Below are 144,179 nucleotides of genomic sequence, written 5' to 3'. Positions count from 1 at the left end.
CCCCTTTCTCTATAGGTATCTTCCTGCTTTTTTCTTGTGGAGAATCAAGGTAGCTGTGGAAACTGCAGATACTTTCCAAGATATTGACGTAAGCGTCCTGTACTCGTTGCTTACGTAATGCCTCTATGACTGCTGGTATCTCGACTGAATGAAATTCCCTTCCATAATCTATGAAAGCCAGATAGAGAGGCTGATTGTGCTCTGCGGATTTCTCGATTACGTGATTGATGACATGGAAACCTGCCTGTTGCCTTGATTGACTCAAGTCTAGTGTTGCCCTTATTCTATTGGAGATTATCTTGGTGAATATTTTATATAATATTGGAAGTAAGCTAATGGGCCTATAATTCTAAATTCTTTAACGTCTCCCTTTTTAGTGGATTACTATAATGATGGCATTCTTCCAGTTCTCTGGGACCCTTGAAGTCGATAGGCAGTTCGTATACAGTGGCGCCACCGTATTGCCAGATGACAACCGATGTGACCACTGCCTTGACCACGCCACAGAGCACCCGCCGCAGATCACATGGAAATACAGTGACTTTATTCGGGAGCGCCTACAAGCCATTAATATGACTGCCGGATTTGCAAGACTAGCTCCACCTGACTCATAATCCGGATGCGCAGATCCGGATTTCCAGATCGTCTTGGTACATAGCCTTTAGAGAAGCTTGGTGTACTTGATTTGTTGCGACTGCGGTCTATTGGTTATTTATTTGTCTCTACCCAGCGCCTCTTTCCTGTTTCACTAGCTGTCAGAAAGGACCACATGACCTCAATCAAAGGGCGATTTTGTCCTTCAATGAAAGAACGAACAAATCATCATCATCACCATCACTATGTTGATACGATGAATTGGCATGGCTATCACTAAACAAAGTAAAAGTGCACCTTTGTTTCACTTAATATAACTGCACATTTCTAGCGGCCGAAAGCCGTCGAACAAAATTAAGTCTACAGTGTTTAACGACGCATCCTAACCGAAGAACTGGCGGGCTATGACTGACGGTGTAGTTGGGAGCTACACGCTAATTTAAACACCATCTGGAATTTCTTAAGGTACACTTAAAGTGCTCTGCACGACGGCTTCAGCGTTTCGTCCCTGTCGGACAGCGGCCTCAGCATCAAGTAACCATACCCGAAGCCTTGCGCACAGCCGTGGTCAAGCAGCATGCTTGCGCTTATGTTCCTTGTCGCAAAGGTCTGTCGTATGTTACAATTATGCAAGTTAATGAACAAACAACATATGCGCAATTGTTCGGGTTCACCACTGGGCATTAAACCATTTCTTTCAGGAACAGCATACTTCAGACTTAACAAAATAACCTAATCTTTTCAAATGTGACACTAACAAAAAGAAAGCAAGGAGATATGCAGGGCGAAAATGCTAGCAAAGAAGAAATGATCAAGTAGAAAATAAGATAATAGTGTTCAAGGAAGTACGAATTCGTGTTAAGTGTTTTCTGTAACTCCGAACCCTAAGTATTCCTTAATTTATATTATAGTACTTAGTGTCGCACAGGCAGTTAACCTATTTAAGTCAGATGGTAGGTAAAATGCACGAGTTCCTTTTCCCATTTAGTATATATTCTAAGAATAACAATTTCTTTAACTTGACGCAGTGATCGTTTCTTTTTAGGTTCTGAATTTCGAAGGCATTGGAAAAATAATGTTTAAGTAAGACACCTAATGGAAACTATATTTGTAGTCCTCTCAACGTAGTCCTAGACTGTCAACTCAGTTTTGTGGAATCTGCTCTCTATATGGCTACAAAGGTGCGTTTCTCTATGAGTCAATAACGGCAACATACCGACGCGGCCTTTCTTGGCGGTGGGGCACTTAGACCCGGACGCCGTGTGCAGCTCATTGTCGAGGTAGTCGAGGTTCTTCCAAATGCCGATCCTCTTCGGACAGCGCCCTCTATCCATGGCTGCTTCCACGCACAGCTTGTGGGCGCGCACGAGCCTGCGACCAGAAATTGTGGAGGAAATAAACGAGACTCGCTTGCATCGCGACCTCCTGTACGACAAAAAGAAAATCAAATCAGCGAGTATACCTCAAGAATAAGACATAACTACCAGTCAGCGTGTGACATGGCGGACAAATTAAACGCGAACGCGGCACTACAAAGTGAGACACATTTTCGCAACTAATAACTCGACAGCGTTATCTCGCCCCTTTACTTACGCGATCGTCAAAGAAGGTGCAGGTCTTGCGGTAAGCTTGCGAGCCGAAACCATGCCAATATTGCGAGAATCGATGAAAGCGAAACGAAAGAAAGAGTTTTAATTAACCATATCTTTTAGCATTTTCAATATGCAGCCTGCTACGTTACGATGGCAAACTGCGAAAATAATATTATTCAACATTAATTTGGCCAACAAGACGTACACGAGCACGGAGCCATTAATGCTCCGGTTTACGACACAAACATTAGAGCATTGCACACAGGTAATAGGAGACGGTGATGCACATATTAGGGAAAAGTCAAAGATATAGTTCTTTGGCAAACAAAATAAGAATCTACAAAAGTATGCGCCAAAACGACACAGGATAGAAAATACAAGAATAAAAAGCAAAATAATTAGCTCATAAACAAGAGTGCACAAAGAACCGATATAGCTGAAAAATAATGGTATCATGAATTTTGTTGAACTTATTCAGTGGATTATGAATTTATGAGATGGTGAAATTTATGAATATTTGTTTTGGTGTCGATGAAATCAGCAATATGGTCCCATCCGCGAATGAAACGAGGAAGCACCGAACAACTGAATGTACGAGTGTTTCTGTAAATGCGCGTGAAGCCGAGGTGCTATGTAATCTCTGTGACCTGCAAGGTGCGACTTCAAGCCGTAAAGAAGATTTTCCAGTTGCATGAACGTACTTGTGAAGCAATGATAAGGGTACAAAATTGCGTGAAGCACCTAACGGTGGAAGTAAAATATCAAGTTTTATATGTCAGAGGCTTGAATTGTAGGTATAGTTACGTGAGATAAACCTAGCGGCCCTATTTTGAACTGATTCTAATAAGTTGGTTAGGTTTTTATGACAGGGTGACTAGATTGGAGAGGCAAATTCGAGATGAGGGCGAGCAAACGTCTGATATGCTAGCTTGCCGATATTGAACGGTGAATTACGTACGTTTCGGCATAAGTACCCAAGTGATTTTGAAGCATTAGGACATATAGTAGCATTGTGATGGGTCCAGGAAAGGCTTGGTGCGACATTGATTCCCAAGTACTTTTATGGAGTAGCTGGAAAAGTCTGGTTATTTTTTTTATGTGATAAGGGAAATTACAGATTGAGTGTTTGCGAAGTGTGATTATTCTAGAGCGCTCGCCTCGGCTGTGGGGGGTTCTGGGTTCGATACCCATCGCCGCCGGGCACCCTCTGGTTCAAATGGGCACAGGTTTACTCCGGCCTGGGGTTCGGCTTTCTGCATGGGTGACACTCTAGGGAAAGGAGTTTGCGCCCTAAATTGTCGTCGAAACCTTCGTGAGCAGAAAATAGCTATTACGACATCAGGCAATATCGTCACGTGATGGTGCCGTCATTCTGATATATTCGAATTACAATGCGAAGCTATGATGTGTGTAGCTTCCGTGTAAGTGTTACTGCAAGAATTTTCTGACGTAATTTACTTTGACAAATTCAATTAGTTTAATAAAGCACTTGCGCTTGACGGAGGGCCCAGGAGAATGAGGATATATGCTGAACTTCAGCACACGTTCGTGCGCGCATGATGTACGTCGCTTGTGGTGGTGGTACTTGTCGAACATCATCTGACGTCAGTCGTGCTTGTCTGACGTCGACAACAACTTCGCTGTACATGCGTTTTCAAAGGTTGCAATGGAGGCGAATTTTTTTTACTCCTACACACAAAAAAACGACGTACAAAAGATAATCGAATTATGTCACTACAGATGAATTATCCAGTTGGGTGGAGATCTTTTGTAAGAAAAACCAAAGCGATCCATTTACTAATGTAATCTGATTGCACATTAATTACTTTCCTGGATATCAACTTTACGGCACATTGTTATATTGAAAAATCGAAGGGCATTATCGTTGAAGTCTAGTTTAGTGTTTATACGTTTAAGAGTGGCCACGTAGACCGAACTATTTTTACAGCGGAGCTGTATATGTGTACACTCCCGTACATTTTTCATGTCCGTGGCTGGATGCATGGATGGATGGATGGATGGATATTATGACCGTCCCCTTTGGGACGGGGCGGTAGGTTACGCTACCAAGCTCTTATACCCAACTTTCTGAACCCCTATTGGGAAGTTTGTTTTTGTGCGCCTCTGTTATTTGCCGTTTGGCTACTTCCATCAATATTCGAATCGCCTCTTACTAATTTCTCTTGTGCACATGTTTACTTTCCCTCTGCTCACGTTGAAGCCTAGGGCTTCAAGGAGGCCAGAGGCGCCTAAATCGACCACTAGGCAGATATCTTCACATTCCGATAAAACATGCTCCATCGTTCCACAGCTTTACGCACCAAGCAAATGCTTCTTCCTGGCTGTATCTCGCTTTATAAGTGCGTGTTCTAAGGCTTCATGATCTCGCTTCGAAAGGAAATTAGCTTCCCTTTGAGTTATCACAAATTGTTTCTTTGCTGAATTCCTTTTTTTCCCTTTAAGTAGTTACTGGTAGAAGGTTTCTTTCTTTTCATTGCTGCCACCCATGAGGTCATCTCAGCCAATCTGACTTTCTGCGTGACGTTCTTTGTTGCCATGTTGCTCGCCAAACCGGTCGCGGACTTGCTGGTAAGCTTCGTAGTTCTTTGCCTCCACTGTGAATCAATGTTCTTCCTGTACAAATACCTGAACACTCTCCAAGCCCATATACTTTCCTCCATATTCCTCACTTAATTTTCATAATCAATTTTACTCTGTGCTTTCCGCACTCTTCAAAACTTGTCCAGCCCATATCACACGGCACAACTCCATTTGTAGTTTTGCCATGAACGCCCAATGCGAGGCGTTCCACTGACCTTTGGCTGCCATCGAGTCCTGCTTGCACCCATGACAACTGCATTTCCAAATGTAAGTCCTGAAACCATTGCACCTTTCCACATATGCCGGAGCATCTTGTATCTAGTGTATTCCCACGGCGCTGTGTGTTTCATTATGAGGGCATTTCTCTTCCCTTTTGCTATTAATGCTTTTCTTGTGTTTACATATATCTATTGCCCTCGTTTATCCATATACCAAGGTATTTAAATTGCTACGAGTCACCTCCTTGGACTAACGAAGAAGACGGCGATGGCCGGGGCATTGGGCGTGTTCGGCCACCTTGGCCATCCTTGTCAATACTCGCCGTTTATAATCGTGCTTCGCTTTCATCTATTTGACGCCCCAATACAACAGCCTTTTAATACGAGGTATTTCGCGGCCCTGAATTGACATTGCCTGTTCACTCTTGTGATTGAATACCCTAACACCTGATTTTTTAATGCTACATTTCAAAGGTAAATTCTCGCCTTCCTGTCCACAGACAACCAAAAGTTGCACATCACTTTGCTTGTTAGCTTGCAACACAATGTCGCTTATAAAACAAACAAAGCTGGAAGCTGTTGCTCTGCTACTGTACCCGACTGTTTGTATGAGAGATTAAACCCGATAGTACTTCCCTCTAGTGCCCGTTCCATTCTTACCATGTACATCATAAACAGTAGTGGGGTTGAAGGGCACCTCTGCCTCTGTTCCTTGTTGATATCAGCTTTGCCCTCGCTCTTCATCCTATTCCATTCAATGCCAAAGAGTATTATCTAGGTAAATCTCACTCAAAAGCTTTATGCAATCGTCGCCTAAGCCTTCCTTTTCCAGAATATTCCATAAAATGTTGCGGTCTACGTTGTCATCGGCACCTGTAATGTCTACAAAAAGAGATATAATGGTTTGCTTTCTATTTAGGATATTTCAATACGCTGAGTAAGGACAAATAAGCTATCATCCAGACGCCTACCAACCCTGAAGCCATTCTGAAGTTCTTGCAATATGCAATTATTCCTTGCCCATGCTTGCAGCTTCAATTTAATCGCCTGCATTGCTAACCTGTGTATTACCGATGCAATGGTCTGCGGTCTATATGAGTGAATTCTATCTTTTCCCCCGTTACCTTCATAAATTAAATTCATTCTACTTTGTCAACACTGTCTGGTATTTGTAGTGGCAGAAAACTAACGTATTCGTGTAGCGGAAATAATTGCAGAGAGGAAAATCAAGATTTAGTGGAACGCTTAAGTGCTGATATTAATGATTTCGGGAACGATGCCAAAGTTAACCTATTAGGTGACATTACCGCCCACATACAGGATCTAGATGGCTATACCAACCACAACGAGAAGTGAATGCTCGATCGTTGTGAGCAACATAACATTGTTATCGTGAATTGAGAACGTAAGCGTGGAGGGCCAGCCACGTGAGAAGTGTGAAACTGTTAATCGACCATTGATTACTGCCTGATGACAGAGGTAACTTATGATAAGTTGACAGAAATGGCCATTGAGAAAAAGAACGCCATGCCTACAATATTTTGGAACAACATAAACTTATTAGGCAGGAAGTCTGGAACGATCGATACAACAACATATCCTAGACGAATATGGAAACAAGGTTAAAGTGGAAGAGGCATTAAATTACATTGGAAAAATAACAGCCGAATCTTTCCAAGCAATCACAAGATTGTATTTGAGGAAAAAAAGAGCATGAAAGAGAACCAGATGGAAAAGAAGATGGTGCTGACAAATTTCAACTGAAGAAAAGCCGAAGAGAAAATTCGTAAGCGCATAGCCACAGGGTTAGACGAGGTTCCCGTTAGGTTGGTTAATGAATTTGGACGCAAAAGTAAGGAAGCTTTGCGGGAAGCAGTAAAAAAAAGAGCATTAAAAGGTAGACGAATACTACACAGTTGGCTACAAAGTAGAATCCATTTAATTTGTAAAGCTAACCGGGAGAAAGATAGAATTCACTCATATAGACCATTGACCATTATCACATCGGTAATACTCACGTTAGCAATGCAGGCGATTAAATTAAAGCTGGAACTCTCAAGATCGATTTGGCGGGTGGTTTAGCAATGTGTGTGAGGAGTGGTGGCTCGGGTAGGGGAGGGGGCGGTGCCCCCTCTCCTGTGTACGCGCCTGGAGCCCATCAAATACGCGAAATAACTGGAGACACTATCACATGTCCTTTATTGATAGGTGCGGAGCATGAAATGCTAATCTGGTTGCCAAATTCGAGCGATAATGAAGGGTCGGCGAGCGAATAATTCTCTTGAGTTAATTCAAACGACGTAATAACTTCGGAGTTCATTTACGAGCCCTTCATATTTTAGGTTCACATGGTCGTATTATGAAAGCGTTAAGGCTACAAACGTTTACAAAATATTACAAGACAACTGACAATTAGCGCTATGTCAAGGTATTTTTTCCTCAAGGGCATAGGAAGTGCCTGTGGGTCCTCCATGTGGGATTTTGGTTTTCTCCTTGCAGATCACAAGAACTATGTTCAAATAACGTTTCTGTCTTAATAATTTTTGTTTTAGTGTAAAATAACATACATACTTTTGGCGAAAGGGATAACGTTGTCCGAGAGCTTTGATTTTTTGTTACGCACAACCATTTAAGAAAATCCACGATGAAACCAGAGAACTCACTGCACGTGGCAGTCGCACACATCTTCCGCACCACGCGTGCGGTGTTTGTGTTGCGTTGTGCCCCAAGTGATGTTAGCTGAAACTAATGTCTCACGATGATTTACCAATAGAGCTTCCGTGGCGGAAATCTTCCCATTCACTATCACGGGTATCACAGGCACAAGCCTGTGCAAGAATAGCCCTGGATATTGCGTTAGCCATCGCTAACCTAGGTTTCCTGCCATCTGTACTGAACTACTGAAGTCTCATACAATTGTGCATAGCCGGTCATTGATGTAGCCCCATATATGAAAAAGAAAAGTGATTTAGGACACAGGTCATTTTACTCTACATTGCCGGCCGAAAGCACGATGGTGGGCATTCGAGGAGAAACCTTCTCGTCAACTCCGTCTCCCATGAGCTTAATTTATAAATCCTTGCATCGCAGCAATACAGAATATGTGCAATCTGTTAGGCACCCTCATACATGCCCTTTCGCTAAACGTTTCTATTGTTAAGGATAACAATAGCACAGCATAGCATCCGATCAATGAAAAGATCTTTACAATTTCCCCCTCCTTGCCTTCGCCCAAAGTGTTTCCTCCTCGGATTCTTCTCCTTCGGGTTCATGAATAACATATTTAATCAGAATGTGCCAGCCGAATGGCGCCTCCAAGGTACTTCTCATTGCGCACCGGCCATCGTGATATATAAGGCTACGATTCTGCCGTCTGAACCCTCTAACCAGTCTCTCATTCCTAGGTCTTTGCAAGAACCTAGGAAAGCTCTGCTGACACTATTGAAGGGGACGCCAAATTTTTTACGGCCATAGCAGATATTAGTTCAGGATGCCCCCGACATTTATTTCCTGTTAGTGGTGCGTCGTTTTTACGGACGCATTTGTGATACCACGTCCCACTCTCCTCGGTAATGCCTATTGCCTTGAGGGTACAATAGGTGCCGCAGTTTCGCCCGAAAGGCAAAGCATCGATTCTGACAGAAAATCAGCAGATAGCCATACGAAGTAAGAATAGCACTTTTACCGGCCGTATCAACTTGTAAACATTCGCTTCTAACTAAATTAACAACCATGTTGTCAATGCGCACAGCAAACATGAACACATCATACTCGCTAACCGCGGAAACCCGCTGTGAAAACGCTGGCGTGGGGAAACGCGGCAGCAGCAGAGAGCAAAGTGACGAGCCGCCAACGCACCTAGACTCTGCCACCAACGTACCGCTGTCAGGATATGGCCGTGCGACCGCGCGCAGCGACCACATGCGCAGTTGCAGCCGGAGTAGAACGCCCAACGCCTCCCTTCCCTCACTCCGGTGCCTTGCAAAGTCGGGTGCCTCGCGTGCGACGGAAGGCGGCGCGCTTCGTCCCCGCTTTCTTCCCTTTAGCGCGGGTGAGAATGACCCGCCGATGGTCGGCTCTCCTCGCACGCTTTCACGCGCGCATACAGCGTAGGGCGCGTGGTGACGGCGTTATCGCCCTTGGACTTTTTACAGAGCATCACGGCGGCGACGACGGCAGGAATGCGCCTGGAGCATCCATATAATTGTTATCGCAATAAAAATAAAATAAATAATGACGTAACACTTACTCACACACCGCGCCGTCATGATGTGACTCGCCGGGGAACCTGGCGTCTCGTAGGCTGAATATGAACGTTAGGCCACAGTGGAAGTACTTCTCCAAGTGCACCGCTTCATTGCAAGTGTCCTCGTAGGTCACGTGACCCTTCGTAGGCGGGTGAGCCGTGACGTCCTTCTCCTCGTAGGTCACGTGACCCTTCGTTGGCGGGTGAGCCGTGACGTCCTTCTCCTCGTAGGTCACGTGACCCTTCGTTGGCGGGTGAGCCGTGACGTTCTTCTCCTCGACGGGCACGAAGCCGCGGCAGTACTGCATGTACGGGCTGAGCAGCGCGTGTAGCACGTATTTCGAGTGTGTGTTGAAGTCCGACGGGGTGCTGCACTGCAAATCATTGGTGCACTTCTCCAGATCCTTGTACGCCCTGTGTGTTATGTTCAGCAAAAAAAAAAAAAGCATGCTTGGCAAATGCACGCCAATCTCAAAACTAACATATCAAAGGCAGCGAGGTTCTATAAATTTTCACGCTCTTCAGAGGACTGTAGTCCTTGACAAAACAAGAATACCAGGTTATACGTATGCTGTCCAACTCAAACACAATTTGCACAACAGCGCTAGCCAGTTAGGTTCTGTTATTTCCGTGACGTCATGCATTTTCGTGCGCTTGAAATGGCTCTCTTCGCCATACAAATCTTTATTTCCTACATTATTATATTAAATGCATGCTTTTCAGAGCCTTAAGGTTGCCAGATTTTAACGCCCTTCTAACACAAACGGCCATTCTGAGGCATTTCTGGTCGCACAAATACAAGGTCGAATATGTTCCTGCTCGTTGTCTCCGGCCGAAAGACCGTTTTCTGGTGCCTCGCTGCTCTACCAAGTACGGTCAGCGCACTCGTAATTACTTCAACCCTTCCTCTCTCAATAAACTACCAGCAAGTGCCTTTCGCGCGAAATCAAAGTATAAATTAAAACAAATTCTTCGCGCATTAACCTCGAATCCATTACACGGTTGGTTCTTTCATGTGCATTGAAACCCTACATAACTTTAGGGTACCGGAGCAAATACATCAATTTATTTGTTTCAATATACACCTACTGATGTATGTGAATAGAGCGTGTAAAGAGTACTTTTGTTTTGTTTCACTGCCCTGCTCCCTGCAGATCTCATATGTGTGGTCCTGTCTTTTTATTGGTTGCTATTTTGATTTTTTTGTTGGCTGTTGTCAATAGGATAATTGATGGTTTTTAAGTAGTATACAAACGCCTGATGTATGTTTTCTTGCTCTGTATTAAGAATGCTGGGTTATGTTACTTTTCAGCGTAGTATACGTGATTTGTTTTCATTGTTGCCTGCTCATTGCTGTTTGTGCTTCTCTTCTGTGTCCGCGCCTGCTAACAATGTTTCTGTATATCTTGTGTTCTCCGCGATACTACATTGTGTTAAACGCTGTCTGTCGGCTCTGCCCTTCAAGCGCAATGCGGCTTTGGCAGGCCTATTATGTATTAGTGCAGGCGGAATTCCTGTGTCAATAAAGTATAATAATAATAATAATAATAATAATAATAATAATAATAATAATAATAATAATAATAATAATAGTTTTATATAGTGCATTCTGTAGTCTGAAGATCGCGCAGGAGGGGCGAAAATGAACATAGTGAACAAACATGTACAAGTTGTGCAAGTAAATAAATCAAACATTTTGGCACAAAGTAAGACAAAGAGAAACCCATGTGACTGAAATAGATGGAAACGAAAATTGCACAAAAAAAAAGTCGTAGTTAACCCCGAACGGAGAAGAATCGATTGCGATAGCGAATCCGTGGACAGCTATATACGAGGTAAGGATAGTAGTTTTATCGGCAGTGTAAACTTGTAAGCGTAGGCATGCCAACCATATTAGCAAGCATAGTGTCGCGCGCCCACACGCATACGTCAATACATGTCACTCGAAGACCGCGGAAACTCACTGTCAAAATGCTGAAGTGAGGAAGCGCGGCAGCACCAGCGAGCGAATGGACCATTCTGCATCACTGCGTACCAAGCCGCTAAAACGCAGCGCGCGGCGGACTGTGCCTCCGTCGCAGATGGCTTTCAAGATACAGCGGCCCTAGCGGTCACGCGCGCCCGCCCGGGCCGGCCGGAGTAAAACGCAACCCCTTCCCAACCCTCCCCCCCCCCCCCCGGAACTTCGCGCGATGGAATTGGCGCGCTTCCTTTCTGCTCCCTTCTGCGTTCGCGAGATTGAGCCGTGATCGCCGTCTGAACATGTCTCACCCTCGCACCCTCGCAGCATACGGCGCGCGGCGATGATTTTATCGCTCTTGGTCTTTATATGGAACCTCACGGCGACTCCGACGGCAGAAATGCGCCTGGAGTGTCCATATAACTGCTATCGCAATAAAAGCAAGTGCAATGTCGTATATCAGTTTCGGTTTCAAAGTGTTTCATCACTATCGCAGCCACACGCTCAACGTTTTATGTCATTCCGGTCACTCCTGTTGGCGCAGTGTACCCTGCTGTGTTCCACTTGTCTCCCGTTGAATAGTCAGTCCAGGCCCCGCACTAGTCTCAAGTTCAACAGATGACTACAGAGGGCGCAGAAATCGACCGCGCGGCACTGTTAATCAAACAAGCATAGTACACCAATTAAAAAGGTGCCCCCCTGAGTGCAATACTTGCCGCGAGAGGCAAAGCAGAATAATAATTTTGTACCCTTTGTCATGTAATAAAAACGCTTCCATTGTGACCTCTGGCCTTTTAATAATGATTACCTGAATTGCGATGTTTACATGACCTGTGAATTATGCTATGCATCTCTCCTTTCGCTGCTTTCTCTGTTGCGCATTCCCTTGACATGATCTGTGAATTATGCTACGCATCTTTTTGCTGCTTGTGTTGTGCATTCCCAACTTTTTGGTGCTTGCCACGGTACACTTTTCGCTGCTTGGTGTGGCCCAACTGCCTACGTAGGGACGTACTAGGCAAGTTTTGTAGAAAGCATGAATTCTCATTCTACTCCTTCGCATGCGGCTGTTCACTATTCACCTCATCATGCCATAATCTCCAGCAAAGGCACATGCAAGGATGTCATGGGCAAATGAAAGCATGCTGCTGCTGTGGTGCTGTGGGTGAATGAGTTCCAGCCGGCATCATGTAGAGAGGTTCCACAAGCCTAGGGAGGCCCTTGAGAAAAGCCGAATATGGATGCCACAGAAATCTATTGAAGAGCTATTCAGTCGCAAGTTTTACCATTTGTCTTTGGATGGCTGCTTCTTTTATACGTGAAGTTTATGCCTGAACATATCCAGTTATCATACTGTCTGTTAACATGAACTCTATAGTATGTTGCAACTACTCATGTCGCAGGTCCGAAGAAGATATTTCTCGAAGCCACAGTCGCAACCACGTTCCCCCATCATGCACTTAGGAAGATTTTTGCTGATATAGCCTGCCATCACCATGATAACCAGAAATTAGCTTCAATGCGTGCCTCACAAAAAAGATGGGAACAGGGGGGCTATCAATCAGTGAAGAAGCAGCTTTGCGAAATTCTCACTTGTCCCGTCTGCAAGAAATGATAACATGGGACGCAGACATGTCTGTACAATGTAGTGGCAGCAGCCTCTCAGGAACCTACAGTGCTGATCATCTCACGATGCAACCTAACCACGCAAATGGCTGAAAATGAAAGCAGGATTTTTTTCTAATGCGCTGTCCTCACAGGAGGATGCCGAGGAGATTGCTGTAGCTACAGTGCCACAGGCAGGCTGCAATATATAGATAAGCTGGGATATCAATTCAATGTTTATGACTCTACTGCAATGTAGGATATTTAAAGTATTAGGTACACAAAATAGGCAGAAAATAGCAAAGTACTTCACGGCTACTGTTTGCGCAGGTGGCACGATTAACGCATGATCCGGCTGCCAAGTTAAATCGCCCATGCAGTTGTCGCCAGAAGGCTACCACTGGATGCTACTGGCGAACAAATTATAAACAGGAAGCCATTGTTTAAGAAGGCCGTTATTCTCGGCAAACTGAACGCAGCGTGTAAATTGCAATGAGCAGATTTTATACTAGTGCACAACATATTGTAAATTCCTTCATTTCCTTAGGCCTAAAGCAGGAAGCTGCAGTCAGGGAACACTTTGAGCGCAAAGTATAAATACCTGTGTTGCTGGTACGTGGTGAGCTGCACGAAAATTTGTAATGTCGGAAAAATTGGTATGAAAGTTCCAATGACCACCACAGATTTTCAGTTCGATACATGTGTGACATCTTTTGGGCGGTACATCTTCATGCTGCAACACTGAGAAGCACTACATCAAAAAGGAACTTTGTTCTGCTTGAAAGTCGGCAAGCGCATGAAAGCTAAACTCATTTGTCTATAACAGGAAAAAAGCTATCAAATAATAGACGCTAACTTTAAAGGGAAGTAACCACTGTCAAACTTACGCGCCTGACTACCAGCATATCTGGCAATAAACTTCGTCATATTCTGCCGTCCAGCACTTACACTGAAAAAGATAAGTAGCAGGTCACTTTTTGGCCGAACTATCACATGCAGTGATGCTGCATATCTATATTATGCGAAAAGCAGGCCTACAGTCTGAAGCTGCAAGACAGTACAACCTTTCTTTATTTAAAGATGAAAGACCATAATGCCCTTGTCCAACTATAATAAACTGTGAACAATTTCGTAAGAGAAGTGCAAGATTGAAACCCCTTCATATCAGTCATATATAAGCGACTTGGAATGTGGCAAAATCTGCACAACTGCAAACTCTCAACCAATATGACCGCAGGTTGGTCTCATTGTACACCTGAAGCAACCATGGCCGTGTGGCGGCCCCGACGGACTTTTCAAGTAGTGAGACCAGACCACTCTGCTGGAGAATAAGTGCCCTTACTCCAAGAGCGACGATTTGCCTATCGACTACACTAAGGAAGCAATCTTCATGAAATATATTATATGCAGAGACGGACATTTGGCAGTCAACGAGCGCCATCAGTATTACGCAAAAATGCATATTGCAATGTACATAACAAACACAACACAGTGCTTTCTTGTTTATACCTCCAATGAAACCGTCACGATTGTTGTTGAGCGGGATGAGCACTTTTTGTCCGAGGCAATTCTCAGGCTCAAACGTTTTTACTTCAATTTCTACATTAGGCACCTTGTTTAAGGTTCATTTGCTGTCTATAATTATATTAGAAGTGGCTCACACTGGAATGGAAGCTGCAAGCACGTGGCAATAGCTTCCAAACTTGCCACGTTGGCTCAGGAGTGTGAGATTAGAGCCCACTTGTGCAAGCAGTCATTTCGCATGTGTAGCTTCTGAAACATTGCTACGCACTTGTGAGATGAAGTTTGTACAGACCTTACATGCCTTCTTTAGAGTTGAAACTGATGTTGTGGAGCAAAATGGGTAAGTATTTATATGAGTGTGCAGGTAAGTCAGAAATGTTTGTGCTATAGTATTTTTTTGCATCACTAAGAGTTTCAGAGATATACCATAGTGTTATGTATCCAGTTGTGTTGTACAGCAAAGGGGTAAGTATTTATATGAGTGTATAGGTAAGTCAGAAATGTTTCAGCTATAATATTTTTTTGTTTTGCATCACTAAGAGTTGCAGAGATACACCAAAGTTTTGAAATTAACTGTTTTTATTACATGATCAACTTCATGTTCACTGATGCGACAGAATGTTGGGTCATGCTTTCAGAGGGCCCGTGCATACGCAGAAGCTAGCTCACAAGAAGGATGAAATGCCTGCAGTTTTTTAAAGTGCAGGCTTTTGTTAGGTCTTTCCTCACTTTCACAATGACGACGGTGTCTACAGCATAGACCACCCGACACAATAATTAAACAACATGCGATGGTAACACATATCACCGCCAACTGGCTTGTATGCACTCATGTCACACATGTCACTGCAACACACCATGCAATGAGCTCTCAACACAGTGACATCACACGCGCTGTTTACTGGAGAAGACAAATACTGACGAGTAAACTATATTACAATCAACACTGTCACCTTCCACTAAATTACAAAGTGGTGACCATCATTTTAAGGGAGCTCTACAACCAGATGGACGATGAATTGCTTGAACCCTTCAAAAGATATGAGGTCCAATCTATCAATAGCGTTATGGTAGCCCAGGCTGTCTCCTTACTCGCTCCTCACACCCCCACCACTTGATTCCCCGTAACTAAACACTATCTTCCGAAATTCCTATATCCCAATGCATCAGTTAATGATGAAGTAGTCATGTTGCAGAGTCGAAACAATACTGCAAGTTTTTTTTTTTCTTTTTGGACCTGATGCACTTGGGCCTGGGCAAGTGTGAAATTAACGTTGATGTGGTACTGTGCACTTATGTAGAACACCTTCCAGCATGTACACAGCTCATGTATCTAGCTCTCGTTATACCCGCGGTGCCGTTGACTGGCATTGTAGTGGGGAGGTAGAAAAGAAAATATATGGAGTACTACCGCAAGTGACGAAAAAAATAATATTGCGGCAGTAATAATACCATCCACGTACACTTAAATATTATGACAAGAATATGCATCGTTAGATAATATTGGCACTACCTCATCGGGCATCTTTTTTCCATTTGGAAGAACTTGGGACAGATTCCCTGCTGAAGTGGCTACATTTCAATGCAGGAAAAATTCGAAAACGAAAACAACCATCTGCGCTGAGCAATGTCAGTGCAGAGAAAAGAACCGCATATAGTCAAAATTAATCCAGAGCCCTCCACGACAGTGCCTTTCGCAGCAAATGAAGAGCTTGAAAACATTAAGTTTCATATACATTGAAGCAAGAAAAAACAAGGCAAACCTAATTAACTTCAAATTAAACGGGCACATTCTAGTGATTTTGCTTATGTCACTGCAATTATGTTAGGTTGAAGATTTGGCAAATCAAAACACATATGGAAGCCGTGATCATTACTACTCCTCTGCGAGCAAGGTGTGTACGGGTACCAAGCAAACCTTTGTCAGCCAAGATCATGTCATCTGGTTCAATGATGTGAAGAAAACCAGAATCAAGAGTGATCTGTATACTAGAGCACCACCCGACGAAAGGCTCGGATGCAAAAACAATCATTCCATTTGAGATAACTTCAACTTTTTAGTTGGAGCGTGTAGCTCTTGGAGTGTAGTTTTTAGTGAGTAGCAACTCTTGTATGATGAAAACAGCATGTGCTGCTGCCTGACTTCTGCTGGTGTTGAAGTTTTCAGAGCAGTGAATGATCAAAGTGCACTGTGGATAACTTTTTTTTTAAGCATTCAGGCTGTGAAAGTTTTATGTCTTCAATAGAGTGCTTATAAACCCAATCTTGTGTTAGTTCCACCAATGTCTTCAGAACTGAATAAGAATGCGGCAGACAGTGCTCTCATGCACCCCAAACATGACACCAATGGCCGCAAAAGATACCACCAGTTTCGTTTTCATGAGAACGTGAGAAGTTTGTTTTCCATCGTTACGTCAGTCGCTCTTCCGCTGACAGCTGGCAAAAGACTGAGAAATAAAGAGAACATATTGCTGTCCACCCAACACAAACTTGGTAGTGCATTAGGGGCACTTACAAAGTTTTCATCCACCAAAGCGGCAAACCGTTGTGTGTGGTCCAGCCGCATTTGTAACCATCTGCTAGTCATCACTTTGGGTGGATGTTTCAAGTCGGTGGGTAGACCTGCAGAAGTCAAGTCCTATTTTAGAGGTCTGAGGCAACATTCATTTGCAGTGCAGTCTTCTCCATTTTGAGTTGATGCTGGGGGAAAGCCTCCATGTATGTCTGCTCTTGTCTGGTCAGCAAGAGCTCCTGTGTAGTCAGAATACTCTGCAGGCCTCTGTTGCTCAGTGTGCGTTGATGGCTGCATGGGAAATAAGAATGCAAAAATGTGAAGACTTCAATAGCTACAGGTTTGTAATGTGAAGTAAGTGATAATGTTCAGAAACGCAATAATTATACACCACAAAGGTGAGTAGTTCTGCTTAGAAAAAGTTTTCAGCTTACATTTTCGTTTCTCTCCTCGAAGGTATCCTCGGACAGAGTTTGCGTGTCTGGAACGTTGCTCCGAGCCGCACAGAAACTCAATTTCTTGCCCCTTTTCTGCCACCTAAACGCTTGGAAAAACCAGGAAAAAACATTGAAGCCCTAAAATTTGACGCTTAACCGCAGCAGACGAAAAACAGGAGTCACCAGCAAGCATCGCACCGAAAGTTGTACAGAGCACAACGGCACCAGCAGCCAACACTCCCTTCCACATGGTAATAAGCCGATCACTTGGCTCAAAAAACGACCGACTCACCGTTGAAATCGTTCCAGCGACTTGAAGAGTCAGGCCGGAGATGCCGGTTGTATGCCGTAAGGAAGACTGTAGCCACATACGCGAGGTGACTGACCGAATTGTTTTTCTCGTTGCCCACAAAATGGCGGCTGCATATCCTGGTGTTCGGCACTGGATCCCACCGTCGGGACTATATGCCTGAAAGAACGAATGTTAGTCATGCAGACAATCAAACAAGCCTCAAGGCAGGCACAGCAGTCAGCATGGCGCGAAACATCGCTTACCTAGTGCGTCGAATACCAGTTACCCAGCGCGCCCGGGGCTCCGCTTCGCGAGGCCTTGATGGAATATGGCAGAATCTGATGTATTGATTCAGGCCTTCTTGCTTGCGGCAGCTCATGACCAAGTAGTAACGACGGTGATGTTTTCTTTAGGCTGAGCTTGACCGCTCAGTCGGATCGGCGTCGCCAATTCTTTCTGCTTCCAGCATTACGTCCCACGGCACACGAAGCATCCATTCTCGTAAAACTATGCTGCGACCAGCTGGCAGCGTGGTCTGAGACAAATTACGAGGCTTTTTGCACTCGCTACAGGACAGAAAGCGCAACTCGACTCAAAACTATGGCTCGAAACGTGCTTCGTCACATCCAGGCTCACTACCAAAAACTGGTACTACCCAGAGAACTTTTCTTGCCGCCGCCAGGCACCGCAAGCATACCTCAATCTCCAGGGCAAGAGCTCTATAGGCTGCGACAATTTTCTACGTTGTAACCCCGCGGTAACCTGTAACAGGGAGCACTTTCTCGCTTAAAATGTGAGACATCTATCTTTCTACTGGATTATTCCTTAAAAAAATGTGTAAACAAAGCATTTTTGTTACAATTTGTTGTGCTGTAACTTCGGCGCAACCTGCTACAGGGAGCGCCTTCTTGAATTAACTATACAGACTGTCGTTCGCAAGACATACTCACCAAGATTTGCGGCGGGCACGCTGTGGATGAATTAAGCGTTCACACTGAAAAGTCGAATGGAACGGGGAATAAATGCTGTCGGGAGTAGATACTCCGAGGATCGTCGCCGTGTACTCTACATGGGCATTACACTCACGTGCACATTTTCTCTTTCGGAGGATCGCTGCTCTCGATCACGTTGAAGAGGAGGCCGCACGCGAAGAATTCCCTGGTAGCCTTCTCCTCCCGGCAGATGCTGTAATCAGCGCTGAGGCTTGCGTCCGAGGAGCCCTGAGCACGCAGAACCTTTACTTGAGAACAAAACGCGCGTTCGCGCAGGTTTAACCGTCAGAGGTAAGTTGTTTTGACGATCGAGGTCGTCATTCATTTCAGTTCAGTTTATTGCCTTAAAGGCCCCCATATCACGGGGTGTTACATAAAGAATTGGATTATACCTCCAATATAAAAAAACGAACAGGGACAATTATTTAGCATTGAAGTTAGGCTTCAGTGTTAAACCTTTGGGCCTTACAGGTTGTTAAACCTGTAAACACCAAAGTATCGTTTTCCTATGCTGAGTGTGACATCTCAAGATTCCTATGTAAGCGCGGGAAACTGAAGAGGGAGCTTTAGCTCGAGGGCTCCTATCTAAATACATGTAAAAGGAGAACTCGTTTTTCTCAGCAACCACTGAACTAAAATTGACGAGGTTTGTTGTATTTGAAAGAAAAACTTAAAATCTAGTAACTGTTGGTTTGGAATTTTTGACTTAGATGATCAATTTTTCATTAAAAATCGGCAAAAATCGAAAAGTTTCGTAAGGCGAAACTATGAAGTTTACAACTGTGTAACTCAACAACGAGAAAGGATGATATGATTATGTGAATCGCATCTAATATTAAATCTAAAGCGGACAAAACTGATATGTTACACATAAATATAAAAAAATTAGTAATATGGAAATACACCTTTGGCAGAACACTTGCAACCAACGTAAAAATTCATGTAAGATGCAAAACGACATGGAATTTGTCCGCTTCGAACGATCTAATGGAACCTAATCTAATCTAACAGAACCGCGATAGCTGTTCTTGATGCAGAGCTATGAATTTGTAAACTTCGTGCTTCTGCTTTTTTCCAACGGTCGTATATATGAAAATATTTCTAACGAAATTCAGGCTCGAAATCTAAATTCCGCTTGCAACAGTCACTAGAACTTAACTTTCTCTCTCATATACAACAAATTTCATTAAAATCGGTCCAGGGCTTATCTCAGAAAAACGTTTTTGCGCTTTACATGTATTTGAATAGGCCGCGTCGGAGTTGGGCACGAGCTAAAGCTTCCTCTTAAGGCATAACCTATAGTAGAGTTTTTCAAAACGAGCTCTTCTTGAAAACTTCATATTGGCTTGAGGCTTGTAGGAGGTATGTGGCCGTCACTTGGCGCCAAATTCTGTCAAACTAAGGCAATTTGAGGCCTCCTAATACAGGTAGGAAAACGAAAAAAAAAGGGTAGGCGTCAAAGTGAAGCATGGAATGAGAAAGATGCACGAAGTTAGCGTATAGCTATGCACGGAATAGTAATAATTTGTAATTTGGGCGAATAAGCCGAAATTAAAACCCGCCGTGGTTGCTTGGTGGCCATGGTTTCGCGTTGCTAAGCACGAGGTCGCGGGATCGAGTCCCGGCCACAGAGGCCGCATTTCGATGGAAGCGAAATGCGAAAACACCCGTGTACTTAGATTTAGTTGGATGTTAAAGAACCCCCGGTGGTCCAAATTTCCGGAGTCCCCCTTTACGGCGTGCCTCATAATCAGATCGTGGTTTTGGCACGAAAAAAGGCCATAATTCAAGGCCGAAATTAAGCACAGATGTGCTTGTTCAAAATGCGCGCGCCTGAAGCCGAAGTCGGCGGAAGTGTCGGTTTGCTCAACTAAAATTATGGGCCGATACAGTCCAAATATGCGGGACGATCTGGAAGTGAGTGCAGTATAAACAAGCCACATTCTACAGCAATGCGCCCAAGCAGATCTTTAGTCGGTATCAACTCTGCTGACTCGCCTTTTAATTTGATTTTGGTTTTATTGTATCTGCAAAATAGACTATGTTGTCAGTAGTTAACGTCTACATTCTCAGCCAAGGGCAGAAAAGTAAAAATAACCATGGTGCAGTGCGTCACAAAAGTGAAGCGAAAAGGGCATCGCCCCTAGGAGTATGCCAGCCCCAGACACAGAAAGGCTTGAAGCCGCCGATGTCCAAGGAGCCCAGAGTGCCCAGAACGTTTCGGTGATACGCGGAACACTTAGTTGACATGCTGAAGCGAGTTTTCAGTTCTAACTATGAAACAAGTTTGTGCATCACGAACTGGCAGCGTACTCTGCCGCCTAGGTTCCTCGACAACAGATTCTGCGCTTTCACTTTTTTAACTGCCTGAACGCCTTCTTAGGATAGTTAAGCAATCCAATTACTAGCAAAAACTGCCCTAATCCGGTTGTTTTTACAAATGGCAGCATTTCATTTTTTTTCTTTTTCGAGCAATGGACTCTGCATGACCAGAAATATGAGGAGTATTTGCCTCAATAGTGGAAGGGCTCAAGTTCCTAGTGCTTTGCATGCGGCACGAATTGCACGTTTCTGGCTGGGCTTACCTCTGAGTCGCTGAGACGTGAGCTCCAGTTCTGCAGCGCACACGTTGTGATACTTATGGGTCAGCAACCTGGGGAAGTACTCGGCAGGACCCATGAGTTCGGCGTCGTGCTCGCAGGATTGGTCGTGCAGCACAGTATCCAGGCAAGTGTAAAAGCGGCTCACTGTACTGCATGGAAAAGTGCGGTTTTACTGTGCCGAGCCCGCTTGACGGGAAGATATGTTCTATACACCTGCTACAAATGCGTCTGCCGAATATTGTTGAACATACGAGTTTTTTTTAGAAAATTTACTTTGTGGCCTAAAACGTGTACATCATGCATCTTTGTGTAAATCTACAGGCACGAGCGTATTTCGCCTGAACTGTTAGAAAACGCATTTTGACTTTACCGTTACTATGTTCATACCCAAAGTTTGCAGAAAGATACTTTTATGGTCTGTATTAATTGAATGCATCACTTTACGCGGTTACTTCTGTTGTTTCTGAGAAAACCACGTGAAGTCACAATCGTTTATGGGAAAGCTTAGCTCCTGCGAAGATGGCGCTAGCCTAATGTTGGGTCACCACCTATCGACAGCTGGGGAACTCGGCTGGTGATAGGCGGCGGCACAAGTTTGTGCGAGCGCCGTGTTCGCAGCAGCTGGTTTTTCTTAAAAACTATTAACTGTTTTGTGTTGCATTAAACTATCCGGCCCATAAAAGTATATCGTTCTGCAAACTGAGAAAAAACAGGACAGCGAAGCGCGAAATATTTTTCTGAGAATTTGGGCAAAATATACACCTTCATGTGTAGTTTCTTATGTTCAGTGAAGTACAACAGCGATAGATGCTGTGTACCACATACATCAACAGCAGGTATTCAGGTGGATGCTGTGTGGATGTATTGATACGATCTCAATCGTGCGAGGTGGGTCATCACTACAAGAATGAGGAAACGGCGACAAAGCCGGGCATCGTGATGATGAAAAAAAGTAGAAAATATTGTATTCATTTCACTGGTACATGGTTGTGACTATCATCCGAGTCTCCAGCGGTTCCGATTAACACGGGGGCCAGGAGGGCCTTAAATAACCTCTGGCGGTACTGTTATCATCGCCGTCTTTGTCGGGAGCCTGTGGAAGTAGGTTCTGACGTCGGTGACCTCCTACCTTTTCAGGCTTTCTTTCCTTCGTGTTGAGGAACGGGTATGAGCCATGGTCTGAGCTGACGTGCTCACATCGGCTCCGGATTTTATGACCAATTTTGCAGTGCTAATTATTTTTTACCGCGGTATAACTATTACCACTGTGTCTGTGAGAGTGCGGGTCATCAACCGGTACCGGTGGCTACCAAAGCTACGCTTTTTCGCCAATTTCCCGGGACTTTCCGTGGAGGCCGGCGCCGTTCCAGTAAGCCTAATCGAACAGCTTGGATCTGCCCATAGCCAGGCCCATCCTCTGCGAGGAAAGGCCGTCGTCTTCGGGCGGCGGCTATACAAACATGTCGACCGAGATGGAGACGTCCATTGTTCGGGACCCGGCGAATTCCGGCGTTAGCCAGATGTGTGTTGAAACTCAAGGGGAAGAAATTTCTTCCGAGGAATTCAACGACAATGCAGACTGGTCGCATGTAGGCCGGCGTATAAAGACCTTGGCCAGCCAGGAGACTGCCGCTCACCAGTCAAGACCTACGACGAAGAACTTTGCCAGGAACGTGAAAGCTTCGGTGACGAGGGCAGCAAGGATGCCGGACGCTCTACCGAGGGAGGAGACTAAGGTGATAGTGCGGCCTCGGGGAGGCCTTAACATCGCGCGGACCCAGACCGCCACCGTGGAATCAGCCATCATGACGGCGGCGAACGTATCAAGGGAGGACGGAGCAGCGGACACCTTCTGCCCCAACTTGCAACAAAACATCATGGTGGTGAGTACCCCCGACGATATACGTGCTTCACGTTACGCCGAAATAAAATCGATCTGCATTGTTGGCAAGGAACACGTGGTTGGCGCATATCAAACCGCGCCATATGGCACCGTTAAAGGCATTATTAGAGGTATCCCAATAGAGGACTCCACGGCCACAATCGACCGGAACATTGTAAACTCGAGAAATCCCTTGGCACTTGGCGCGAAGAGGATTGGTAGCTCGACCACAGTCATCGTGGCTTTCAAGGGCCTGAAGGTCCCGAATTACGTCTGCTATGGTCCCGTTCTCACCAAGTGCAGCCTATATCGAAAACAATTCGATGTATGTAAGCAGTGCGGAAAGGTGGGCCACCGCCGCGACGTTTGTCCAAACCCTCACGTGAGGGCTTGCTTTGCTTGCGGGGCCGTTGACCCCAAGGAAGACCATAGTTGTACTCCCACTTGCCGATTGTGCGGAGGGCCACATCTGACCGGTGACAAGGTTTGCAAGAATAGGTTCAAGGTCCCATACGTAGTTACAAGGAGACAATGGGAGCGCAAGATGGCCGAACAACAAGCGCAGCAGCAACAACGAACATCTCTCAGAGCTGAGGAATTTCCATCGCTGATGTCAGCAACCGCAACACCTACCGGCCCAGCTGGTCGCCGAGCGTCACGTTCCGTCTCGAAGCGCAGGGCCAGCGAGAGTAGACAGCGTAGCCTTTGCCGTAAGCGATCGCAGTCACGTGACCGCGTGAGCTGGGCCGATGCAGCAAGGCACGGTGCCAAGAAAGCACAGGGGGGTGCCACCACCACCACCTCCAATACCGCAACGACCACCGCAACGACCATTAGCACCAGCAAGACCGTCGATGGCAACAACAAGAGCAAGACGAGGGAAGACGAGGCGATGAGGGTGTTGCAGGAAGACAACGAGTCACTCAGGCGCAAAAACAACGAGCTCGAGACGAAAGTCAGTAGGCAAGAGGCCACTATTATCAAGATGGCAAACGAGATCATGGAAATCAAGAAGCTTCTCACGACCCGTTCCACCAATAACGAAACGCCCCAAGCGGTATCATGTGAGCCAACACCCAGCATCAACAGCGCTTTACCATCAACATCCGCTGAGAAGGAGCCGGCACCCAAGAGACGAGCGATCGAGAACCTGAAGGAGCGCAAGCTCAACGACCGGGTGGACAACCTGAAAGACAAGGTCGACCAAATCGAGGAACACCTCGATGGGCTCGAAGATTATATTAAGACAACGTTCACCACGATGATTAACGACAGGTTCGCCGCCATCGAGCGGACGTGTCAGCAGTTAACGAATGCAATACAGCAAATAACGCGGCAGTACAATCAGCAACAACCATGGCCGCTCCAGCAACAACAACAACTACAGCAGTGAAGGGACTCGTGACCTGGCACTGGAACTGTAACGGTTTCGCTAGCAAGAAGGCAGTCTTGCAGCAACACATAACACAAGTAGCAAACAAGCCTGATATAATCATGATACAAGAGACTCGCACTGATACAGTGTCGCTACCCGGTTATCGCGTATACGCCAAGTCTCCAAAGGTCAGCGGCGGCAGAGGGATATGCACATTGGTTCGCAAGGGACTCACCTTCATTGAGCACGAGTTGCACAATAGTAAAATTGAATACACTCTCATCGAGGTCGTTACGAGCAAGAAACAAAAGAACAGCACCTTTCTGCTTAACGTCTACAGTAGCCCTTCACACTGGAAGCAAAAATTCAAGATGCTCCTTCACAGAGCCAGCACCGTGGCGGGGACTCACAGGCTGGTCGCCTGCGGGGACTTCAACGCGGCACACCCGGCATGGGGATATAACAAGCAATTGGCCAAGGGGCGAGACTTGTTCCAAGACACATTAGACCTGGGCTTCACCCTCATCACAGACCGGACTGATCCTACAAGGATTGGGAACTCTGTGTCCAGGGATACGACGCCGGACCTCACGTTCGTGAAGAACGACGAGAAGGGGAATATCTCCTGGCGCAACACGGGGTCCGAGCTCGGCAGCGACCACTACATCGTAGAGGTCATCATACCGGAAGAGGTCAAGGCCTCGGAGGACACCAGAAAACATTATTTTACGGATTGGGATGCCTTGCGTAGCCTGCTACCAACGGAGATGGAGGAAATCAATAACATAGAAGAATGGTCAGCTCAAATCGCGGGGAAGGTCAAGGAGGCGACCAAAATCATAGAAACGGATGAGCAGGTCGACAAGGTTGACAGCCGCCTCGCGCACTTATTCGAAGCAAAGCAACCTATCCTAAACAGGTGGAAGAAGCAACGACTAAATCGGCGCCTAAGGAAGAAGGTGGCGGAGCTGAATCGCGCCATCGAAGTTCATTGTCGGCTGCTCTGCACGCAACAATGGAACGAAATCTGTAATGCTGCGGACGGGCAGATGCATAGCGGCAAAACCTGGAACTTGATGCGGCATCTGCTCGACGAGACTAAAACAAAGTCCCACCAATGCGACCGCCTCGCAAAGATCATTCACAGAGCAGTCAAGGAAAACGGGGAAACTGAAGTAATCAGACGCATAAACAGCAAGTATCTTCCGGTTACACCCACGGAAAGGCATCCTGAGTACGGTGGTCAAGCCAACGAGAAGCTTGACCGCGACATCAGCGTCGAGGAGGTGCGAGCGGCCCTGCACGAACTAAACAGCAAGTCAGCGGCCGGCCCGGATCACATCTCGAACAGAGCGCTCAAGAACCTCAGCGATGTGGCCATCGAAAACCTCACCGGTTACTACAACAAGTGCTGGAGTGCGGGGTCACTGCCCCAGCAGTGGAAGAGTGCCAAGACCATACTCATCCCCAAACCAGGCAAGCCGCCGAACACGGACAACCTCCGGCCCATCTCGCTCACGTCCTGCGTGGGCAAGGTGTTGGAGCACGTCCTCATGTGTAGGTGGCAGGATTGCCTGGAGGAGTCGGGACTATACCCCAACACGATCATCGGGTTTCGGCGTTCCCTCGGCACCCAAGACGCGATGATTCTGTTGAAGAAAGATATAATTGACGAAGATACCCTAACGAAAGCCAACAAGGCCATTCTGGGGCTGGACCTGCAGAGCGCCTTCGACAAGGTGAAGCACTCTGCAATCCTAGCCCAGGTGTCCAGACTCAACATGGGCGCAAGAACATACAATTATATCCAGGACTTTCTGACGGGGCGGACTACCGAGCTCTGCGCCGGCGATCTACGGCTCCAAGAGAAGAGGCTCGGCAGTGTCGGGACCCCCCAAGGCTCCGTCATCTCGCCGTTGTTATTCAACCTCGTCATGATCGGGGTGGCCAAGCGACTCTCTCGCGTCGAGGGCGTCCGGCACACCATCTACGCCGATGACATCACGCTGTGGGTTCCGGGAGGCAGCGATGGTCACATTGAGAGCACGCTGCAAGAAGCCGTCGACGCGATTGAAGACCAGCTGAACGGTTCCAGTTTGATCTGCTCACCGAGCAAGTCAGAACTGCTGGTGTTACCACCGAAATACGTCAGACGGAAGAAGAGCGAAGCGAGGGATTACGAGGCCATCAAGATCGTGACGAGGAACGGCCACGTGATCCCGGAGGTCGACAAAATCCGGGAGCTCGGCATGATCATAGACAAGCGACGGGGCAACGGCGAGACTATTTCCCGCCTTACAGCCAAGATTACCAACGCAATACGTCTCATCAGACGGGTCGCCAACCGCAAGGCCGGGATGAAGGAGGAAAGCTTGATTCGGCTTGTGCACTCCTTCGTAATCAGCCACGTCACCTACGTCGCAGCCTTCCACAACTGGATGCAATGTGAAAGGAATAAAATCGACGCCCTGATACGCCGAGCTTCCAAGGCGGCGCTCGGACTATTCGAGTGTACGAGCACCAACAAGCTCCTGAGCCTGGGGGTACACAATACCCTCGACGAAATTGCGGAAGCGCAACGGACCGCCCAGCTGGAGCGGCTCTCTATGACCGAAGCCGGCAGGCGCATACTTCAATACTTGGGCTTCACGCCCGGAGCGAAAGCGGCGAGTAGCGACGTTTCTGTCCCGGACGGAACCCGGCGCCGGATTCGGGTGGACCTCATCCCGAGAAACATGAACCCGGAGTACAACAAGGAGAGAAGAGCGGCGAGGGCCAAGGCCCTCATCGACTTTCACGCCAAGGACGAGCACGCAAGGTTCGTGGATGCGGCAGAATACCAGGGAGAGTGCGCGGCGTTCGTAGCTACCGTCATCGAGGCGTCGTCCGGCGCGACGAGGGCAGCGGCGAGCTTACGGGTCCGCGAGGCGTGTCAGGCGGAGGAGGTGGCCATTGCCCTGGCCATTGCCGACCCCGGGTGCCAGACGGTGTTGTGCGATTCCCGAAGTGCAGTGCGGAATTATGCAAAGGGCAAAGTGTGTGGTGAGGCTGTGCGCGTTCTGTGCTCGGCTGACCTGCAACGACAGAATCGGTGTGTTAGAATCAAGTGGTTCTAGGCGCACGCGGGCAACGATGCGTCCGAGCGGCACGATAACCACAACGAGACGGCACACGCAGTGGCGCGAGCGCTAACCAACCGCGCCGCTGCAACCGACCGTCCAACGTGGTGTAGTGCCAAGGACCGCATGACGACGTTCTACGAACTTACCCAGTTCCACCGCCTGGCTCGAAGGACTTTCCCACCCCCGCACCCGGGGCTGAGCCGAGCGGAGGCGGTGCTGTTCAGACAATTACAAACTGGTTCTTTACCCACCCCAGTATTAATGACTCATCTATACCCTAAATTATATGTGAGTGATGTGTGCCGCGTGTGCCAGCGGGAGAGGGCCACCCTGACGCACATCCTATGGGATTGCACAAAGTTTCCCAATGAGGCTTCGACAAGTACAACGATTCCTCCGCGACTCGCGGCTGCGGCGGAATGCTACGACCACGAAAGCCAAACCTGGGCCGTCCAGCAGGTCTCGGCGGCTCTTGAAAGACAAAGGCCGAGCGAAACCGACGGAACGTTGCCCCCCAGGGCGACCACCCGCGGGAGTAACACGCGCTGGAGTTGAGTAGAGACCACCCGCTGAGAAGACGTCAGGGCCCGCGTCACGCCGCCATTTAGTCGTGGTGTCGTTCTGCAGGCGACTACATGAAGTTGTCTCTCTCTCTCTCTCTTCCTTCGTGTTTCCCTTTGTGTCAGCTTGGGGAAAAGGGGGTGACGCTGTTTTTTAGAAGAGAGCAATTGACAGGTCAATCATAACAATACCCCATAATCGACAAGTAGTGACATCTAAATGAGCACGGCCCGGAAGAGGTACTGAATAGATTGACATCTAAATGAGCACGGCCCGGAAGAGGTACTGAATAGATGTTTTAGGTCGCGAGTGGAACTATGCGAGGGCAGAAGGAATGAACACTGACTTACGGACCTGAGTCCATAGAAAGGCTTCAGGCCGCGTCAATACAGCACGCACGTGCAGAGTTCACACAGTGTACTCGCGACCGGAGCGACCGGGCTGATCTTCTGATCCACTCATAATTACATGGCTGAAAACTGCGCGGCCATGAAATGATGGCTTCGTATCGGCATCTTTATGGACGAGCCAGCACACCTTCAAGGCACCTCTGGCAAGCAATGCTCCGTCTGCCGTACAGTTAAGTTTCTACAAAAGCGACTAATACATTCACTAGGGGTTTTATGCTGTCCTGTACCAGTTTTGAACTAATACACCGCTGTTCTCTTTTCAATAATAATATTGCCACATGGGGGTGGCACAGCAGGGGGACTGAAGAAAAGTACAACGAAGTTCATCTCCGATCGCGCGTCGCCGCTTAGGTTTCGTTTCATAAAGTGCAAACGCTTGGATCTTCATTCAGCGCGTATACTACAGCTGGGTATACGCGACAATTTGGTGGAGGTGCTCAACGCTCAACTTATGCAGGAGACCCCACTGGGCAGCAAGAATCTCGCCCGACAATTGGAGTTGACTCCAGTTCACCGCACAAACCGGCGAATCCGAGGCCTCGCTGCAGAATTTGGAAACCTCCAGGAACAAATGATGACTGCGACCACTGCGACTTCTACGGAAAGGGTGACACCGACTTACCTAACACTGCTGAACCCCCAAGTGCCAATGGCTTTTCATGGCGACACATTTGAAGACGTCGAAGACTGGCTGGCGGAGTTCGAGCGCGTGGCTGCGTTTAACGAGTGGGATAACAACGCCAAACTCAGGAACGTCTACTTCAGCCTCTAGGATGGTGCTCGCACATGGTTTATGAACGGCGAAAGTGCCCTGCCATCCTGGCCTGAGTTCCAGCACAAGCTACTGGAGACTTACTCCAGCCCCGATCGCCGGGAAAAACGAGCCCTTCAGTCACGCGTTCAACAGCCCAACGAGAGCGTCACGATGTACGTGGAGGACATGACGCGTCTCTTTCAGCGTGCCGATCCGAGCATGTCAAAAGAGAAGAAGGCGTGTCATCTGATGAGAGGCGTAAATGAAAAACACTTTGGCGGTCTTGTTCGAAATATGCCCAAGACTGTCGCGGAGTTCCTCACCCAAGCCACCACGATGGAGAAGACGCTTCAGCAACGGTCGAACATATGCAACCGACAAGTAAATGCCGCCTGCACTCCGCATACACCGGTAGGCTACGGGTGCGACGTCGCCTTGCTTTGCGAGCTGATTCGCTCAGTTGTCCGCGACGAGCTACAGAAGCACCACGGTACGTCGCCACCTCCAGTCAGCCCCTTCGCTAGCGTCGTACGCAATGAAGTACAGCAGGCACAGCAGGCACACCAGGCATCTCTTTCCAGCAGTGGAGCACCACCTCTGCCAAGCGAGTCCCGGCGCAAGACTTACGCACAACCATTACTGAGCCCCGCCCAAGCTTTCGCGCCTGCTTGTGTTGCGTCGCCAGTCGGGTTACTATCGGCGCAAGGCGCTCCGACAACTCCGCTACTGTACTTCGACGCCCGCTCAACACCTGCGAGGAAACCAGAGGTTCGGCGAGCACCCGATCGACGACCGCAGTGCTACCACTGCGGCGAAGATGGTCATGTGTATCGGGACTGCCGCTACCGACGAGTCGGACTGCGGGGTTTTTCTATCGATTCGCCTCGACCTAGGTTCGGCCAAAGGCCTGCCGACATCGCAGAATTCCTCGAACAGCAGCGTAGGCCGGGCACATCGCAGCGCCAGTCACGTTCACCCTCACCGCAGCGATATTTGCCTGCTCGTGATACCACCTCGAGGACGACGCAAGGGAGATCACCAAGTCATCGCCGGGAAAACTGACGTCAGCGACCTTCCGAGGCAGGGCCGCTGATACTCGACGTGCTGAAGACCTTGTACCGTGCCGACCGCAGAACGACGAAAACACGATAACGCCAAAACGAGTTTCCACGAACAACATTTCACTGGACATACGTGTGTTGATCGACGGCAGAAAAATGAGTGCACTTGTTGATACCGGCGCCGATTAGTCTATTGTTAGTGGCAAACTGGAGAGCGTTCTGAAAAAAGTTACGTTGCCTTGGGAATGGGGCACCAGTTCGTACGGCAGGAGGCCACGTCGTCACACCGCTTGGCTTATGCACCGCCAGAGTAGAAATTCGCGGTGCTGGTTTTCTCGCCACTTGTCTGGTTCTACGCGAGAGTTCCCGTGATTTAATCCTTGGGATGGACTTTCTCCGGGAAAATGGCGTGACTATTGACCTCCGCGAGCGCTGCATAACGTTGTCGACCAAAAGGGCAACAACACATACACAGATCCGCGCTTCGCGTTTCGGAGACCGCATCACGATACCGCCGCTTGCGAGTGTTATATTTCCGGTCAAGGCCGACGAGCTACAAGACGGTGAAGCCATTGTAGAAGACAACATTTCTGTGTTGCTGAGCCAAGGTATTTGTGCAGCCTGAAGCCTTGTGGAATTTCGTGATAGCCAGACAGCGGTCCTCGTTACCAACTTTACCTTTGAGCATGGGCGCATTTTTCGTGGCACTGCCATCCCCTACGCCGAACCATCAACGGACATCGTCGAGTGCTTTGCTTCTGAAGTGGACACAGATGACGGTTCGCTCAGAGACATCGATGTAAACTCTGAGCTTATAGGAGACCGAAAGAGCATATTGCAGGAACGCTTGAACGAATTCCGCGCGTGCTTCGCTCGGGCTACTAAGGTGGACCAAACACCAATTACGAAGCACCGAATAACGACATCTGCCGACGCACGTCCCATCAAACAACAGCCTTATCGTGTCTCGCCGAAAGAACGTGAGGCAATTCAAGCCCAAGTCAAGGAGATGCAAGATGATGGCGTCATTCAGCCTTCGCACAGTCCGTGGTCCTCCCCGGTCGTTCTAGTCAAGAAAAAAGACGGAACGCTTCGTTTCTGTGTTGATTATCAACGCCTCAACTGTTTTACCAAGAAGGACGTGTACCCACTACCACGTATCGATGACTCTTAATTTTTAGACAGGTTGCGGCGAGCTAACTATTTTTCGTCTCTCGATCTAAAGAGCGGCTACTGGCAAATTGAGGTAGATGAACGAGACCACGAAAAAACTGCTTTCGTCACTCCATATGGACTTTACGAATTCAGAGTACTTCCTTTCGGGTCTCTGTTCGGCACCAGCAACTTTACAGCTAATGATGGACACTGTTCTCGCTAGTCTGAAGTGGCAAAGCTGCCTCGTCTACTTCGATGACGTGGTTGTTTTTTCAGCAACATTTGACGGCCACCTGAAACGACTGCGTCAAGTTCTCGAAGCCATCTGATAGGCTAAGCTCACCCCCTAAGCCTAAGATGTGTCATTACGGCTACAAGGAGCTGATGTTCCTGGCACACGTGGTCAGCGCGGAAGGCGTTAGCCTCGATCCCGCGAAAAGTGCCGCTTTAGCCACATTTCCAACACCGACCGACAAGAAAGCTGTCCGACGCTTCCTGGGCCTTTGCCATACTATCGGCGTTTCATCGAAAATTTTTCGAAGATGGCAGAGCCGCTGACTCGTCTCACGAGGGACGATGCATCGTTCGTCTGGGCCTCAGAGCAAGAGACTGCTTTCACCGAGCTTCGACAGCGTTTGATGTCAGCACCAGTTTTGGCCCACTTTGAGGAGGAGGCGGACACAGCAGTTCATACAGACGCCAGTAACGTTGGTCTTGGTGCGGTGCTTCTACAACGGCAGGAAGCTAGATATTGAAATAGTGATCGCCTACCCAAGTCACACGCTATCGCGTGCAGAGACCAACTACAACCATCACAGAGAAAGAGTGTCTTGCCGCCGTATGGGTGCTGGCCAAGTTTTGACCTTACCTCTACGGTCGCCCATTCAAAGTTGTAACCGATCATCACTCGTTATGCTGGCTTGAAAATCTGCGGGACCCTTCTGAACGACTGGTACGGTGTAGTCTACGTTTGCTGGTGTACGACGTGACCATCGTGTACAAGTCGGGCCGTATACACGAAGACGCTGATGCACTCTCGCGCGCCCCTATCGACACTACCGGCCAAGACACTGGAGAACAACGGCGCTTTCCTTGGGGCCGTAAGCTTTACTGATTTGTCCACACGACAGCGCGCAGTCGACGCACTACGGCTTGTATTCTAACATCTGGAAGGACGAAACCCATAAATACCCCGGCATATTTCTCGAGGATTGTCGTCTTTTTGTTTACGACATGGCGTCCTGTATAAGAACTCCGCTGCCACCAACAAGGCCTACCTTTTGGTCATTCCAGCAGACCTCCGTGCCGAAGTTTTCTTCGCCTGTCATGACGGGCCTCCGTCTGGCCATTTGGGCTTTACGCGAACGCTTGATAGAGTGCGCAAATCCTACTACTGACCGAAACTTGCCGAGTGTGTTAAGCGGTACGTCCAAGCCTGCCGTGAATGCCAGCGCAGAAAGTCGCCAGCTGTGAGGCCTGCGGGATCGCTGGATCCGATTGACTCACCTGGCAAACCTTTCGGCCAGGTCGGCATGGATCTTCTGGGCCCGTTTCCACTGTCATCTTGCAACAGGTGGATAATCGTGGCCACAGACTATGCTGACACAAAGGCGCTGCCTCGAGGACAGCTTTCGAGGTTGCTCAGTTTTTCATACAGAGTATCGTCCTACGGCGTGGCCACCCATCACACGTCATCACAGGCGGAGGTAAAGCCTTTACAACACAGCTCATTGAAGACGTTTTTAAACTCAGCTGCACGACCCATCGAAGGACAACTGCCTATCATCCGCAGACAAACGGCTTGACCGAACGACTGAACAAAACGATGACTGACATGCTGTCTATGTACGTAGACGTACAGCACAAGACGTGGGACGAGATACTCCTTTGCGTAATGTTTGCCTATAACACTGCTACGCAAGAAATAACACGCTTCACGCCGTTTTACCACGTTTACGGAGTGAAGTGCAGACTATGTTACAAGCAAAGCTGCCGTGCCACAACATCGATCATGTCGACCTCGCCCGAGATGCCGAACTTTTCGTGCAACGCGCAGAAGAAGCCCGTCAGCTTGCCCGAGTACACATAAAGAAACAACAGAGCATCGATGCGCACCGTTACAATCTCCGCCATCGACATGTCGAGTTCCAACCGGGTGATTGCTGCGAATTAGTGACGTGAATTGCGAGGTCCTTCCTGATAGAAACCAGCCTCCCCGACGTCGACAACCGCAATCTGAGATTGTGCATGTTGTGCGGTTGAAACCGTGCTAGAGCCCCTAATATTCAACGTTTTCAGCCGCTTAGGTTAGTTTATGTTGTTGCTCGTCCCTCAGTGCCTTGCGACTATATCGCAAACCACATTGATTGAGACTATAGCCGATGTGTTCGTCCTAGGCCATCTCGGCGCTCTCACGTCCTGCCTCTGTATGGTTTCCTGCTTTTTTTGAAGAGGGGGTAATGCCACATGGGGTGGCACAGCTAGGGGACTGAAGAAGAGGACAACAAAGTTCATCTCGTATCACGCGTCACCGCTTACGTTTCATAAAGTTCAAACGCCTGGATCTTCATTCAGCGCGTATACTACAGCTGGGTATACGCGACAATATGTAAGAATAATTATGTAGAATTGTCTGAGTATGCGTAAGCATTGCGCCCCTTGCTCGCCTCCCTGTATACGCCACGACGTATGTTTTCCCGATTGACGAAGCAGCAAACGATTCATTAAATGTATGCTTTATTGGCCTTATAATCTATATTTGCTCTTGATCCAAATAGTATAACCCCTTATCAACTCGCTCGTAATCAAGCTGATTGTGCTCGATCCAACGCTTATCGAACCTTATCAGCATTGATTGGTCGTTATCCACCTCATCGCACATGATCCTACCCTTATTTACCCTTATAAGACTCGATCCATTCCTTATGGACTCTTGCAACCTTTATCGCTCTTTAACCTTACAGGACAGGATCCGACCTTTATCAACCTTATCAGAGTTACTTCGGCCACTGTAAATTCTTATCACTCTTTAGCACCTCATCCATTCGCGTCGAACCATTATCAATCGCAATCAGACCCATATAACTCATCAGTCTTTATCATCATTTTAAACTCATTGACTGCTTATCTTTTACGTTGCCTGACAACACAGACAACACGGTACAGCACATTCATAGGGTTCAGATGCATTCGCCTTCTGCAAGTGTGGGTGTTGAGCCGGGTGGGCAAGAGCCTCGGCTTCTGGGTGTCACGCGTCAGTGAAGGTTTTCCTCAGTGAGTCCACAAAGAAATGCTTACTCATTTAATACGCAGACAACGGGGCAAAACACATTCATATGGTTCAGATGTGTTCGCCTTGTGAAAGCGTGAGTGTCTAGCTCTGTGGGTAAAACACTCGGCTTCTGAGCGCCATGCACCATGCACCAGCGACGGCTTTCCTCAGTGAGTCAACATAAAAATGCGTACACATTTATTATACAGTCGACGCGGTACAACACATAAATATGATTCAGGTGTATTCGCCTTCTGGAAGCTCGGTGGGTAAGAAGGCACTCAGCTTCTGAGAGTAACGCGTCAGCGATGGTTTTCCTCCGTGAATCGACACAGAAATGCTTACAGATCCAATACTTTTCATTAAGCGATGACAATTTATTCTTTTTTTTACAGTTACGATAAACGGCAGCACTGCCGGATGGTCGCTAAAGTTGCAAAAAAGACAATGTCTACGCTCACTGCAGGTGTCATTTAATCGTACTTTAGTTGTTTTCCTCGCTTGATTCTTGTACCATATATGCGGAAACTTTATTGAAATATTTAGTACCACTGAACGAATTCTTTGAGACGATTTTATTTTGAGAAAGGTTTATTTGTGCTGTAAAGAACACGCCTTAGGCCGAGCCACTTTGAAAAAAAGTTCTTGCACACCTCCATTCTGCCATTTCCATGGTGGCACAACACACTTAGGGAACTTGTATAGGCGCAGGTGCAAGATTTTGTTTGTCAAAGTCCAGAATTCAACGAAAAATCGCCTGGTCGCACCGCATAGAAAAAAAGAAGGACTCTGCTATAAACGTCGGTTTTGACTTGGTCAGTGAGCGAAAGTCTGCGTTTTATTTTTTTCGAACTCTTGACCCCAGTTCTCTCGTTACGAGCACAAGTTTGACAGCCAGTCGAGCCAAAACAAAACGTGGGTTGTAGTCAAACCAAGTGCCACGAACAGCTACATCTCCCATGGTACCGCTCACCTGCAGATGTCATGCGACTCGGTTACGCTCTCGTCTTCAATCTGCTGCACGTGAGCATAAAAGCGGTTGGCGCACAAGAACTGAGCCTTCCAGGCTGCGTCCTTTGCGCACAGCTCAGACGATACGCGAGTGGTCTCAGCATGCCCTTTATCCGAGTAGGCTGCAAGAAAAGTAAATATGGAATCAACTTCAGCGAGAAACGTAGGCTTTCATAAGTAGACCTATGGAAGTCAATGCATAAATAACTCCCAAAGAGTTGGTGCACCGCTCTGTCGCACAAAAATTTACTCATACTCATTAGTACCAAGAACCTTGGGAGATTGGAACCGTCTACCTGTCTCCATCACTGCCATCTCTACATTCAAGATCTTCGAGACAGCCGCTGACACTTATATTTTTTGAAGGCCCTCCTCTATATAAAGCTCTGGGACGGTTGAGAATAAGAAAATACATAAGCAATCAAGTAAGTAAATAAACAATCAGATAAACAAATAAATAAAGCGTAAGCGTACAGGTAAGCGTAAAGGTAAGCGTACTTTGTAAGGAGTTGCTGCTTTGGCTGTCATCTCATTATTTTCATACACAGGCGTCTATATGTTGTTACGGACATCCAAACCGGTGCCACCAGTGTTATGACATCCAACCGGTGCCGCCAGTGTTACGAACTTGTACCGCTGCACCACGATTACGGCTTTGTGGTCCCGTAGCGCTCGTCACCCGTTTCGTGACAGAGCGTTGGTAGCGAAGACTCCGAGCCTGGCGTCGATGAGAATAACAAAAGGGACTTTATACATTATATACAGGTTATCATACAGGACATGAACGGGTCGGCACTGGGGCCGAGTGCTCACAACAAACGCGACTGTTCTCGCACGACGACGTCCGGCGAAAACGCGTGACACATCTCACCCCAGTCGGGAGCGACACTCTCTCCCGGTGGGACGGCGGATCCTGTTTTTCAGGCAGCGCGTTGCTGCTTTTATAATCCCCGAAGAACCATTGTCACTGAAACGGCCCAATACAAAGTCAGCACACGACGGTCGTCCGAGGGGTCCAACCAGCGACCGCGCTGGCCACCCGGTTCAAAGTTCGCGCGCGCGGTGACCTCCAGGCAAGGGAGGTGCGGCGCCGGGCTGTCTGGCACACGCGGACACGTCCAAACATGCGGATCGTTGAGGCTTCTCCCGCAGGAGGACACCGCTGCCCGACGGCTCAGCATCTTGACTAGTGAAGGGAGAATTAGGGCGCTCGCAGGATAGATTCCGCATCTTGCAGATTCGGAATCCGGGCTTGTGGTAATGGCACAACAGCATCCCCGCCCTCAGATAAGGCGCCGGGAAGACGAGCTGCCTCCACGTGGCTCGGATGCCGGGCGCGCACGTTCGTCAGGCTCGTCCAAGTTCACGTCCAGTGTCGGGACGCCAGGTAACTTCACGTGCCCAGGTCCGACTCGCCAGGACAGGAGCTCTGCTCACCGCGTCGTCGCCAAGGCACCTTGACCAGCTCCGCTCGGGTCGTTCCTAAGACCTTGCTTCTCACCACTGGTCCCGCTTGGTCGTTCTGCAGCTTGCAAAACCGACCGGCAAAAGGCAACACCCAACACGAACAAGTGCCCTCTGTCTCCCGTCAAACACCAGACAAGGCCATAATCCAAATCAACCTAACTAAATCGCTATCCCTCTTTTTGCTCCCGCTGCAACAAGAGGCAGGTGTACGATCTAGTACACAAGGCTCAAACAACCAATTTTCAAATTAACAACGCAACAAAATAGAAACAATTATTAATCAGCAATAATAATTACAAATAGAATGGTCCCCTTGAAATCACTTGGACCGAAAACATACTTCTGAGGAAGCAAATGAGGTCATTCATTTTTCCCGGCGATATTTTCGCGGAATCCGAAGCTGCTTATATTTGCGACCCTGCTTATCCGTGTAGCGGCGGTACAATAAGCCAGATTCCTTGCCAAATGAAACCCTCTTTTTTTTTTCACTCCCCGTTTGACGCTCTTCCTCAGATCGGCTAATGAACAGTCTTCCTGTTGCTCGCGAATCAGACTTTCTCTTTCAACTGCAGCCTGCTCCTGCCGGCTGGCGGAAACCGGAGCGAGTGTGGAGCCCGCGTCGCCTAATTGCGGCGTCGCGTCTATATCGCGGCTAGCACTGCACGCGTCACTCCCACTCACTTCCAGGACCCGCTCGTCTAGGCCAGCGTCCGAGCTCTGCCTCTCCCGTGACTGCTCGCCACTCAAGTTACCCTGATCGGTCCCTGTACCGCACCGCTCTTCGCTCACCGACGCTAAGTCAAGTTCCCTCGACAGCGGGCGCGCTTTGGATCGCGTGGGGGCCATGTACGCCACGTCGGCAAAGAATGATTTGCCGTGATCCCTCAGCAGCTGCTCCGAGCTATTTGAGAAGAGGTAGGAAAATTGCTCCGGGAGGGCGGCTGACACAGCGGCTTCGGTGTTAAGTTTCCCAAACTCTCCTTCAATGATAACCGTTGCGATCGGTAAACAGACACTCTCCTTCTCGGCCACTTGCCGTATCCTAACGCACTCTCCCGTAAAATCACTCGAGGAGACGAAAGACGGGTGAACAACGTCCATAGTTGCTGCAGAGTCCCGCAGTGCTCGGCACTTCTTGCCGTTTACCTTAATTTCCTGCACATAGGGCTCCAATAGACGCATGTTCTTGTGAGTTTCCTGTATCGTTGCAAAAGCAATTCTCTCTGGGCAGCTTGCAGCGATGTGCCCTTGCTTTTTGCAATTGTAGCAGGTTAACGGTTTCCGTTTTTCAAAAGAACGCGTCATTTCGTTTCGCTGTTTCGGACCATCGTCATCATTCTGAGATGTATTCTGCCCTTCCCTTACAGTTTCTTTGGTAAGGGATTCGTCGTCCCGAAACTCGCGACGCGTGATTTGCTTCCGTTCGTCGGGCTTCCCGGAAAACCAATCTCTCCTATCAGCTTTTTCTACGCGCACTGCCTTGCTGTGCAAGCTGCGGCGTGTGTAATACTCTTCCGCTAACTCTGCTGCCTTGTTTAGCTTGACATCCTTTAGCCTATCTTGCAGCCAGAGCCGGACATCCTCATCAATGCAACGGTAGAACTGCTCCAACGCGATGCATTCGACAATTTTGTCGCGGTCGTCGTAAACCTCTTCGCCCTTCAGCCATTCCACCAAGTCGGCTTTTAGACGAAACGCGAAGTCAACATTCGACTCCTTACCCTTTTTTGCATACCGGAACCTCTGCCGGAAAGCTTCGGGCGACAATTTGTACTTCCGCAGTAGCGCTTCCTTCACATCACTGTAGCTCTCAAACGCCTCTTTCGATAAGCAAGTTATTACGTCTGATGCCTCCCCAGGAAGCAACGCTAACAGATTCTGTGCCCAGAGGGATCGCTCAATGCTATTCCGTTCGCACACGTGCTCAAATTTCACGAGGTATTTGGCCATATCCTCTCCGACGACAAAGGGTGGAAGTTGATCGCGTATTCTTGGAACATTGGAAGTGAGACTAGGCGCTGGCGAGCTATTTCGGGTCTCCAACTCTTTCATTTTAAGCTCGTGCTCACGAATCTCTCTCCTTTCCTCCTTTTCCTCCTCGCGACGTTGCTGTTCTCTCCTTTCCTCCTTTTCCTCTTCGCGACGTTCCTGTTCTCTCCTTTCCTGCTCGCAACGTTCCTTCTCCCTTTCCTCCCTTTCCCGACGTTCATTGATATCCGCCCAGGCCTCAGCGGCTTCCTCAGCCGTTACGTCCCCAGTCCTCATGACCTCAAGGATCGCATTCTTTCTTTTGGTTGAGCCCAACTCAATGCCCAACTCCTCACAAATTTCGAGAAGTTCCTTCACCTTGTACTTCTCCATCGTTCACACTGTCCTCCTGCTGTTTACCCTTTTTGAATATACCTGCCGTACGCTACTATAACACTACTAGTAAGACATATGCAAGTATTTCGCACACTGCCCTGTTTACCCCCTCAGCATCCCCTGGTTTTCAAAACACTCTTACTAGGCTTGAAACACACAAGGTTATCACAATGCAACACCAAATCCTTCCCTAAGCTACTATAACCTGTGTCAGAGAAAGTCTGGTGTTTGAGGTAAACTTCAGGCACTCACCGCGCCGAGGTAGCTGATGCCGGTCAATCCCGTAGCTGCCATCCAGTGTTACGGACATCCAAACCGGTGCCACCAGTGTTATGACATCCAACCGGTGCCGCCAGTGTTACGAACTTGTACCGCTGCACCACGATTACGGCTTTGTGGTCCCGTAGCGCTCGTCACCCGTTTCGTGACAGAGCGTTGGTAGCGAAGACTCCGAGCCTGGCGTCGATGAGAATAACAAAAGGGACTTTATACATTATATACAGGTTATCATACAGGACATGAACGGGTCGGCACTGGGGCCGAGTGCTCACAACAAACGCGACTGTTCACGCACGACGACGTCCGGCGAAAACGCGTGACACATCTCACCCCAGTCGGGAGCGACACTCTCTCCCGGTGGGACGGCGGATCCTGTTTTTCAGGCAGCGCGTTGCTGCTTTTATAATCCCCGAAGAACCATTGTCACTGAAACGGCCCAATACAAAGTCAGCACACGACGGTCGTCCGAGGGGTCCAACCAGCGACCGCGCTGGCCACCCGGTTCAAAGTTCGCGCGCGCGGTGACCTCCAGGCAAGGGAGGTGCGGCGCCGGGCTGTCTGGCACACGCGGACACGTCCAAACATGCGGATCGTTGAGGCTTCTCCCGCAGGAGGGCACCGCTGCCCGACGGCTCAGCATCTTGACTAGTGAAGGGAGAATTAGGGCGCTCGCAGGATAGATTCCGCATCTTGCAGATTCGGAATCCGGGCTTGTGGTAATGGCACAACAATGTCTCGTCTGCACAAAGAAAGCCCCCCAAAACCCCACTAGAAACTGGAAATAACTATACGATATCGCTATTTGGCCAAGTTCCGCTAAGAACAATTAGTATTTGCGGTGAAGCAGACGAACACGCACATCAGGTGGACTGCCATCGCTTGTCACTGGTTCCAAGCTAGCGCTCGAGCTGTCGGCGCTGACCGATTGCCTACTGGCAGTCTCTCGGTGCCTAAAATTGGCGACAGGCGGTGACAGTCCAGCTGACGTGCATGCTCGAGCGCTTCACTGCAGTCTCAGTGAACTTGACGCAACATTAACCAGAACACAAAATGTACAATCAATGCCTATTCAGCCTTTGTCGACCGTATTTCGATATAGACACCAGACAATGGAGCATTTTGTCATTAATCGGTTGGCAACCATTCATCAGAAATGCGAAGCTACGTCGAACGTGTTTTTGTTGAGTGTTCGGAATATGTAGAATAGTCTCACGTTTAGCCGAGTTCTCTAGCTTACTGCAATACATCGTCCCTCATAACTCAGTCTCAGCATTGACAGGTTACATGGCGCCGCATCGACCACTTACGTAGCTGTTCGGCTGCCCCTCGCTTCTTCCCATTTATTTAAAAAGAAGTTTGGTCATGCGCTCTGCAGCGCATGTGACGTCTGCTATTTTCGACAAGTCACTATACCTACAGTAACTTTTTTTTTACAGTTACATATGTAAACACCTGACTTTCCAGCCAGTTCTTGACATCCAGCGCGTATATATCGGTATCAAAGATAGCCTAGATATCATAGATATCATAGATACTATAGATATCAAAGATGATCACGATGACGAGGCTTGCAGACAGTCCCGACTTTTGACTAATGTCCGGAGTCTCGACCAGACCCAGTCGCGACGGGCAAATCTCTCTACAATAGCTTCCTTTTTTTCTACCCAATAACAATAGATAGACCGGATTTGCTTCTTATGATGCCTGACAGCTCGGTTGCATATTAGTCTTTTTTTGTCGTTTGTTCCATTGGCAAAAGCATACAGGCAGTAATTATCCGGTTTCTCAGCAGCAGTAAAAAGTTTCCTGCACCGAGACCTCTCCTTCTGCAAGACGACCATCCTAATGAAATTCGCATCGGCAGAGAAGATGGCGGCACAATGGGATGAGAAGGCTTCAGTCCAGTCATCAAAAGTCGACAGAAGATCACAAAGCTAGTGCAAGGGCTACGACAGCATGTATATATTCATAGGAGTCGTTCCATACGCAGATGCCGCTGTTGCAACGTGTAGTTCCTAGCCAAGATTAACAGCTATGTGTTTTCATCCTGGCCGAAAACCTCGTCAACGCGCTATGTACAGGCGCTGGGATCAAGACTTCAGCGCCATCTTTACAATTCGTTGAGTAGCGCACGTTCGGCCGCCACATAAACGGTAAGACTCCACAAAGTCGCTGTGCACTCAAACGCTCGTGACGAAGGATGTTAAGAATTTCCTGGGAAAAAAAATCACACAGCTCGAGCCCTGGGTATAGAATGGAGAGCGGGAACTTACGCAGCGTTTCTTCGGTGTGTGTCGTCACGCTCTGGACGCCCACGAAACCAGTGAACGTGGCTACTAGGAGACCGAAGAGAGCCGTCTTCATCGCTTGACCTTCGACACCCAAATGCCGGTCGAAGAGAGTGCTGCGTAAGTGATCCAAGCAACTCGAGTGCGTAAGACTAGTATGGCGCACGCGCGCAAGACTGAAAATAAAAATCACAACCTTTGGGGAATATCTTATCCCCAAAGAATAACACCCATCTGTCTTGCTTCAGCCCCCTTTCTTGAAAACTCTCTGCTCGTTACCATCCTGTCAAGAACACAATGTCATGCTGATGACACGCGTACCGCTCGTGACAAAGCAGAGTTAAGAAAAAAAAATGCAGGCAAGATAGATGGCGATTACTATTTGGGGACAAGATAATCCCCAAACGGTTCAAACCGTTCACAGAGTGTAGCTGAAAGGAAGGTCAAACTGCCATCTGGAGCACTTTCGGCACATAGTAAGTTGTCACCAAGAGCATGCACGCCTGCCCCTCCCGACATGGCTGCCACTGTATCGCCGCAGACGCGACGCCGCTTACGTGGCGGTGAAGAAGCTCTCCCATTGTTTCTTAAATCACCTGACCGGTTGACTACGTCAGTCGCCGACGCGCAGTGAGGGACGAGCTAGTGCGGAGGCACTTCAGAGATTGTCAGAGCGGCTCGGAAGTCGGGGCAGCATGGGGTGCATCGCGACACAGCTGAAGAATGTGGCTGGCAGGTGGCGATCTCATGGCCTGCATACTCGCCTAGTACACCAACCCGCGGCGCCAGTCCGCAATTGTTTTGGCCAGTTAGGTACCATCAGCCCGACGCTTCTTCAGATCAATGTTCGAACGAACACGCCCCAGATAAGCCTTTGTGGTCTGACCTGTTCTCACAACTGTCCTTCTAACAATTTTTTTTTTTGTGTACGCATTAAATTTCTCATGTATATTTAATTTTTTTATTTTTATTTTTGTAATTTTTTGTAATGTGTGTTCCTTTCTACTGCTTTTGACTGCATTGTTTGTCGCGTTTATTGTCTGTATTTTTTACTTGTCTCGCGCTTGTTTATTATTTCTTCTCGTACATAAATACCCATGGGGTGGACTGCTTGCACGCATCACGAGAGAGTTTTGGGAGTGTTTGTTAGGCGCACCGTTCCAGCGCAGGCTTGCTAGTTCGTGTGCTGTTTGTACTGTTTTCAATGCTGGTCACGCCTGATTTTCTGTTAGCTGGCGATTTACAAGATAGCGACCGCCCCGTGTCGTACAACAAACGAAGCTCCAGCGCTCTGCGTGCGAGAGTACAGTGTTAGAAAGTAAGTTCCGTTTCCGGCTTGTGTCTGGCCTCTGCCGTGGCAGCAGCCACATTCTTTCTTCATTGTGACAAAATGATTGACGGCGGCGTTCTTTAGTTTGCGTTTTCAGACGCGACATCACCCTCCAATTTGTCCAAGACTACGCTTTGAACTGATCGGGTGTGCAAGTATCAGCATTGATAACTTAAACTGTTCTCCAGGTTCACCAAGGCTTGGCACTAGAGGAACAAGAGCGCATTAAATATTCACCGACGATCCCGATACTCCCTAATGAGAAATTTGAGCGCAGCTGTATACACGTTTCCATTTCGTAATATATAAAGGCAAAGAATTTGAAAGAGACAGTCGGCAATCGTCGAAAATCTCATCGGCAGGTCAAGCGCGTCCGCTTTTACGAAGGTTCGAAAGTAATGGCTGGTGCCGCTTGGCTTTCAGAAAGTAATACGCAATACGCGTCGCGCATACAATCAGATTACAAAGTAATGGCAAACCGTGACAATCGAAACAAGCGCGAACGAGACAGACCAAAGCAAACAAGCGCGAGCGAGAGCTGACGCGAGCAGTTGTTTCTGAAGGCGCCGCTCTCATTGGTTTTCGCCGTTCGCGGGTCACGTCTTTCATCTGCCCCTCCGCATTCGCTCTTTCGTCTTTTGCTGTTGTGCTCATTCACTCGGCTACGCCGGCGAAGCTCGCCACATTAAGAGCTAGCTCTCAAAAAATTTAATGGTAAATTTGGGTACTGCTGTTGCGAACGGAAGTATCGTTCGAGCGACGTGCACTCCTTTAATAGAGAATGAAGTGTACGTCGTTTTAGTGTAGTTTGGGAAAGCTACGAACAGCGTCATCGGAGCACACTGCCGGTGCGTGGAGAGTCATCTGTCGCAGCCTTAGGGCTTCAATGCTGTGAACGGCTTCATGAGCGATAGGGAGGCAATAAATATAGGCCGTCTGCCAGACGGCTCTTATCAGCCTCTTTAACACGTAGAGAGGCCTGCTTATCTTTCACAAATCCGAGCTCATGTTCGAAGGGAATAGTGAGAAAGGTGGAACAAACGACGCAAACACATACACAGTCATCTCGTTTGTCCCCTCTTTTGCACGATCCCCTTCACAGATGTTGCCGTACAACCTAGCTCGGATAACCAACCGCACTGTGGTCATGGTTTATGCAGCATTCCACGGCCCCCTCGATATTAGCGGCGAGGAGTTACGGAGTCGCCATCTATCGGGAGCGCCTCGCTTGCGTAGTATGAGGGATCACGCGGCGCGCTCCTCATAGGTTTTGCTGTCAGCGCTCACAGAGAATACCACGCGCGAGCTCTCTCGGACATTTCTGTAAGTACTTTCGAAATGAGAGAAGTTTTTTACTGTCTAAATAATAATCTTGGGCAAACTGAAAGCATAGCATCGTTTACAGACGCTATCTCTTTACCGAATACGTACAGTGAACGCCACCGCGCGCAGTCGCCGCGATAGAGTCTCCCAAACCGGCTTCTTGCGTGAAAGGTAGGTAAACGCTGAGAGCAAACTATGTGAAATATGTTCTTATAGTGTTTGTATAACTAAATGGAGCATAATAGAATGAAGCCTCAATGCAGCGATCGAACAGATTCGCAGCGACCGACTGCGCGTCTGCATGCTTGTCCGCGCACTGTTTTGTTTTCGCCGCGTGCGCGTTTTCGCTCCGTGCCATGAGCTTTAGGCCGCAGAATATGAGCATTTGACAGTATACAAGCAGCCATTGTTGCGTGGGCGCTATCAGAGCTGTTCAAAAATAATTTAATTGTAAAGACTTCGATGCCTACGGGGACTCTGATGTGCCGTCGCGACTATTCGATCTTTTTTTTTCTAAATTCTTGGACGTTTCAACATTATTTCTCGAGTTGCGTCGCACTGTATGTTTATCGGTGTTCTCAGCGTGCGATTTCCCGCTGCTTCTTTTTTTGTAATCCAGTGCATTATTTCATAACACAAACATGACCATATGCCATGCTTTAATTTTTTTAAATGTGCTTCTTACCACTCACTTTCGACTCCAGTGAACTTGCCAGTGTCTATGGCATCGACAAGTGCATAGACCAAACCGTCATGACATTAGTCGGGCAGCGGACTCGGGCGAGCGTGTCACTGCGCGTTTTCCGAACATCGCAGACCCGGCGCCGTAGCAGAAATCGTCCTCGCGTCTGTGCTTGCTGCATACCCGAGTTGTAGCCGATGACTGCTTGCCGGTTTTATGTTTCGCAAGCCAAGCTTCACGCATCTTCTTGTCCTGCGGCTACGTATGAATAAGGCTGACACGGGGCTCCGTTGCGTACGTCCGGCATTGCGGCACCGAGCAGTAGCCTACCATGTTGCGCGCCTTCAAAGGCAGCCACTACCTATTGTAGTGCTTTCAAGCGTTGTAAAGGAGACACTCCAAGCGGGAAAATCTCGCCGCTAAATGAGGACCGCAGCGTACTCGTTTTCAGCTCGCTTCGGCGCTCCCGAAGCAGCCGACGCGGCCGCTGTGTCCACGTGATCCCTAATAGCACGTCACGCCGACAGAGGCGCCAGCTTTTCCAGTGGTGAAGCTCAAGGCCAATATACAAGGCGTTCCACATAACTTGTGCCAAAATTAAAAAAATACGCAAATGTCACGTAGCTGGGCAGAACCACGGTAACGTTGTTGGCCGTCGCAGGGAGCAAGCCATTACCTTTTGTGTTTCGCGGAATTAAACAATTATAAAAAGTTCACTATTTCCGATCCATCTTTTTGTTGCCCTATTGGTGTTAAGTTTTTTCCAAGCTTGTAAGGAGCCCGCAAAAGCGCGCGCAAAATGACGCACGATTTGTGGTTCGGCACTTTATCGTGTTTTTCTAACGCTTGGAAAAAACCAAGAACTTCTATATAGCCTGCATTGAGCAGCAGAAAGATGGATCGGGAATTTTTCATGATGAACCTACAAATTCCTGATTCCTAATTTTGCTCTCATTGCAATTTTTAGGGAGTGAACCAATTAATAACTAATTGTGTAGTTAGGCAAAATATGAAAAATAGTCCCACTTGTTCCAAGCGACGGCAAAGAACACTACCTTGGTTCTGTCCAGCTACACGGCACTCGCATATTGATGCGAAAGCATTGTCCGAACCAACATTTGCTCGAACATTTACTTAAACAGTGTTTTCATGCGCTTGGCACTGTATAAAATTCATTCCGTTTCATCTGATATGTATCTGTGTAGGTTGTTTACCGAAATCATCATTAGGTTGTATCTTTACACTCGTGTTCTGATGGGTATGGGTTGTTAACATCGCATTTTAGGTTCTTATGCGTTTTTCACGCTACCAGATATTGCTAAACTACGTTTCTCTTTTATTTATTTCTTTTTATCTATTTTATTTGTTTCTGCTCGACGCATAGATCTTTTTTTTATTGTTCCTAACTCCTTCATATAATATTTGCATTGTACACATTCCACTTACGCTTGAAATTTTTCGTTCCCCCCTATGTATGATCCTAACGGGCCCTTAGGCCATCCAAATAAATAAATAAATAAATAAATAAATAAATAAATAAATAAATAAATAAATAAATGGTCATAATGCGGAAAAGCCAGCGTATGTAGCATCTAAAGGGCGCCTAAATTCCCACTGGCTGAAATACACGCCACGTGCGCGCCTAGAGGGAGCAGAGGGGGTGAAAGGGCACAGATGCTGGCACACCAGGTGCCGCGTGGGAGGAGTGCGCGTCGCCAGGGCCTCACGTCAACCCCGCTCTCGGAAACCTGTTATCCGCGCGTTTCTTGTCCGCACACGCTCTCGACTGCATTCTAACTTCGTCTCGGTGATGGCTATAAACAAATGAATGTATTAACGAATTCATCGACGATTACGGTACCCACTAACGCGAAATTTAAGCGCAGATCTATTCGCACTTTCCAGCGCCTATAGGTGGCGCGGAGAGCGTTCCAATATGGCGGGGATAGAGGTGATGGAGGCGATACGAAAGCGTGCGCATCTGCAGAAGCAGGCGGCTTACGGGCCTCTGGTATCTCTAAGCGCGATCCTTAACATTGCTAAGGAAACGCAGAGATGTGTTGTAGAGGGAGAGGTTACGTTTAACGCTGGCCATATAATATGGTGTGAAATACGAAAGACGACAAGCGCGGCTGTTCAGGTCGAGTAACTCTGCCTGCAGACAAGCGCCGTGAGAGGCCCGCCGCATACTATAAAAGTTGAAGTCTGCAGTGTAACCGGCGCCGTAAAGGTCACTATGTATCCTTACGTTTCGTAACCTATACGCGATGTACAAGAATTGACATCAAGCAGTTAATCGGTAGCGCTCAGATGTAAACAAAGCGCAGTATGCGCTTTATGCCGCTGCATAAGGTAAACGTTGGGTGCATTCACGATGAGATAAATGGCTCGACGCACCGGCTTATATACGGAATGCTTGTTAATGATGCCGGATAATACGTAAACATTTCAGTAGTGCCGATTTACAATATATGAGTGACACTATGACGTGTGCCAGCGCGCCCCGTTTTACAGCACGATTAATGTTTTCGCGTGCTGTAGGGAAGCTCGCATGCGCATTCTTCATCAATGACCGCTTCAGGTACGTAATCCTGGCCCTTGTTTCTTGCAACATTGTTATAGAAGAGATACTTTAAGACCAAACAAAACTACAAAACCAGAAACACGCGCGCTCGACCCCCGGTCAGTACACACCTTTGAATACAGAAAAAAAAAAAAATCAGCGAACGCCTTGTGCATAGACCGCCTGTTTCGTTCTCACACAAAACGACTACGAACAGTTGCGGAATAGGTTCTCTAGTTTGCAATGCTCGCGACGGAGCGTCAGGCACCGTCGCAGAGTATTTGCCGAAACAGTGCGAGTGCAGGCAGAAAACTTAATAAACGGTGACACTTGTGTACTTAAATTTATTTTGGGAATCTGTAGAGGGCCTTCTTCGGCCAACGCTAGGTCTCAGTTACACCTAGGTCTCAGTCTCGCTTCGTGGGACCGCAGCGGGATCTTTTGCGAAGTCACAGCGTTTCTCTTCAGCCGCTTTCGTAAGAGCTCGCCACAAAAATAAAATGAAATCATTGAGCAACAGTCAAGTACACTCACCAAGGTGGCCCCAAAAGAAGTTTTTGTTGAAATTCTCGCTACATATGACTATTTCTTCCCTCACTTGCTTCCCGATGCGGAGCTTGATCACCCACAACTTCCTGTCTTTCTTTTTTCTTTTGGAAAGTGGTGCTTTTCCCAATACTTTTCCCAATATTGCACGATTTGTGCATTGTGGCACAGTGCGCATGCGGTTGCTCTTCGCTCGTCGACTGTTTTTTTTTTTTTTCCCCATATCAAAGAGTACCAAAGCGCCAACACAGCTGCGGAAACCACGTGGGCGGAAAATCCATCACCGCCTCCCGGGTTCCGAAAAAATCCGCGCGGCGGCGTTAGCGTATCTGGAAAGCGCGAATACGTGCTTTCATATATTAGCTGGAGCGTACAATTTGTATCGTGCGGCATGTTGCAAATGAAGCGAAGTGCGCAGTGATTGCTTCGCTAATGTGGAGATCGCGTGAGCAAGCGCGTGAGTGACACGTGGGCGCGGTTCACAGCAGCCGCTGCCGACAGACCTCCAAGACGACGCGCGCGAATGTGGCGGCATCTCGTAGCTACTGTCATCGCGGTACGCTTTTATTCTCACGCTTTTGCCACACCCTCCACCGATTTACGCCTCACAGTACAGCTACACTCTCCTCTCCGTTTTCCTTCTCACGTAACTTAAATCCCCCACCCTTTCATCCAACGCTGCGCTGTACAAACAGAATAAACTCAAAAGGAAAAAAATTATGCGTATCTCAGGCACTGTGGGAATTGATGTAAGCGAAGTTTTCTGTGCTGTTTGCTTTGATTGACAATAATCAGCGGTGATTAAGACGGCGAATTTTTAATTTCTTCAACGTTTATTCCATCCCGAGAGTGGTGAGTGGATGTTAAACGTTACCTAGGGTGCACCACTGCTGTTTGTATGCGTAGTACACAGAATACACACGGAGAGGTGTTTGCTTGATACGTTGTTGCACACCCTATTTCACAACCACTGAGAGGGTTGAGCATATTGTCTCACATGGCACATCCCCAACGTGGCAGGAATAGTAAACTTTCATCAAAACTGAGAGCTGGGAGAGTTTGTCGTATCTATCTTTCTCCTCTACGTCTTTTTCATGTACTTTATGTTAAGGTAGTCAACATTATTTGAATTATGGGGCGGTATGTACCGAAGCCACGATAGGAATTTGAGGCACGCCGTGGTGGCGGACGCCGGATTAACTTTGACACCGTGATGTTCTTTAACGTGTCCCTAAGCGCGCCAGCGTTTTTTATTTGACCCTTGTCGAAATGCGGATGCTGAGGTTTGGATCAAATCCGCGACCTCGAGCAATGCCATAACCGCAAAGCGACCACAACGCGCACATATAGAAGTGTTGATATCACGTGTGACCGCTTCCGTAGTGTCGCCTAGGTCCTACGGTGCTCTTAAATTGATGCGGCTCCGCTTCTGCACGCTCTGTATAAGTTGTCCGCTGGACAAATTTGCATGGTATTCATTTTTGAGAAATAGCAGAAACGTACCGTACCGTACCTTGAACTTAAATTTACCCCGTTCGCCCGCCACCGCTGTCGTGCCTGTAGTAGTAGCGTTTCCTTGCCTTCTCACGTCACCTCTCCTGGCGAAGAATGGCAAGGCTGTTATTCACTGGCCTCGCGACTGCGTCGTTTCTACCCCTTCTCTGCATCCTTTCCCACGGCTTTTGCAAGTGAATAGAAAAATAAGCGTTGCAATTTCTGCAATGCGTTTGTGTGTAGGAGGAGGGGGTGGGAAGTCACGGACAATTGCAGCTGTTGAGAAGCTTAAGTGGTGAGGCCTGGGGAGCTCCAGAGGGAATTACGCACATTTGACGCGGTGCAATGGTCCAAACGAGTTTCTCGCATCGCTTTTCCTCTCTGCCGCGCTCCTGTTATGTATGCACACGCTCTGAACCAGCCCCCGACGCGAAGCGCCAGGCAGCAGCAGCAGCAGTAGCAGCAGTGGGAAAGTCGAAGGAACAGGCCAAGATAGCTTCACTTTAAAATGTCCGCGGCAGTGTTTCAAACCAACGACCCCAAGCTCAGAAGCCGAGTGTCCTATAGAAAGGGCTAAACCAGCGCCTTCTAAACAGCAGGCCTGTGCGCTCTGCTTTATGAAACTATGCTACTTCACCCGAAATATCCATTGCCATGCCCGGCGTGAAAAAAGCGGTGGCGGTATGATTAACGCGACTTACTAGGAAGCGATCACATTAGGTTTCATGGCAGTCGGGCAAGGAAGCGCGACGTCACGGATCGAAGTGCACCGGCCTTGTGCTGTCTAGGAAACTGACCAAGCGTTTGAACGCGCTCACTTGCTTGCGAGGAGCTCAAAACTCGGACTGCTTTGCGGCGTTCAAGTGACCATTAATGCTTTCGCATTCACAACTCATAAGAAGGGCTTTGGTGTCCTCGGCTTTTATTGTGCTTAATGTATGACAGCATTTTGTTATGTGCAATCTGGAAACAGTGAATTTAGCTGGGGTCGAGGTGCCCTCAGATTTTTTAAAAATTTTGGCAAAAGTTTGGTGGGACACCCACTATAGACAGACAAAGGACTTATCACGCTACAACAGCTTTAAATCCGTCTAAATCATCCTAGTTTTTTAAATACCCCGCACCCAAGTCAAGAAATACGAGGATATGGAGAGAACTAATTTTCTCTCCCTTTTGAAAGCATTCTGCCTCGCCTTGTTTCACATGGCTATGCTAACATAAAAAAGATTGCTCGAAGACGAAAGGTAAATGACACGGGCGCGACGAAGGAAACTGCACTCACTTCTGTCTTTCTCAGGAAGCATATTTTATGCGTCCAACATAGGGCAGCACTGATATATCAATGGGACACCTATCTCAAGAGTGACTATGCAGCGAGTTATTGCTCGATTCAGCTTGGGGAGCAGTGTCGAGATTCACTGGCTCCGCACATCACTACACGCACTACTCACCCGGTTCAGCGGGACCACAATTTGGGCGGATCAGACGAGCCAAAAGGTGACCGCGTCGGCAGCGGCCATTTCCGCCAGCCAGCGAGGGGCCGCCTATCTTAGTCTTCGATCCCCGAGTGCGGCGGACGTGATCAGTCTTCTCGGCTCTTGATGTCGATCGCGCTTACCCTGCTTCTGTAAGCGATGCTGCTGCTGCTGACCGGAGTGGCCGTGGCACATACCCACAGTGAGGGATTCGCCATGAATCGGGCGGTTAAGAAAACGAACGAAGATACACAAATCAGAAACACGGATATGCAATGAACACAGACTTGCTAAACGGAAAGAAGCTCCCCATCATGTGAACACGCCTCATTAGGAGCCGTTTGGAAGGCGACGTATTGCATCTTTAGCACTCACGAAGTCGTTCATAGCAATACAAAACAAAACAAAAACAATTCTGCTGTTTTACGTGCCAAAACCACGATATTATTATGAGTCACGCCGTACTAGGCGACTACGCAATAATTTCAACTGCCTGGGTATCTTTCAAGTGCTCTGATGGGACAGGACAAGGACGGTTTCGCATTTTGTCTCTATCGAAATGCGGCCGCCTAGGCGGCCATTTGATCCCACGACCTCGTGCTTAGCATGATAACAATTTGCCGTCTGACTGGCCCGTCTGTCAGTGGTTTTTGACGCCCCGTCACCATTACATCTTACTTTCGTGACGTAAAAAGCATGCTTGTCACCATGCTTTACCCCAGAAAGCTGTGTTGATGATGGCCCGCGTTTGGAACAGGCTTCATTAAGAGAAAGCATTATGATGTTTGTCACGTTCGAGAGATTACACACCATATCGTGGTTACGGAGTCCGCGGCTATATAATAATGCAAAAAGCGCCAAAAACGAATGCTTGCGTATGTAGCGTGTGGCTGCAATTTGAGAAGAAAACACTGGGGAGTTACTAATTCCAATCACCAACAAAAAAAAGAAACAAGAAAGAAAGAAAAATAAAGTGAGAAAGAAAGAAACCAGAATGGAGTCTAAATAGCTCAGGCGCCCCCGTTCAGACAACTACCGCAATAAGCTACCGTTGCTGACAATTACAGCTCGATGGTCACCTGAGGTTCCGTGGTGCCCAGAAAAGAGGGAGTAGCAGAATGTCTATGGCTAACACTGCTAGCGTATCAAAAAACAGCGACGAAGAGAACTAAAATGAAAACGGAGCTAGAAAGCCGTGACAGGCAGCAATTGAATTGCAAAACTCTCATACATAATCTACTGGCGAGGCTACATACACTGGATCGCCTCAACGCATTACTCAGCTTGCCTCAAGGAAAGGACAGTAATGGGAGGAATCTGAAAGCACACGCAACTCCCTGTACTCAAAAGCTGCTGCGCTTTGGGTGACATCGCTGATGTTATTTCAACGCATGAGCATGTTCATGTGACACGTCTCAAGTCCACAAACACAGCAAGGGCCGATTTGGTTAAAATTGGGCATGACATCTCTAAACTTTCTGCGCCTACACGCATATTTCCTCTTTGGGAGCAAGTATGAATTGCGAACCCTAAGCCATTGGCGAAGAACATGGGACAAGATCAGTCGGCAAGGAGACAGGCCCACGCCAAACACCATGACGAGTATACACACGAACTAGGCGAGGGTAACGACCATTCTGGCAGGTGCCATATAGTCTATGTACATGTTTCTATCCAACGACCAGAGGAGGAGCCAATGTTCACTTTGCCGTAGACAAATATGGGAGCAGCCGAACGGGGCAGTAAACTCCACCTCTCGAGACATGTCATTGACAGCTCTACGGCACTGTATATCATCGAACATTTTGCCAAGCATGCTAAACACACGGCTAACAAATTTCTAAAAGATGCTAAACACCACTGCTCCCAAGGTGCCTTTAGAGCTTGTAAGGACACTCGCACAGCAACCGCTGTGGTCTACCAACTCCGCCTCCCCGTGCGTCGTCTGCGTGGCCAAGGTCAAGATATTCGCTTACACTAGATCCAAGGGCATACGGGTATAACAGGAAATGTGCGGGCCCACCGACTAGCACGTGCCACGCTTCTATGCGCGCAGTCGAGACCACCCGAACAATTATTGAACAATGTGCCTTAAGACAAGGAAATACAAAGTGAGTGGTACAATCCCACTGAAGCAGTAGCCGGAGCCAAGGGCCACCGGCGCAGCTATGCCCTCACTACATCCAACCCCATGGGCATTCCTAGTCTGCCCTCCCAGGCTGTTACTAGTGAGCAGTAGGTTCTGCCCCGGCAGGTACAAACTGGAACTCGCCTTACTCCCTTTCTCGTGCAGCGTTTTCGCAGAAAGCAACACCCTCGTGGAGGGGAACGTTCGCTGCGAGTACCTGCAGCCCTTGCCACACCCGGGTGGACCTCTAACACTTAGTCCGGGACTACCCGCTGTACTATGGCACCAGGCAAAGAGCCCTTGTTTCGCTCCCAACGGAATGACGACCTACTTCCCTTCAGACCTGGGCACTACCTAGACGCAGCAGAGCTGCGACCGCCAACTAGTCCTGGCGGTCACTGTACGAATTCTTCGTTGATCCTGAGGCTCCAGCCACCGGGACCAGGCTTGTTCATCTTGAGCGTACGGGCAAAAGCATAAGACCCCATAATGTAGATAATTAGGCCTCCCTTTCACTGCCTCCCTTATCTTTTCCCGCGCACCACTTCCCAAACCAATTAACCGCCGCTCTTTAAGGGCAAAAATGTTAATAAAGGCGTGTAGCAACAACTGCCTTCCGAGAGAGAGGGGAAACCGACACGACTGATCTCTTAGCGTAGCATTTTTAAAACATTGGACATTTAAAACTTGGGATTTTCTCTTAAGCAAATCAGGCACTCAAAACATATAATATAGGGCTACAAAGTTGCAGAAAGGAGGACCGGATAATAAAGTGAATTCAGAGCATTATTCCAACTTATATTAGAATATCTGTGCAGTACAAAATGCTTCCTGAAAGGAACTGGCTAGCAACCGATAATCGAATTTAACTGCAAAAACAGCTGTCTTACCTTACCTTTCCTTACCTCTTGTTGGCACTTTTCCCATGCAACTCGTGCGTGTTTTCTAGCTTCAGTTGAAAGCTGGTCTCAAAAACACCACATTAAAAAGTTGCTCGTCAATTTAATTCTTTCATACAATGTGCAACGGTCCATAACAACTTGAATATTACCTATATTAAAAAACACTACCGCAATATTTACACTACACATTTTATTTGAGATTTCTCACTTTCACATAGATTGCCGTAATATAAAACTTGTCATAAAGCAAACATGCTGGCAAAATATGCAGTAAAGGTAGGTTATTTTCTTATGAGAAAGATAGCGCATGAGTGATGAGGACAAGGAAGGAAGTAGAGCGGGTGATAACTAAACTGTACCCAGCTACACACACGCACCTGTAGCAATACCCCACACATGGTGCATTCGAAGCCAAAATACACAAAGAGAAATGAAAGACGTGAGCAAGGCTTCTTTTATTGATCACAAATAATCCTGTAAGAGCGGATAACGTAATGGCTGGAATCACCCTCAGTAAAGAGATGAATTAGTTACATATTAGGTGCCACATTTGCATGTCACGCGCATAAAGCTCTTGCGACTTTCTTTGTTTGCATTTTTAATTTGCAATCATGACTGACTTACGTAAGGCGTCCCTATAGCTTGGAGGATATGCCGAAAGAAGTGGTTCTATAAACACTGAAGCTGAATTAAGGTTGACTGACACAGAATTGCAATTTTTAATTATTTTATGTTTGTGTCTATGATTATCTACTACGAAGCTTTTTGCAGAGTGAAACACATCCACACAATACACAGTGCGCAGCCAAGTGTTAATATACGTACTTCATTTCTACCTTCTCTGTTGGCCCCTTAAGGTAACATTGGTGCAAAGGTCTGTCTACCGAACGTATGTGATCCCACAGAAGAGAGCAGATAAGCTACATTAATGGTGCATTAAATAAAACATTTTCGGTGCTTAACTTTCCATTGCCGCTCTTACCTTGACTGACTTTTTGCTTTGTTGTGTACTTTAGCACAGATCCTACGCAATTGATTTCATGACGTAAGCAAATCACACCACAGCGAGATGTCATAATATTTGAAATTATAAGTGAAAGTTCGCATATACGCCATAACGGGAAATTTATCCTTTACCTTTGTTTCTGTATTCTCTACTGAACATTTGGCATTACGTACTTTGCTACTTTTTTGCTGATGCAGACAGGCCATTGCACCAATGCTAGGTTAAGAAAACAACAGAGGAAGGTAAAAAGCAAGAACAGGTGTTGATGCTTTTGGGTGTGCACTGTGCATTGAGTGGATGTGTTTCAATGTACAAGAAAACTACTTCGCAGATAAACATAACATCAAAGATATAACAATTAAACTCGAAGCCTACCTTATTATTAATATAGACGGTTATGTATAAATTAACTTTCGAGACCCTCAGTGATGAAGAAACAGGTTTTAGAATGCGTGTTGAGGCAAGTAAGTTACTCGTGATTACAAAGAAAACAAAAAACAAGCAAGGCCACAACAACTTCGCACATGTAACATACAAATAAAAAAAATTAAATTATGGGGTTTTACGTGCCAAAACCACTTTCTGATTATGAGGCACGCCGTAGTGGAGGACTCCGGAAATTTCGCCCACCTGGGGTTCTTTAACGTGCACTTAAATCTAAGTACACGGGTGTTTTCGCATTTCGCCCCCATCGAAATGCGGCCGCCGTGGCCGGGATTCGATCCCGCGACCTCGTGCTCAGCAGCCTAACACCATAGCCACTGAGCAACCACGGCGGGTGATACAAATAAGGCACCTCACATAAAGGATTTATGTAATTGCTGGGTTAACTTACAGCTGGCGAATAATCTGCGCTTACATGAGGATATGCAACTAGTAAAAGCCTTGGGTGGATACTACGTCTTCTTTTGTGGCTTTCAGCTCTCCTGAGCACATGCACATTGTATGGTACAGCTACCTGGATGTAGCTCGGAAATGTTGAGCGTTAGTGCCAATACTGCATTTTGTCCTGCACTATCATTACATTAACTTATAACTAACTAATAGCCCCACTAGCGGCTCTATTATCTGTATCTCAAAGAAACATACTGATTTCACTGTAAATTGCTAACAGAAGGAGGCTGAGAGATCGAGTAGCTGACTTTAGTAAGAAGTTATAAACATGGATAAGGTGCCTCAGAAAGGCTGGTTAACATTTGGACAGCAGGACCTATCTTCGTCAAATGCAGCCCTGTCATCCTTGGCAGGTTAGTTTTAACAGGTTAGTATAGTGACTTCATGTGCTTTTATTGTCGGTGGTAGCTGGCTCTAGATAGAGAGCCTGTGTATCACACGTTGACTCTCGAGAGTCAGGGCTGAAACTGGTGCGCTAGGCCGAAGATAAAGTGTTTGCAGCCTTACGTGAACACGCCCCCATTGAAATTTGTGCAACCGCCTTTGAATGTTGTAGCGCGTAGCATCGCGTTGCTGTGTGAATTTCTCTCCGCTTATTTTTTCTCTTCTTTCTCCTGGTATTCCCTTTACCCCTTTCCCCAGCACGGGGTAGCCAGCCGGTACTTACACTGGCTAACCTCCCTGTCTTTCCTTCCCTTTTGGCTATCTCTTTCTCTCCCATCGAAATGCAGCCGCCGTGGCTGGGATTCGATCCCGCGACCTCGTGCTTAGCAGCCCAACACCATAGCCACTAATCAACCACGGCAGGTATTGAGTAACATAATTAACTACAATTACCTAAATAAGTATCAGTAACGAAAAAATTACAGGCAGCTACTCCACTGTACCATAAACAATATTCCCTCGGTTTTTCTTCGTGTAACGCCTTGCTCTTCTTTTTAAATCTTGGTGCATGATAGTTATTTGGGACACCCTGTTTATGTTTATGACCTTTGCATGCAACTAAGTTTTCATCCCTAATAAATGTTGTAAATTATTAGAAATGTCGTTTTTCATGATACGTTAGGATTGCTTACTGGAAAGAGAAGCAATAGTGAGATACGCAACATTCACGTGTATTTCGCACACCATTGGTAGAAGACTGCCGCGGGGGTCATTTGAGTCTGTAGATATTTTTCATGGTTGAAACAGCACGCAAAGCATTTTGAAGCCAGGAAAACAAAGAGCAACATATTCATTCTCTAGGCTTAAGCTGTCCATACCTTTACAAATAATTATTAATTGGCTACCTTCATCTTTTCAAAATATAATAAACTTTGTCCTGTGTGTATATTTAAATATATTGTGTATGTACATGGTGTTTACAGTGGAAATTTAAAACAATGTTTAGGTTCAAAAATGCGGATGAGGCAGCCACCGCTAGTGCTTCTAATGCGCGTGTCCCCCTATTTCATTTTATTTCCTTAAAGATATCATAGTAGGGTTATCGCATAAGCGGTGGGGATACAACATATACAAACAAGTGTTATAATGCATTCAATTCTGTAAATAAAAAGTTATTACATTAGTGCTACATAAAAAAGTTGTAAATAAAAAAAGTATTACAGGATTTGCGGAAATAAAGAGAAAGTATTAATTAAATGCCCTGCACGTAAGCGCGAAGAATGACGCAGTAAGCTATCAGCCTCGGAAAACTTAAAGTGAAAAGGTCGAGGAAAGTCAAAAGGAACCTCAAATGATGTGGTTGACAAAGCTTTGGTAATGACACTTTAGGTGTGTGGGGGTGGGTGGTAGGGGGCTTCGGCAACGACCGGGAGGGGGCAGCCCTCCCCTTGAAACCTCCGGAAAAAGCTCGGGCCACTCCCCCTCCCCCCCCCCCCCTCCCCTGTAGTCGGCGCCTATGCTGTTGAGGATGACAAAACCGCATTTGACGAAGATAGGTTATTCTATCGAAAAGCTTGCCAGCCTTTCTGAGGCACCTTATCCTAGTTTATAACATTTTAACAAAGTGTAACACGATTAATGTGTGCACGAGGCCTATTATACCCTTATAATTCGTGAGTGCGGCAAAGCTCTTTGTCTCGCTGACCAATCCCAAGGGTATCATAGGTGTCATGCATCAAACCTTGTGTGCCAGTGCGACTGGTATAACTGCCCTGAAAGGAAACCACATTGTTACCACACTTATGATGGGAACACGGGTTTCCCTACTGTAATATTGTTTTCTTTTTCCGGACTCCTCTATTCTTGCTTTTTTCAAATATTATAGGTGCTTAAAATAATTACTCAATTTTTCTCTTAATTTATCCTGCCCAAGAGCCTTTGTTATGTTCCTCGAACTTTATACAGTGCTGTAGATTATTTATGGACCGAAAAATGACGTAAGTCAGTAATACAGCTTTATGCATTACGAGAATTAAGAACATGTGAATTACATATACATACAAGAGTACAAAAGAACTACAAAAATGGGCATACAGACCTATATATATTATGATAGCAGAAGATGATTCTCAGAATTCTAAGCGAAATGAACTATTACAAACTAGGTACTGAAGGCACATATAAATTGAAATAACAGGAATATTTGCTAAGAATCCTAAGCGAAATAGAATGTCAAGCCCAGGGAACACTCCACCACATTATCATGGTTCGATAATTGGCCACAACTGGTCATACTGTTTGGATAGATGGCAGCCGAGATAGAGCTGCAAAACAGGTGAAACACTGGAGGGGTCGCGAAGGTATGCATGCAGGGGCACGGCCTTGGCCACAGACACTTGAAATCGACGCATGGAGCCAAGTTACGCGTCTATTCCAAGAGGCCCGGCTCGAGTGTATGGCACTCGGGCCGGGCCAGGTAACTTTATGGCAACTTTTATGGTAAATTTTATGGCAACCTGAAAAACACAAGTCCATATCTATAAGCACTCACTAATGACAAATCTGTAGCTTACCATCTAGGCATAGATTATAATGAAGCAAATACAAGTCGCCAGACTCAAGTTAAATAAATGTGCAAAAAGTGTAAACAAATGTGAGGAACTCCTTATAGGATGGAATGCTTTCATTTCGTCTTGTGTGGATTAATAATTACACTTTAACATAATGTCAAGTGTGTATTACGTGCTCCTCCGTATGCACCACTTCTCTGAATAGGTTATTTCATGCCAACTGTCCCAATCTGGCACTCGACCACTTCGGATTTCCTTTTGACAAATTGGAGGCTCTCCATTATAAGACAAATGGTCACTTCACGAAATATATTTGGCGAAAATTCTGTTTCAGGCGTAAGCATTCCATGTGAATTTTATTGTAAGGCGCCAAACTATGCGTCGTAGAAGGCACAGTCAAAAAACCAGTTGCTTCAATATGAAAGTAGAACAAAGTTTTATTAAGAGAATGGAAAGAGGTCTTACATTAAAAATACATTTCTCGATTACTAGTCCTTGCTCATTTTATAATGGGCCATTAGAAACGGGCAAAATGGCGTATTAGATTTACTTTCAGAGAGCTCGCTTCCCACAAAGCTGCACATTTATGCAATCCATGTGCTCGGAACGTGTAGTGAGCGCAAAAATGGTTTAAAAAAGACTTATTATGCAGCAGTGCAGAGCGATGAGGATGAACTTGCAATAAACTCACTTTTAGAGTATGTTTAACTTAATACTTAACGGTGAGGTGATCCTAGTAATGCCTAATATCACGCCTGAGAGCTCGTTGTATTGCTTTAAATTGCTTAAGTCTTATCAAAATAGTTTTTACCCATGTACTTAGATTTAGGTGCACGTTAAAGAACCCCAGGTGGTCGAAATTTCCGGAGTCCCCCGCTACGGCATGCCTCATAATCAGAAAGTGGTTTTGGCACGTAAAATCCAATAATTAATTAATTAATTAAGTAGTTTTTGTGCAAAGCAAAGAACAAAACTGTGTAAGTGACCTCCAACCAGTCTTGAAATTTGCATTGTGGTCCTTGTAATCCGCATTGCCTCTAGGCTCGTACGACAAAAGGCGTGGACTTGGGCATTCCTGCACCGAAAGCAGGGAGTCTGCACTGCGTTCAAGTTAATTCCTTCATAGCTGAGTGGCTACAAGTTGCTTCAGACAAGAAGACGTTGCTTGATTACATGTGTTTACTCGCATGTTCCTGTCGGCCTCGTTGGCATCATCACTAAGGCTGCCAACTGTCTAGTGGACTTAAGTCTGGACGGGGTAGTAGCAAGAAGCAGGAGCCGCCAGGTTGCACCTGTAACTAAGTTTCACAAATGTTTTAGTACTACCATGTCGTAATCTACGAGAAAAATGTAGCTCTCTTCGTAACATCGTTACCACATACAAATAAAGGTAAACGGTTAGGTACTTCAACACAACTACAACCCCGAGAAGAACGAAACGGCACGAAAATGCTAGCGAAGACGAAAAGGAATGTGCAGCCTAGCTATGCATGAAAGCTCGGTTGGAAACTGAGCTGATGCCATCAAATGATCTGCTGGTCAACCGCAAGCCTGCAATTCTAAAATGTCACTGTATATTTTCTTGCGCTAGTTTCAAGGTGCATTAATCCAGGTCCAACATCTCCTGACCTCAGTAAATCACGAAGCCAATTAACAAATTGCCATGGTTGTTAATGCAACAAAGGAGACGCTGAGAATGAGGCTGGCCAACCGGGTAGTGAATAATAAGAATGTGCTTCCGTGCATCTTATTTTTCTGCCCATTTCTTCGGTTTAAGAAGAACCTCGGTTAACCTCGCCTCGGGAGGGTACTACGCTGAAGCCTCACATAGTCATCGAGACTGACGACGAAGTGTTGGTGGTCCACTTGGCGGTCGTATGGGATGTCACTGAAGGGGTGCTCAAAGACAAAGCGCGAGAGAAGGCAGCAAAGTATGCTCATTTACGGAGCTGCTTTAATCCGCAGAAGAAAGTTTCCTCGCAGGGATTGGTTTCCGGTGCAAGAAGTATTACATGTCGGGAAGCTTTGGACTTGGGCAAGAACTTGAGTTTGTCTCGTGCGGATCTGGCTTGGCTCAGTGCTTGCGTCGTTTGTGGTAGCTTAATTTGCCTTAATAGATTTAGAAAGACAGTATAGGTGTCCCTTCGAGATTCGATTCGCGTTCCTTGGCGTTTCTACTTGTTCTTTGTCGTTTAATTATTTTCCTCATCTTTCTTTGCTTAAAATTTATTTTTCCTTGAATATTATTACGTTGCTCTATGATGTATTTAGTTGAGGCTGGCCACAGTAAAAAAGAAAAAAAAAAGCGTATTGCAAACAGACTCTACCTTTCCGCTAGGTAGCTCATTCACAAATGACGCCTTGGGTATGACAGTACTGGACAGCAAAGGCCTACATGACGTGGTGTCTTCTCCCCCCGTTCTGGTCCTTCCCAAACGTCCAATACACTAAATATTGCTGTGGCCACTGGCAGCACAGCGTTGTGGTAATGTATGTTATGAGCACTACAACACATGACAAATTTCAGATTCTTGACATTTCACCCTGCAAATTTTTATTCCATATTGCATAATACTTCAGCATGAACAACAATACTTCATTTTAATGGTAAATAGTAGTCGAACAAGCAATTTCAATGGGGCCAACGTTTCGACAAGAGGACTTGTCTCCTTGCCCTTGTCGAAATATTGGCCCCAGCGATGTTCCTTGTTCTATGCTTGGCGACAACTTTCTGTGGCCAGCCCGTCTACGGAGCCGAGTCACACCTGTTCTGCTACGCCCCTGAATGGAGTTCCCTACCGAAATAATATTTACGCTATGCAGGTTAAATAAAAATGTTACAGTAACTTGCACTTATCTAATGCCAGATAAAAATTTAATAATCAAGAAAAACCTTCGCGCATGGAAGGAATTTCGTTTCACGCTATTCCGTGCTTTGCGTTCTGGCGTTCGTATCGCCTTTCCATCACCTTTAAACGAATATGGCGTTCACGTGTTGCAGCACGTTAACGTCGCCTGCCGACGCAGGTCCACAGCGTTCCGTGATACCAGCCGCCGTGCATCCGTGGCAAGATTTGTCGAAGGAAAAGCCGCCCACGTAGGCTAAGGAAGTCGTGTACAACGTTTACGCATACGTATGCAAAAGCGACCCGCAGCTAGCTGTCACGGACGCATGCCGGAAGGTCGGCGAGATGACTGTGGTTGGCTAACGCAGTGTGTACTGGATTAAGCGCGACGTATAGTGTGACACCTTGAAGTCATCTAAGCGCAAACGACCGCGTCTCCCAGCCACAGACAGCAATTCCGGAACGAGACTGCAGCTTCGCGACATTTTTAAAGACGTACTCCGAATTGTGCAAGCCCTTATAATTAGCCGATTAACCTACCACCTCCCCTATCATAATCTGACTCAGACTGAGATGCACCAGATGGACACCCTCCTCCGTACGGCACTAAAGGCATGCTGGGACTACCCCAACATGTGTCTACGCAGCTCTTACTACGACTGGGGGTGCACAACACCATCCGCGAACTAGTTGAAGGTCATCTTAACAGCCAATTGCGAAGTCTGCAACGAACAATGTAAGGGTACCACATTCTATCCCGGCTAGGATACCAAATACCAAGAAAACCACAACAGGAAAACCGCACACTTCTTCCGCTTAGCGTTCACAACAAAATTCACGTGGCCTCAATTCCCCGGAATATGCACCCTGACCGTCATAAAGGTCGACAAAAGGCAAGAACACAAGCCCTGGCTGGCCTATTTGGCGATGACACATCAAACACTCCAGTCCTATACACTGACGTGGCCCGCTACCCACAGAAACGTGCCCTATGTCTAGTCGTACTAGATAGAGCAGACATTCTTAGAGCTTCGGCCACGTTCAACACTGTGGACAGTGGCACGGCGGAAGAGGCTGCTATTGCCCTAGGCATCGTACACGTTTTTACCACGCAGGCGCCGGATGGACCTATCACAGTGGTCACTGATTCTGAAACCGCCTGCACGACTTTGGCACAAGGAAGTGTGACACCCTACCCACACCGCATCCTTACATCATTACACCCCACAGTGTTACACAGGGTGCTTATCGTCTGGACGCCTCTCTCCATGGTAATGAACGCGCTAATGCGGTAGCCCGAGCGTTCGCTAACCAGGCGCCTTTGGAAGAGCTGTCCAACCCAGACGACGCACCGACAGAACCACTGAACTACACTGAAACTAGAGATACCAGGAGACACTTCCCTCCACCACATAATTATCTTAATCGAAAAGATGCCGTCGCGTGGCGACAGCTTCGAACTAATTAATTTCCCTGCCTCTTTTATCTTCACCTCTTCCACCCCACACAATATCCCTCACGCTGCTCTCCTCTAGAGAAACGACATCATCTAGTGGCGGTGGCAGTGCCTCCGTATCATGCGGGAACTACGCACCTAAAAGCTATATGTACGATAATCGACCCTTTTTGCAAGTTTTATAACGTATGGACGAATAAGTGATTTTTCACACCTGTAAACCTGAACCTTTATTATGCGAAGCATATTACGAGAGCTCAACCCAGCTCCTCAGGCGCGGCGGTGTCGCCTTCAATACCACGTGACACCGTGACGTCACGACAGAGGAGAAACGGGGCTCCAACTCGCGCCGTCGCTCGCGGCGTCGCGGCGGTATATAAGCAGCTGCGCTTGCCTCTGCTAGACACTCACGAGGTGAGATGCCTCCTGGAGACAGAGCTGCTCGTTGGAATGAGAAGCGAAGGTTGCGGCGTGCTACAGAGACTGATTTTCTAGGTGGCTTTGGCTCAACTCTTGCAAGATGGGCCGGGTGGGAATCGAACCAGGGTCTCCGGAGTGTGAGACGGAGACGCTACCACTGAGCCACGAGTACGATGCTTCAAAGCGGTACAAAAGCGCCTCTAGTGAATGCGGTGTTGGCGTGCGTCGCTTGCTCAGGCGCACATTTAGTTGCCGCGCCGAACGCTGCGTTGCTCGACGCTCACCGCGTCCAATGCGGGGCGAGTAGTCGCTGCGCCGTAGCCCATTGTCTTACACCCCTTGGCGGGTCGATGGGAACGCTGTCGCGTTCCACTCTTGAAGGCGAAGCAGAGTAACGCATGAGTTCTTTCTTCGTCTAGCCGAACCAAATATAGCCAAGCAACAGCAGTTCACCAGGCTAAACAGTGGTTCAACAACTAAAATAAAGGCTAGTATGCTTCGCATCCTGGGCTTAAGCTTAGCTAAGCCACAGCCATTTTTTTTCTTCTGTAAAAAGATTTCTTCCGAACGCAAAAGAGGAGAACTGCGTTTGGCTGTAATTTGTTGCTTGACAGTTCCATGCGTTGTTTATCCTCGTGGAACAGACATTAAGGTTAGCGTCGTGCGTCACCACATTTGTACGCTGCGCAGACCAGGCCATCGTTTGTACGCTGCGCAGAATAATATGCTTAGCTCATTGCGTCTAACGAACATGCAGTGCCTGGATATTGCTTAATCATAACAGCTGAGCAATCCAAATTCACTAAGTCCTTCGACCGCCCTGAAAAATTGCGATACGTATACTACCTTGACGTAGGTAGTATACGTATACTTCCTACGTAACTACGTAGGAAGTATACGTACTACCTACGTATACTACTATAAAAATTACGTATACTACCTTTACGAAATTGGGTGAGCGCTGGACATACCAAGGAAAAGGCCTGGGAGGACGTGAACGTCGTTACACGCGAGGATGCTCTTCGGGAAGACCTGATAAAAAGCCTTCGGAGCGCATATTCGCAGCGCACTTTCATAAAGTTACAGAAATACTGTGTTTTGCGTAAGAGTTCGACTGAAATTGAGTGCATATATATATATATACTGCCTTAACACGGCTAATATATATCTACCACATGCATGCGAGAAAGAAGTCATCGAAAACGCCCATTTGCGGAAAGTGCTGGCGCGACCGAAAACTGAAACCTCGAGCGAAAGGTTCGGACTACTTGGCGCAGTAAAACATGTGCATAGGCTCCGCCCACGTAGCCATCGCTGCATTGCCAGTGAAAGTTGTCGCCAGTTGCACCACTTTTCATCATTTCGAGTGTCCATCTTCCTGTGTGCATCAGTCCTTTCAATGATGTGCCAATGAAATTGTAATAAGAGAGAATTAGTAAATACAGCTGAAGAGCAATTTGGGCCTCTTGATTGATAACGACAGAGTAAATGCACAACATTGACGCACGGACAAAGTAGGCTTGTGTGTCTTGTCTCTTCCAGCCATGCCTTGTGTTTGCACGGTTACTCATCCCTATGCAAACCTACTATCCTTTGCTCAATAATACTAAAATGAATAAAGGCAAGAATCAGGACACTTAAATTACAACAAACAGCACCATACTGCTAAGGAGATTTGTATGCCAAAGTGACTGCTATGATTTATCTCACGCATAACGTGCTGAATAAGATGGCTAGTTGCTGTGGTAATAATAATAATATTTGGGGTTTTACGTGCCAAAACCACTTTCTGATTATGAGGCACGCCGTAGTGGAGGACTCCGGAAATTTTGACCACCTAGGGTTCTTTAACGTGCACCTAAATCTAAGCACACGGGTGTTTTCGCATTTCGCCCCCATCGAAATGCGGCCGCCGTGGCCGGGATTCGATCCCGCGACCTCGTGCTCAGCAGCCCAACACCATAGCCACTGAGCAACCACGGCGGGTACTAGTTGCTGTGGTTGTTACCACTTCTTGGATACATAAAATAAAATATTTTTCAAGGTTACAAAAATATGCACCACAACAGCAATAAAGGAGATAACAAAACATTGTTTTGTACAAGGAGGTACAATAATCGCTGATACATGACAGGTAAAACTTTCTTTATGAAATCAGACAGAAATGTACCGATCTTTATTATATATTATTCAACACCCTCAGAGTTTCTTGGTAAAATAATGAAAGACATTTCTGCATAGAATAAGTAAAAAACATAAATTGCCTCGTGCTTTTAGAACAAAAAGAGCCTACAGCGATTGTTATATACCAACATTAGAATAGCCAAAAAAGGATTAACTTGGGTTAATATGCAGCTCAATCAAAAGAACAACTTTGTAATGAATTCATGCCTGCTTGCCAAATAGCCAAATATAAGTGCTAACATAAATATACAAATGAAATGTCACGCCACGAAACAGGAAAATGAGCAGTAATAATATTACAAAGTTCACCAGAGAACCCATATAGGTTTTGTAAACAAAGCAGGTTTCAGTATGCAAATGTTAAAGCAAATTACCCACTATAAATAGTACCAACAGTGAAAAGAAAGATTACGTGAAAACTTTACGTTATATAGCGGCTTAGAATTTTCGCTAACGTATTTCTGACTAGAAGCGAAATACGCATTAGATTTACTTTATGTTTCAGCGCTTAAAGCATTGAGAATCTTACCTTCACGCATGCAGCCGCTGTACCACTACGAAAATTTCTGATGCGCCACATCGCCCGACCCTCAATACAACATTCTAGTGCTTGCATTATTTCACGTAATACACCTGAAGCGCTAGCGAATCTTCAAGGTACACATGCTGCCTTCAATGTTTTTGACCACATGTCTTTGGCAGCGAATCTAACACTGGCGCTACCATTTGGTCTGCACTTCAAGTTACGCAGTACTTCTAATATGGCGGATTTTGCAGAGCGACAGGCCGTTCACCACTAGAATCGGTAAGAACAATGTTTCTTCTGGCGGGACACCTGTGTTGTAATCTAGGGTTTACTCCTGAAGCTTCCGTCTGCCAGCAGTACTTTCGCATGCATCCGCGCGTTCAAGCCTTGGAAGCATGTGTGAACTGCCACGAGAAACGTCATACTAAATGTAGCGAAACCGGAAAGGATCGCCCTGCTGCGCCCCAAATTGGCACTGCACACTCTATGGGCGTTTCCCCTGAGGCAAGAGCGCCACCCAGACGGCGACAGGAGTGCCCGACGCCGACTGTGACGGCCATACAAGCGGCTCATTTAGAAGTGACCGCAACCGCCGTGGAAGCGGAGCGTGAACTGTTTCGTGGAAGGAGAGCGAACGAAATCTGTTTCCAGATTTCTTTGTCCTTGCTTCGAACGTTGGACATCAGAGGCGGCTTTCTGCAAACTGTGCGACACCTGTGATTAGCCGCAATGGCCATCGAATTCCTTTGTCTAGGCAACTAGGGAAGAAGAACGTTTTAAAAAGTGGACCTTTGGTGCAGTATTAACATGAGTGTCTTGATGTCCGCAGTCATGTGCGTCCGGACCTCTGCATACGTGTGTCCCCACTATAATCTGACTATTCGTTTCAGTACGTAAATATAGTAAAACAAACCCCTAATCTTTCACTTCTACTCCTGACGTACTCTTCCCGGAGTCAAACGGACTTCTTGGCCTAAACGCTACGCCGAGTCAAAAAAACTGGTGGCAGCGGTGGGATGGTGTCTGAGGCCGGTGCCAGTCACCGTCATCTGATTCGCAAGCGACTTAATGAATACAGCGGATCATCACTGCAGGGTACAGGGTGAGTGCCTGGCTTCGCGCTTGAGTCATCAGATATTTTAGCTGGAATTAGGAATAAACAGCGCCAACTACGACGATCACGAGAGGGAGAATGACAGAGGACAAGCGCCAACTTCATCTATCTTTATTCACCCTAAAATCAGCAAATTTAAGGAAAATCACAGACATGCGCACAATGACCATAATGCATTATCTGCCAAACCATTCTAGATAGGACACTTCACTTTTGAAACTGTGTTAGTGATACTTCGGTGACCCTCTTCAAAAGCGAAATGTCCTATCTAGAATGGTTTGGCAGATAACGCATTATGGCCATTGTGCGCATGTCTGTGATTTTCCTTAAGTTTGCGGATTTTTCGGTGAATAAAGATAGATGAAGTTGGCGCTTGTCCTGTGTCGTTCTCCCTCTCGTGATCGTCTTAGTTGGCGCTGTTCCTTCCTAATTCAAATTTGCGCCATCCAGCCCAAATGAATGTTGTCCAGAGATATTTTAGCCCTGACTTTTTAAACACCAATACAATGTATAAAACTGCCTGTAATTATGCTGTGGTTGTAGCGTGTTTCAACCGAAAGCAGCCTTCAGCATTGATCTGAACCAACTACTAAAGCCAGACCTCATACTTGTGTGGAATTAATTGGCACTAAGACGTATACCGCAATCCTAATCAATGAAAACGACGCAGGATCACCGTCTTGGCACAATTGATTCGATGCGGTTGAGGAGAACTTGGCAACTTGGTGCTACTTCGGTGGATGGCCGTTTGGTTTCTGCTATATTTTGCAAGCTTAAAATTTCCTTGGTAAGAGTGAACTGATCCGCTGGCAGGTTTTTTACTTGCATTGCCATTTCTGCGAGCTTCGCAGCAAGTAATATAGAATAGCTGAGACAAAGCTTAAAGTAATGACCATGGACCTGATGAGTTTGACGAAGGGTAGCTTGTTGCGGTTGTGTGAAGAACTCGACGTAGCGGTAGAGGATGACAGCTCAGAAGGCAAAATTAGAGCCCTTTTAGAAAGCAACAGTGATAAAGGAATACTTTGAATATTTCGGCAACCTATTTCTAAAAGAGAAGGAAGAGGAAGCAATTGTGCATGAGAAGGTATTAAAAAGGGAGGAATTGATAAGGCAACAACACGCAAGTAATGAGGCTCTAGAGCAAGGTATTGAAAAAAATGAAACAGGCAAATCAGCAAATATGTTAGGCAGCCGTAGAAGTAGCACACGGAAAGTGCGAAGTAGCAGCACGCATGGTTCTACCGACGTTAGAAATAAAGGCTAATCCCTGTGAGCCTAAATTTACACTCATGGGGGATGCTAGATCCGTAGACTATGGCGTAGAGCCCATTGATGGGGACCGTATTGAGCTCGACGACATAATGTACCAAAGCAATGCTAGAGAAGCAGCTAGGCCAGCTGTGGACCATTTGGCGCACCTATCAAGGGAGTACGTCGCAAAGGCAGCACTTGCAGATGTTTGGAGTGACAGATTCGTTAGACAAGAACACCAGTGCAGAGTTCAGTTGGTCAGAAAAGCGCTCTAAACCACAATGTAGGCAGGGGAGTGCAGTTGTGCACAGCTACCAGGTATGCGAGCAACCTTGCGCAAATGAAAATAGCTGCATTATCTCGAAATGTTTGAAGTTCTCCACCAGTCGAGGTGGCAATGATAGGAATGATTTATACTCCAATATTTCGGACAGCGCGGTTTAGATGGCAATGGTGACCGACGATATGAATACCCGTCAGCCCGAGATGGGAGCCGAAGGCTCGGAAATGAGCACCAGGGAAAATGAGCACCAGGGAAAACGCGGCGTAGCACAGCCAGGAATGCGCCAGAAAATGCAACGCGGCCAAATAAACGCGTGCAACCCTGTGGGGAGCGCGGTCAAGCATTTTGAAAGGTTCGCTCGTCACTCGGAATGGCTCTCTACAGAGCCCGTCCGAGCCGCGTAACGAGGAAGGAAAGAAGAGTCCACTCGGTGCAAAGGTGCACAAAGGCCAGGAGGCAATCGTGTGCTTGGGTTCTTTACACGTACTAGGCATCACACACGAGAGCGAGGCGGTAAGGCGACGCGAATTGGTCATACGCGGCGGTGAAGTTGTAGTGCGATCGATGCCCAGAAAGCACTTTCCCTGTGTGTACAGTGTTGGGGGTCTGCAGCGAGGGGAACGGCAGTGGTGCCCTTAATGTTCCCTGGTTGACAATACGAGCTTTCAGGCGGCGCCCGTCTCCAGTATACGGCGTTAGAGTGCGCCGCAGCCGTAGGCTGCTCCGAATGGAAAATGGCAATGCAGGTTTTGTGAAAAGAACAACTGTTTGTTTCTTTACTTTACTGTTTGGTTATACGTTTTAAGGACCTCCGAGACTAGAGATTGTTGCGAAAAGAAAGTTTCGCGTCTTGCTCAGTTTCTTTGTTTTGGAAGCTCATGATATTCTCAACGCGACGGTTTGCGCGCGCACGCAAATGTAAAGTTTTTTTTTTAACGCGTCGTTTTTTTCAGTCGATAGGCTTCTTTGTGTGAGATAACGTCAAGTCCTGATTATTTGAGGATCAGATCACCTTTCGGAAATGTTCGCCACATTTTTGTTTCGAAGTAAAACACGTTATTTGGAGGAGCCGTTGTTTAACTGGACATATACGACGGTTGCTTGATAAAGAATTATACTCGTGCTTTTGTAATCTTTATTTCTGAAAATTATAATTGGGCACTTTTGTTTCTTTTTTAATTGCTCCTCTAAGAGTGAAATTCACGCGTCCCAGCATTTCTACCACGCCTAGATAACATTGGTGAAGGCATATTTTGATACCTACTTAAAAATCGCCCCCAATGCATTTATACCTCTGACTCCAAGTCAGGTTCCAAGTCAGAGCAAAGCCACTATATTTTTTACCGTTCCTCAAAATATTGCATCAATCCACTTACCCATTGTACTGTCCAGATGCGGCCCTCATGGACTTCTTTATCCATCGCACGTTAAAAAGAGACATTTCTAGTTATATAAAAAAAGAAGTTACAGCTAAGGTAATGGCAGGGATATTGAAGAAGGCACGAATTTCCAGAAGATTTCAGAGTCTCAGTCTGTCTTTATTGAAACACCCTCGTACAAAGATTTAAATCAGTTTATAGAATACATGAATTAAATAAAGAACAATACAGACGAGTTCATTTCAACGGAGGTAAATTACAACGGCCACTTTATTAGGTGTTTTACATGGGCAAACATGCACTGCACCACAATGTATTACTGTATGTCATTGTGTGCTGTGAACGAGCAACTGTGCCCTGTCCCAGAAGAGTATAACAACAAAATCATCCTAACGGCGTCCCTAAGGAGGCACAGAATGCGCTGGCATCAAAAGTCCCCATCAGAGAGCGCTAATCTATGCACCTCGGGGCAGTGGGCACGAGCGAGGAGGTCCAACGCACAGCCAGACCCCGGCACCACTCGCTCCCCTTTGCTGATACTGTTCCAGAAGTGGACGCCGTAGCTGCCATTTATAGTCTTTAGTACATCTGACGCATCCTTAGGATCGAACAATGTCTTCCAGCCTGGATAGTAAACAGGCAAGAATGCTGACGAACTTGCAATATTTACGATGCGAGAAAATACAGCGTCTGAAAGAAGCGTTTCCACCGCCTCAGGTACAGTCCTCCATGTAGCAGGGCGGTACATGCGCGCCGTCTCATCCATAAGCGCTCCGAGGGCGGGATGATGCTTGTCGAAGAATAGTACAGTGGTGGCCAAGTTGTTATATTGCTCACTCTCGTAGAAGACGGTATTCCTTATTCCTTCCAGTGACTTCATTACGATGACGTCTAAGTCGATGTATATACCACCGTGGATCCAAAGCATGGCGAGGCGCAGAAAGTCACTCAGGTGTTCTGTAGCATAGCTGCTTCGAGTGAGCGGCCCTTCCTTGGCTTGAAGAGGTGCCAGCGGAGTATCGGCGAGTATGACACTCGCATTTAACACCGCAGACCGGAAATTAGGTATTTTCGAAAGTGCGTCGTGGTAAGGACAGTCGGAGGAGCTGATGTTTCCGTTTGACAGCAGATGGACGGTGAAGTCGCTGTTGTGCCGGCAAGCCGACTCGACACTGCAGGCTTGCCGCGCCTTCAGCTTCCGTCGACTGGATGTCTCGAGGAACCATATGTGGTAACTGGCGTTCACAGATTCTGCAAAAAAAATAAAAAAACAGCAGTCGGCTGACTAATTTCCTTAAAGGGAGCGACCCCATATCAGCCTTATTCACCAGGTTACGTCGGAAAGAAATAAAAATGTACTGTATACAGCATCAACCAGTGTGTTAGTATTTGAATGAGGAATCGATTGGCGTATGCATTTCCCCGTAGCTCGTGAATGGCGTTTTTCATGAGCGTGAACATTTTGTGGAGATAAACATGTGAACAGTGCGGTACATACGCAAATATTTACGAGGTTTATTATCAGGATACATGCAATTGTACACAGGGAATTTTGCTGTATAAAGTACGAATAACCGCTTGCCTTGTATCTGTGTGGTTTTTGTTCTAAAAATGTTGTAATAATTGTGAGATCTTTCGCAGACTGCTAAACGGTTGTTACAGCGTCAAGAAACTTAGTGCTAAACTCTGCCTCCGTCTCGGAAACTAGTATAACAGTGATGCAGCATCGTCTAGCGGTGATGCACATTGTATGGACGCGAACGTGAGTGTGTCTTGGCGTGCGCATTCGCAAGTCCCGAAGTGGCTGTTACAGCAGACCCCTTCTGTGTCCAGTTAATTAGATTCCTGTAATTACTGCGAAAAGTAATGATAAGCTCGCCGCGTCGTTATACGGTCTGAATACTGCATGAAGGTTACAGGAACTCGCCGGCAGTTCCATAAACTATGAGCGTTTCAAACGGCGTTTACACGTGCTTTTCTGTTCAGTTGTCCAAAAATAACTGAAATACACACTATCAGCAAGAGCACACGAACCGCAGGCTAGGTGAATTCACTTGTAATTCGGGCGCACGGGCTGAATATGACCAGTCAACTAGAATGTTCGCGATGCCAGGCACGTACTACATATGGTACTCAGTTTTGAGCCATATTCACAGACGAAGAAAAGCAACGGCTTTGTCACACAGATTTTAGCAGTGTACTTTTCTTTAGGGAAGCTACACTGTGGCCATTCACTCATTCAAAGAAAGATTGTGGTATGCATCTCATCTAGGCTATTTTCTTTTACACAAATAAGAACAAAAACAATTACACCACACAATTTATTTCGCTGATTCGGTACATTTTCCAATCTGTAAGGACAGTTTGCAGTTTGTATTATAAATGCATTGCTACCTTTTTGATTACTCAGATATTCCGTGGCGTAATAGCTACAAATATCCTCTTGTTATCCCAGTGCTCGTGAAACAAACATTTGTTGTGCTTTTTTTTACCATCCGCTACAAATGCTGTCGCAAGTAAAGGCTTGGTAGCTTTCCACTCATGATCAGTAGGCCCAGAGTACAATATTGCACTGAATTAAGTGAGACTAAACATACACACGGAGTCTACCGTGAGAAAGCGAGCGCCGATGATGCGCCTGGGATCGCAATAGCCACTTAGGTTCCCTAATGGCCGCTAGCACCAAGGCACTCAGACGCGTCCTACACCTGACCTCTACCCCCTGAGTGCTTTCTGCAACAAATCTATGGTTAAGGCTATCACAAGGCCACGACAGCATAGGCGCAAGAATCACTCTGCGCCAACGCAGCGCGAGATGCTTCAAAGTTCAGCTCTCTTGTAGAGTGCGTCCTCTACCGTCAATGTTACACTTTCTCGTGGTTACGCAAAGCATTATTGTTTACTATTACTTTACTAAGTGTAAGTGTAGTGTTTACTACACTTACTATTAAGCAGGCTTTTGTTGTACCACTTCAAGTTGTAACGCAGATACTTGGTTGAGGTGCTTGGCCTATCTGCAATAAAAGTTTCATCAGGTAAACGCAGTATTCCTGCACAAGCACGTGGAAAATTGCAGCTGTCATACAACAGATAAAGCATTAACAATGACTTATACTTGCACATGAATGGTAAGTATATATTCGCATGTAATAACAAAAAAGCTCAATTGAAGGGTCATTTGCTCTCTTCAGCGTCATGCAACGGCACGTAATGTCGAAACCCCCACATTGAGAACGCATAATACCTGGCACACTGTTTGTATCGCGCCACAGCCTGTGTTTTTCAGGTCGCTCAACAATTTCTCATTAACACTTTCGTCTACTTGAGAAGTGGAATAATTAATTGGGGACAATTATCCAGTTAAGCGGAATGAAAAAAAAATTGAGTATCACCAAGCGACGGCAGACATTACCTTGGTTCTATCCAGCTACGTGGATTCGCATATTTTTAAACTCTATGTGTGTGAATGAAGTGCATCAGCTTTTCAAGCAAAACCTTGCGGTGGCAATAGATATCTTTATCATGAAGTTATATATATATATATATATATATATATATATATATATATATATATATATATATATATATATATATATATATATATATATATATATATACATATATAAATGTGTGTGTGTGTGTATTCTACCAGTATCCGGTAACTCTGTTCCACATTTGCCTTCTCGCACATTCTTAAAAGTTAGAAAGATTCAGAAAGGCATCCGTTCTGAGTTGCATGTCACCATGTTGTCGTCCTACTTGAAAGCTTCAGTAGTTCCAAAAGGCTTACAGCTAAGACTGAAACCGGCCACCTCCGAACTTTCCGCTTTTGGCAAAACAAAGCTGCAACAGATATGCAATAATGCCTTGTTGGAGTTACTGCGTGTAGTTGTTGATCACTACAAATTGTGCAAGTTACGTCTTCATAGGGAAGAAAAGCACCTCGCTATGCAGTTGGAGATTTGTGAATCTTAATGCTTCGCAGCCTTTAAACATACTAAGAACAACTACTTGTCTGCGCTCAAATGCAATAAGTTTTTTTTTCGCGAAGGCATAGCGCCTTCTGAATGTATTACCAATACAAATACTGTCCTTGTTGAACTATCCCTGATTAGTAAGCCCACTGAGCCGAGCAACAATGCTGTAAACCTTTCCACGGTTAGTCTTTCCGATGCTCAAATAACCGCCATATCGAAAGGTCTTACTTTTTGCCCAGCCTCGGGTGTATTCAGTGAATTTCAGCTTTTAAAAGACCTACAGAACTTTGCTCAAAACATGCGCCTTAAAGAGTACTTTCATAACCGTGAAAGTGCTTGCGAGACTAGACTACTTGTGCCCACACACCAGCACTGGAAACCACCGCCGCAACGTGATAAATGCCTAGATATGTACATCAATGCTATACAACGTGATATCCTAGAGGCATACAAGACCCGAGTTCCCTACCGACCGAATCTGATGAAGAAAGAAAAAAAGCAGCACTAGAATAATTAGGCAATAACCATGACATAGTTATTAAACCTGCAGATAAGTGAGGAGCAATTGCTCTCCTTAATAAGCAGGATTATATAGTGGAAGCTACCAGACAACACTCGGCTGCCACTTTCTACGAAGCACTTCCCAACGACCCAACCGATGACTTTACGGGCATTTTGAAGGGCACGCTGATGGCACTACTAAAAGAGAAAAAGATAGATGGAAAAACCGCTCGGTCACATGTACCGCTCAGTCCTGTAGCTGGTAGATTTTACTTGCTCCCGAAGATTCACAAACAAAGTAACCCGGGCCGCCTGATTATTTCCGGCGTAAACACTATAACTTAGAACCTATCGCGCTACGTAGACTCTCTTATTAACCAGATTCCTCGAACATTTCCGTCATTTCTTATAGATACCAATAACTTTCTTCAGCATGTAATAAATCTTGCCATTCCGCATGACGCAATCCTTGTAACCCACCATGTCACCTCTCTTTATACTTACATACCGCATGCCGATGGAATTGCAGCAGTCCTTAAAACTTATGAAGATTCTAATTTCGAGAAATCTGTTGATAAAGAATCCCTGGGATCGTTGGTAAAGCTTATTCTTGAGCTCAATAACATTGAAATTAACAATTGTCATTACGTTCAGATTGGAGGTAGGTCAATGGGAACTCGAGTAGGCCCAAATTACGCTAATATCTTCATGGGGGTTCTGGAAAATGACTTCTTCCAGTAATACCCTGCACCCTTTCCTTTATAAGCGCTTTATTCACGATATCTTCTTGATTTGGGCTCATGGGGAGGCTAGCATGTTAAAGTTCATAGAAGCGTTTGATCACTTTCACCCTTGAATCAAATTTTCGCACAATTACTGAACTTCGGTCAACTTTCTGGACGTAACAGTTACGCTATCGCAAGGTAAATTATTTACGAAACTTTATCGCAAACCTACTGATATAAACCAGCTTCTACATTTCCGGAATAGCCATGTGCGACATTGCAAAACGGGTATCCCCTGCAGTCAGGCTCACTGCTTAAAACGATTGTGTTCGGATCGCAAAGATTTCATTTCTAATTGCGAACAACTCTAAAGTGCTCTCGTTAAACGACAGTATCCGTCAAAGTTAATTGACGACGCCATATGCCGAGCAGATCAATTAAACAGAGCTGACATTCTCAGTAAAAATGCGTTACCTGAAAAATGTAACAGCACCAATCTTGTACTAACATTCTCGGCATCAGCGCCAAAAGCCTTTTCTATATTGAAACTCCACCACAATATCCTTTCCCAAAGTGAACATCTCGATATTTTTCCTGAACCGCCTCGCGTCATGTACGGACGATGTAAGAACCTCTGCGATATGTTAATATCCTCGAAATTGAATGAGCACAACAAGACGTCTGACTACACCCCATGCAACAAAGAACATTGCAAGCTGTGTGTGCACATGAAAACCACAGAGAGAGTGATTAGTACGACTTCAGACTTTTAATTGCGACACCTCGAATGTCGTATACATGCTTGAGTGCACAGTCTGCACAAAACAGCATATTGGCCTAACAGAAACCTCGTTTCGAAAACGCTTTAATAACCACAGATCGCACGCTAATACACTTCCTAACTTACCATTATCAAGACATATTCGCTTACCAGAGCATTCTGTCGGAAAACTTAGGGCCACTATATTTGAATCAGGCTTTTATTCCCATCACGATCGCGAAGTCCGCGAGTCTTACCTGATCTATAAGTTTAACACTGTGCCATCTGGCATTGATGAAAGCACAGGCACACTAACCAGCCTGCCTACTAAGCATCCTTGACATTAACCGTGACTCCTCATGTATGCCATGAGACGCAGCTTTCTTTCAAGAACCCTCCATAATTTTTTTTCACTCTTGCGGCATTTCTGTGTCACATAATGTCCATAGTCTGCACACGACACTGTATTCCACCGTTTGCATCCTAAATAAATGCCCTGATCATTCATCCTGCTCACTATGACGATTGATGAGCAGTGCGGTTCACCTGCATCCTGAATTTACTATGGCGCGGTGCCTTATTATCTCCATGTTTGTTTTTATTCTATTATTTTTTATTTTTTGTTGATTTCAAGTGGTTGAAATTGTAATAATGACTAAACGCACGATTCAAATCTGCATTGTGCGCCATGTGTGTGGTATCGCTATTGCCAGTGGTATCGCTATATTTATGTAGTTTTCTTGTTATTATTGCGCACAACTTTTTCTGATGTATCGTGGATTTATAAGGAAGCCCAAAGGCATGTACATGATACTTTGACAAAGGCTGAATGGATGTTTGGAGTTTAATGGCGCAAGCGCCATGTATGGCCAAAAAGCGTCATGCCGTTGGTAGTGATGATGTTTGAGGTTTAATGGCGCAAGGGCCAGGTATGGCCAAAGAGCCCCATGCTAGTGGTAACGAATATGTAGTGGTCTGATGGGTTGTGCGAGTTTAATCTGACGTGGCTGTAAAGAGGTGTAAAAACGTTGGTGTAAATGCATCAAATGTACACGTAATAAAATTATGGCAATGATTAATGACGTGTACTATGATCACTAAAATGCATTAACAAATAATTATGCATTATATAAAATATGCGAGATGTTAAATTGCTTGGAGCACTACTGCCTCGGCAGAGCCCTTGAATCACAAGGGCCTAGAGGCATGTGCTATTCAAAATAATTATCACAGCGGCATCCTCTGAAGAGAGGAGGCAGTACGAACTAATGGGGCTAATAACATGTAGCACAACTTCTTTCAGGAAACCTACGACAGCGTTGGTATCAAAGAGCGGTTCTGCACCGAGTAACATAACAGGATGAAGGGGGATGTGCTGCCGGTATGCTAAGGAAAAATGTTTCTTTCAGATTCGGCTTCTCGACACTCCGAAAGGACGTGGAGGACAGTCAGCCTCTCCCGCATCCTTCACAGGTTGGAAGCTCGTTTCCGGTGAGTAAAACATTATGTGTGCCAAAGGGTGTCCTATTCTTAGACGACAGAATAGGACATATGTCCAGCGTGATTTTGTTACAGCAGGACAGAAACCTAATTGTGGCTTTATTCAATGCAGCTTATTATTTGTTTCCAGGTCCCACAAGCGTTGCCAGTAGTTTCGCAGTTTCCTTCTTAAGAAACGCTTCAGGCCTGTGACTGGGACCGCAGCAGTAGGATTAACTGAATGCAATGAAATTGATGTGGCCATCTGGCCCGCTAGAACGTTACCCTCGATGCCCCTCTGTCCAGGCACCCAGCATATAATCACATGTTCATTAGATATATATGCTTTACACAGGACGGAATGGAGTTCATTAATTATCGAATCTTGTGGTTACAGAATGACATCAAGGCCTTCACAACACTAAGGGAGTTCGATAAATAACTGATTTCTGCAGTTTTGATTTCTTTATATGCTTTACAGCCGAAAACAGTGCGTAGGCCTCATCCGTAAGGATACTATAGTTTCCGGATGCAGCACAACGGTTTCCGAGAAGGATGGACCGACGGCTGCATAGAACACCCCCTCGTGTGACTTCGATGCGTCTGTGTAGAACTCCGTGCAGGAGTGTTTTTACCGGAGTTCCCGAAAATGCATTTGGATTTCAATCTCTGGAGCGTGCTTTGTAACTTGCATGAAAGTTAAATCGCACTGTATCATCTGCCACTCCCAAGCAAGTAGCAGCTTAGCTGGAGGCATTAGGTGATGTTTGAGTATTGGGACATCCATTTCAGCTCTAAGCTCCCTCACACGGAGCGAGAAAGGTTGTCTTACGAAGGGACGATTACGAAAGAGTGTAGCATATATCATATCCTTAACGGTATTAAAACACGGATGTTGAGGATTAGAGTGGACTTTCAGAAAATATGTTTAGCTGATGTATGTTCTCTGCAGATGAAGTGACCACTCATTTGATTCTACATGTAAACTTTCAATGGGACTTGTTCTGAAAGCGCCTGCGGCCAGTCGGATTCCTAGATGGTGGACTGGGTCTAGCATCCCTAGCGCGCTCGGGACGGCAGAGTGATAAAATCACGGCACCATAGTCCAATCGTGATTGAATGAGGCTCTTACGTAACGCCACGTTGCGTCATACGCCTTTTCCATATAGAGAAATATATATAAGAACTGTTTATGTATAAATGCGTCCCGGATATTTCCATCAACACGTACGAGATGATCGGCTGTGGAGCGCCCTTCTCGGACGCCACACTAATAGGGGTCAAGCATTTTGCTCATTTCAAGGAAGTAGATGAGGCGCCGAATAATCATTTTTTTCAAATACCGTACAAAGGCGACTTGTGAGGGCGATCAGGCGGTAACTTGCCTCTGAGGAAGGATCTTTGCCTTGTTTCAAAACAGGAACCACAATGGCTTCTTTCCATGCAGTTGGAAGGTACCCTACAACCCAAATGGTGTTGAAAATTGTGAGTAGTGAAACTTGGCTAACGTTGTGTAGGTTTTCGATCATTTCATACATGATTCTGTCAGGTCCCAGTGCAGAGCTCTTGCATGAGCTCAAGGCAGCTCTGAACTCGGCAATACTAAAAGGAGAGTTGTACGGTTCATTCTGTGGACATTTTCCTATGAGTGGCTTACATTCTTCTATTTGGTTACAATTCAGAAAGGATTGCGATTAATGGTTTGAACTTCACACGCTCTCAAAGTGCTCCCCAAGTCAGTCTGCCTGATCTTGCAGTGTATCGCCTCATGTGTTTACCAGAGGGAGTGAATATGTTTGCCGCCCTCTAATCCTATTAACCCTGTTACAGGCTTTCACCTCATCTATAAACGAGTTAATGCTCGATAAAAACTTCTGCCGACTTTTTTTTCTGGCCTGTCGGCGGGTTCTCCTGCCTTAGGACTTTACTTTTTTAAAGTTGACAAGATTTTCTGCAGTGGGAGAAGCGCGTAGTAGCCCCCACGCTTTGTTCTGTTATTTACGAGTGATCCTACTTTCGTCGTTCCACCACGCGACACGCCGTCTGCATACCGAGCCACTTACTTCAGGTATGCATTTAGATGCAGCGTCTATAATGAAGGCTGTAAAATACTGCACAGCAGCATCAATTCCTAAAGAAGACATGTAATTCCACGAGATACTAGTGAGAGTACGGAATTTCTCCCAGTTGGCTGTATCGATCTTCCACCTAGGAGCCTGTGGTAGATATTCGTTTTCTTTATATGTTCTTAGCAGTATGGGGAAGTGGTCGCTCCCGTAAGGATTGTTCATAACTTCCCATTCGAGGTCAGGCAGTATAGACGGGGAAACTGTGCTGAGATCAATTGAGGAAAAGGTTCTGTTTGCAAGACAGTAATACGTGGGTTCCTTCTTATTCAGAAGGCACGCACCAGAAGAAAAAAAGGGACTGTTCAACAAGGCGACCTCACGCATCTATGCGAGGGGCGCCCCACAGGCAGCTGTGTACATTGAAATCACCCAGAACATAAGGTTCTGGCAAGTGATCTATAAAGGATTGAGATTCATGTTTCGTTAAATTGTAATGTGAGGGTATGTAAAGAGAGCTAATGGTGATGAGTTTGTTTAGGAGAACAGCTCGAACCGCCACTGCTTCAAGAGGCGTTTGTAGCTGTAAAAGTAGACACACAATGCTTTTATTGATAACAATGGCGACACCGCTCGATGATGCGACCGCATCATCGCGATCTTTGGGAAAAGTTATATACTGTCGGAGTAAGTTTGTGTGCTTTGATTTTAAGTGTTTCCTGTAAACACAGCCCCTTTGGATTGCGTTTGTAGATGAGTTCTTGCACATCATCAAGGTTTATAAGGAGACCTCTGACGTTCCATTGAATTATCTGTGTATCATTATTGGAAGTAAATAGGCGCTGTGTGTACAGAAACAGAAGTATTAATTACAGAGATTTTAGAGATTAGACTACAGAGCTCTTTCGAGGCCCTGTAACCGGGCTATTGCCCTTTCTGGAGCGTTAGAGGAAGCCTCGCCGCTCTTTACGCGCTTGGGGCGACGTGAGTGTAGGTGTAGTATCCTTTGCTTCTTGTGAGGCGCCAGACGCATGCTCTTGCAAGCGCGAAGTTTTCCGAGAGAGTCCTGCCTCGGAAGGCAAGACGCTTGCGCCTACCAGCCCGGAAGTCGATGGGGCTACCGGAGCCCTGGAAGGGGCCTGGGTGTTTGTGGCAGCCTCGGCTGCAGGGTTGGCGTAGCAGCGCTAGCAGCAGCGGCCGGAGGGGAGGGGGGTGGATGGCGTCACTACCGCCTCACTGGGTGTGGGTCGAACAGCCGCCGGAGACCGTTGTGGCGCTACCCTTGATGCGCCACATCGACAAAGCTTTTATTGGGCAGGTATGAAACCCGCCTTCGTACCTCCTTGAATGATATATTCTCTTTTACTTTGATTGTTACAATTTATTTTTCCTTCTTCCAGGAGGGGCACGACCGCGAGTCGCGGCGTGATCTCTGTCACAGTATACACAGTGGAGAGCGTTCTCACAAGCTTCAGAGGTGCGTTCTTGGGCACTGCATTTCGCACATGTTTGGCGGCCTCGGCAGCTCTGTGAACTGTGGCCGAAACGCTGGCACTTGAAACGTCGGAGGGGATTTGGCACGTATGGCCTAACACGGAGCTTTATGTACCCGGCCTCTATTGACGCAAGCTGGACACTTGAACCAAAGGTGATTATTAGGTGCTTCGTTTGAATTTCTTTACCATCCACTCTCATCTGAATTCTTCTTACATTGACAACATTCTGCTCACTGAAGCCCTCCAAGAGCTCAGCCTCTGTCAGCTGGAGCAAATCAGCACCAGAGACAACGCCGCGGGTGGTGTTCAGAGTGCGGTGTAGAGTTACTGTCAAGGGAACATCCCCAAATGACACTAGACTCGGTAACTTTTCGTATTGTTTCTGATCATGCAGCTCTAACAGGAGATCCCCACTTGCCAGCCTTGATACCTTGTAGCCTGGACCAAGGACATCAGTTAAGGACTTGGAAACTAGAAAAGGGGAGATATTTCGTACTTACTTATCGGCTTTTTCGGCTTTTTCTGAGTGGATGACATGGTATCATGGGAAGTTCGGTCTTTGACGTCCAAAGAACTGGAAAGCATCTTCGGTGCGCCCTCTTTTCTGAGGGCGATCGGGAAGGCGAGGAAAAGAACTAGCCATAGAAAAATTTAATTTTCATAAATAACGCCAGCCACTCACCATGGAGCCCTACAAGGGGACAATACACGGACTGAAAAACAGGTCCTGCAACGCCAGCTGTACGTTATCACTATAATCAAATATGACATAACCTAGATAGGCTATTCACACAAGGTTAACCCTTGCTGCCTGAAAAAATTGGGAGTAAGCCGAAGCTAGGAGAAGACAGAAAAGATGGAAAGTGAGAGAAAGACGAAGGCTGGAGGGAGAGAGAGACAGGAAAAGGCAACTACCAATTTCTCCCGGGCGGGTCAGTCCGGGGGTGCCGTCTATGTGAAGCACAGGCCAAAGAAGTGTGTTGCCTCCGCCGGGGGGCCATTAGATTCCAAACACCCAGCATCGGCGCAACCTCCAGGATCCCCCTTTTCCCAGACACGGCAAAGCCGCGCACTGCTACACGCGGGAGGGTCCAACTCTCGTGTGCTCGGGTACGTGGTGTCGCAACACACCAAACGCTTGCTGACGGAGACGCCCCTGCGGGGGACGAAGGCTGGTCCACCAACTAAAACGTCAGTGCAATATACTGTGCTTAGTGAACGTACGTCGTACTCTTCATTCTTCATTATATATATACGGGGTGTTTCTATATATATATATATATATATATATATATATATATATATATATATATATATATATATATATATATATATATATATAGCATGTGTTTCTCGAAACTAATTACAGACTTATCTACTCTGTGGACAGAGGGCGCCCCACAACTAAAGTTAAGGGGGCACATCCCCTCCCCCACTCTCAAAAGTGGGGAAGGGGCCAAGTCACGTAACTTTAATTGTGCAGGGGGCACTGTTCCCCGTCCGCTCGGTAGTAACATCTATGGTTCAAGTAACTTGAAACGCCCTGCACATATGCAATAGTCATTAAGTAATCAATAAAACAATATGTATGTGCAAAAGAAGCACACATACACATGTGCGTGTGTTTTTTAAATATATTTCGAAACTCAATATTGCTCAATAAGGCACAATGTTATTTTATAAGTTTTATTGTTTTTATTAGCTTAACAACATTTAGTCAACAACATTATTGTTGTGAACACTCAACAATGGCTCAGTAATAGTCAGTATCATACAACAATATGCCAACAGAATTTAGTCAATGACTTTATTGTTCTGAACTGCCCAACTACTGTACTGTTTAATTATTGCTGCGTACTTTCAATAGATGTTGATGTATTGTTGAAAGGTTATTGAGTCAACAATAAATCAGAAATATACCAACAGCTTCTCAAGGCATTGTTATAAGGGATGTCCTGATCTTTAACACATTTCTCGCTCACTACCACAAGAGGCTATCGATAATGCTGGTAAGTTTATTAATTCGTGCCACTAAAACACGTTTTCAAGTGCATTCCATTGTGACACAATCAAAGTCGACACGTGAGCGCCTAGTTCAATTAGGTATGTGAGTCGACTTCGCGTCGTACATAGAGACTGTGAGCAAAGCGATGATCAGGAGACGACACGTAGGCGCTGTTCCGACCTGTCAGTGTGACATGCATTATTCTCAAGCCGATGTAATCGAAGCGACGTTCTACAAGGTTCCGCTCGCAAAGGAACGACATTTCCGACTCATTCAAACGTCGCGAAGACCCGCGAGCGTAAAGCGGGAACAAGCGCTGTGCGTGCGTTAGTGTCCCTGTACGAAACCTTCAACCGTAATGCCTGACTCTACGTTAATCCTGACACACGCCTGCATGTCCAGATGCGCCGCTGGTGCGTTCATGAGTCGACGATCATTTTCTCTTCATTGCGAGGGTTTTGCCGGGAGGCTGTAAAAAGCACCCCTCGACATCGAGCTGTAACTTTCGCATTCCCCCTTCGTTACGAGAAATTTGTCCAGCAGACCCCTTTTTGCGTAGCGATACAATTAAACGTGTTCTTCGATACCTCGCCCCGTGTCTTCATACGCTCTCTCTGCTGGTCGACCTGGGGCGCTATAACGTAAAGCTATTCCACACTTTCCTATTCCAGTTCAGTAATAAGCCCTCTGCGATTTGTCAAAAACTTTTTCGGGCCACCCCCACTTCACCTGCCTGTCACGCGACGTCAGGAAAACCGCGATAGCTCCCCATCTGATATGACGCCTACACACTGAATATGCATGATCAGACCAAACGAAAGAAAAATAGTTGTTTCTGATTCGACGCTTTTTCACCATTCGCCCTCGGCTATTGTTGAAACAAAACTGAATTTTGTTTGGAATTGCCGGCGGCTACCCCGTTCCAAAAGGAATAAAAGATTACTACGGCCGATCGCTTAAGCACTGGCTAATCGCACCTGCCAGAGAGCATGGGTTCACTTGGGGATAATAAAACTTATTGCGTGGCCGTGTAACGTTTTCGAGCAATTTCGGCACGTTCACGACCTCGTTCTGCGAACTCTTCTTTGCTGAGGGAAAGCTGAGTAAGGGAAAGCGGACCAATCGCAGACGCCGGCACCACCCACTTAATCCGGTCATTGATTTTCAGTCCAGGGGCCCTATAACGTAAAACTATTCCTATATGTTTCTATTCCAATCTCCTGACGTCAAATCTGCGTAACCACCGACGCAAGCACCGGGCGGTCACCCGCAGGGTTGTCTGAACAGACCAATCAAACGCTCTCCTCGTTCATAGGAGGTCACTTTTGTTTGCTTGAAAAACGAATAACCTTGCCTACACTGAGCGGCTTGTCGTATCTAATTGGCTGACAAGAGGCCAGGAGAACGCTCAAGTGGAGAGGGATTCGCTGGGGCAGAGCCAGTGCACTGAAAATCGATAACCGGATGAAGAGGGTGGTGCCGGCGTCTGCGACTGGTCGGCTTTCCCTTACTTAGCTTGTGGTGGTTGGTCGAAAATCGCGGTGGCATGCAACGAAAGCTTAAGAATGAATGACGCTAAGACTTACCCTCAGCAATGAAGAGTTGGCAGAATGAGGTGGTAAGCGTGCCGAAAGTGCTCGACAGCGTTACACGGCCACGCAAGAACTTTTATTATACGCAAATACACCCATGCTCTCCGGCAGGTGCGAGTAGCCAGCGTCTCAGCGATCGGCGGCAGCCACCTTTTATTCCTTTCGGAAAGGTGCAGCCTGCGGCTATTCCGAAGAAAATTCAGTTTTGTTCGGCATATTAATGCGTCTTTATCCCGCACACGTCACTTTGACGCGGTGAGTTTGTGAGGTTTTGTGACGTCGCGTGACAAGGGGGTGAAGTGGGTGCAGCCCGAGAACTTTTTACCAATAGCCGAGGGCTAATGGCGAAAAAGGGTCGAATCAGAAATAACAGTTTTTCTTTTTTCTGTCTAATCATGCATAATCAGTGTGTAAACATCATATCAGATGGGGAGGTACCGCGGTTTTCGTGACGTCGCGTGACAGACAGGTGAAGTTGGGGGGGGGTCGAAAAGAGTTTTTGACCAATCGTGGAGGGCTGATAGCATTATTGGAATAGAAAAGTTTGGAATAGTTTTACGTTATAGCGCCACAGTGTCGGCCCCATCGAGTTCCTTTTTTACTTGAGCATGCTCCACGCCTCTTGCCAGCCAATTAGATAGGACGAGCCGCTTAGTGTGGGCAATGATGTTCGTTTTTCAAACGAACAAAAGTGACCTCCTATGAACGAGTAGAGCGTTTGGTTGGTCTGTTCAGGCAACCGGCACTGCGGGTGACCGCCCGATGCTTGCGTCGGCGGTTACACAAATTTGGCGTCAGGAGATTGGACTTAAAACATATTGTAGTAGTTTGACGTTATAGGGCCGCTAGTCTATCTCCTAGCCGCGCGGTCAATGCTACTCGAACTACTCAAGAACCCCTGTGCAACAGCGCAGGGATTCTTTTGCACGAACAGAAGATCAACTGTTCTGTTACGACGCCTGCTCTACTGTGAACAGACGTCTGAGGACCCATTGAACCTTCGCACGCAGAACTGCTGCGTTGGTCGTAAGGGAAGTATTGCATATTAGCGTTTTCACTATTTCGTCGAGCGTGATTCATATTTTCGATTCCTTGTTATGTACTACAACGTGTATTACTCTCCCATACCCTTGTTTTTGCAGGAGCAACTACAGGTAATTCCTAATTTCGTACAACTAATAAAGGTATTTTATAAAAAGAAATCAGAGCATTATGATAATATCCGCCTCCGTTTCACTCGGTGAAACTGGATGTACAGCGAAGCTGGTGCGGACGTCAGAAACTACCAACAAGCCAACTGACGTTAGACGACGTTACACAAGCACCACTACCACGAGCGATATACGTCACGCACGCACGCACGTGTTTGGAAGTGCTGCTTACATCCTCGTTCATGGAGGCCCTCCGCGTAGCCCTAGTGCGTTCTTGAACTATTCGAATTGCTCAAAGCAATATGCGTCACAAAATTGAAAAGTGTAACTTCAACACAACCTCAAGACATGATATAATCGGACTGTAATTCATATAAAGGAGGAAACATACTTCTCTTACGCGGAAACACAAACACAGACCCCTTTGCCAGCTGCGTTTTTGTGGGGGGGAGGGGGTGGGGGTGTGAGCCCGACACAATAAATATCGAGCCACTAGAGGCTTGCAGCTTCAGTGTAAAATGCATACTTAACCGAAACTAAGAACTGGTGAATGTTAAAAGCAAATTTGTTGGAGGAGTGTGCCCCGTAACCTTCAAGGTACAAGAAAGCGCGATGCCACAAAACAACAGTTTTGAAAATGGAAAGTGCCGAATTTAGAGACGCTGGGCACTATAGACGATACGTGTATCTCAAATACTATTTTAAGGCACTCTATGCGTATCCTGTATCTATCATGATACATTCAGAAAGACTTGTATTAGTATTTCTATTTGCGACATACGAGTTGAACTGTCTTAGGGTGCAAGTTACACATATCGGAAAATCCCCGAGAGCGACAGACGCAGAACGCTACATTATGTCGGAAATGAAGCTTGTCATAACAGACGGCAATCTGATCTTAACACGCACAGACATAAAGAAATTATAGTACAGCACCAAAGTGAAACATCCCTTTCTAACTTGTGAATTGCGAGTGCCAGCCAGCTTGGTTTTCTAGCATCTATAATACGCTTTGCGGCGCTATCAAAAACGAGAATCGTGGAGAAATGAAAAGAGATGTAATCACACATCACCATCTCATAGAAATATTTGTTTACAACTTTCATTAATACAACTTTTTATTTATATGTGAGGGGAACCAGGGAGACCAAGTCAGGGTAACTTGTGGCTACGGCGCTTGGCCGCCGAGCTCGAGGTTACGGGTTCGATCCCCGCCGCGGCAGCGGCATACATACGGGGCAGAAATGCAACAACATTAAGAAACCTAAGGTGCACAAAATTCATTCGGTATTTTCTACTACGGAGCATCTCATTGGCCATATCGTAGTTTTCGCCCCTAAAACACTTGAATTAATTTTTTTACAGGCGCGTTGCCAGTGCTGAACTGAAGTAGCCCAGTATTCAGTTAGAATGATATTGAAGAAGCGTAGTTGCATCTGACACGTACACGTACACGTAGCACAGACATACACAGGCGCTGGACTGCAACTATTGTTTTATTGTTCAAAGAACCGCCTTTTTGTAGTGTACCTTGAAAAGTGCACATGTTCTGATGGCAGTGAACCGTGAACAGACCTAGAGTAAAACACACACAGAAAACACAAAAACAAAGATGACATTTTTGGAATTCTAAGAATATTCAAAGTCCTACGCCGCGGCGCGCTCTTTAAGGAAATGATACCAAGGGGCAACTGATACACCTGCCTTTTCATTTGTCAATTTCAATTGCTTCAACCATTTCCCTTGTTTGTATTTTGTGTTCCCTGCCCACAACTTCCATATCTTTGAGGGCCGGTTTCCAGCCACATTCGCTACAATGACAGGCTAAATGACCTGAAGCTTAAGCCGTGTAGTGATAATTGTGCTCAGTTTGCCTCGTATTCAAGCACCTGCCCGCCTTCCCACATAAGTGCACGTGTGCCTTTCAAGGCAAATTAAAAAAGTCGGGTCCTTGAGCAATCAATCAGTAGTTGCAGACCAGCGCCTGTGTATGTCCTTTCTATGTGTATGTGTAGGTGTGAGATGTAAGTGCGCTGCTTCAGTATCATGGCTCACCAACTAGCCCATGAGTATCTTTTAAGCAAACTCAATGAACACACTTTTGCTAGGAACAAAGTGCGTAAGGCGAATTCCGAATAATATGGACAGAAAGTGTCGTGAAATGGAATGCTATTCGCTTAAGTTTCTGATACTGCATTTTCCATAGTACGGAAACGGGTTATCTTTATCAGCAATGCACTCGTGAAACTTGGAATACTTATGGTATGTTAGACTAGTTGCCTCCATCCCTCGAACCAGAGTCGGGTAGATCCGGCATTTACCGAGATCAGGTTGTGGACAAGCGCGCACGTCGAACGTGTGGCTCGCTCTCGGAGGGAGTGGCGGATGCGAAACCACGTCACTACTGCTAAGGTCCGGTGTTTTACGTATCCGCTGCCGGGAAAACCACCGGACGCGCCGTTTAGACGAGCATTCGCTGAGACGCCAACATGCACTGGCCCTGGTGCCTAGGTTAGGGTGGACTGTCGCCAATAGCGGTGACGCTGCGTTGTAGTGCCATTGGTAGAAACGCTCTCAATCTCCACTGCTGCTTTAACGACAGGGCTCCGATAGCTTAAGAGCGCTCGCAGATGGAGGAGAGCGATCGAAAAGAACGAGCCGTACGCAAATCGCGGAACGTCTTTCAACCTGCCGAAGACAACGCCGCTCTCTAGAGCCACCTAGAGTGCTCCGAAACAGCCAGCCGAAGATGCCATTAGATTGCACTTTACAAGCGGAGGAGCGCCGATGGGTCTCACTCGGGTGCAGAGGCGCTCCCGTCGGGCTCCGCAGTTTATATGTTTTCGGGCCGGCTAAGCTACTGTATCCTCGAAAGGTGCACATCAATCGATCAGCGAAGTTGAGCCGCTTCCTCGAATACTAAGTTTTCGGGCCTAGGATAAATTTCAGTGGATTCACCATGGAAAGATGACCTCAATCAAGTAGCGCCCGAGCTAAGTCTACCGAGGAGTGAAGGACAGCGGTGGTGGTTTCGCCGACGACGCCGGCGATCGTGCACGACACATAAACGGCGCCGAAGCAGATGGCGGCCAATACACCGGAGCCTGGAGCAGAAAACAGCGCGCCGCCTGCCTCTACTAGTTGTGAATCGACCACAGATGGACGCATGGATATTTCCGAGTCTCAATCACGTCAAAATCCGGCCAATATGGGCAACGGCTCCGAGCGGCGCAACCGTGCGACAGCGCACGCCGTGGAAGACGACGACGAGACCCGGAGGGTGGTGCTCACTCTCCGCCAAAGAAAGCAGCAAGCGAGGGAACGCCAACAACCGCCAAAGAACGGCCCTCCTAAACGAAAAGAAAAAAAAAAGAATCAAAATCTCACCGTAGATACAGAAAACTTCAGAAAGTACCGCCGCTGCGGCCCGACGACTTCAATGTGATTATACGCCCGCACTAGGGTCTTGCTATACGGACCCTGACAAGCCCCAAACTAGCCGACGCGCACATCAAGGCCTCCCAAAATAAAGTCGCAGGCGAGCAGTTCTTGCTAGGCCTCAAACCCGGCTCAGACGTTACGATAGTGTCGACGCCCGGCCAAGACTCGGCGGAGCAAGTGCGCAAACTCACATCTGTGGTGGCAAACGGTAGGGCACACGCTGTAAACGCGTACGTTGCAAGAGGCGATGGGACACTACGAAGGGCCATCCATAGAGTGCCATCGCACACTCCACTCCATAGCATCGAGAGAAATATCCGTCCACTAGCAAAACGTCAAACTTATCGAAGCCAGAATGCTAGGACACTCTAAAAGTGCGCTTATCACCTGCTAGAGAAATTTTGTCCCCCGATTCGTGTACAATTATCAGAGGGGGCAAACTCGCTTCTTACCCGTACCGAAAGACGGTACAAGTGTGTAAAATATCCCAGGAAGTCGGACATGGAGGCAACATGCCCTGCAACCAGAACTTAGTCTTCAAAATCAGCGGCACCAAAGAACCAACGGAAGGACACGACTGCAGCTCGCGGTGCACCACAGGTGCAGAACACATAACTGGAGACCGCAGCTGCAGAAAACGAGTAAAGCCAGCACACTGCTACACCTAGAACAATCCTAAACAAACCAGGAGGCGACAGCGCCTCGGTAATTAACCTACACCAACTGTCTAAGATGGTTCGCTTCCGATGACGAAGAAGCGCACTACAGCGATAACCCAGAACTTCTGAAAAAAAGAGGAAAGGCACGATCCAGATGGCCAGTCCAGGTCCAGATCAAGATCCTGCTCCAGATCAAGAGACATATTCCAAGAGAGGAAGACGACGAAGTGTGGCGACGGGTCGGATGGGCTCCACATCTGCTCCGCGCAGAAGCTACATTTTCGGCGAAATCACCTCCGCATCCAGATTCTACGTAATCATCGTGTGCCTGAAGTCAGCCCGAGCACGTCAACACCAAACTTGAGGGTGTAAGTGCTATATTTTGCATTTTACGGCCACATCAAGTTTCGAAGCGGGGCCGCCCCGCTAAACCTACTTCGCTAGTGGCGAGGCCTAGCAAAGGCTTCGGCCGCCGCACCGCTGCAGATGGCGAACGCGCTGCTCAATGCCGACGCCGACAAAGCCCACCAATCGTCTACCGGGGCCCCGGAGGACGAGGACATGGAAATTCGCGAATCCCAAGGACTTCTTCCGGCCGCTGAGGAGAACAAAGAAGACAATGAGCCTTGGATCAATGTTACCAGTCGTGCCCGTCGCCGTCGGCTGCAGACACGCTCGACCACGCCCCAACTTTCCCGAACGCCACCGACGCCCGTTCTCCGCCACAGCCGACCGGCGATGCGCAAGCCCCGACAACCCCCCCTTCCTGCCGATGATTACAAGTTGGCGGTTCGTCCACGGAACGGCCTGCAGCTCAACAAGGTGAGCCCAGGGAAGTTGGTGGACGCCATCACAAATGCCGCAAAGCTGCAAATCGGCTCCACCGGATTCAAAGTACGCATCGACGAAGACCAAAACATCCTTGTTCTGAGCACTGCCTCAGAAGCTACGGCCTCGGCACTAAGCAAGATGCAAAAAATTACAATTGATGCAATAACATATGATATTGCATCATACGGAATTTCCCCCGATAACTCTTGCAAAGGGGTAATACACAACATCGATCACGACACCACGCCCGAAATGTTACTTAAACGCATTGAATCTCCCGGATACGAGGCGCTAACATGTAGAAGACTGGGAAACACAACCACCATGGTGATCACATTCTTGGGAAAAACAGTGCCATATTACATCGAATTTTCCGGCCTTCTTCTGCGGTGCTACCTCTACAAGAGAACCGTGCCACATTGCCGAACCTGCAACGAGACAGGCCACAGGGAGGACGTCTGCCCGCGGCCCCCCGCCACACCCAAGTGCAGAGAGTGCGGCACTTCGCTAGCAACGGAGCAGCACGAGTGCCACCCTCGGTGCTCTCTGTGCGGCGGGGATCACCCGACAGCAGCGAAAGCCTGCCCCAACAGGTTCCTGCCGCCCGTCAACCGCCGGAAACCGCAGCAGACCCCGAGAGCAGGCTCCTCGTCTCCGAGGCCGCGTGGCGAGCACTCAGCATCCCGCAAGTCGCGGTCCCCGAAACGACGCGGAGCTGTCCAGGGGAGGAGCAGTTCCAGGCCGCGTTCCGGTTCCAGGCGTAGGACCTCATCGCGACGACGGACGCCATCCCATGGCAGGACCTCGAGCCGTGGTCGTTCCGCAAGCGGCAGGAGGGGAAGCAAGGGAGCAGCGCAGGTCACGCAGCAGGTGAGCTGGCCACAGGTTGTTTCTCCCAAAGCTCGTCCCCCCCCTGTTGACACAGAGCTGGCACAGGCACATGCCCAGATTAGGCGTCTCACTGAAGAAAACGCAAAACTCAAATCAGAAATCACTAGCGTACACGCAGAATTCGTAGCACTTAAAGATGAATTACTTGGAAGAAATAGCACTACCCATACACAAAACACTTCAACCCCACCCCCGGAGAAGCGGAAACGGGAAGAACAGCCAGCTCAAAAAGTCACTTCAAACCCGACACCGCAACGAGCAACCGCGCAGCCCACTGCACCGCAGGGAGTCATACCCGTCCAATATGCCACTCTCCAGAAGGTAGAAGAGGTAGTAGCAAAAGCTATTCAGAGCCTTCAGACATCCCTACAAGCTACCATGCAGCAACAACTCACAGCTATACAACAGTCAGCGGCACAACAACAATACGCAACTCAACAACAACACTCTAACACTCAGTTGGCGGAACGCATCATGAGGCTAGAGGAACGCATACTAGCACTGGAAGCTAGTCAGAGCCGGCGCCCCAAGAAAACAGCTCATCAGACCCTACCAGAATTGCCAGATTCTCTGGGCTCCCCAGAACCCCATCTTGTGCACGCATCACCACCCCTTGATAACCAAGATGGCTCCGCCTCAACATATATGCAGTAAGCGCGGGGGCTCCTCAGGCGAAACCGCGGTGTGGCAGTGGAATTGCCGGGGCTACAAGAACAAGTATGGATCACTGATACAATACATCGCTACATCAACAAGACCACCCGAAATCATCGCACTGCAAGAAACGAACACACACGTCCGCCTACCCGGATACGTCACTTATGGCACCGATACAGGCAGCAGCCTTCACACCCTGGTCAGTAAGAAGCTAGTGGCCGTTCAACACCATCTCCAGCAATCCGACCCGCTTGCCATTCTGCTCGAAATTATCCCACAGGCAACAAAGAAGAAGAGTCCCGTGTTTGTTCTAAATGTCTACTGTCGGCCGAAAAGCGCGCCATCGGTCCTCAAACTGGTTTTAGAGCAAGCCACGCACGCAGCACGCAACCATCCGCTTCTAATTGTGGGCGACTTCAATGCAGCCCACCCCCTCTGGGGTTATACGTACACCAACCCCAGGGGAAACATGCTTCACAAAGTTATTGAGGACATGGATCTCACACTCGTCACCGATCCAAAGAATAGCACGAGGCTCGGCACAAGTGTTCAAAGAGACACGAACCCCGACTTAACCCTCACCAGAAATATCCCCCAAGCTTGCTGGACCAATCTGGAGGAGTACCTAGGCAGCGACCACGCGCTGCTAGCCACCACTCTCCATGGGCTCGAATACAAAGCCAGGATAGGCACGGCTCGCCTCACGGATTGGACCAAGCTGCGGGAGATAAGAGAAGAAAGAGCTGCGAACGAACAGAGCCAACAGCTTCAGTCAATTAAGGACTGGATCACTCAGCTTCAGAAGGATGTGAAGGCGCACACCAAAATGCTTGAAACATCCACCACCACTCCAAGCATCGACGCTCGCTTGCTCCACATGTGGGAAGCCCGGCGTAGCCTGCTGAAGCGTTGGAAAAGGCAAAGATTAAATCGCAAGCTCAAGAGGCGAATAGCACTACTCACACAAGAGGCTGCGGAATACGCTACCACACTATGCCGAGAGAATTGGCTATCCCTCTGCGACAGCTTGAGAGGAAGACTGAGTACTTCCAAGAGGTGGAAGTTATTGAGGTATTTAATCAACCCGGCCAGCAGCAAAACGGAATCCCACCACAATATGGCCCGAGTAATTCACCAATTTCCTGGAAATGAGGCGGACCTCCTTTTGGCTCTCAAAGCCCAGTACTTCTCCACACAGCCATCGGAGCCTCTGCCACCCTACACCGGCACCCCTAACGAGCTCCTAGATGAGGACATTCATCTACATGAGGTAACAGCGGCGATAATGGGCTTGAGACGCCACACAGCCCCGGGAATGGACCAAATTACCAATAAGGCACTCGTAAATCTTGACAGCCCCTCGCTACTAGAGCTTACCGCTCATCTTAATGAAGTATGGAGGAAAGGAAACCTTCCCGAGGACTGGAAAATAGCCGAGGTTCGTCTGATACCGAAGCCAGGCAAGCCACCAGCCATTGGGAACCTACGACCGATCTCCCTCACTTCGTGTGTAGGAAAGCTCCTAGAGCACATCGTTCTCAATCGGTTACAACCATTCCTGGAGGACTCGGGGAAACTTCCAACAACGATGATAGGATTCCGTCCACACCTCTCAACTCAAGACATCCTACTTCAGCTGAAAGAGGAGGTGATTGTACCAGCGACACGCAACTCCCCCACGGCTATCCTCGCCTTAGATCTTAAAGGGGCGTTCGATAACGTCAAGCACACAGCAATCTTACAGAGGCTAAACGCGCTGGGCTGTGGGGCCAGGACGTACTCCTATATCAGAGATTTCCTCTCAGATAGAAAAGCCATCCTAAAGGTCGGGGACAAAGCCACAAACCCCTTCCTACTGGGCGGGCGCGGCACACCACAGGGCGCAGTGTTATCCCCTCTCCTTTTCAATATCGCCCTAATAGGCCTACCGCCACTCCTCGATAACATCCCAGGGATCCGGCATGGCCTATATGCTGACGACATTACCATCTGGTCGTCCACAGGGTCCATCGGGGAAATGGAGAACCGCTTGCAGGAAGCTGCAGACGTGGTGAGCGACTATGCTAAGTCATGCGGGCTCAGCTGCGCCCCCCAAAAGTCGGAGCTACTCCTGGTCTCACCGCGAAAGAAGCACAGATGCGACTCGCCCACTATCAACATACAGCTGGAGGGACACACCATCGTTCCGTCTCGGAGCGTAAAGATATTGGGAATGGTTTTCCAGTCGGATCGCACCAATACAATATTAATTCAAAAGCTTAAGACTACAACAGCCCAAGTTACGCACATGATCCGGCGAATAACAACCAAGACAAGAGGCATGGGGGAGGCGGACACGCTTCGGCTTGTCCAAGCCTTCGTCGTGTCTCGAATAACTTACGCTATTCCGTACGCACTACTCAACGAGACGGAACTCAAGAAAATCAACACAATGATTAGAAAGGCATATAAGCAGGCGATGGGTCTGCCAATCAGTACGTCCACAGAACGCCTACTACGACTAGGTGTGCACAACACGGCCGAGGAGCTGATCGAGGCACATTTATCCAGTCAGCGAACAAGGCTGGCGATTACGGAAGCAGGGAGGTCCATTCTCTTACGCCTGGGGCTCTCTGCCCCTATGAGCCATCCGACGCCTCAGACTGTGAGCTTACCCCATGCCATCCGGAGAAAAATCACCGTACCTCCTCTGCCTCGCAACATGCACCCAGTGCACCACGCAGAGCGAAGGGAGGCCCGCGCCCTGGCCATACACAAGCGATACGGAACTTTACCCTCTACAGCCTACACTGACGCGGCTTCTTACTCCAGACGCGCAGCCACAACAGCCACCGTAGTCGTCAACACAGAACATCGGAGCAGCATTTCGCTCACACGAAACAATCCCCTCCAAGCCGAGGAAGCGGCCATAGCCCTCGCTCTCTCCCAAACAGAGGTTGAAGTCATAGTGACCGACTCCCAACAGGCGTGCCGCAACTTTGCTAGCGGCAGAATTTATGCCACTACACTCCGGATCATCAATCAAAAGCCGCCAACGAGATCAGTCATGATCATCTGGGCGCCAGCTCATCAAGGCATTCCTGGCAACGAGGTCGCCAACCACGTGGCTCGAGATCTGACCCACCGAGCCGACGCCGAGGAATCTGAACCCGAGCGCATGCACCCTCTAGTCTCTTACCAAGACATCACACAACACTACAAGCTAACCCGCAGAACATATGCACCCCCACACAAGTCACTACCTAGAGAGCAGGAGCGATTCCTCCGGGCTCTACAGGTCAATACATTCCCCCACCCAACCAGGAATCACCTCATAGACCCTACAAAATTCTCTCCGCAATGCCGCTTCTGCGCAGAGCCCGGGTCCCTCAGGCACATAGTAGGAGGTTGCAGAGTGGCGCCATTAAATCATCCGAACCCTTACCCCACTAACGAGCTTTGGGAGAGAGCCTTGACCAGCTCCGACCTCGAGGATCAGCAACGGCTGATTGCGAGGGCCCAGGACGCGGCCCGAGCTCAAGGCATTTTGGACTGAGGACGCCTCTCCCTAGCTGCTTCACCTAATAAAAATGTTTATTCTCTCTCTCTTCCAAGAGCTTGGAAAGAACACCAAGACCCCACCCTATACTGCTCTATGCCGATACTACAAAGTAAACTAAGGGAGTCCAAGGGAGTTGCTGGCCAAACAACATTGGTGGCACTGCTCGAGGCAAGCTGGGCTCAGGTCGTATCTAGCAATGCCAAACTAATTACTCAAAATAGAGAATATTAAAGAACAATTGAGGGAAACCACCTCCTAGTAGGTATCCTGGCCCAGATTAAGCAGGACTTGACCGCTCGCAAACAATCTCAAAAAGCAGACTTGGCCGCGACGAGATCAATAACAAAAAAATTGTGAAGGGCGTTTAAGCTTCGCCTATTAGAGTGTAGCGCGATGGCATTCAAAGATCCTTGACTGCTTCTCACGCTTCCCAGTAAACACAGGCCTCTTATTTTTTTCCCTGCCTTGATGAGCGGAGGCCAGCGCCATCTGGATGGTGGTGTTACAAGGAACCGAGCGGGCCGCGCCACTCTATAAATGGCAGAAACGCTGGAAAGGGCCTATGTATTTGAGTTTCCGCGTAACAGAATTCTGTTTTCTCGTATACTCAAATCAGAAACCGAGTCTATTATCTATTTATGTTGTGTTCAAGTCGTACTTGGCGATTTTTCTGACGCATTTTACTTTGAAGTATTCAATTAGTTCAGTGACGCCTCTGCGCGACGCGGAGTGCCTGCGTGGTTGTGGTCCGGAGTGTTATTTCGCTAAACGACGTCCTACGAAAGACGCCGACACAGGCATTTCTACGCCACGGGCCCTAAGCGCTATCGCTTTAAAACACCGGAACAGCCGGAATCAACCGACAATAGTAAACAGCTTGCCGAAATAACCTATCCAGCTCATGCTCACACACATACGTACACCGATGCGGCAGGTACAAGAATTGATCCAATACACAAAAGCAGCCGCCCGCGAGGGCACTGGAACAGTCCGTGGGCTCCAACCCCCCATTCTAGAGCTAGAGGCGACGGAGAGTGAAGGCACTAATCATGGCTTGTCACGGAAACATATTACCCAACAACCAGGAAGTGTGGCAATGGAGCAGCCGCCCACTGAAAAACAAACACAGTTCAAACACGCAGTTCCTATACAATACATAGAATCGGCACCAATCGCGTCAGACGTTACATGCATCAAAGAAATTGTCAGTAAAATACCCATTGGAACCCCGCTTTCCAGGAAATCGCTGCTTTTGCCGGGAAGGATGCTGCGCTGTGTGTTAGCACATGGCGGACTGCAACATACAACACCAGGTAATCACGATATGGCCAAACAAAAGACAGAAAGCAAAAACAATTATAACGAACGTATACAGCCGCACAGGAGGAACCAGGTAGACTTCAGCTGCCTCGCGGATTTTACAACGGATGAAGCTTTGTGGGTGACGAAATCCCAATACTAGGGGACATCGATGCACCACGCTGTAACTGGGATCACCCGAACGACACACGCAAAGGAAGGCACTACTGGAACCAAGAGAACTAGAATTAATGACAATCTAGAATTAGAATAATTAGAATAAGAATTAGAATCAGAATCTAGAATAACCGCCTAGAATTAATAACAATCCCAGGAATGTCCACTCGTATGAACAATAGCGTAGCAAGGTACAAGACAACAGATTTAACGTTCACCAATGACCCGAGCGGAGTCAAGGGGACCAACACGGAAGAAAATTTAGGCATCATTCCTAACATAATAAGATTAGCACTAAACTTACCGAAATTAAAAAGGGCGACGGGTTCCCACCATGATAGCGGACTGAACAGCCTTTGAACACATCAGGACCGACCCCTAGGAGAGGAAAACACGACATCCTGGGCCGTAAGCATTCGGGCAACGCGTGGTAAAACAACGAAAAAGATAACAATCACAACAGAAACATCGGCAGTAGACGGACATCTCTTACACATATGGAACTCTCGACGCAGTCTAAGAGATGGAAAAGACAAAGAAAGAACAGAAGGCTAAAAATGCGCATCGCAGACCTAGCGCAGGAAGCGATTCAGTATGCTCAAACATTATGACATAACGACTGGAGGCAATTCTGCGACACGGTGCAGGGAACGTACATACGAAGAAGACGTGGGTAATCCTTCGTAGCACAATGGACCCCACAACTGAGAAAACAGCCACGAACAGACCGCTAAACTGTTAGAGAGCACATTCACGGGAGCAAAGACTCATCAAGCCGAAAATTTTTAAGAAATCTACCTTTGGGCTCCCGCGAAACAACCGCACGGAAAAACCAACTACGAAAGGCCATTAAACCCGGTACTAGACAAACCCATAAGGTAGCAGAAGTCTACGCAGCAGCCCAATCGTTTAAGAAAAACACGCACGCCGGAACCAATCGAATCACTAATGCAATGATCCGCAACCCGAATCGTAATACCCTCACCCAGGTCACCAAATTTTTAAACGACTACGTCTGGATGGAGGGAGGTTAGATCCCACAAGAGTGGAAAAAGGCAATCATCATATTGCCACCTGGTGTTTTGAGCCAGCGCTGCGTGCCCAGAAAAAACGGTGATTGAAGACGACGAAGTCAAGGATCTTGCGCCAGCTGGTGAACCGTCCTCCTTGTGTCTGACATTTTCGTGTCTGGCTGCTGATCCTGCTGCTTATTCTTGCCTTAGCGCGTGACAAACTGGTGGAGGTGCGGGGTAATCTAATCTATGCACCAAACCCCTCCGGGCAGCAGGAGCTCCAGCCCCGTACCGGTGGTTACGCCTGTACACCGCGCCAGCAGAAGGATCCGTGGACAAGCCCCTGAGTTTGGACTCCTCCCAGAGAAAATGGCAGCTCCGACCACCCCAACCGGTATGGAAGGCACAACGCCGATTCATTGTATGCTACTCAATCCGCGAACGCCGAATCCCTTACACGGCGCCATACATGAGGACGTTGAAGATTGGATGTTGCACTATGAACGTGTTGCCGCGTTCAACAAGTGGGATGACGCAGACAAGCTGAAAAATGTCTATTTCAGCCTTAACGATGGCGCACGTGTATGGTACGAGAACCGTGCAGATGCCTTAACTTCATGGGCAGAATTCAAAAGGCGGATTCTTGAGACATATGCGAGCCCTGATCGCCGAGAGCGAGATGAGGGTGATCTCCAGTCCCGCATCCAAATGCCGAACGAGAGTGTCGCAATGTACGTCGAGGACATGACGCGTCTCTTTCGACGAGCCGACCCCAGCATGTCGGAAGAAAAGAAGGTGCGGTACTTGATGCGCGGAGTGAAAGAGCAGCTGTTCGGCGGTCTCGTGCGCAGTCCTCCCAAGACTGTGTCAGAATTTCTTTCCGAGGCCATCACCATGGAGCAGACTCTTCGCCAGCGGACACCATCATACGACCGTCAAGTGAACACTGCCTCACCTACGGACTTCTTCGGAGCTCTCGGGGGTCACGTCGATTTCTTTCGAGAGCTCATTCGTTCCGTGATCCGCGAAGAACTCCAGAAACTGTCGGTACCTTCACAGCCGCGCTCAGCTCCTTGTCCAGCGTTCTCCGTGACGAAGTTCAGCATGCGCTAAAAGAACCACCCTTCAATACAGAAGCTCGACCGCTAAGACATGACAGCCCACATATGTCATATTCGCAAGCTTTGAGGCAACCTGCCCCACCTCCCTCCCCGCTTCGCGCCGCGCGCCCGGCCATGCTCGAGCCCGTCCAAGCTGCCTCGTATTACCAGGACCACCGACAGGCCCCGAGGAAATCAGACGTGTGGCGGGCACCTGATCGCCGTCCCCTTTGCTTTCACTGTGGCGAAGCTGGGCATGTCTACCGACAGTGCTCCTATCGAGAGCTCGGACTACGCGGATTCTCAGCGAACTCGCCGCGACCTAGGTTCGGCCAGCGTCCCCCTGAAATCGAAGAATACGTTGCCCAGCAGCGCGGATCTCCATCAGCTCGACACCAGTCACGCTCCCCTTCGCCGCGGCGGTTTTCTCCGACTCGCCGTACGTATGCAAGCGTGGTGCAGGGTCGGTCGCCCAGCCCACGACGGGAAAACTAACCACAGCGACCTTTGGGGGCGAGGCCGCTCAGTCTGGACGTGCTCAAGGACCCCCACTGACGCGTACGCGGACCGACGATACATCGACGACGACAGTACCTGCTGATTGCAGAAAAAGAATTTCCTTGGACATTCCTGTACTGCTTGACGGTCGTGAATTGAGCGCTTTAGTGGACACTGGGTCGGATTATTCTATAATCAGCGAAAGACTGGCCACCCTTCTGAAGAAAGTGACCACGCCTTGGAATCAAACGCCAGTTCGTACAGCTGGCGGGCACATCGTCACACCACTCGGCATGTGCACGGCACGAATACAGATTCGCGGCTCTACGTTTGTTGCCAGTTTGAGCGTTCTCCCTCAGTGTTCTCGAGACCTAATCATCGGCATGGACTTTCTCAGGGAGCACGGCGCTATAATCAACATTCGACAACGCCTCGTCACTTTCTCGACAAAAAGCGCCACAGCGACGACCAACACCATCCACCCTCGAGCATCTCTACGTGTCATCGATGACGCTGTCACGTTACCACCGCGTGCAAGTGTTGTGGTTCAAGTGGCATGTGACAAGCTCATACACGGTGAAGCAGTCGTAGAAAGCAATCGGTCTCTCCTGCTTTCTCCTGGTGTTTGCGTAGCAAGAAGCCTTGTCGATCTCCACGACGGCCACTGTGAGGTTCTTGTCACCAACTTCAGCTACGAACACCGGCACCTTTTCCCCGGTACTGTCATCGCCTACGCCGACCCGATCGCCGATGTCACTGAGTGTTTTGTTTCCGAGGCAATCGGCATTGCTGACGCACCTCTACGCAACGTCGACATTAGTCCAACGCTTCCTGAAGAGAACAGACAACGCCTGCGCGAGCTGTTGCTTGAGTTCCACTCTTGCTTTGCACGGTCGTCGAAGGTACGTCAAACATCGATTACGAAACACCGTATCATCACCTATGACGACGTGCCCCCCATACGGCAACAGCCTTATCGTGTTTCCCCGACCGAACGACATGCTATTCAAACGCAGGTGAAGGAAATGCTTCAAGACGGCGTAATCCAGCCTTCATGCAGTCCCTGGTCATCGCCAGTCGTTCTTGTTAAAAAGAAAGATGGCACGCTTCGATTTTGTGTAGACTACCGGAAGCTAAATCACGTCACAAAGAAAGACGTGTACCCGTTGCCTCGTGTCGACGATTCTCTGGACAGGCTGAGGCACGCGAAGTATTTCTCCTCTATCGATCTGAAAAGCGGCTACTGGCAAATTGAAGTAGATGAGCGTGACCGCGAGAAAACTGCTTTCGTAACTCCGGACGGCCTTTACGAATTTAGAGTACTCCCTTTCGGGCTCTGTTCCGCTCCAGCCACATTTCAGCGAATGATGGATACCGTTCTCGCTGACCTCAAATGGAAAAGCTGCCTCGTCTATCTCGATGATGTCGTTGTCTTTTCGGAAACTTTTGACGAGCACCTTCGACGCCTTCGGAATGTACTCGAAGCCATTCGATCGGCTGACCTTACACTAAAGCCAGAGAAATGCCATTTCGGTTACGAGGAACTGAAGTTCCTTGGTCACGTCGTAAGCGCGGCAGGTGTTCGGCCTGATCCAGAGAAGACTGCTGCCGTAGCAGCTTTTCCCGCTCCAACCGATAAGAAAAGTGTGAGACGATTTTTGGGCTTGTGTGCATATTATCGACGCTTCATTGAAAATTTTTGGAAGATTGCAGATCCGCTATTTCGCCTTACGCGTGACGACACGCCATTCCTCTGGACTGATGCACAACAGACCGCCTTTGCGGAGCTACGACGTGGCTTGTCTTCTCCTCCCGTGCTCGGTCATTTTGATGAGGATGCCGACACAGAAGTACGCACTGACGCCAGCAATATCGGTCTCGGAGCTATCCTGGTGCAACGACAAGATGGCACTGAACGAGTTATAGCCTACGCGAGCCGCACTCTGTCACGCGCAGGGTCCAATTATTCCACCACAGAGAAGGAGTGCCTCGCGGTTATTTGGGCTACCACAAAGTTTAGGCCGTATCTCTACGGGCGGCCATTTAAAGTTGTGACCGACCATCACGCTTTGTGCTGGTTGACCAACTTCCGAGACCCTTCTGGACGATTGGCACGTTGGAGTCTGCGACTCCAGGAATTCAACATCACCATCGTGTACAAGTCCGGCAGCAAACATGAAGATGCTGACACGTTATCACGGGCACCTATTAAATCTCCGAATCCTGACGAGGAAGACGACAGCGCCTTTCTGGGAGCCCTCAGCGGGCCCTAAACAGCGATCGGACGCTGAGTTAAGACCCGTCATCGATCACCTCCGCGTACGCCGTTTGATCAAGTTGGAATGTACCTTCTTGGACCATTTCCCTTGTCTTCCTCCGGCAATAAGTGGATCATTGTCGCAACTGGCTACTTGACGCGTTACGCTGAGACGAAGGCACTACCACGCGGGACAGCATCTGAAGTTGCCCAGTTTTTTATGCATCACATTGTGCTTCGGCACGGCGCACCGTCATTCATCATCACTGACCGAGGGACGGCATTTACGGCGAAGCTTCTGGATGACATCTTCAAGCTGAGCTACACGAGTCATCGAAAGGCCACTGCATACCACCCTCAGACTAACGGCTTGACAGAAAGACTAAACAAAACACTGGCAGACATGCTCGCTATGTACGCGGATGTGCAGCACAAGACGTGGGACGAAATACTACCGTACGTAACGTTTGCGTACAACACTGCCACGCAGGAAACTACACGCTTCCCGCCATTCCGCCTCGTTTATGGTCGAGATGTCCAAAGTATGCTAGACGCCATGATGCCATATGAAGATACCGACCAGCTTGACCAGTTAGCTCCTGACGTCAAGGAGTACATTCAGCGCGCCGAGGAAGCGCGTCAACTGGCCCGCGTGCACATAAGACAGCAGCAGTGTACCGATGCAATAAGGTACAATCTCCACCATAGACAAGTGACCTATGAGCCTGGTGACCAAGTTTGGGTTTGGACACCCATTAGACGGCGAGGCCTCAGCGAGAAACTCCTCAGCAAGTACTTCGGACCATACACAGTACTAAGGCGTGTAAGCGCCGTGAACTATGAAGTGATCCCAGATGGAGACTTGCCATCGTCCAAGCGCTGTTTACCACGCGCAGAGACTGTACATGTGGTCCGCCTCAAGCCGTATTTTACACGGTGAAGTGTACTAGTAAACAACCTTTTTTTTTCGCTGTCGTCGCGTCTTCCTCCAAAGAACTGTGAAGCGTTTTTTGCTTTGTTCCCGACCACAGAACACATTTTTCCGTGTGCATTTCCGTATGTGTGCTAGCGCGTCGCTCCTACCCCCCCCCCCCCGCACTTTTTTTGTCTTACCTAATTTGTGTAGTTTCCATGTACGTTTTGTGTTTAGCATCGAGTCGATACTCCGTTGGGAGGGGGAATAATGCCACCTGGTGTTTTGAGCCAGCGCTGCGTGCCCAGCAAAAACGGTGATTGAAGACGACGAAGCCAAGGATCTTGCGCCAGCTGGTGAACCGTCCTCCTTGTGTCTGACATTTTCATGTCTGGCTGCTGATCCTGCTGCTTATTCTTGCCTTAGCGCGTGACAATATTAATCACCAAAGTGGTAAAACGCAGGAACCTTTCAAATATGTTCCCGATCTCACTTATTGCACGGGAAAGCTGTTTCAGAAGTTAATACAAACAAGATTAAGCAACCGCATATAAAATCACAAGCTTAATTTTCCCGGATTCCATGTTTGGATTGCGACCACACGTTTCAGCCTAAGAAGTATTTCTCCTATTAAAGGAGGAAGCACTAGACTCAAGAAAGGGCAGTGACAAGATCATCCGAGCGGTGGACGTAAATAAAGCTTTTGAACCAATAGCCCATAGCCGTATTCTCGAAGAATTCGAGAAAATTGGATGCAGAGAGATAGTATACTAATATATACACTGTTTCCTCCGCAATAGAACGGCAACAATAGGCTTGGAACCGGCTAAATCAGAACCGTTTAAAACTTCAGAGAAACCCCCCATGGTTGAATACTATTCCGCTATTCTGGGATAGGGAAGGATCTGGGATATGCGATTTACGCCTATGATATAACAATCTGAACACATAAAGGCTCACATGGAAACGAGCAGGATTCTCTGCAGAGAGCTATCTAAAATGTAGAGAGAGTCACTGAAGAAGCAGGGATGCTGTGTTCACAAGAAAAGTTCGAATTCTTAAGGGTCCGAGGCGCATACACGACAAAGCAGCAACGACCACATATTAGCTAATCCTAAACGACCGCTTGGTAGCAGAGGTGCAAAGCTACGCATACTGGATGTATCGATACAGGAGAGTGGCACAGCATATCACACCGTAGCTAATCCACGAAGAACGGCGAAAAGCGTGGGAAGCATGATCCACGAAGTGACCAGAAAGAAGAAAGGTTTGACGCAAGAGGAAACGACCAGGCTAGGGCAAACGTTCGTTATAAAGCGTGTAAGCTACGGGCTCCCGTTCCAAAAGCGCTCAAACAAAGAGACAATGCAGGTAAGTGCTGTTATACGCACAGCATACAAAACAGCCCTAAGTCTACCACACAATACAAGCAATGAAAAACTGCAAGACCTCGGAATACACAACGCACTTGAAGAGGCAACCTCAGTAATACTGTCGCAGCCAGAAAGCCTAACCTGAACTGAACAATGCAGAGCCTTGCTACAAAAACTAGGGCATCCCCTAAGACCACAACACTGCGCAGGGCAAGCACCTCTAGTCGGATAGGTTAGAGAACCCATCACAGCACCTCCAATTCCCAAAAACATGAGTGCAAAATATCATACGGCCAGACGTGGGACCTGCGCCAAAGCTTCACAAAATAAGTTCGGACGCAACCGGGACACGTACTATACAAACGCTTAGGATAGCTAAACACAAGTGCACTATAGTGGCTAGAAATCAAAGTACCACGATAACAGCGACCATACAAACAGAATCGGCTAGCACGGCAGAATCAGCAACCATAGCGTTGTCCACTCGAGATACCGAATGCAAAACCCAAGGCGGCCAAGTCATACTGGACTCGCAGTCAGCATGCCGTCAATATATGACGACGAATGTATCGAAAATTACGGCGAAGATCCTTGGAGCACACATGCAGCAATATCACCCGATCACCTGGCGTCCAAAACACGCGGGCTTAGAGGGTAACGAGTGGGTAGACGGTACACCTCGTGGAATTAGTATACGAGCGCCGATGGGGACTCGCAAAGAACCTCCGCTCACCCCGCGCGAAATCCTGGAGGCGCAAAAAGAGGCAGAAATTCAGCCCGCCACAACTCAAACTCGAACTAGGACAGGCTAGGGGACTGGCGCCCACACAAACACGTACCCAAGTCTATTAATTCTCAATAAAATCCAGCCAACGGATTACCCGGACACATGTCCGTGGTGTTGGGAGCAGCCATGCCTCACCCAGATAGCGTGAACGAGTAGACAAAGGCCACCCGAAATGAACTGACTCTTATTAAGGACAAACCTATCTGAAAGGCAGTGGGAGCACTGTCTTTCGAGCAAGAATCGGGGAGAGCCAGGTTGCTTTGCTCGACCAACCCTACTGAAGCGCACAGGCCCGCGGAGGCCTAGGCTGGGGGATCTACCGATCCTTGCCCTACTAACTTAAGGCAAAAGGTAAGTTGCTACAACCACTTGTAAGCCGAAATCCTGTTTATAGAAGAACCGCTACACAGGTTTCCTAATGGAATTCACAGCCGCAAAAGCAGGTGCGACATACGAGAATGATGTTTTATCGCACTTATTACACTCGACGCTGTCAGCATGGTCCGTGCTGTCTACCGCTTTCGCGTAGTTTTCGCAAATCCCCATGCATGCCACCATGTTGTTTGAAATCACGTGATATATAATACTTATTGCCAGATTGGTCCATGGTTGCTGCACCTAATTTAGTCAGCAGTTCACCATCTTAAGTGATCTGGATGCCAGGCGTTAGAACAACATGGCTGCCGTCACGATTAGCTAGTAATGTCAGAGGGAGGTGATCGCTTTCACTTCAGGGCCTGTGTATGAACTATCTGAGCGTAGCTGTCTATTATAGGATTGCACTGCATGTTGATTCACCCTTATTCTACAAGCTTTAAAGCCGGAAACCTTCGACACAGCGACTGCGTCGGCATCCTGATTTAGCTTTGAATGAATACTGGTACATTAAACTATAGTGCTCTATATTGTTAGTGCGATACGTGCAGACGTTACGCATGGAGAATTGTGATTCCCAATATTTCGCCCGTAAGAACGCGTTCTCAGAATCATATACCATGACCTGATATCAAATAGTAGTGTAAAGGTGTTTCAATTATCGTAAACGCTGTTTAACTTCATTATTTCGATTCATATAGTTTGATAGCTGATCCATCGTGTCTATCTATGTTTTATCACCATCGCTGTGTTTGCAGTGTTGCTGTCCACAGCGAATACGTAATAGATACTGGTTATTTCTGTTACTTATTTTCTCTACTGTGTGTCGACGTTTTACGAAAGTTGCCATCGCCCTCATGAGAACTCGGAGGAGTACTACAGTACTGATTTCACAAAATGAAAAATCGGGGAGAGACTCCAATTTTTGCGATCATATATTTTCTAAATTTCCATACACGAACTCAGCATGGCTGTGGATAGTCGGCATATCTTAAGTTGAATATCATCTGCTGCTCCATGATTTGCTGCTTCATCGGAAAGCCACAAAGTGACCGCAGTTAAGGTACCTGTTTTGCGAAGCCATCGTCAGTGACAAACACAAGTAGCACCTCAAACTTTATTGTTCGCATGAAGTTGCAAGCGCTTTGAACATTGATGCAAGAACCGTTTATGCCGTTGTCATACTAGACCGCTTACTGTCTCCTCAAAGCGAAGAATATGTAGCTTGACGTATTATTTATCAAACTTTTTGTGTACTTTGAACACGCGCCAGTCTACCCGGTGCGTAATCTGAAGGTTGATGTGCGACAATCACAAAATTGTATTGAAGCGCACATATCAATGTGCCACGCTGCCTTCTTTAGGAGTGGCCCTGAAAAGCGGAGCCTCGTACCGATTATAAAAGCAGCGGGAAGAAATCACAGATTGCGCATCCTACAAGCATTGATCTCAAGCAAGTCGTGCTAGACTTTTAAATCGTTGGAATTGTTCATTTCAAGGGCTCCTGTGTTTACGCAGGAAACACAAAACGTTTTTCTCGACTTCCACTTCCGAAATTTGATAAGATTTGTTGCATCGGAAAGGCTAAAATCTATTAAATTTAGTCATATATGCTGAGTTTAATAGGGACACGCCAAACCACGAAAGCAAGAAGTCTTGGCGATGAGACGAGATACCTTCAAGCCATAGAATTCCGGGAGCCAAATTTTATTTAGACCACCAACTTTTAGAGCGACGGCTCTACTACTCCAGGTACAAACCTAGAAAACGCCTGGTTCCGTAAATATGACCTTCAAACTGAGCTAAGGTCAAACTCGAATTTAGCCTGCCACTACCGGTGGGCGCGGCGTACGCCACTTGGGCGATTTCATTATCTTGAAAGCGATTTGCGATGTGGACAAAGTGCACCGAGTGCTGGTAGCTTCGTCGTGTGCGCTGTGCTGTCGATGCTTAGTTCGCGTTCGAGAGAGACGCAGCATGAAGGTCAATTCGCTCGCTGCTGCTGCAGCGCCGAGCAGAGTCCGTGCGTTGTCTTATGGTGCAGTTGCAGATGCGGTAGTAGGCGATTGCGGAGTAGGTCTGCTCCCTTGTCCAAAGTAAGCAAAGCTTTGCTAGCGCTCGACAAACGTGGTTTAACCGCGTACAACAACGATAAACTGTTTCGCATATTGTAACGAAATTCGCAACCTTCACGATAAATAAAACATGACGTTTACACCTTTAACTGAGCAATAAAAATATATTACAATTCTGCGAACTGAACCTGTTGGGACATATATAATGCCCAAAAGTCAAAAGTGAATCGATCGCAGTCTATTTCCGGATATCTTTGTTCTACCATCCATTCCTTCCTTTCGGGAATGCTTTAGAAAATTATTTTTACGGAATTGAAGTAAATTTATATGCTATTGCTGCATTTCAGAATAGTATTATGCGTTGTCTGACGAATGTCAATTACGAATAAACAAGTTCCTTCCGCATTTCTTGAGTCATGCGCAGTACGCTCACGGGTAAGTTAATAAAATGTTTGCAAATTATAGGCAAGAATTCTGCCTCATACGATACACCTGCTGAAACTCTAGTTCTAATAACTTGAAAAAAAACAAAACGTCCGCTTAAGATATAGTTGGTTGTATAGCTGTACTTCACTATGATTTCCTGGTGAAAATCATGACAAATATTACGGGAGTAAAAATGCTGGCTTTTTCATAAAAGAGTTGGTGAACTAAGTTAATACAGATCTGACTGGAATGGTAGATCCGCGGAATTTGAACATGTATCCACGATACACCACAAATGTGGCAATTCACTAAACCACTACATGAAGGGACGCATGCACGCATGGAAGTAAATTCCAGCGCCATTTTGTTTGCTGTTATTCTTTATACAAATAATTATACTCAACGAACACTCATTTAATCGAAACGACTGTTAACACGCGAGTTTTTGGAAAGAGCTGTATAATTTACCCCTACATGAAAAAAAATTCAAAAATGTGCTTACGACTGGTAGCATCAGCTGTTTGGCCCGAGATAGTACCTGTGGTCTCAGCCTCCTTCACAACCGTTGTGTTCATTGTGGCCGCTGCGCTCTCTGTGCTTGTCGTAACTGTTTCTGAAGAAATCATAGTGCAACAGGCTGTCCTTAATACTTCAGAAATTTGAAAAGGTCAACGAGAATCACGTCGACCACAATTTTCAAGGCTTCTGTACAATCAGACATTTTCAAGTCACTATTAGGTTATGCCCCATCCCATTTCTTTCACGAATCTCGCCCACACTCTCACAAGACGCTATCGAAGCACTTTTAGTCTAATGTGTGCACAGGAGGAAATTTCACAGCTGATTATCTCTGTTCACTTTTCTTATATCAAGTATCCGTATTCCTTGAACACTCGTTTGATCCACGTGGTCGTCGACACGAAAGTAGTGAGAAGCTGCGGACGTTACCTCTACAATAAAAAGGAAGATAACACGCTCACCAATCCCTCCATGAGCTCCTTGGCCCATGATAATGCCGGTAGTCCGGTCCTGTCCCACCACAGTTGTGTTGGTTGTGAGTATTGCAATTGTTCCTGTAGAAATCATCATACATCCATTGGTCAGAGAACTAGAAAACTACCCCACAAGTTAATGTATAACCATGCTTGCGGCATTATACAATGCGCCAGCACAGAAACACCAACATAAACGAAGCCAGATTTGCGACGTGTTGTCGCTGTCTGGGCATTAGCGCGTCACAAGAGGCTATGGATAGCGCTGATGGTGCTGCAATTAAAGAATGTCCACCTCCATTTCACCATCTGAAAGTTTCTCCTAAACTCTCTGCGATTCAATGCCGTACGGAGAGTGTAGGTGATTTCGTCCAAGCTTCCAAACTCGTCTTTCGACCCCTCCGGCAACACGACCGCTGGGAATAATACACAACCTTATGAGTGCAGTCCGAACTGATAGGCTGACACTACGCTCTTCAGTGTTTCTGTTTATATACAAATCAACGCCAAGGTGAAACAATTCGAGCGAAGCTAGATGTGAACGGATGACGTAGAGAAGACGGACAATGCAGTGTCTTTCCACTTGCATTGCTGTGTTGTATTTTTCTGGTTGTAGATTGCTCCCCACGCACCTGCGAGGGCCTATTTCAAACTATACGGCTCGGAAAAGAGGAAGATATACTGCGCTGATTATTGTCGGCCACGATGCCACACCCGAAAAACGTACGCCTGAAGAACTATGATTGGCTGACTCGCTAAGAAAGAATTATACGATGGCAAGTGATCTATAAAACATCACCGAGCTGTAACAACTTCAACGAAGGCAGTGCTGAAAAGCAAAAGGCAGGGAAGAAACTAAAAGAAAACAAACTGCTTTCCACTGCACCCAGCCCTCGAAGCCATGTACATGACGAAGCACGATGACGTACGGAGTCTACTGCGACCTTATGATTCGCTCAAACAATCACTTGGCACAAACCGCTGGCATAGACATTCGTGGCTTTTCATTAGCTTGGGATGCCAGTGACGACAACCCTTAAATTCTGAAAGGTGTGTGTTTCGCAGGAACACCCTTTAGACGACCTAAAATAAAGAATAGGCGTTCCGCTAACGAATGCACTCATATTCAGAGCATTCAGAAAAAGTGATTATATGAAAATGGTGTTTGGACATTCAATCCACCCTCGAGGTTGTAATTGTCATAAGTGTGCGGAATAAGGACGTATTCTATACATACATTGTTCTTACATATTGTGTGCACGCGAATAGCTGAGACAGCAATATACAAATTGTGTCAGCTATCTTTCACCGATATATAAATATATGCAAATACCACGTAACTGGACAAAACCAAGGTACTGTCGTTTGCCGTCGTTTGGAGATGCCCAGATTATTTAATGCAGTCCGCCTAATTGCACAATTGCTCTTAACTTATGCTGCTTGACAAATATTACAACTTGATGATAGTGTCATTGAGAAAATTGTACAGCAGCATGACAGATTCTCGATAGAGCTATTTGTTGCTGAATACGTATTACATAAAGTGTTTTTCCGAGCCTGAAAGAAGCCTAAGAATACACGCGAAATTGCCGCGTGACTGACCTCTCGAGGCACTTTGCGCCCACATTCCCAATGCCAGTGAGCTTGGAATAAACGAAACACGTGTTTTTTTTTCGTTCTGTACTTGGGTAAACAGAACTTTGTCCGACACTTCGACCTATGTCACCCGCGCACTCAAAAGCCAGAAAACATATATCAAATGATGAACAGATAGGTTGTGACGGAAATTACGTCCATCAGGTAATAGCGGGAAAGTTAATGCAAATTATTGAAGCAAAGTAGCAACTGCGCCTCCATCATGAGGACTTGGCTGGGTAAGAAAAGATCCATGACGCACAAGAGAGAACTAGTAAGTACGCATCGAATCGTGCAGTCAAGCTGCCACTACTGCTTCATTCACACCACCATGTTTCTCATCGCTAGGAATGAGCAGACAAATGAAAATATTATATGTTCGTGGAAAAGACTATCACTTAATTATATTTCTCTTGCAGTGGGCGTTTCTTTTGCAGAACAGACAGGAAGAGCTGAAATTTAGAGGCTGCAGCGGCATTTCGATCGCGATGACATTACACAGTCTTTAGGAATCATATCCCTTATGAACACAACATTGTGCTAAAGAAGTTAAAAGTAAAGAAGCAGAGCGCCGTAACCTCTGTTTCTTGAAAAAAGTCACACCGAAACTCCCAGGCGCTTTTCGAATAAAGTGATTGCTGGCAATTTCTGATTTCTCCGCTCTAATGAAGATTCAGATAAAGAGAGGACATATTCCTATCTCTTCCGTTTAAATCATTTAATTGTGCGCTGCTTGAAGTATACGTATATAATGCTTGTTCCGAATGCATTTACCAGTTACTTCGATTTGCTGATTTTATTACTCAATATGGCGCCTCTACCTTTACATTAGTATGATTATTTCTATTATCTGCACTAGTTTTACAGCTGCCAAGGCAGTTAAACTGTGTGGAAGACACCAAAATCGAGAAAAAGTTATTTGAACAATTTTTTCACCGATGTCACCATCGACCTATCAGAAGTAGCTGTGAAGTTGCTGATGTAGCCTTTAAATAAAACATTCTTTTAAAAACGTGCTCACCAGGGGCAGCATGAGGTCCTCGGTCCGAGGCGTTACCCAATGTCCAGCCCTGTCCCACCACGGTTGTACTTGTTCCGTTCGTTGAGTTCATTCCGAGTGTTCCTCAAAAAATAATCATGGTGCATCGTTACACTTGATGTGAGAACACCCAACAAGTTAGCGAACAACAAAGCCGACGAGAACTTACAAGGCATATGTGCGCAAAAAAGGCCGCGTAAAAGCAGAAGACGCGACATACTTTATCTTTGCGGCCACGTCAGCAACCAAAGAGCTCTCGTCAATAATATTGCATGATGCTATTGTTACGCGAAGGACCAGTCAGTAAGACGAGCAACTATTTACAGGTTATATTTGAAACAGCGGTTGGAGCGCTGACCGGTTGGATTCATACCGCGTGCCCAGTTTGTTCTTCGTCCTCTTGAGTGATGGCACCCACGCGCCTCGTTCAAACACGTAAATATCACACGCGTGTAGCATAATCCCCCGGCGGCAGAAGCGACGTCCCGGAGCGTCTAAATGTCATCACTGGGAGGGTGATACTGCTTCAGTCGCGTAACGTGCACGATATCACTGGACCGGGAAGCAGATCGAGCGCCAGGTGCGATATCGTAGGTGACGGGAGTCACGGCACGAAGCACTCGGTATGGGCCTGTGTAACGAGACAGCAGTTTTTCTAACAGGCCGACCTCACACGACGGAGACCACAGAAGCACCAAGGAACCAGGCGGCAAGTGCACGTCTTGGAGTCGCTGGTCGTACAAACGCCTTTGACTGTGTTGGTATTTCAGAAGGTGGTCCCGGGCAATTTTCGATGCGTGGGTACAGCGAGCGATGGCGTCAAGTGCCTGTTTACTGGTCGGTGCCGCGTGAACAGGGAGGGTTGTGTCGAGGGGCAGTGCTGATTGTCGGCCGAACAGAAGGAAAAATGGGGAATAACCGGCTCTGTCATTACGCGAGGAATTATAAGCAAATATGACAAACGGTAGAGCGAGGTCCCAGTCAGTGCACAATGAAGAGACATATTTCGCGAGCATGTGTGTGAGAGTGCGATTGAGACGCTCCGTGAGACCATTTGTTCGCGGATGGTATAACGCGGATAGCCTGTGCCTCGTGGCACATGACTGCAGGATGTCCGCGATAAATTTTGATAGGAATGTCCAGCCACGGTCTGTGAGACGTTGTCGCGCACCTCCATGTAATACAATCACGTCGCGTAGAAGAAAATCGGCGACATCTGTGGCGCAGCTTGTAGGAAGCGCTCGAGTGATGGCGTAGCGCATGGCGTAATCACAGCGATCCACGTGTTCGCAAAGGTAGAAAGAGGAAAAGGCCCAAGTAAGTCTAAAACAACCTGAAAGCATGGTTCCGCGGGAAGTCGAGAGGTTGAAGGTAGCCAGCAGGGAGCGTCAATGGTGTCTTGCGTCGCTGACATTTCTCACACGCAACTACGTATCTTCGAACGGAGCGAGCAAGCCCTGGCCAAAAGAAGCGTTGGAGGATCCGGTCGTAGGTACGTGACACACCCAGGTGACCGGCAGTGGGGAGGTCGTGAAGTTCGTGGAGGACAAAGGAGCGATGGTGTTAAGGGATCACGAGGAGTAAAGCAGGGCCGTCAGGGTGAACATTGTGGCGGTAGAGTACGCCATCTTCAAGTGTGAATAAGCAAAGGGAACTGTCGGCAAGTGCCGATTCCAGGCGGTCAGTGATGATACGCAAGGACGGGTCACGGCGCTGCTCGTCGGCGACATGGAGCAGTGGAAAAACGGAGAGAACACAGGCGTCGGTTTCAGTATCAGATGTAGAGGTCGCGTCTTCGACTGGGCAGCGAGAAAGGCAATCTGCGTTCCTGGTGTTGGGGTCCCGACTTGTAAGTCACTGTGTAGGTATATACTTGTAGTCTGAGGGCCCAACGAGCGAGCCGGCCAATAGGAGCCTGATGGTCAACAGAGTTGCATGATGGTCTGTGATTACTGAGAAGGGCTTGCCATATAAATATGGGCGGAACATTGAAACAGTCCAGACGAGAGCAAGACATTCGCGCTCGATAATGGAATAGTTGCGCTCTGCAGTTGTCAGAAGCCGGCTAGCATAGGCTATAAAACGGTCGTATCCGTGTTGGCATTGCGATAAGACGGCGCCAATCCCATAGGCACTGGTATCGGTTCGGACCTCTGTAGGTGCGGACGCGTCAAAGTGGGCGAAAACCGGTGGATTAATAAGAAATGTGATAAGGCGTGAAAATGTGGCAGCCTGAGGGTAACCCCACGTAAAAGGCACATCTTTCTTCAGAAGTTTCGTGAGTGGTCGAGCCATTCCTGCGAAATCTTTCACGAACCGTCGGATATAAGAACAGAGCCCCACAAAAGTCTGGACGTCTTTGACAGACTGAGGTACAGGAAAAACCGTTACCACTCGAACCTTCTCCGGGTCGGGTTGTACTCCGGAAGCACCGACAAGATGGCCTAGCACTAATCTGTCGGCGCCCGCAGAGGCACTTCGATGAGTTTATTTGGACCCCAGCCTTGCGGAAGACGTCAAGGATAGCTGCGATGTGCTCAAGGTGTGTTTAAAATGTAGGAGAAAATACAAGGATGTCCTCGAGGCAACAAAGGCATGTTGACCTTTTGAAACCTTTAAGCAAATAGTCGATCATGTGTTCGAACATGGCGGGGCATTGCATAAACCGAAAGGCATAACCTAGAATTGGCAGAGGCCATCTGGAGTGACAAAAGCGGTCTTTTCTTGGTCTTGCTCATCGACGGAAATCTGCCAATAACCAGATCGTAGGTCGATGGACGAAATTTATTTGGCACCGTGAAGACAATCAAGAGCATCGTCGATTCGTGGTAAAGGGTAACCGTCCTCTTTAGTAATTCGGTTCAGGTGGCGGTATTCAACGCAGAAACGCCACGTGCCATCTATCTTTTTGACGAGCACGACCGGCGCCGCCCAAGGACTCGACGAGGGCTCAACAATGCCTCTGGCGAGGATCTTGTTTACTTCCTGCTGAGTAACTTGCCACTTTGCCGTGGACACGCGATAAGTTCGGCAGTGAATCGGAAGAGCATCACCAGTGTTTATCCAATGTTAAACAAGGGACGTCTTACCAAGTGGTCGATAGTGAGTGTCAAATATGTCGCGGTAGGAAAGCAAACGGCAATATAGGGCGGCTGCTTGGTCAGGTGCGAGGTACGGAGCGACCATGGGACGTAATGGGCTGTTGAGGTTCAAGGCATTAGGAGGATCCGGAAACGCGTCGGCTGCAAAAGCAGTGACGTGGTCGCCCGTCACTGACCGAAGCGTGGTCACCGCTATGTATTCAGGAAACCCTTGCTTCGTCAAGCCAAAATTGATAACGGGGAGACACATCCTATTACCGGAAAGGTATACGACGGAGTGTGGCATAGAGGTGTCGCGAGCCAGGAGGACATCACGAAGAGGTGCGGCGACATAGTCGCCGTCAGGCACGGTTGCCGTTGAGGCCAATTCGACGAAGGTTAAAGCTTTTGGAGGTAAGCCATCAAACGCTGTAGTGCTGAGGGTGTTCGGTTGTTCGGGGCGAACTTGTGCAAGAATAGGAAGCTCTAGGCACAGCGTACCGGTGGCACAGTCGATGAGGGCAGAATGCGTCGTCAGAAAATCGAGCCCGAAGATTAGGTCATGAGGGCAACAGGTGCGCCCGGTGAACAGGACTGGAACTTGGCGGCCAGCAGTTCCTATGCGAGCAGTGCACATGCCTCTGACGACAACAGTGGCGCCACTGGCGGCACGTACGGCTCGAGTGACGGCAGGAGTAAGAACTTTTCTGAGCCGACGAAATAGGTTAGTGCTCCTTATGGACACTTGGGCTCCAGTATGAATTAATGTCGTCAACAGAAAACCATCTACGTCTACTTCAATTAGGTTCGTGTTGATGAGGAGCGTCAACGGAGGATTTGGACAGGACGAACGTGATGCAGCACTACCTGCAAGAGCTGCATGACCTAGTTTTCCGCCCGTCGGTTTGGCGAGGAAAAGCGGCGAGGCTGGGGTGACGGGGAGCGACGACGTTGAGGCGACGGCGATCGCACGGAGGAGCGGTTGTCAGGCGCATCAGAAGTATGATGATGTTTGAGGTTTAATGGCGCAAGGGCCAGGTATGGCCAAAGAGCGCCATGCTAGTAGTAATGAATATGTCGTGGTCTGATGGGCTCTGTGAATTTAATGTGACTTGGCTGTAGAGGGGCCTAAAAGAGTTTGTGTATATTGCACAAAAATTAACCGTAATAAAATGATGGCAATGATTAAACACATGTACTATGATCACTAAAATACATTAAAAATAATGATGCATTATATAAAATATGCGAGAGACTAAAATTGTCTAAGAGCACTACTGCCTCACCAGAGCCCTTGAAACGCAAGGGCCGAGAGGCATGTGCTATACAAAATAGCTATCACAGCGGCATCCTCTGGAGAGAGGAGACGCTATGAACTTATAGGGCTAATTACATGTAACACAACATCTTTCAGGAAGTCTAGGACTGCGTTAGTGTCAAAGAGTGGTTCTGGGCCGAGTAGCATTACATGATGAAGGGGAATGTGCTGCCGGTATGCTAATGGAAAATGTTTCTTTCTGTCAGATTCGGCTTTCCGACACTCCAGGAGGACATGGAGGACGGTCAGCCTCTCCCCGCATCTCCCACAGGTTGGGGGCTCATTTCCAGTAAGTAAAAAGTTATGCGTGCCAAAAGTGTGTCCTATTCTTAGACGACAGAATAGGACATCTGTCCGGCGTGATTTTGTTACAGGAGGCCAGAAACCTAATTGTGGCTTTATTACATGCAGCTTATTATTTGTTTCCAGGTCCCACAAGCGTTGCCAGTAGTTTCGCAGTTTTCTTCTTAAGAAAGGCATCAGGTCTGCGACAGAGACTGTAGCGGTAGAATTAACAGTGTGTGATGCAATTGATGTGGCCATTTGGTCCGCTAAAACGTTACCCTGGATGCCCCTAAGTCCAGGCACCCAGCATATTATCACATGCTGGTTAGATACATATGCTTTACATAGGACGGAATAGAGTTCAATGATTATAGGATTTTTGTGCTTACAGAACGATATCAAAGACTTCACAACACTTAGGGAGTCCGTATATATAATTGATTTTTTGAGTTTTCATTTCCGGATATGCTTCACGGTCGACAGTATTGCGTAGGCCTCAACCGTGAAGATACTAGTTTCCGGATGCAGTAAATCGGATTCCGAGAAGGATGGACCGACGCCTGCATAGGACACCCCGTCGCGTGACTTCGATGCATCTGTGTAGAACTCAGTGCAGGAGTATTTTTACTGGAGTTCCCGGAAATGCATTTGGATTTCAATCTCTGGAGCATGCTTTGTGATTTCCACGAAAGATCTATCACACTGTATGAGCTGCCACTCCCAAGGAGGTAGCAGCTTGGCTGGATGCATTAGGGGAAGGTCGAGGAGTGGAACGTGCATTTCTTCACTAAGCTCCCTTACACGCAGCGAGAAAGGCTGTCTTACGGAGGCACGATTGCGAAAGAGTGTAGCATATGTCATGTAATTAATGGTATTAAAACAGGGACGCTGTGGATTTGAGTGGACATTAAGAAAATATGTTTGGCTGATGTATGATCTCTGCAGATGAAGTGAGCACTCATTTGATCCTACATATAAACTTTGTATGGAACTCGTTCTGAAAGCGCCAGTGGCCAGTCGGATTCCAAGATGGTGGACCGGATCTAGCATCTTTAGCGCGCTCGGGGCTGCAGAATGATAGATCACGGCACCATAGTATAGTCGTGATCGAATGAGGCTCTTATAGATATTCATTAAACACTTTCTGTCACTACCCCATGTAGTCTGGGATAGAAGTTTGATTATGTTCATTGTTTTCAGACATTTTTCTTTAAGATATTTAATGTGGGGGACGAAAGTGAGCCTGTAGTCAAGTATGACACCTGGAAATTTGTGTTCTTTGTTTACAGGTATCTGTTGTCCACGCAGTTCTATGCAAGGATCTGGGATAAGTCCTCTCTTTCTTGAAAAAAGAACACAAGAGCTTTTGTTAGGATCGATCCTAAATCCATTCCTGTCTGCCCGCGTTGACACTTTGTTCAGGCCATGCTGTACCTGTCTCTCACAGACTGCGAGGTTACAAGATTTGAAAGCTATTTGAATGTCGTCTACGTAGACAGAGTAAAAGATGGCGGGTGGTAGTGAAGCACGAAGCGTGTTCATCTTCACGATAAAGAGCGTGCACCTGAGCACGCCTCATTGGGGTACCCCCGTTTCTTGCGTAAAAGGACGTGAGAGTGCATTGCCGACTTTTACCCGGAAGGTACGATTTGACAGATAGCTTTCTATTACGTTAAACTTATTACCGTGGATGCCCATTTCTGATAGGTCTCTTAAGATTCCGTAACGCCACGTTGTGTCATACGCCTTTTCCATATCGAGAAATATCGATAGGAAGAACTGTTTATGTATAAATGCGTCCCGGATATTCCCTTCAACACGTACGAGATGACGGTTGTGGAGCGCCTTTCTCGAAAGCCGCACTGATAAGGATCAAGCATTTTGCTATGTTCAAGGAAATGAATGAGTCACCCATTTATCATTTTTTTTTCAAACACCTTACAAATGCAACTTGTGAGGGCTATCGGGCGGTAACTTGCCACTGAGGAAGGGTCTTTGCCTTGTTTCAAAACAGGGACCACAATGGCTTCCTTCCACGCGGTTGGAAGGTACCCTGCATCCCAGATGGTGTTGAAAAGTGTGAGTAGTGTAAGTTGCGTGTCATTGTGTAAGTTTTTGAGCATTTCATACATGATTCTATCAGATCCTGGTGCGGAACTCTTGCATTCGCTCAAGGCCGCTTTCAACTCGGCAGCACTAAAAGGGCAATTGTACGGTTCATTCTGTCGGCATTTATTGATGACTGGCTTGCATTCTTCTATTTGTTTATATTTCAGGAATGATTGCGAATAATGATTTGAGCTTGATACACTCTCAAAGTGCTCCCCAAGTGAGTCGGCCTGATCTTTCAGTGTATCGCCCTGTGTATTTACTAGAGGGAGTGAATATGTTTGCTGCCCTCTAATCCTATTAACCCTGTTCCAGGCTTTGGCCTCATGTCTAAACGAGTTAATACTCAATAAAAACTTGTGCCAACTTTCTCTTCTGGCCTGCCGGCGGGTTCTCCTATCTTGGGATTTTATTTTTTTAAAGTTGACAAGATTCTGAGCGGTGGGAGAAGCTCGCAGCAACCCCCACGCCTTGTTCTGATTCTTACGGGTGGTCCGACATTCGCTGTTCCACCACGGTACACGTGGCTGGCATGCCAAACCACTTACTTTGGATATGCATTTTGATGCGGCATCTATTATGAATGCTGTAAGATAATCCACAGCAGCATCAATTTCTAAAGAAGACAGGTCAGCCCATGAGATGCTAGAGAGAGTTCGGAATTTCTGCCAGTCGGCTGTGTCTATCTTCCACCTAGGAGCTTGTGGAGGATAGTCCTTTTCATTAGATGTTCTTATCAGTATGGGGAAGTGGTCGCTCCCGTAAGGATTGTTCATAACTTCCCACTCGAGTTCAGGCAGTATACACGGGGAAACTAGGCTGAGGTAAAAGATGAAAATGTTCTGTTGGCGAGAGAATAATATGTGGGTGCCTTCTTATTCAGCGGGCATGCACCAGAAGAGAAGAGGAACTGTTCAACAAGACGACCTCGCGCATCTATACGAGAGTCGCCCCACAGGCTGTTGTGCGCATTGAAATCCCCAAGTACAACGTTAGGTTCTGGCAATTCATCTATGAAGGACTGAAATTCATGTTTGCTTAGTTTGTAGTGTGGAGGCATATAAATCGAACAAATGGTGACGAGTTTATTCAAAAGAACAGCTCGAACCGCCACTGCTTCAAGGGGCGTTTGTAGCTGTAAACGCTGACAGGAAATATTTTTATGAATAAAAATGGCAACACCGCCTGATGATACGACAGCATCATTGCGATCTTTGCGGAACTTGACATACTGTCGGAGAAAGTTTGTGTGTTGTCGTTTTAAATGTGTTTCCTGTAGACACAGCACTTTTGGATTGTGTTTTTGGATAAGCTCTTGCACGTCATCAAGGTTCCTAAAAAGACCTCTGACGTTCCATTGAATAATTTGTGTCGCCATTTTGAAAGTAAATAAGTGCTGCGTGTATGGAAACGGAGGTGATGCCTTAAGTTACAGAGCTGTTTCGAGGCCCTGTAACGGGGGTTCTGCTCTTTCTGGAGCGTTCGAGCGAGCCTCGCCGCTCCTTAGGCGCTTGGTGCGCCTTGAGGATAGGTGTAGTGTCCATTGCCTCTTGTGAGGCGCCGGACACGTGCTCTTGCGAGCGAGAATTTACCAGCGAGGGCCCTGCTTTGGAGGGCAAGACCCCTGCACCCACCAGCCCGGAGGTCGATGTGGCTCCCTAGCGGATTTGGCTGCGCCGGCTGTTGCCAGCGCTGGAAGGGGCCGCGGAGATTGGGGCAGCCTCAGCTGCGCTCTCCTTCGGGGTCGGTGGCCCCGTCTGGTGGGTTGACGGAGCAGCGCTAGCTGCAACCGCCGCGGGGGCAGATGGCGTGACTGCCGACTGGCTGGTTGTGGGTCGGACAGCCGCCGGAGGCCGTTGTGATGCTGCCCCCTTACGCGCCACATCGGCAAAGCTGCTCTTAGACAGGTATGACACCCGCCGACGTGCCTCTTTGAAAGATACGTTTTCTTTGACTTTGATTGTCACAATCTCCTTTTCTTTTTTCCATGACGGGCAGGACCGCGAGTGTGAGGCATGCTCGCCATCACAGTTGACACAATGTGGAGTGTTCTGGCATGTTTCGGAGGAATGTTCAGTGTCACTACACTTGGCACATGTCAGCCGGCCTCGACAGTTCTGTGAACTGTGGCCGAACCTTTGGCACTTAAAGCATCTGAGAGGATTGGGCACGTATGGCCTAACACGAAGTTTGATATATCCGGCCTCGATGGACTCGGGGAGGACACTTGAGCCGAAAGTGAGTATCAGGCGTTTTGTTTGGATTTCTTTTCCATCTCGCCTCATCTTAATTCTTTTGAGATTTATAACATTCTGTTCGCTGAAGCCCTCCAAGAGCTCAGCCTCAGTGAGCTCCAGCAAATCATCGTCCGAGACAACGCCGCGTGAGGTATTCATCGTGCGGTGCGGGGTTACTACTACTTGGGTCTCCCCAAATGATACTAGCTGAGGCAGTTTCTCAAAATGATTTTGATCGCGGAGCTCCAAGAGGAGGTCACCGCTAGCCATCCTCGACACCTTATATCCTGGACCAAAAACTTCGGTAAGAGACTTAGATACATGGGACGGGGAGATTGTTCGCACTTGTTTAGCTGGTTTTTCTGCGTGGATCACATGAAAACGGGGAAAATTGTGGACTTGGCCGAAAAACTGAAAAACTTCTTCGGTGCGCCCTCGTTTCTGAGGGCGATCAGGTAGTTTAGGAAAAGCATGTTCCATAAGTAATGTTGCGTTTTCGGCCGCGATGCCGACCACCCACCATGGAGCCCAACAGGGGGACGTGCAGAAGTTCCTGCTAGAGAAACCCTGCCAACGCCAGCCGTACATCGCTGCTGTAACCAAATACAGCATGACCAAGGCTGGCTAGCTACACAAGGTTAAGCCTTGCGGCCGGGAAACTAGGAAGTGAGGAGAAGTGATGAGAAGACGGGAAAGATGAAAAAGGCGGGAGAGAAAGACGAAGATTGGAGAGGAGGACAGGAAAAGGCGACTGCCGATTTCCCCCGGGTGGGTCAGTCCGGGGGTGCCGTCTACGTGAAGCCGATGCCAAAGGGGTGTGTTGCCGCCGCCGAGGGGCCGTAAAGATCCAAACACCCGGCATTGGCTCAACCCCCAGGATCCCCTTTTCCCCGGACACGGCTAAGCCGCGCACGGCTACACGCGGGAGGGTCTAACCCACGTGTGCTCGGGTACGTGGTATCGCAACACACCAAACACCTGCTTACGCAGACGCCCCTGCGGGGGCGCATCAGAAGTAGGGTACAGACGGCGAGGTGAATAACGGCAAGCGTCGGCGTATGGGCGAGGAGCAGGGAATGAGCTCCAGTACGGCGGTATCCAGGTGGTGCGGCAGTGGCGGGATACATGACCAACGCGGCAGCAGCGGAAGTAGATCGGTTTGTCGTCTGGGATTCGCCATTCGGCAGGATTGCGTGGTCTGAGAGCGAAATACTGGTCTTTACAGGTTGTGGACATGGGAATGGGAGCCGAATCAGGTCGGGAGACAGAGCAGGCGGTAGGTGTGCCAAGGTTTGCGATTTCTTGCCGCACAACTGCTTGGATAACGGAAATATTGGGGGCCGCTTGGTCATAGGTACCTTCAGTGGGTGGTGCATGAAGGGGGGCTGGACTCTCCGCTTCAATCTCGCGGCGAACGATACGGGTGGCGCTCTCTTGAAATGGTCGTGTGGAGGTAAAAGCGGAGCAAGGGGACGCGGCAGCGGTGTTTGCGATCCGGGAAAAGTGTGGGACGACACGGCGCCTTTTGGCTACCTCGAAGCGGCGGCATTCTTTGACGATGGTGTTGACGGCAGAAACGTCGTTATAGACCAGCAAACTGAAGGCGTCGTCCGCGATGCCTTTTAGGATATGGCCCACCTTGCCAACCTCAGTCATGTGCTCGTCGACTTTCCGGCAAAGCGCGAGCATTGCCTGCATGTAGGGGTCATACGATTCGGTTGAAGACTGGACACGGGTGGCAAGCTCTCTTCGCGCAGCCTGTTGGCCACCTGACGCGTTGCCAAATAGATCGCGAAGCAGCTCTTTGAAAATGTCCCAGCTAGACAGCTCGCCCTCATGGGTGCGAAACCAGACACGCGGTGTCCCGTCCAGATAAAAGATCACACTGGCAAGCATGATGGTAGGGTCCCAGTAGTGACTTTGGCTATCACGCTCATACATGCTGAGCCAGTCGTCAACGTCATTTTGGACGGAGAATGTCCCAGGATCAGGGAGACTAAGAACCGTAACGTGCGTTGTGGTAGGCCCCGCAGGCGTACGTGGCGACGAGGTGGTTCCATCGGATGCCATGGCTCGGAAGACGATGGTGCGGCCGCTTCGGAGCTTCGTGGCGAGGACGGGGAACGTCCCACCTCCACCACAATGTTACGCGAAGGACGAGTCAGTAAAACGAACAAATAGTTACAAGTTATATTTACAACAGCCGTTGCAGCGCTGACCACTTGAATTCACAGCACGAGCCGAGTTTTTTCTTCCTCGTTTTTCCTCGAGTGATGGCGCCCGCGCGCCTCTTTCAAACAAGCAAATATCACACGCGTGTTGCACTATTCATAACGCCGATGGTCTATTTATACGCTCCGACGAAAGAGCCTTCAAATCTCACTCACCATTATAAAAACGGACAGGTGGGCGCGAGCCTTCGGGGCTTTGGTCCCATTATGGGCTGGAGTGGTGCACGTATGGGTGTATTTTCATGGTCAGTAACTCGATGCACGAAAAAAATAGGGAGGACAAACTAAACTTCAAGGCTGCAGAATTTGGCGATTAGTTGCCTGGTAAGCTTTTGCCCGAATCCTGGCCTATAACAGAAGACTGCGCCCAATTACGTTTAAAGGATGCGATTGCAATCTTTCCTCTACTGGCGTTGCTCCCGCGTCAAGCCTTTCCTGTCCACAGAGCTTGCATTGGCCCCACTGTGTATGTTTATAGGTTACAAGGCACACGTCTGTATGGGCAAGTCGCCTGATATACGGTTTCTTCTCGGACCCTTTTATACAACTAAAAAAAAACAAATTGGCGGTGTCTTTGTACAGTGCCTAATTCAAAGTCAAATTCAAGTGTTTCCATACGTTTTACACAATGCACACAAAACAAAACCTTTTACTTTCACTGAAGCTTCGAAGAATCTAGTCACGTTATCGCAAACAAGTTGTGCCCTTTCTGATAAATGAGTAACAGCCGCATTTGGGACATTAGACTAGTCACCGTTTCACGCCACCGCTATGCGGCCTATCAACAGCGAAGAAAACGGTACTTCAACCTGCGTAGAAGCACTCTTACAATGACATCAATTTGAACGTCCCTCACCCCTCACAATTGTTCTTAAGTGCAAAACTAACCATGAATACTTGCGGGTCTGTCATTTCGAGGACATGCGCTGAAGACGTCAATGGCAGTGTACTGATAATGAACATAGCCAGTGCACTGTCATCCGTCCATCTCTGCAATTCAGGGATTGGTCATGCTACAAACACAAGCATTATAGTCAAGGCCAACGCTCTTTCCGATTAGAACTGCCAAGTTGCGTGGTTGAGTTTTCGAACAACGGAGCGTGAGATTCATATTTTGTATACTGATACACCGTCACTGATTAGGACACAATGGCGTCGACTGTTCACATACTTGGTTACACAGAATACGATGCTCCTATCGCGTGGCGTCCGGAGATTGACAACTTCCAGCGCATCTAGACATACGGCTTTTGCTACACAGTCTATGGAGTACGTCTGTGGGTAAGTCTCCAACCACGTTGTTTATGTGCACCTCATCTGGTCACAACTGCGGCGCGTCTGTCAGGGTGTTCCTGCTTCTGGCAATCACAATCAAAGAGACGCGTAAGGAACCGCTTGAGTCAGTGGCTGCGTTTGCATCAGGTAGGTCGTGCGAATGACCGCAAAGTTAGTTTCGGTTGGTGAGCGTATTTGTGCGTACTGGGCGGGATGAACGTGTCAGGTGGTGCCTTGGAAAACTTGCCGAAGTTTCTCCGTAGGAGTAGGAGCCAGGGAATCCCGTTCGAGTGCAGGCCAACAATAAGGCGATCCCTGAGTGAGTGAGTGAAAAACTGTATCAGCTCTAGATTCGCTGGCCTTCTGCGGTCTTCAGATGGAATCGTCCATCTTCTAGCACAACGGTCGGTTGCCCTTAGTCCAGGGCTCCGCTGGATGCTGCTGCCAGTCGTGCTCGCCGAATCAGACCTTCTTGGTCGACCTGGCGATCGCTGGAGAGCACTCCCTCCCATTGCTCCGCACTGGGGTTTGGTATAACGGGTACCACGTCTATCTTCTGGCATGCCCACGTTATGTGATACAGCGTGGGTGTTTCGTGGCACCAGGGGCATTTGTCATTGTATTGTGTGGGATAAATTTTGCTTAGTACGTTTAGGTTCGGGTACGAGCCCGTTTGTAGCTGCCTCCACGCGACAGAGTCCTCTCTGCTAAGGGAGTTGTGCGGTGGTGGATGCCGCTTTCTGCAGCCCTTGTAGTAATTTAGTATCGCCGAATAGTCTTGGGGTACAGGTTCGGTCTCCTCGAGGTCGCCTACGTTGAATGCTCGGTAATAAGTGTACCCTCGAGCTATCGTGTCCGCCTCTTGGTTCCCTGCCACTCCCGTGTGTCCCGGCGTCCATACTATCGTATGCCTAATTGCTTCTTCTTTTGTTTGTCGTGGTGTTATGTGGTTTCCGGAGCGGAGTATGCGGAGCGCTCCGTACCCTATTCTGCCGCGTAGGTAGTTACGGCACGCTGTTTGCGAGTCTGTAAGCATTGTTAGAGACCGTTTAGACCGATATCCCTCCGCTGCCGCTAGAGCGACGGCCGCTTCTTCAGCCTCGATTATCGTACAGCCTTGTAGTGATAAGCTGGTAATCTCGCGTAGGTTCGAATCAATCACCGTTGCTACCGCGTTGCTGTTGCTCTGCCCCGCTGCTCTGGCGTATGTGGCTGCGTCCACGTATACCGTCGTTTCTTGGGGTGCTAGTGTCTTTTGTAGGTATTCAGCCCTCGCTTCTCTGCGTGCTTTGCGTAGGTTGGGATCCATGTTCCGGGGTATGGGCGCTACCTTTAGTCTATTGCGATACTCGTCCGGAATTGTTTCGGTCCTCTGTATCTCTTGAAGCTAATCGGCGCAGCCCAGTTCCTTCAGGAGCTCCCTGCCAGATGGGGTCTGCTGTAGTCTGCGTTGTTGGGAGACTAGTTGCGCCTCTTTCGATTCGTCGAAGGTGTTGTGTAGTCCTAAGGCTAGGAGCTTCTCGGTTGAGGTGTTGTGGGGAAGGTGGAGTGCGGTTTTGTAGGCTGTGCGTAGAATCACTGAGGATATTTTCGATGAAGTCGACGCAAGTTTCATTAGCGTGACAGGGAAGAGTATGACGATTTCACTTATCTCCCGCTTCTGACGATGAACATTGGTGCTCTTCATAGACGACTGACCGTTTCGGAGCTTAGCGTTGCTGCAGCACCTTCGCACTTTATTTACTTTGGCGGCTTATTTGGCAACAAGGAAAGTCCCAGCGTCAGGTAAGTTTCTTTTGCTTAGGAGAGTGAGGAAGACTCGGAAAGGTCTTGCGTCTATACCATTTGGCGTTCTAAACAATTGAAGCCTTTCCGGGTAGACGTCAGCAGTGCTGGTCTCTGAGCAGAACGCGGCAACCTCGCCCATGCTGATCCCATCCTAATCACAAAGTGACCACAACTTGTACGCTGACACAATGGAGCCGTTTATTACAACCAGTCACGACTAAGGTGCACAAAGTCCGCAGATCACCTGGCCGCGCATGCCTGAGGCATTTTATACGTGACAACAGACGCCGGGCAGACGACGCTAATACGCATTTGAAACGCCAATCAGCTGCATTTTAGTAGCAGCAGCAGATCGCGTCAATGTTAGCAATTGAGGTTACCGAGATCATGAGTGAGAACAACATGGCACTGCTTCGGGGGTGCCACACTGCTAATAAGATGATGGCCCCATATGCAACAAAAGATTAGCTGCGGCCTAGCTCAGCTAGCCCTGGATATGCAAAGGGAAAGGTTGGCTTAGCCTGCTTAAGTCTTTGTTTCACTTGGTTAACCTTCGATTTAGTTGTAGTTATTATAATTAGGTAACAAAGTTCCTTAAGCCAGGTATGACGGCTGTGTCTAGATAGGTGGCTAGACATGACTGTAGTTACTTGGGTAGACACGCGTGGTTCGGCGATGCGGCGCCTGTTGTGTCACAGGGAAAGCGCAAGTGCTAGACATGCAAAGAGACGCCGTGACCATACGCACCGTCGAAGCACAAACGGACAGGGCGCGAACGCGGTCCCTACATTGATCACGACGCTACGACGCCTGTTGCATTCGGGACGATCACCACTGAAGCAGCTCGCCGAGCGATATCGGCGGGGTGATCAGACGCCGCTTGGCGACGACGGCTAGTAGCCTTCCCCGCTCCCGCGCAACGCTCAGAGAAGACGGCCCGGCCCAAACCCACCTAGAATTTTTCTAGGTGGCTTTGTCCGGCCTCGCTCTCGTCCTTGGTCAACCTCGCACTGACTAGGCGAGCCCCGTGCTCCTCTTGGCCAGGCGCACGGCAAGTCCCGTGGTCAGGCGGCTGCCAGCTGCGGAGAGCGCATCCGCCAAGTACGCGCGATGCGTTGCCACAGCCATGGCGCAGCTGCGGTCAAATGAAGGTGAAATTGACGGCGACGGCGAAACTCGACTCGAAGTTGTTAGTAAAGCTTTTGCTTTAGAATCGGCTCAATAAATGTCAGTGGGGCCACTGCTTCTCGCAATTGCATTAAAATCTTCGCGATGTGTAACATTCTCGCTAGATTTTTGGATATACTAATGATGGCCTGAGTATTCTTTAACGAGAGTTCTTCCCACTGGTTTGCACATACACGCCTGTTGTATGCTACAGCGCACATCTGACTTCAGCTATAATGATTTAGCATTGGTGCGACGTGTGTACGGCTCCTATGAGCTTTTCGCAGTCAGCACGATGACATAGCGTCGGCATTCGATGGCATTTTTGGCATCGATGGCATTTTTGGATGGCAGAAATTAGGCCAACCTGCATCTGACTTTGGAATATTCAGTCTCCGCAGGACCCGTAGCCGTTCATGCAACTTTATACCTTCGTGCAATTTCCGTCCGAAGGCGTTAAGCACCTTCATCAGGCGCCGTCAAGGACTGTCTTTTCAAGTGGTACCATTTGCTAGACTTTTAGAGGGTTTCAAGCGACTATAGATACACATTTCGCTCCGATTCCCAAGCTGGGAATGTACGGCTGGTGCTTGATTATCAGATCGCGGGCAACCTCGCGATCTGATAATTTAAACACCCTAGCGTTGTAGTCGTTGCGCCATCATGGTCGTCTTCGTCGCACCATCACAGTCGGCAGATTACTGTTCTCGCCATGTCATCGTCAAGCCCCGTGAGATGGAGGAAGAGGCTGTTCAAAAGAATGACTAGGACGCTCGGGAAGCACCCCATGTGTGGCTAGGGACGTGGTTAGGGTCTCGAAACGTCGACACAAAGACAACGCTACAGGGGCCGTATTTTGTAATGGTACGCTTTCGAATCAGTTTGCTCTGGGTTACGTAACTCAGAGTAGGTCGCAGCGCGAGGGACACCACTGAACGAGCGGTGGTCTGCCACCTATTCACGTCATTATATTTGTTTGTTCTTTGTGTACCATATATTAATAAAAGATGTTGGTAGTTTAGTAAAAAAAAACAATATTGGTTTGCATACAACACTTGCACCTTTCGTTTCCAGTAATAACTGTGAGCTACCGACTGTGATCTACAGAATTTTATCTGCATGATTTCATTTTTAGTCTCTACATTGTGCGCCAAAGATTGAGCAGTCAAAACGGTTATCTGCGTGTAGGAAGCGGATTTAATTGGATTTCATTTAGCCGTGCCTGAAATTCTTTGGGTGGACGATTGCGATGAAATTTCAGTACAGACATCGCACAACTTCGAGAATCTTGCCGCAGTCAAGGAAGCATTCTTGACTGTTGCTTTCTCTTGCATCGTGGAGACAATTCTCACACGCCTTTTTATGTTCCCTCAACCGTAATGAACCCAGCCCCACCAGTAATGATGCGACTGACTGATGGTTGCAACAACGACGGTTCCAGACGCAGCGCTGCAAATAACCCGTGGCAAAAATACTCAAAGCTCTGTGAAGAAGGACGACCAGCGAAGCTGTGTGGGCCCTTACCCCCGTATTCCGAAATGCATCCTTTCTTGAAGCCCACGTTTGACTTGAAAAGCAACCAGGAGCGCGAGCCATTAAAATCGCTTGCGAACACCGGTAAGATTGTCTAAGGGCGTGTAAATTCAGGAATGCGCATTACACTTGCATAACGATGGCAGACTTCACTTACGAATAATTTTCTGACATGTTAAAAAATGGTGTTTACAATTCGCGAAATACATCATCCTTGTACCATTTAAACTGTCAGAGCTGAAGAAATAAATCAGAAGTAGATGCCGAGTTTCAGAAGCTGTCCTTTACTTGTGATTTTATTGCTTTCGCAGAAACATGGTTTTGTTCAAATTTAGATGTCATACAGTTTTCTGACTACAAACCCATCTCAGTGTTTAGAGACGCAGAGCGAAGTGGTGGCGTGTCTTTATATGTTCATAACCAGTTGTCCTTTGACATCTTGTCCAGTTATTCTGTCGTTGATGATGAGTTTGGAAAAGTCTGCATGGTTAATTGTAGAATTGCCGTAATGGCTGTGTATAGCCCCTCAAGGCAATTCAGATAAATTCTTTCCTTGGATTGGTTCCTTTTTCAAGCATGCAAGCCTTAAGAAACGGCGCATCACTGCGTTAGGTGATTTTAATATTACCATGTTCAAGATAACCCCCAAATAATTAGGTTGAGTGAAAAAATACTGTGAAACGGCCGCAAGAATGTTATTGATTTGCCCACGCGCATATCACAACAGTCGGAAATACCAATGGACCTGTGTTTTACTACATACCTTCCGGACTGCAATATGTCCGGTGTATTTTCATCTGGAAGCAGTGATCATTTCCCTTTTTCTCGCTCTTTCCGAAGAACCCGAAAATGAATGTTACCACACGCCCACGGAGAGTTTATGACAATAACAGTACCGCCCGATTTTTTAATTTTATGTCTAATATCAACTGGGCTGACGTATACAATGAAGCAGGCTCATCTGATGCGTACGATACATTTATTAAAGAAATATTAGAATGCTATGACAATTCATAAGCTATAGAAAAGCACAGGAAAGCTACAAAAGAATAGATGACAGCAGCACTTTTGAATATAATTGGAAAAAAATAAAATGTTTGTTCGCTTTTTGCAAACAAGAAATCCGGATGGGTAAGTTGAGTTTCAGACGTTCCGGAAAAAATTAAATTCAGGTTTAAAGAAGGCAACGTTTTTATTCTATACTAATAAGTTTTCGTCTATCTTGCACAACCCTAAACAAGTTTGGCAAGGCATCAACTCAATGTTAGGGGGCAGGAAAGATGACCTTCCCTCGGAATTAGGGACCAATGAAGTAACTTGGTCAGGGGTCTTACTTGCTAATAAACTTAACGATCACTTTATAGCAGCAGGAGTGTACCATGCATCCGTTAAGTCTTATTTAACCAAGACTACAGACTCATACTGACCCTCCTGTAGTACCGATTCTGTGTTTTTGTCGGCTACTTCAACAGATGGAGTCGTTGGGATCATTAATTCCTTTAGGAACACGTGCTCACCTGGAGAGGATGGAATTGCTGTCTTTCCTATGAAATGTGTTGTTAATATTGTCGCTGGCCCACTTACGCATATACGCAATAGAATGCTGTTCACTGGAGTATTTCCAGACAAACTGAAAGTGGCCCGTGTTACCGTTTTGTTCAAAGGAGGCAGCAAACACGACCCGAACATTTATCGTCCAATTTCGGTACTGCTAATTTTTTTCAAAAGTAGCTCAGCAGGTACGTTTTAATGGGCTAAATAATTTCATACAAGCTAAAATTTAATTTGTCAACAACAGTATGGCTTTCAATCCGGCAAATCAACTCAAACAGCATTGTTAGATATCAGAAATACCATAATTAGCTATCTTGAAAAGAAACAGTTCTCTGTCGAAATTTTTCTAGATTTTTGTAAATCCTTCGACTCTGTGAAGCATTCAATACCAGTACAAAAATTACACATTTACGGAATTCGCAGAGTTGCAAACGCGGCCATAGTATACGCAGATGCATGGTGTGAAATGTAATTTCGGTATGGCGAATTTCGGTTTCCCACAGGGTTCAATTCTGGAACCTCATTTATTTACTGTATACGTAATGACATTGTCGACATTCCATTAACTGCTAACATTGTTCCGTGTGCTGATGATATAAATGCTTTTTTCCTGGCTTTATTCTGAAAGTATTGGTGCAGCAGTGTAATGCCTGGTTTAACCAAGTATTCATTTGGCTCTCTGCCAACCAGCTTCAATTGAATGTAAAAAAAAGACGAAGTTTATGCGCTTTCATTCAAAAAACAAACCATTAAGTCATCATATCAAATTAGGATTCAATAACTCGCGTATTAAACAAGTGCATAGTTGCCGGTTTCTGGGTGCATGCTTTCGCAGCGCGACCTACGGTGGACATATGTGAATTATATTAGAATGAAAATGGCTAGATCTGTTTGTGTAATCTATCGTATCAGGCATCTTCTTCCACAAAAAGTTAAGAAACAATTATATTTTGCTCTCGTTCATACCCATCTTGTATACTGTATCCAAATATGGGGTACGTGCAATAAAACTGATTCCGTTAAATTGTTTGGCTTCCAAAAAGAGCCCTACGAGCGTTGTGTGCAGGCCCAGCAGTCGAAACAAACGTTTCCGAGACTTGTCATGGTCGCAATCTTTTTGATTCCCATAACTTGAGTTTGGCAGTTTACATTTTCCATAAAATCAAGCAGAATTTTGATACTCTCATTAATACTTATTTGTCGAGGGATATAACATATGATTTACGTGTTGTCGCCTTGTCCACCACTGGATTTAGAACAAATTACGGAAAACAATGTTCACATCACCAAATCGCAACCCTGTGCAATATGTACCAATCAATTGTGGAAATATCTGTTGAAAGTACGATGATATCGATGTTTAAGAAAAAAATGTAGACATGCTTTTTTCTTCTGTATTATTTTGACACATATAAATTGGCATCAATTGGTTTGTTCATCCTTTATTCATTTACTAACGATGTTCTTGTTTTTGCTGCAGCGTTTTCTGCTTTTTTTTACTGCCCTAAATATTTTGTGGATATTAGTGTTGGCGTACTCTACACTCTCCTTTTTGTGGTATGAATCTTAGAGAGCAGCGTTCCTAAAAATTATGATCTTTGCCTCTTCGCCACCGGTACCACGACCGGGTATACGAAGATAAGGCCTTGTCAGGATGCATGATTTATCTGCCTCCTTTAGCCTCTCCTCGAGGGCATATTGTGTAATATGGCCGAAATAGATACTACAACTACTAATACTAAATCACGCCTGCCGTAAACGAACCAAAGAAAACACAATAAGCGTCTTGGGCGCGTGCACACGAGGCATCATTCATATCAAGTCAAGCATGGAGTTCATGTTAAGATGCATTTCTGAATACGGGGTTTAATGGCGAACTGCACCTCCACCGCGGGTTGGCCCGGCATTGCATTATCTTCGGCATCAGTGCGCGTATGGGGATTTCTTAACACCTCCTTCACTTCCGCCGTGGGTCGGCCCCGTATTGCACTACCTTTAAACCAGCCACGTATGGGTTGTCTCAACGCTTGCTTCACCTCTGAGCGGATCGGCCCCGTATTGTACTATATTCTGAATCACCCCACGTATGGACACTGCTTAACGCCCGTTTCACCTCCTCCGCGGATCGACCCTGCATTGCACAATATTCGGGATCGGTCCACGTATGGGGAGTTTCGTGTCTAAACAGAGACACGAACCTAAGAAAGTAGCCCTTAACAGCTGCGTTGTAAAAACGCAGCGTGCACAGCACTTGCATCGCAGTCTCAACGCTACCACATGTTGCGGTCCGTGATATCGTAGCTCGTCGTAAAGACACCGCATTCTTGTTTTGGGGGAAGTTAAAATGCCTTCAGAACTGTGCTTCGCTCATGTCGAACGCGTCGCGCCGTTGCCTCTCGTCATGTCGTTGTCTTTGGCCAGCGTTCACCAGCAGCACAACCAGGAAAGCCGCTATCAGCGTCTCTATCGTAGCGCCAGCCAGCGCGAGGCTAATAGACCGCCACGGCTGCCCTAACAACCTTCGACATGTTCGTGACCATGCGCGTCCCTCGAGAGAACCATTTCTTCGCGGTTCCTCTCGCAGCAGACGACGGGTTCCTCTCCAGATAACTGACAACCTGTGTGAAGACAACATTTGTAGTCATGCCCACCAGATATGAATACAACCAGGCGCCGCCCAAAGGTGTTCGTGAGAGCGAACAGGTTCGAAAGTGAACCATTGCAGAACACAACACCGGATGAAAAACCTGCCTTGATCACTCAGCTGTCAAAACGCCGAGGCTAAATTACATCGTTCGCAGCATGCAGAACGCTCAAATGGATAGCGCTATGAAAGTAAACTGCAGTGCCCACCCACTCATGCTATAGTTTACGATGACCGCCAACCTCTAAAGAAAGTGGGCTTTAGACATAAAAACAATCACAGTTGTCGTAAGTGTAAAAGTTAAGTTCTGGACCCTGAACTCAGCTACCTAACGGCGTACTTTGTTAGAAAAGCTCGGTCTGGTCAACAACGCCTGGTCAACAATGTGCCCCTGTAGGCCAAATACACACGACGCAATGTATGTCACACGCGTACACTAGCCCAAAGCGGCTCCTACGCGAAAGTGTGCCTCGTGCACTTGGGTGAGAAAACAGAAAAATAACCTCCTTCCCTGAAATGCAGTTTTATTCTCTCAACGACATAGGCTACCGTGTACAGCTGGGGTCGTGAAACGCGGGGCTCGAGGCGGAGGAAGGTCCCTCGGGTCGGTGAAGGGGGTCAGACAGTGGATGGTGGCGAGGCTGCAGGCATGCAGACCGCCCCTTGCTGCACTGTCTAGACAATTTCTTTTAGGCGTCCCTTTTTCTGACAAATCAGGGGCTTGTGGTGTCGGCGTTCATTGCCTACACTAAACTATCCTCCGGGATCTCGTCCTCAAGGAGTGTTATCAGTAATTTATTTCCACACTCGCCTCTCGTACTAAGAGCTATGTCATAGTGGCTACGAGACCAGAGGGAGTGCGACGATTTTCTTCTCGGCGACGCCGGTGTACCCAAATTCTTCAATTCACAGTACGCACCATTAACTATGCTATTTCACCAACGCACATGGCTGTGTTTTCTTCTCATAGACGATCGGGCCAACGTTAATATCGCCTTGACTTATCAATTGCAGCGCATGAGCAAACTTGCTCTGGTACGTTCCAAGGAACGGGCGGCCGCATCAGTGATTGCCTTGCTTCAGATGCAGCTTGAGGTCAATGTAGCGCGCAACCGGGACGCCGAAAGCATCGGGTGCATCAATAGAAGGCGTTCCTAACACAAAGAGTACCGTCCACAGGGAGGTCGCGACACCTGACGACATCCCTCCAATTCTGCGATAATAGCTGTCAGTGCTTGTGCTTCCCTTTGGTTTAGCTAACTGGCACACCCGAAACTTCATACCAGAAGCAGATCGGGCAAGTCAGTCAAGTCCGGGGCAATGGTGACCTCCGGTCCAACAAAGGCATCCTTGCTAGCTATGTAGAAGTGGACGGCACAGGAAGTTGATCCTCATCGGCACACCTTTAAGTCTAGTCCGCCGAGGGACCACTGCTGTCGGCTGAATCTGCATATGGCCGCCCCGGTCAATAATCCTTTTTCCGTCAATACAAACGCTTTTACACGAACTTTTTCAAGACGTGGTGCGTAGAGTGGTGGTCACATAATTAGAGCCGCCCTGATTCGGTCATGATTTCGCTCTGTAGCCATCGCGATTTCACTTCATGCAGTGAAGTAGGCGCCGTGGTCCAAGACACTGACTCGACAGGTGGTCCGTTTGCTGGCAGTTATAGCAACGCACTCCATCCGCGCGGCGCCCTCCCTCTCGCATGGTACCATTAATTGCGTACAGCATCATCTACGTAAGTTGACGCATGGCACGGCTTACGATCACTGCTCAATCGTTTTCGGCTGTCGAACTGTTGTGTCCATGGATATTGTGTTTCGCGGCTTTCTGCGAAGTTTTCATCGACTCTGATAGCTTGAAGTAGCTCGTCAAGATTTTTACAGCTTCGGTCACGTAACGCGAAACTAATTTCATTCGACCAAAGGCATGTGACAATTTCGGTAATTGCATCCGGCAGATTTAGCTTGACCTTCGCGCACATTTTTTTTTTCTTTCTTGGATGCACATCGCATGCTGGTCACGACTGTGAAATACTTCGCCCACGTTCCTCCATAAGTCCGGAAGGTTTGCCTCAGTCGCGAAAGCTAATTGAACCGCAGTTGCAATTTCTTGCCATAAATAAAACCTTGTTTTCGATGGCATCACCCCAGTTCTTAGCTTGCCGCTGCAGCTTGAGGTGTGTCGCAGCTAGTCGTTATGTTCAGACCAGTTGTATAAGTGCTCAATGCGCACAAATGTATCCATTGAATCTTCGGCACTGATTTGGGCGCTGTCTCCAGTAAAGTTTGGGATTACTGTAGAGGGGTCCGAACTCACATAAACAGCTGTCGCAGTCGATGGCGGACTCATCCCCTCCATCATCCGGGTCTTTGCAGAGAAGGCCTCGGCGAATTGTCCCAAGATGGCGTTGCTCCGGCCTGGATCCGGCTGGAATTACGGCATTGAGTGAGGAGAAGCACAGCCGACGTGTTCCTGGATCTCCTCTTGCAGTCGTGAGAGGAGGGCGACTTGCTCTTGGAGCTCGTCTGGTGCACAGTGACCACTGCGTTACCTGCTGTTCCGTTACATCTCGGTCAGCAGCGCGTGATTGTAAAGCAAGACGTGTGTTGAATGGATGTTCGCCATCCTGGCTCATCTTGACGGGCTTGTTGCGCTTATCCGACTTCTGAGTGTAAAAACCCTGGACGGGAAACTCAGCTAGCTAACTGCGCGCTTGGTTAGAAAGGCTCGGTCGGGTCTACAGAGGCCCGAGATTACGCCATTGTAGACCAAAGACACAAGATACGAAGTCACATGTGTACACTCGCCCTAAGCAGCTCCCACGTAAAAGGGCGCCTCGTGCACTTGGGTGAGCAAACAGAAACAGAACCTTCCTCCTTGAAACCCAGTTTCACACTCTCAACAGCACAGGCTATCGCACACAGCTAGGCTCGTAAAACGCCGAACTTGAGAAGGAGGAAGATGCTTGCGGTCAGCGAAGGGGGTCGGAGAGGGGGTGGCGGTGAGACTGCAGCCTTGCTGACCGCCCCTTGCAGGACTGTCTCCGCAATGTCTTTAGTCGCCTTTTTATGCGAAAACTTGCCCTGGTGGTGTAGGCATTGGTTTCCTACATAAGTGAGCTAAAATACGAACATTCACTGCAAGACCAAGTGAGATGGAGAAAGAGGTTGTTCAAAACCTTGACCGGGACGCTCGCGATGCACCCCATGAGTTGTTAAGGCGAAGTTAACGTTGTAAAAAGCCGACGCAAAGACAACGCGGCAGATGAAAAACCTGCCTGAATCGTTCAGCTGTCAAAATATGGAGGCTAAAAAACAGCATTGGCCGCATGCAGAACGATCAAACGCACTTCGCTATGAAGCTAAGCTGTTGTCTAGAGCCATCTGGCTATAGTATACCAACTACGCCAAACCTTACATTAAGTGCGTTTTAGAGAGATCGAAAATCACAATTGTTATACATAAGCTACAATACGAGTATTCACCCCAAGGCCACGTTATTAAGAAAATAACAGCGTTGGTACTTACGGCTGTTGCTCACTAGGGGCGATGGCGCCCAGTTTCTCTCATTTCCGATCAACCACATAACAGTCAGAGTGGTGATGAAGACGTACAGCACGAGGAATAACAACAGACGGTTTTTCGCGTGGAGCTGGTGCACCTTGGGACTGGTTGTCGTCTCCTGCATGGCGCAAGTCTGCCTGCAGGCGAGAAAAGTTGCCGCATAATTGGATGGCTTCGCGTTCTCACAATCTATTTGGAATGCAGCAAAAAGGAAGGGGCGCATGTGCTAATGAGGGAAGACAAGGTTTTTATGGCATCACTCCGCGAAGTATCACTCCGCACCTGAGCCGCTTTTGTTTTTAGCAAAGCTGACGACGCTGCGAGCAAGCGGTGCACCTGACTTTCCAAATTAGTGTTTGTTGCGCCGCACTTAACTTGTACACATATTTCGCGCCTATAAAACGTTGTTCCGCCGCATATACAACATATACGCATCACATCATGGATGTAAGCATCCGCGGAGGGCCCTTCCTTCCTCGAGACATGAAAACGGAAGGCTGCTCTTTATTTACCGACTCCGCCTGTTTCAATTTGTTGTGTGTACAACAGCTAGAAGTAGGCGAGAAGTGCAGCTAAGGCCGCTAAACTCCTGGATTGAGGGTTGTGATATCCTGTTTCGGTTTCGTAATGCTTGTGACCGCTAGCGCCACTCCGCGCCCAACGCTTTAAGTGTACCTAGCCGAGTTTCGCTGTCCTCTTTGTTGCAATATATATATATATATATATATATATATATATATATATATATATATATATATATATATATATATATATATATATATATATATATATATATATATGTATGTATGTATGTATGTAACCAAACGTACATTAAAAACAAGGTGCACAAAGCCAGTAGGTGGAGCCCCTAGTCAAGGGCCCCACTGGCTTGAGCGGTCCGCCGGGCCTGGTCTAGCAGCGCTCGCTACATCTCCCGATCCTCACTGGCGAGCCCAGTCTCCCACTTATCCCCTGAGGAAAGTTTGCGGGCTATTTTCAGTGTACTAATTTTGGGTGGCCTGTTCTGGCAATCCCACGTAATGTGGGCGAGTGTTGGCCAGCTTCCGCGCCACGGACAGTGAACGCTGTACAGTGTTGTGTGAATGGCATGTTTCAAATTAAGGTTTCGAAATGTGTGCATCTGTATTCGGCGCCAGGTCACAAGAGTCCCGCCTGGATAGGTCAGGATGTGGTGGACTGTATTTTCTTCGCTCGCACCGTTGGTGCTCAAAGATGTCTCGTGGTAAGAAGGGGTTTCCATCAGAGGGATCGACCGCTCGGATGACAAAAGCACGAGCTGCACCGTCCGCTCTCTCATTGCCCTAGAGTCCTGCGTGACCCCGGTACCAGATGATGATGCGTTTCTACGTTAGGTTGGATCCTAGTAGGTGAGTGGTGCTGTGTGGTAACCTACCGGCGAGGAAGATTCTACATGCGACTTGGGAATCTGTATGAGTTCTTGACGATTGTCCAAGAGCGTCCTTAGTTTTATATCTAACGCGATGGCTGAAGCTTCTGCGGTATTTGCAGATGCAACTCGAGCCGTGGCGCTAGTCACAAGCCCTTGATCTGCGGCCGCTCTTACTAATGCAAGGGCGTACTTGTAAGCACCACATCGAGCGACATCTGTGTTGACCGTATCCGGATTTCCACTGAATCGCTACATTAACTTTCCAGCTCTTCTGCGACCCCGGTGGTTTTTTGGACTCATGTTCTTGGGGATTGGGTCTACTATCATCCTTTCACCAAGTACTTGAGGCAGAGATTCAAGTTCTCCCAAATACTGTGGACGAGTATGGTAACCTAAGCGGCAAAGTAATTTTCTGCCGGAGGAGGTTAAGTTAAGCCTCTCTCGTTGAGATATGAGCAACGCTGCCCGTAGCTTCTCGTAGTTATTGTGAATCCCGAGGGCCAGCAGGCGTTCAGTTCCCTGTGGTAGGTCGAGAGCTGCTTTTTACGGCGTTCTCATCAACGCATCTAGGGCCTTCAGTACTGGTTTCGTGGGGTCCTTGAAAAGGAGGCTATATGTGGGGTGACTTAGCACAAAAGCCCGAACGAGCCGGATCGTCACTGTTTCGTTGAAACCTTTTCGGTGATAGGTTACTCTACGAATCATACGGAAGATCTGTCTCACCGAAATCCTAAGAGCTTTAATGGTGTTGTCTACTCGTTTGTTGCTTTGCAGCAACAGTCCGAGGAGTCGCATTTCCTGGACCTCCCTTATCTGGCTGTCTCCTAAAAAGAGGTTCAACGGCTCGTGAGTTTGACGGCCTCGACCTCGGATCCTGAGAAATTCTGATTTATCGGGAGCGCAGCTCATTACGCTGGTGCGAGCGAAGGTTTCAACAGCGGTCGCTGCTTCTTCTAGCATTGCTCCTTTTGTCCTAAAGAGCCGCTGCTTGCCGAGAGGGTAATATCGTCTGCATATAACGCGTACCCTAGCGCGGGTATGACGCTCGAGTGCTTTGACTAAGCGTCTAATGCCGATATTGTAAAGAAGGGTGGAGAGTGTCGGCCCTGGCGGGGTGCCTTTATTGGCCGTGGGAAAAGTGTCTGAGCGCGTAGTGCCGATGCCTATTGCCGCGATGCGAGAACTAAGGAAAGAACGGGCGTAGTCATAGATTCTTTGTGCACAACCGATGTCATTCAGTTCAGATAAGTCCATGTAAAATAGTGTCGAATGCGCTTTTCAAATCAAGAGGTAGGATGAGATGTTCTGCACCAACCGGTATGTTGTAAAGAACTTCTTCGCGAAGTAGCAGGAAAACATCCTGTGACGACAAATGTTGGGGAAAGCCGAATATGTTTGTGGGAAATAGGTTGCGGTCTTCAATGTAAGAAGTGAGACGTGCATGGATCACCTCAAATTATTTGCCAAGACAAGAGGTTAGTAATATCGATCTGAGATTGTGTAGGTCATGAGGGTTTCCTGCTTTCGGAATAAGCACGATTTTGGCCTCGTTCCAGTGTTGTGGAACCACGCCCCTCTCCAACATCTACTCATTAATATACCGAGTAACCTAGTCTAGGCGCTCAACACTCGGGGTCCGGATCATAGCATTTGTCAGCTGAATCTGGTCCAGGAACAGTATTTGCCTTCTCAGCAAAGAGTTCTGCCTTAGTTATGGGGACGTCCAGCACTGCATTTTTTTGCCCTTGGTATGGAAAGGTGCATGGGGGAGTGATTACTGCTCCTACGTACTTCTCATTAAGCTTAGTGAGAAGGGCCTGATCTGTTCCTGATAAATTCGCAGGTAAATTTTGAAGTGTGCGGTTATTGGCGCGGTTTTGGTTTTTCCTGGTTCTATTGTGCTGTGAAGTATCGCCCATGTATCGGAGGTGTTCTCGAAATGTTATACACATTTCGCGAAGTCAGTCGCAAGAACTCGCCCCACTCGCTGCCTCTAACTGCTGTGCGTAAGCGTTTGCCCACTCGGATAGTTCAGCAATTCTGTGGCGCAGTGTGGGCACGAAGAGGACCCACCGCTAGGTCCTCTTGGTGTTGTGAGTTTGTGAGCGGCGGAGTCTTGAAAATCCATGCTATCGAGGTCCTGGCGGCGCGTGTCCGTGATCCGCGAGGGTCCAGTACGCGCAGTTGCATCGGGGGGGGGGGGGGGTTGATTTGCAAGAACTATCGAGCGCGCGTTCGCCGCAGGCTCTGGCATTCCAGCGGCCTCCTATGTGGCGGCGTTGGCCTTATCGAGCTCGCAGAAAAAAGACACGTTTGAACTTGTAAACTAATGTTCCGGTCACTCAAGGCTGTGGGTACTTTCAGTCGACGCGGCACTGCCTCACAGATCCATGATGATCGTGGAAATCAGTGGCACATTCAATTTTCCACCAAAAAGCAGGAAAGTTCGCGGAGCGCATGTGGACACGACTGCGCTCGTCGACGCCACAAGCGTCCTCGTCTAAAATGAGTCTAATCCCCGTTTTGAGAAATGCATATTAACTTGAAGCCCATGCTTGACTTGGTGTAAACGACGCTTGGCGCGAACGCGTCCAAGGCGCTCATTGGGTATCCTTGCGTGCGTTCACGACAACGGTCATTTAATACAAGTTAAGCTTGGGCTTGAAGTTAAAGGGCGCCTGGAACGGTTCAGACAAATTTGGTAGACGCGTAGGGTACAGCTTAAGTAAAACATTCGCACCACAATTTAAGTGAAGCGTTACGTAATAATGGAGCTACAAGCGATTAGAAGTTACCCTCCTCCCTAGCCATGCTTTTCCTCCTCAACTCGTTCACCGAGCGAGCGGGGCTAAGCTCCGCTTTCGCTGGTTTAGCGTCACGATGCAACGTCACATCGTCCACTTCCGATTGTTTTCGAGCCCGCCCCCGCCCGCGCGAGACCTCTCCGCTAGCCGCTTGGCCGTCGATCCCAAGCGAGAGCTATCAAAGCAGCGTGCGTTGCGAGCATTCTGTCGTAGCGCCGAACGTGTCTTGTATTCCGGTAACCACAGGCAAGCTGGTAATTTCGGCAAATGACTGGAGGCATAAACTCAAGCTGATGAAGGAACTTTAGCGTAGACGTACGTGAGCGGCCTGATCGGTCTGCACGGTCCATACACTTGGAGCAGCGCTTAACCAGCCAAACAAAGCGCTAATATTGCTCTAACCAAGTGTAAAACATTTTAAACATCTATAAAAACAACGCGTTCATGATTACACTCCTGCGAAAAATACGCACCAGCAGCAAGGGAGAATACACTTCGTTGCTGCTACTGTGTATGGTTGAGCTCTGTGCCACCAGGTGGCTGCACCATGCAGACCATTCGCATTTGCCCTTCTGCTCATCTCATGGCTCATCCCGTTACGGCACAGTCAAGCGGCCAGACTCTGTCCTCTTGCGCTTGCGTTTGCCCTAATACCGGACTCGCTAAAAGCTATTGCGTTAGTAATCTTCTGGTGTAACGTGACGGCCACAAACGCGCAAATCCTGGCGCCGATCGGTTAGCGGCAGTCCGATGCACAGCAGCCAGTTCGCTCGTACGCTGCCTTGCACAGGGACACGATGCCGCAGCTTGACATATTGCCAGTCGCTACGTTTTCAGTCGACAAGGCAACAAAGTCGAATCATAGTGCTCGCGAAAAGACTGACCGCGGAACTATTCTCTCGTCTAAATGGAGTACGTTGTAACACAAGCAGATGACACATGCTGTGTGCCAGAAGTGCTTAAGTGTACTGAAAAATTATTCTTGTGCATTCTCTTTATGTAACTTTCTTTTCATAGAAACAAATTAACTAACATTCCAACTATTACGAAGATCATTTGTTTGCCCTAAAGCTGGAAAAATTAACGATCACGCGCCCTTGTCAGCCAATCGGTTAGCTCGCCCCACTGACGTCGCATGGGTGATTTCGGTCATATGGGTAGGGGAGGCTGAAAATTCCGCCGAGTAGTGTGCTGCGATCGGCAGCGATGTGCATATTTAAAACCTTATAATAAATTACACGCTTTACGCGGAGCACTTAGACGTGTCAATTAATAATCAGAAGGACCTACTCTAACGACTCAATACGTTTGTAGAAAATCGTCAAAAAGCGTTTCAGTGTCCCTTTAAGATGTATTTATGAATACAGGCGTTATTCTGGTCCCCGGGCCAAGCAGTCTGTCTCTTATTCTGCAGCGCTTCGCGCCCCAACCGTTAGGCCTCATTCCATAGGTCCTGCATCTGACCGCTCCGTCGAAGCTATACCACATACTGGCTACGAGGATGAACCCTCCCGGATCTCCTGCGCATGGTAGGGAGTTCCAACGGCGCCTTTAAGCTTTGAGCCGCTGTGCTGTTACGGACGCCCGATTCTGCCAAGAAGCCACTAGCGTTATACCTTTCCAATGTCCAGCGGAACAGCGCGTTCCGTCGCCATCCATATAGCACATACTGGGGAAGAGGTAAAACTTTTGTTCGTACTTACTGTTTGTATTTGCTACTACTTCTGCTTCCGGTATGCAAGATGCTACCAGTAGTTCTGCTTCTGCTCCAACAACGGCAACTTCTTCTTCTTTGTTCTCCGTTCTCAACCTGTGGGTTCGCACTACCGCTGCCGCCTTTCCTTGCATTGCCTGGTAACCTGCTGTACCGTGGCTAACATGGAAACGTTCCACCCACACGTTTCTTCAGGCGACCAGATGCGAGGTACTAGAAGACGAGATTAGGGCCATTTTGCTCACTAATTTGGGCTTCAAGGGGCAGCGTCTCCACTATGACCTGGCGTCGCAGACGGACCCGGCGGTTCCAACATTCGAAGATATTCTTCGTATTTTCGACCGTCACTACGAAGAAAATACAAACTCCATGGTACACCGTATCATATTGCACTACAGCAGACAGCAGCTAGGGGAAATCTGCCAAGACTTCTTCACAGCGCTACCAAACTTAGCGCCTGCTTGCGCGTTCGACGCTGGGTACGATGAGTCCCTCCGGGCCATGTCTTGCAAGGTGTCAAGTCAGCAAGCAACCGAGAAAGGCTACAATACCTGCCTTCTCAAACGCTCAAGAAGGCCGAAGAAATCGGAATAAGCGTAGAATAAATTCACAAAGAACTTAGTCTTCAGCGCTTCGCCTGTGCATCGCGTCTTGACGTAGCCTCAAGATGTCGTCGCCAACAGTGGAGGTGCGCAAGATGGCGGTCCTCGCAATCCTTCGTACTCGACCCGACGGGTTAAAGGTGGCGCCCAAAAATATCCAGAACAACGGTGGCGCCCAGCAACACTCCAAAA

The 144,179-nt window shown here is 47.6% G+C and overlaps 2 protein-coding genes across 4 annotated transcripts in view; both read right to left on the bottom strand.

Moving 5' to 3' along the window:
- The window catches only part of LOC135897481 (uncharacterized), a 79,650-nt gene extending 27,923 nt beyond the window's left edge, over positions 1–51,727 (bottom strand). Inside the window, exons 1-7 of one of the 2 annotated variants that reach the window (XM_065426105.2) lie at positions 51,566–51,727; positions 42,162–42,292; positions 35,741–35,900; positions 21,159–21,325; positions 18,668–18,821; positions 9,255–9,665; positions 1,811–1,965 (exon numbers count right to left, since the gene is read on the bottom strand). In XM_065426105.2, coding sequence (XP_065282177.2) covers positions 1,811–1,965; positions 9,255–9,665; positions 18,668–18,821; positions 21,159–21,325; positions 35,741–35,900; positions 42,162–42,252 — 1,138 coding nt within the window. In that variant the 5' untranslated portion in view covers positions 42,253–42,292; positions 51,566–51,727. The remainder of the gene's footprint in view (positions 1–1,810; positions 1,966–9,254; positions 9,666–18,667; positions 18,822–21,158; positions 21,326–35,740; positions 35,901–42,161; positions 42,293–51,565) is intronic. The other variant, XM_065426106.2, reaches the window with a different exon arrangement.
- A 19,448-nt stretch (positions 51,728–71,175) lies between these two features.
- Positions 71,176–143,463, bottom strand: LOC135897495 (lactosylceramide 4-alpha-galactosyltransferase-like). 2 transcript variants are annotated; one of them, XM_065426131.2, is made up of 7 exons: positions 143,375–143,463; positions 137,421–137,593; positions 112,649–112,750; positions 109,981–110,073; positions 109,503–109,613; positions 73,881–73,949; positions 71,176–72,186 (listed from the first exon to the last, which is right to left on the bottom strand). In XM_065426131.2, the coding sequence occupies exons 2-7, from the start codon at positions 137,578–137,580 to the stop codon at positions 71,363–71,365; spliced, it is 1,359 nt and encodes a 452-aa protein (XP_065282203.2). In that variant the 5' UTR covers positions 137,581–137,593; positions 143,375–143,463; the 3' UTR covers positions 71,176–71,362. The 2 variants fall into 2 exon arrangements, with proteins under 2 accessions (XP_065282203.2, XP_070381337.1); XM_070525236.1 differs by having other exon boundaries at positions 109,539–109,613.
- Between the last annotated feature and the right edge of the window lie 716 nt (positions 143,464–144,179).

This window comes from Dermacentor albipictus, chromosome 9 (assembly GCF_038994185.2).
Source record: "Dermacentor albipictus isolate Rhodes 1998 colony chromosome 9, USDA_Dalb.pri_finalv2, whole genome shotgun sequence".
In the NCBI taxonomy this organism is placed as follows: Eukaryota; Metazoa; Arthropoda; class Arachnida; order Ixodida; family Ixodidae; genus Dermacentor; species Dermacentor albipictus.
The sequence above is the reverse complement of the archived record's forward strand: the minus strand, read 5'-3'. Positions and strand labels throughout refer to the sequence as shown.

Bases quoted from the DNA above. Each gene is read 5' to 3' on its own strand.
- LOC135897495 (XM_065426131.2), bottom strand. From the start codon at position 137,580: ATGCAGGAGACGACAACCAGTCCCAAGGTGCACCAGCTCCACGCGAAA. The intron at 110,074-112,648 runs GTGAGCACGTTT...TGATTTCTACAG, and splicing joins AGGACCTCATGCTGCCCCTG to GAACAATTGCAATACTCACA. The intron at 109,614-109,980 runs GTGAGCGTGTTA...TGATTTCTTCAG, and splicing joins AGGAGCTCATGGAGGGATTG to AAACAGTTACGACAAGCACA.